General features: G+C 40.2%; 2 protein-coding genes and 1 long non-coding RNA gene across 5 annotated transcripts; 2 read left to right on the top strand and 1 right to left on the bottom strand.

The window, feature by feature from the left end:
* Positions 1-23,502: 23,502 nt before the first annotated feature.
* Positions 23,503-36,796, top strand: PLEKHB1 (pleckstrin homology domain containing B1). 2 transcript variants are annotated; one of them, XM_081153853.1, is made up of 8 exons: positions 23,534-23,652; positions 24,857-24,932; positions 26,300-26,452; positions 27,057-27,159; positions 28,250-28,289; positions 30,977-31,081; positions 34,854-34,953; positions 35,468-36,796. In XM_081153853.1, exons 1-8 carry the CDS (start codon positions 23,545-23,547, stop codon positions 35,602-35,604), a joined length of 822 nt encoding a protein of 273 aa, XP_081009979.1. In that variant the 5' UTR covers positions 23,534-23,544; the 3' UTR covers positions 35,605-36,796. The 2 variants fall into 2 exon arrangements, with proteins under 2 accessions (XP_081009980.1, XP_081009979.1); XM_081153854.1 differs by lacking the exon at positions 30,977-31,081 and having other exon boundaries at positions 23,503-23,652.
* Positions 36,797-41,303: 4,507 nt separating this feature from the next.
* Positions 41,304-94,493, bottom strand: RAB6A (RAB6A, member RAS oncogene family). 2 transcript variants are annotated; one of them, XM_081153390.1, is made up of 8 exons: positions 93,807-94,493; positions 82,899-82,957; positions 68,324-68,377; positions 66,661-66,766; positions 64,501-64,612; positions 59,267-59,360; positions 44,760-44,826; positions 41,304-43,524 (listed from the first exon to the last, which is right to left on the bottom strand). In XM_081153390.1, exons 1-8 carry the CDS (start codon positions 93,874-93,876, stop codon positions 43,460-43,462), a joined length of 627 nt encoding a protein of 208 aa, XP_081009516.1. In that variant the 5' UTR covers positions 93,877-94,493; the 3' UTR covers positions 41,304-43,459. The 2 variants fall into 2 exon arrangements, with proteins under 2 accessions (XP_081009516.1, XP_081009517.1); XM_081153391.1 differs by lacking the exon at positions 66,661-66,766 and adding an exon at positions 66,823-66,928 and having other exon boundaries at positions 93,807-94,490.
* A 13,843-nt stretch (positions 94,494-108,336) lies between these two features.
* On the top strand, positions 108,337-110,049 carry LOC308564552. The gene is made up of 3 exons (XR_013999964.1): positions 108,337-108,524; positions 108,800-108,916; positions 109,806-110,049. It is a non-coding gene; the product is annotated as an uncharacterized lncRNA (long non-coding RNA).
* The last annotated feature ends 5,863 nt before the right edge of the window (positions 110,050-115,912 follow it).

Here is a 115,912-nt window from a genome sequence, read left to right as displayed (position 1 = left end):
AGGAAACTACTACAGCAATTAAGCTGGAAACCCAAGTAATCGAGTCATTAGCAAATATTTTAAGTCTTCAAAAGAGATTCAAAGGAGCCTTTTTGGGGAAATGTTTCTCATTTCCACTTCATTTATCATCTCTAACAACAGCTCTGGAAAATTGGTGTTAACATCCATTGCCTCTTTTCTTTTTTAATATATTTTTATTGATTTTTCAGAGAGAGAGTAAGGGAGAGGGAGAGAGAGAGAAACATCAATGATGAGAGAGAGTCATTGATCGGCTGCTTCCTGCAGGCCCCCCTCTGGGAATTGAGCCCGAAACCTAGGCATGTGCCCTCACCTGGAATCGAACCCTTATCTCCTGGGTCATAGGTCGATGTTCAACCGCTGGGCCACACCAGCTGGGCCATCCATCATCTTTAAATCTGTGCCTTTTCTCTTTTGAACGCTTATTGCACTCTTAGTTCTTGCCCTGTCTCCTGGGATGGCTCATATTTCAAATTAGTGTGAAGAACTCTGGTGTCATACAAAGTGCACCCACATGAGGAAGCCAGACCTGGGTTCATATCCCAGCTCAGTCACTTAGAGGCTACAACAATGGGAAAATCGCTTCTTATTCATTATAGGGTTTGGGGCTTGGACATGTGTGTGGCTCGCTTTCTGGAGATGAAGGAGGAATAAGCCTGTGGTGGAAAGAAGTACATTGGTATCCACTAAGCGTAAAGGGGACTCCCCAAATACTTTTTTCTACACAAGACCCCAGATCCTTCACGAGGGAAGGAGGCCAAATAATGACCAGGATGTAGGTTGGAATTAATTTGATTTAAATTTAATAAAGTAATATGTTGCCTGGCCGGGCGTGGCTCAGCGGTTGAGCGTCAACCTAGGATCTAGGCGATCAGGGTTCAATTCCTTGTCAGGGCACATGCCCGGGTTGCGGGCTCCATCCCCAGTCAGGAGCCTGCAGGAGGCAGCCGATCAATGACTCTCTCATCATTGATGTTTCTGTCTCTCTCTCCCTCTCCTTTCCTCTCTCTGAGATCAATAAAGATATATTTTTTAAAAAAATAATATGTTATTTCTTCCTCCCCTAAGTTTGTGGAATAAAATTCATACCCACTACATAATCAACAGAAAATATAAAACTGACAGCAGCTAAATTGTACACAAGAAAATTACTTATTGACTAAAAATTGATGGAAAAACAAAATGAATCTTCTAGACAAAATGTAGATCTGTAAAATTTGTCCCAGGAAAAGTGGACTTGATAGAACATAGAAATAGCAACCATAAAAGATAACTTACAGTGATAGAGGTTTTAATTATTAAACTGTGATATGGATTTTTAAAAATTGACTGATAACTCAAATCATCATAATAAAATTTATACAGAAGGTTATTTTTCAGATGAAAATAATTGTAGCTCAATTTTAAGTGAAAATGGATAAGTTGGAAATAGATTTAATATGCTATATAGAAAAATCAAAGGTATTGAGCTGACCCAATGGCATTTGTTCTGGGAAATATTTCCTTAGTGAAAAGTAATCAATATGATATAATTCCATCTAAAAATCTGTATTCATAAACACAAGACAAAATCACCCTGAGTGTCAAAACAGGAGACCAAATATCCTGACCTCTCTGCTAAAGTTCCTAGAGAGAAAATAGAAATGGAAACCAAGTCTTTGCTGATCTACATTTTACCAAGAATATTTCTCTGATTCTTCCATCAATTTTTCATCAATAAAAAATTTTGGTGTGCAATTTCACTGCCATAGTTTTATTTTTTTCTGTTGATTCTGTAACGGTTAGTGTCCATGTAATGAAGGCCTTGCCTTGGAGCCTCATTACTTAACATTTTCTTTGTCCGTCCATTGCTCCATCTGTCCACTCACAGTTACCCACCAAACACCTACTCTGCACCAGGCCCTGGCAGAAGACTCAGGCCAAGACCCTGCCCTCATATATTGACACTTTTACTTCTTTTTTCTAATCCCATGCTTTTTCTTGTTGTTTCATTGGGGAGGACCTCTAGCATAATCTCGAATAAAAGTGATGATAATGGGCATCCTATTGTTATTTTTCACCAGGTAAAGTTCCCTTCTATTCTTAGTTTGAAAAGGATTTTATCATAAATGGGTGATGACCTTTATCAAATGATTTTTCTACATTTCTGGAGAGGATCTTATGATCTTTTTAAACTTTATTATGATAGTGTGGTAAATAATATTGATTAATTTTCATAGTGTGGTAAATTATATTGATTCATTTTCAAATGTCAAATCGACCTGTTTTCTGCAATAAACACAACTTGGTTGTATGGTATTATCCTATTTATAGATCTTTGGATTTGGTTTACTGATTTTTTTTTCTTTTTAGAATTTTTGCATCTTTGTTTGACCTATAATTGTCTTTTTTTTTTTTTAATATATCTTTATTGATTTCAGTAAGGGGAAGGGAGAAGGGGAGAGAGAGAGAGAAAGAAACATCAATGATGAAAGTCATTGATTGGCTGCCTGCTGCATGCTCCTGCTGGGGGTCGAGCCGAAACCTGGGTAGATGCCCTGACCAGGAATTGAACCCCGATCTCTTGGATCATAGGTTGATACTCAACCGCTGAGCCACACCAGCCAGACTGTCCTTCTTTATAATGTCTTTGTTAGGTTTTGTATCTAGGTATTGCTGATCACATAAGTTGAGAAGTTCTTCCACTTTTTCTGTTTCTGGAAGAATCTGAACCTGGAGTTTTCTTCGTGGGAAAATTTTTTTAAATAAAAAATTCAATTTCTTTAATAGAAACAGGACTGCTCGGTTTTCCGGTTTCTTCTTGTGTTAATTTTAGTAGGCTGTATTTTTCTAAGAATTTGTTCATTTCATCTTTTCAAATTAATTCTCAACTTTGTTGGGATATAATTATTCATAATATCTTTTCATTATCTTTTTGATGAATATTGGTCTGTAGGATGGCTCTCTTCATTTCTAAAGTGATAATGTGTCTCCCCTTTTTTACCTTCATCAGACTTGCCAGAAGTTTATCAGTGTTAGTTTAATTGGTTCTTTTGCTTCTCTCTTTCATATCTTTGTTTTCTATTTTATTAATGTATTCTATTTTTTTTTCTTTCTTATATTTTATTTGGATTTAATATTTGGATGTTTTTCCTAACTCCTTGAGGTATATATTGAGATAATTGATTTTCAGCCATATTTCTTTTCCAATATATGCATTTAAAGCCATAAATTTCACTCTAAGCATGGCTTAAACTGCATTCCACAAGTTTTGACATATTGTATTTTTATTATCATTTGATTCAGATATTTTCCAGTGTCTACTGTGGGTGTGTGTTTTTAATCAGAAAGAGGAAGGGAGAGAGAAAGAGAGAGAGAAACAAACATCAACGTGAGAGAGAAACATCCATTGGCCTCCCCCCATCCTCCCCACCCCACACACACCCTAATTGGGATCGAACCCACACCTCGGGCACATTTCCTGACTGGGAATCAAACTGCTACCTTCCGGTGTATGGGACAATGCTCCAACTAGCTGAGCCACATCGTCCAGGGCTATTGTGTTTTTGTGTCTGTTTTTCTTTTTAAATCCATGGATTATTTAGTAGTAGACTATTCAATTTCCAAAAAGCTTTGGGATTTTCCTAGTTTTCTTTTTGTTCTTGATTACTAGCATAATCCAACTGTGGTTATTGAGATACTCTATATAACTTCAGTTTTTTGAAATTTGGTTAGACTTACATTATATTCCAAAATATCAATAAATATTCCATATGCACTGTCATACTGAACTCCTAGAAGTTCCTAGATTTTGTTTTTCACTATATGACCTTTTTGTCCAAAGCATGTGTCACAAACTCAAATGCCTACATTTGAAAGGGACAGAGACAATATAAAGTAAAAAGAAGTCTTTAGACTCCTAAACTTGAACAAACAGAAAATAGACTGAAAAAACTACTCAGCTGCAAACACTGGCTACCCTTCATGAAAAAGGAAGGATGACTCAGAGTGCAGAACCAATACCCACAGAGAAGTATTCCCAAGTTGGGGCTGAATCACGGAACTGCTCAATTTCAGAATCAATGTGTGCCCTACCTGATTTCAGAATTGCTGTGGGTCAGTGATCCCTGTGTGCCTCCTCTTTTCTCCCTTTTTGAGTAGGAGGGTTTGTAGTTGTTATCCTAGGCCTGTGCTACCATTGTATGTTGGGTGGGGAGAGAGTAGATAACTCTTCCTTCATTTGCATATTTTCAGATAAAGTACAACTATACTTGAGGTTACTTAAGGAACTGCACCCAACTTGACTGAACTTGACTGAAATAATGAAGTTCTGGATCTCAAGTTGACGCTGTAATGAGATGAGACTTTCGAGGGACTTCGGAGTGGGAGAGGGTATTTTGCAAGGTCAAGAAGGCAGATTACGTATAGCCAGTCTCCACGGTGGCCCCCAATGATTCCTACCTTCTGATATTCACACCCCTGACACGTTGTGACTTCTGTGATTAGGTAATAAAATGCTTTGTGGCTTGTGCCTCGCTTTCATGGGTCACTTGCTCTGGTGGAAGCCAGCTGCCATGTCATGAGAACAGATTCATATTAGGAGGAACTGAGACCTCCTGCCAACAACCAAGCTTCCTGTCAAGTCTCTCCGATGACTGCGGCCCTGGCTGATGTCTTGACTGCAACCTCATGAGAACCTTGAGCCAGAATTCTTAGTTGAGCCACTTCCAAATTCTTGACCACAGAAAATATGTGAGACGATAAATGTCTATCGTCTTAATCCACTAAGTTTTGAGATAACTTTTTATGCAGAAATAGATCATTTATACTCCCACTTGGACTGCGTACACTTGAACTGTTAAAGAAAATCTATCTATTTAGGTCATGTAAGATCACTGTTATAGCAGTTGAACTTATATCATCACTAGTACAAAACTGTTCCTCTGACTGAGACATTTCTTTCTCTTTTTTTAAATCTTTTAAAAATATGTATATATTTTTAATTGATTTCAGAGAGAGGAAGGGGGGGGGAGAGAAACATCAATGATGAGAGTCATTGATTGGCTGCCTCCTGAATGCCCCCTGCTGGGGATCGAGCATGAAACCTGAGCAAGTACCCTGACCGGGAATCCAACCTCCATCTCCTGGATCCTAGGTCGATGCTCAACCTCTGAGCCACGCTGGCCAGCCTGAGACATTTCTTGAGCACCACAACATGACCTGCCCTTCACCTGGCTATCTCCCGCTCATCCTCCGGGACTTCCCTCTGCTATCTCCATCTCTGAGAAGCCTCCTGTTCCTGTGGATAGAGAGCCCTTCCATTTCCTCTGCAGCAGCACTGCTTACTCTGAGCAATAACAGACTATGTCCACGTCTGCCTTCTGTAGCAGGCAATGAACTCCTTGAAGGCAGGACCCCAGGCACAGAGACAGGTGTGGGATGGGTAGAGAGAGTCGGTGAGTGATTACTGACTGATTGAATGAGATAAATAGCTTCTTGTCCCTGAGGGCCTTAGTGACTTTGGAGAGCTTCTGTGAAATGGAACTCCTGTACCCCTGGAGTCTTCAGGGATCTTCCAGGAGCACTCAAAGGACCCTTCGAGAACTCCTTTGTTAGGCCCACAATGAGTTTAGAAAACGGACAACTCTCAGGGAGACTTTCAGGAAAGTTTCAGAGATTCGTAGTTGTAAGCAACAAAAACATAACAGAAACTCCTGGCTGATTTAAGAGAAGGATTTTATTAAAAGAATATGGGAATAAGCACATGAAAAGATGCTCAACATCGTTAGTAATCACAGAAATACAAATAAAAACCACAATGAGATACCACTTCAAACTCACTAGGATGGCTAATAATTAAAAAGACTGGTAATTACAAGTGCTTGCAAGGAGGTGGAGAAATCGGAAACTCCATACACTGTTGGTAGGGATGTAAAATGGTGCAGGTGCTCTGGAAAACAGTCTGGCAGGGCCTCATAAAATTAAACTTAGAGTTACTGTATAACCCAGCGATTCCGCTCCTAGGTATATACCCAAGAGAAATGAAAACATATGTACACACAAAAATGTGTATATGCATGCTCACAATGGCACTATCCATGATAGCCAGAGTGGAAACAACCCAAATGTCCATCAACTAATGAATGAATAACAAAATGTGGTATATCCATATTGTGGAAATTTTAAAAATAAAGATAACTGTTTTTAAAATTTTTATTGATTTTAGAGAGAGGAAAGGAAAGTGAGAGAGAGAAACATCGATTTGCTGTTCCACCCACCTATGCATCTATTGATTGATACTTATATGTGCCCTGACAGGCGATCAAACCCTCAACCTTGGCCTATTGGAGCTATGCTCTCATCAACTGAGCTACCTGACCAGGGCTATACTATGGAATGTTATTTGGAATAAAAAGTAATGAAGTACTGATACAATAAGCTACAACATAGATGAACCTTGAAAGCATTATGCTATATGAGAGAAACTAGTCAGAAAAGACTACCTCTTGTATAATTACGCTTATGAAACATCCAGAGTAGGTACATCCATAAATGGAGCACAGATTAGCGATTGCCTAGAGATGAGAGGGTGTTGTGGGTTGAATTATGACCCCCCCCCAAAAAAGATATGTTAAAGTCCTAACCCCTGGTACCTGTGAATGTGAGCTTATAAGGATTCTTGCAGATATAATCAAGATATAAATAAGATGATGTCATACTAAAGTAAGGTGAGTTCATAATATAACATGACTGATGCTATAAGAAGAGAAGAGAAACACAATGAGATGAGCACAGAGGGAAGAATGCCATGGGGAGCATGTCACGTGACAACGAAGCCAGCAATTGGGAGTGATGCACCTACAAGCCAAGGAACACCAAGAATTGCCAGCGACTTAAGGAGCTCAGAGAAAGGCATAGGACAGATTCTCCTGTAGAGCCTACAGGGAGAGCATGGTCCTGCCAGCACCTTGATTTTGGACTACTTGTAGCCTCCACAACTGTGAGAGAATAAATTGCTGTTGCTTTAAGCCACCCAGTTTGTGGTACTTTGCTATGGCAGCCCTAGCAAACTAATATTGGGGACTAAGGGGGAAAAGCAGTGCCTGCTTAAAGGGTCTGAGCTTTCTTTTCAGTGTGATGAAAATGTTCTTTTTTTTTCTTCTCATTGCTTTTCAGAGAGAGTGAGGGGAAGGGAGAGAGAAAGAAACATCGCACATGCACGTCTACCAGGGCCGGGGATCGAGCCTGCAACCGAGGTACATGCCCTTGGCTGGAATTGATTCCAGGACACTTCAGTCTGCAGGCTGGCGCTCTAACCACTGAACCACACCAGCTAAGGCTGAAAATGTTCTAAAATTGATTGTGATGATGGCTGCACAACTCTGCGAATATACTCAAAACTGCTGAATCTCAATAAACCTGTTATATTAAAAAAACAAAAAATACTATTGGAGAGTTCATAGAATCAACAAGAGGCCTAGAGAACCAGGTATAGAGCCAGTAATATCACTCTAAACCATAAAAAACTGGCCTGGGGAGAACCCACAGTTGCTTTCTCAAACACTAACCACTAAAGACTTTTAAACATTATTATGAAATGAAGCAGGTCCTCTTTTTAAAATATCAACTTGGTATATAATTTACATTCCATAAACTGCACCCATTTAAAGTGTATAGTTTGAATATTATAATAATTATGTATAGTGTCAGATGGGTATGAAATATTTCAGGATGATCACTTAATACGTTTTATAATGTCCAATCACTAGGGTGTACACCTGAAACTAATATAATATTATGTCAACTGTAGTTGAAAAAATAAAAGAATGATTAAGAAAATAAAGTGTATAGTTTGGTGAGTTCTGACAAAGGTATGTATTCCATGTAAACAGCATCACAATCAAGATACAAAATATTTCCATCGCCTGAAAAAATTTCTTCCTGTCCTTTTACAGGGAATCTCCCTCCATCTTCAGCCCAGTTAAGTACTGATCTGCATCCACTCCCTGAGCCTGTGTCCAAGCTTCCCACCAATTCTGTGAAGCACCCAACACCCGTCCGATAAATTCCTTCCCTTTAAGTGAGCCAGGATTGGTGTCTGTGTTCACAACCAAACATCCTGATAAAATAGGGGGAGAGCAAGTAAGGAGGAGGCAGGAGAGAAGTAACTCAGAGAAAACGTATTTACTCTGAATCCATGTATACAAAGTTCAAAAACAGAAGAAAACAACTGATGTATTATTTAGAGATACATCCCTATTTGGTAAAACCATGAGGAAGACCAAAGGCATGTCTGTGATTGTCTGGATCACAGTTTAACAAATACTCACTGTACCTCCCTCCACTGTGAAAGGACTGCATTTTCTGCCCCATTGAGGTTGGGCTTGGCCATATGACTTGGTTTGGCCAGTGAGATGTTAGTAGACATGACATGAGCTGTGCCTTAAATGTGCTTGTGCCGCTTGACGTGGCTCTCACACTTCAGTGAGCTTCTGGAAGAGGGCTACGCCCCAGGTATACTCTGATCCAAGTAGGATGAGAGACCCGTGGAGCAGACCTGGATCCAGTCTGTAGCTTGAAGCCAACCCAGGCAACCCACCCACCAAGCCCAGACCAGCCCAGTCCAGCCAAAGCAGTTAACCTGCGGACCATGAGCGTGAGATAAATTGTCATTGAGTTTTGAGGCGATACGTGGCATTTTTATAGCAACAACTGACTGATACAGAAAGCAATAGCAAACTCAGGAAGAGAGGGGAGGGGATGTGATCAGGGCCTCAAAGTGTCATAATGTTTTAGTTTTCAAGCTGAAAGGGGGGTTCACAAGAATTTGTTTCATAGTTATTCTTCACATGCATCCCTTATACACACTCTGTTATTTCCGATTTTTTTTTCAAAGTAAAAAAAAAAAGAGTGAGGAGGAGTTTGGGGCCATGGCCTACAAAAAACTGTTATGTGCCCGAGAGTGGGGCTGGTGCAATATGAGAGTAGAGGGGGCGGGGAGGGGTGCAGTGCAGAGGTGGATAAAACAAGTGCCAAATGGAGAAGACAGTACTTGGATCTGGGTGGTAGAATATTAGGAGATTTAATTTTCTTCTTTACCCTTCTCTGGAGTTCCCAAACTTTCTGCAATGAACACATATGACTTTTGTAATCAAAGAACAAAAAAATGTAATGGCAGACACAAGTGGTCACTTCCCAGCAGGCCTCTCTTTCTTCTCTGTTGATAGGATACCAAGCCAGCCACGGTAGCAGCCCTCACCCCCTGCCGTGTGGCCCAGTTCTGACAAGTGAGGTGAAAGGGGAAGTCTCCTTGGTGGAGGGTTGGGGCAGAATTTTAAGAAAAAATCCCCTCCCTGATAAAAAAGAAAAGAGAGAGACAAGGAAGGTTTTGTACATTGTCCTGTTATGGCATGATATTTGCATTTGCAGCAGCCATCCTGCAACTTCGAGGGAAGACGTTGCCAAAGAGGGCAGCTGAGGGGAGAGATGGCAAGGTCCTGGGTGACAGGTTGAGCCACTGAGCCAATCTAGGGACAGTTCTGCTGACTTCCTGTTAAGGGAGATTATAAAACTTCTATGGTTTAAGTCACTTTCAGTTAAGAAGACTCAGTTACAGCCAAAAACATCCTAATTGACACGGAATATTTTTTATTTTATATTATTATATATATACATATTTATGTATGTGTGTGTGTGTGTGTGTATATATACGTATTTCTATTGCTTTTCAGAGAGAGTGGGAGAGAGAGAGAAACATCGATGTGAGAGAGACACATCAATTGGTTGCCTCCCACACGAGCCCCAACCAGGGCCAGGGATGGAGCCTGCAACAGAGGTACCGAGGTACGTGCCCTTGGCTGGAATCAAACCCGGGACACTTCAGTCTGAGGGCCAACCTCTAACCACTGAGCCAAACCAGTTAGGGCCACAGAATATTTTTTTAAGTGTGAGAAGAGACATTATCTGAAAGACCTTAGAGACTCATTTCCTCTTCCTACAGGCAGCTCAGCACATCTCAGTTGGCCCAATGGTATCAGCCCCTGGCTCTAGGGGCTTCCCTTTCTAACTAGACCACTTCCTCGACTAAGAGGCTTCCAATGTGACATAGTCACATAGCTGTTCCCTCCCCATATGCACTCTATTTAAAAGCTCCTTTGTAAGTTATATAAACATCTAATCACTATGTTGTACACCTAATATAATATTGTATGTCAACGGTAATTTTTAAAAAATTTTAAAGAAATAAAAAGTTCCTTTTTTTAAATCATTCATGTCAGCAAAATATTTTCCTTCTCCATTTCAGCACTACTGGAACAGGGCCCCTTCTGCTGGGACTCTGGTCATGGGTCAATGTGGTCATGAGAGTTCCAGGGACTGCTTGTGCCCTACTTCTCCGCTTGTATGCTCCCCCCATTATACCCTATTTTATATTTGTACTGCTGAGTGGGCCTAGTGGTGTGTGTCCCATAACCTGTTTGCATGACAAGTGTTAAGCAAAGAGGAAACCTTAAGACAGTGACAGTAGGGTAGATATAAACTAGAATTGACCAATGTCAATATTGCAACTGGCTCTGTCCTCTCAACCAGACTTGCTCCTAAAGCTGAATGCAGGGTAAGGCCCCAGGGGTGAGAGGTGGGAAGCCATGCCCGCAGTCCCACCAGTGCCCACCCCAGCAGATCCACTTTCTATGCCCCTTCACCTACCAGGTCTCATCTCAAGAAATCACTAGTTCTTCTCACCTCTCCAAAGAGTGAGGTTTTAAAAACATAAATTAGCCCTAGCCGGTTTGGTTCAGTGGTTAGAGCATAGGCCCGAGGACTGAAGGTCCTGGGTTCCATTCCAGCCAAGGGCATGTACCTTGGTTGCAGGCTCAATTCCCAACCTGGTCAGGGGGCAACCAATTGATGTGTCTCTCTCACATCAATGTCTCTCTCTCTCTCTCTTCTCTCTCTCTCCCACTCTGAAAAGCAAAGGGAAAAAAATATATATAAAAAAAAACAAAACAAAACATAAATCACATCATCTCATTTCTTTGTTGAAAACTCTCCACTGCTTTCCATCACACTCACTATGTGTTCACTCCTGTCTGCCTGTCACCCTGTGGGAGGGAGATGCTCCAAAGAAGCAGGCTGTAGGATTTCTGCCATATGGGCACACCCAAGGTTCTCCCAAATACCATGTTCTGCGGATGCTAAGGCCACAATCTCCAGCAGCTGGTTCTTCAGGAGGAAACTTCAGCTGTCCCTCCCCACTCCCATCCTAACCCGTCTCTGCCCCACAAAGGACAGGCTGCTGGTGGAAATCATCTGCCAGGCTTGGCGGTAGCTTTATAGGTGCTACCCAAGTCGGGAACTTTCAGGTGACCTCCGCGAAAGCCTGAGAAAGTCCTGTACTACCCGGGTGCCCGGCTTGGGTGCAGCAACCAAATGTGGCCACTAGGGGGCAGTCACACATTTTTCTCAGCAGCAGGGATTTGGCTTTAACCAGGAACAACAGCTCAAGATGTTTTCAGCCTGATCCCAAGCAGAAGGGCCAGATGGAGATCTGTGGGTGCTCTGGTGAGGGCAAATAACTCGATGTGCTTTTAAAATTTACATTTTAAAATACTTGTTCAACTATATTTAGTGGGGATGGAAAGAAACTACTTTTTAAAATGTACTGTTTGAAATATAATTGACATAATATTGTTATTAGTTTTAGATGTACAACATAACGATTTTTTAAAAGAAACTACTTTTCTGTTAATAAATACAATATATGTAGTAGTACTATATCGCAAATGTTTTTAATTTAATTTTATTAATTTTTTAAAATTTATTTTTGGACAGAGAGGAAGGGAGGAGGGAGGAAGAGAAACACCAATTTAAAAAATATATATTTTTTTATTGATTTCAGAGAGAGAGAGGGAGAGGGAGAGGGAGAAAGGGATAGAAACATCAATGATGAGAGTCATTGATCGGCTGCCTCCTTCATGCCCCCCACAAGGGATCAAACCCGCAACAGGGACATGTGTCCTGACTGGGAATCAAACCAGGATCTCCTGGATCATAGATCGATGCTCAACCACTGAGCCACACTGGTCGGGCAGAAACACCAATTTTTGTTGTTCCACTTTAGCATGCACTCATTGGTTGATTCTTGTATGTGCCCTGACCGGGATTGAACCTGCAACCTTGGCATAACAGGATGACACTCCAACCAACTGAGCTACCTGGCTAAGGCATTGCAAATGTTTTTTATATCTTGATAATTAAATTTCAATAATATTGGTTTCCTTTTTAATCTTATGCATTGCCAAAAGGCATGATGTCTCAGGGTTGCCCCATCAGCCCTGGGGATGGGGATGTGCTGTGCTCTTCAATGCCCCCAATCCTTGGAGTGTGGTCTCAGCCCACTGAGTGGCCCCTCAGAGCCTCCTGATGACTGGCACACATATAAAAATGGAAGCTCTTTCAATTCCATAAACTCATTTTCACACATAACCAAAGGGTGATTATTAGTCACCTACTAAATACATTATTAAGTTAATAACAATTGATTTTTCACAAACAGAAGTTATACCTCACTAGGCAGTATTGATTACTCACAATGAGAACTTCACTAAGGAGTTCTGCCACCACACAGAACTGGCATGATCCAGTTGGGGTACAAAAAGGGTGACATCTCTTTTTTAGCAGGATTTTTGGCATATCTCTCTTGGTCCCCAAGTCTAGATTTGTCCAAGAACTCTAGAGGCTTATCCAAAGAGGTTGGTCTTATTTCCAGATTCCACTAAGTCCAAGTGTCCTTGACCACTGCTGGCATGATCTCATGTTGATTCAGATCCCTACTCCAGCCACACGGACCTTCAGGAGCAAGTTATCCAAGTCCACTTCCTGCTGGTGCAGCTTCAAGGGCCCAAGGAGTGTTTTAAGGGTTAAGCAATCACAGGCTTTTGCAGGCTGGGTTTGGGGTTACATTGACAACACAATTTCTTCAAAAGTGTAGTAAACCTTTGGTCTATTTGGTTCTGGTCAGTTCCAATGTGATCAACCACATCTCAAGGTCTTACCTAAACATGGTTTTCAAGCCTAAAGATTCTGATCTTCTACTTGTAGGTCATTCCCCCAACTGAGTAATGGCTCTCTTCAAGCATCTGAAACAAGAGGCTTGGGTGGGAAAACACCATCCTATTTTGCCAACAGGCTCACGGCTTTTCAAAAGAGGGCACTAGCTGTAACTCCTCCCACAGCTGCCACTTGGCAGTTACCACTTACAAGTACTTCAATGTGGAAGCAATTGGCTTTATAACTCTGCAAAACTCAAAATTACAGGACACTCAGTCAACCCAGATTATATGTTGTAACAAAGAGTTCCTCCCTTAGCAAAGCTGTAGAGTAGCTAACTCCAGTTTGAGTTTCTCTCTCTTTTTCTCTAGTAAGACTTTGCTAATAGTAGCAAGAAGAAACCAGAAAACACCATTCTAAATTTCCTTACCTTTCTACATTGCTACATGGCATTGCTACGACCTCAGTTAGTCCATGATATGCCCTCCAGGGTGAGGTAGCTAGTGTCTGAAGATCACCTCCAATGAACCATATCTCCTAGTATTTACACCCATGTGTAGGCCCCCCCCCTTAAATCTGGGTGGTCCTGTGACTCACTTCAAAGCCTTAAGAAGGTCTGGAAATTTTCATTTTTGCATACTTGAGATCCAGCTAGCATGTAAAGAAGCCCATGCTAAGCCACATGGAGAGAAAGGTCACAGCCCTTGCAGCCATCCCACCAAGCTATCACACACGGGTGATATTCCATCCCCCAGCCACCATCTAACTGAAACCTCATCAAAGACCTGTGAGACCAGCAGAAAAACCAGTCAACCCGCAGAACTGTGAGAGGTAATAAAATACTTGTTTTAACTGACTAAGTTTGGAGGTGGTTTGCCACATAGCAATAGGTAACCAACACACAAGGGTTTGGTTTTTTTCGACACACAAGGTTTTGACCAAATGTTTGACTACTGTATGCAGTGCCCAGGGTGCAGGGCCTGAGTCCTTGCCCTCTGCAACCCAGCTGCATTCATTGGTTAGGCATCTAGGTTCCGTCACTTGCAGTGCCCTATTTCCAGGTACCAGGTTCAACATCAGTTAGAATTAGCTTCACCAGTGAATGACAGAAAAATTAAAGTATTAGTGGTTTAAGCTAAATAAAACTTTATTTCTGCCTGGCCGGGCGTGGCTCAGCGGTTGAGCATCGACCTAGGATCCAGGCGATCGGGGTTTGGTTCCCGGTCAGGGCACATGCCCGGGTTGTGGGCTCGATCAATGACTCTCTCATCATTGATGTTTCTATCTCTCTCTCTCCCTCTCCTTTCCTCTCTCTGAAATCAATAAAGATATATTTTTTAAAAACACACAAAAAACCCCCTTTATTTCTATTTCACATAAATGAAGTCCAGAGATAAGTCAGGAGAGCTGGTTTGATCCTACACAGTTTTAGGGACCCAGGCTCCTTCTCTCTTGTTCCACCATCCTCAGCACACAGCTCTCCTCTCATGGCCCGAGAAGACTGCTCAAGCTCCAGCCGTCCTGGCTGTCTTTCAACCAACAGAACGTGAAAGGAACAAAGAAAGGTATGTCCCCTTCCTCTAAGGACATTTTCTGAAGTTGCTCCGGATACTTCTGCCTACGTCCCATTTACTAGAACATATGACCACACTCTGCTGGAAGACAGGCTAGATGTGGTCTTTATTCCAAGTGGCTATGTGCCCAGATGTGGGTCTGGGGTTCCACTAACGATGGAGGGGAATGACTCTTGGAGCTAAACTGGCAGCGGCTGCCACGATTGCTCTCATTACAGTGCTTTCTAGTCAATCCTGATTTCTGGAGAGCAAACCTCCTCCTCTGCTCTTATTGTTCGGACTTTCTTTGTCAATTCCTAAAAAAGAAAAAGAGGAGAAGGCAGGGGGGATTTGCTAGTATTCTAGCTGGAATTAAATTTATATAGTAATAAATGTACATAGTAACTTGGAGAATTGACACTTTCATGAATTTGTATCTTCCTAACCAAGAACATGGCCTATCTTTTCATTCATTCAGATCTTGTACTAGACCTTTTAATAAGTTTTGTGGTTTTCTCTTTATAGGTTTTATGCTTTTCTTGTTAAGAGTATTCTGAAGTATCTCACAGTTTGGTTGCTATAAATGTAATTTTACCCCCAATTTTGTTTGCAGGTATTCAAAGAGTAGAAAGAAAGATGGACACTTTGCTTCAACCTTTATGGCAGTGAGTGCTCCTGCTGAGAACTGGGAAAGGCATTGAAGAGCTACCGAACCAGCCAGGCCTGGGGGTGGCTAGGGTTCCAGAAAGGGAGCTAACGGTCTGCAGCTGCTTTTTATATCCTAATATAAAGTTTTCTTTAAAAGTCAAATAAAAAATCTGTCCTGGCCGGATAGCTCAGTTGGTTACAGTGTTGTTCCAATTCGCCAAGGTTGTGGGGTCAATCCCCAGTCAGGGCACATGCAAGAAGCAACCACTGAATGCATAAATAAGTGGAAAAACAATTCTTTTTCTTTCTTTCTTTCTTTCTTTCCTTCTTTCCTTCTTTCCTTCTTTCTTTCTTTCTTTCTTTCTTTCTTTCTTTCTTTCTTTCTTTCTTTCTTTTTCTTTTTCTTTCCTCTCTGTGTCTCAAAGTCAATAAATAAAAATTAAAAAAATAAGAGAAAAAGAAAAAATTTTAAAAGCTTTTGTTTTTTTAAGTTTATCTTATATAGTCACCTTGCCCGATTCTCTTATAAATTCTTAGTAGTTTGTAATTTGTCTCTTATGTTTACTGAACTTACAATATTTTAAAAATTAAATTTATTCGGGTGACATTGGTTAATAGGATCGTACAGGGTTCAGGTGTAGATTTCTGTGATACAGGATCTGTATGTTGCACTGTGTGCCCACCGCCCAACATCAAGTCTTCTTCCGTCACCATATATTAGGCCCCCTTCACCACCGCACCCTCGGGCATACAATCTTAACAGTAAAAATGTTTTATTTCCTTTTCTTGAATTTATAGCAGCTATTTCATTTTCTTACCTTAATGCTTGTGCTAAACCTGTAAGGAATAACAAAATACTTGATTAAGAAAGGAGGTGTTAATACCTTGGATAATGGAATCAAGAAGTTTACTAAAATGTTTTGAACCCCTCACCTGCCAGGCTCCACATCCATCCTTGGGTTAATCCTCACAACATCACATGAGGGAGGCATCGCTCTCCCCACTTGCAGATGAGGAAAGGACACTCAGAGAGGTTAGGTAACTTGCTCAAAGCCTCCCAGGAGAGGTGGTGGGGTAGGAGCAGCAGAGGGAGGAGGGAGGAATGAGGAGCCCGGGGCAGCACTGCCACCACCTCCCCTTTCCCCACCATCCTGCGCTGCATTCTGAAAGGAGTTTTAAGCCCTCCTAAGGGGGCCAGCTGCCGAGGCACAGAGTCAGTGCTATTATTAATCCGCAGGGATGGCGAATGATGGCTTTGTCCCTCATTCATCTGTTCACGCATTCATTCATTATCTCCATGAACATTCTTGGAGCACTGAGAACATATTCTGTGCCAGGCCTGCCCTGGGCACTGGGAACATAGAGACGACGAGGTCCTGTAAGTATAGGATTAGCCTTGGCTGCAGGTGGGCAGTAAGTGGAAGCACCTTCCAGGCAGAAGGAAGGGCATGCACTGAGGCCTCCAGGGCCACAAACGAGAGGTTTAAGTAGAGAAAAGAAGGAGCCCTGACAAGCTGGAGGGTCTCAGGGTATTTGATACAGGGCTGTTGTATCAGTCCTGTTCCCTCTTGACCCTCTCACTCACCGTCTGCCCAGGTGCCAGATGCAGGCTTGGCTCTGGGAAGAAACTTGCTCATATTGATCCCAGCAGGACTTGGCGACAACAGAGGAGGCTCTGTGCAGCCTGGGCACCACGGAGGGGCTTCCTTCTGCCATAGGTCTGCACTGTTGACAAACTTGGGAGACACTGCAGAGTTCGATGCAGAAGTAGCTGAGTGAGACCAAGTCTCCCTCTCCCAGGCATCAACGGGAAACAGTTGCATTTGCCATGACAGCATGTGTATTAATAGTTCCCTTGGTTTTAGGCAGAATTTTTTAGTTAATGGAAAAAAATTTCTGTTCTAAGAGCCAAGGTATACACCCTTAGCAATTCACTACTAGTTCTAGCAAAATTAAAGCTCCTGTCAGTTTCACCCTGCAATGAAAGAAGTGCTCAAAGTGCCTGACACCCTGGATACATTGAACCCCATTATTTGGTACATTTTATGCTTAATAACAAACTAGCTAGGAAAAGAAAAACCTCAATATTCAGATCAAGATAAGCCAATCTCTTATAACATGAGAAAGGACCCATCAAGGCAGAAACCAAATCCAGGAAAATACAGGTAGAAAAAGCAAAAGCAAACTTAAAACTATACAATCAACAGAAGAAAGACTCAGGCTCGGCCGGCGTGGCTCAGGGGTTGAGCATCAACCTGTGACCCAGGAGATCGCGGTTTGATTCCCGGTCAGCGCACACACCCGGGGTACGGGCTCGATCTCCTATAGGGGGCGCGCAGGAGGCAGGCGATCAATGGCTCTCTCATCATTGATGTTTCTCTCTCTCTCTCTCTCTCTCTCTCTCTTCCTCTCTCTGAAACCAATAAAGACATATTTTTTCAAAAAGAAAGACTCAGAGCTCTCCAGGATACATAAGAAGAGTCTAGACCAAGTCTCTGGAGAAATATTGGATAAAGATGAAAGACATGACAGCTTCCCACGTAGAGGAAAATGTGGGTAAAACTTGGAATCAGCAGGTAGAGACAGTATTTACGACCAAACAAGAGGAGCCAAGTGTAAAATGAAACATCCAAGATGGAGAGAAAAATCAATGCTCCATCAACATTGCTAAAAAGGAAAACAGAAAAGCCCATGTGACAGATCATCTTAAACGTCTTCAGGCTGAGCAAACCTCAGCTGAAAGAGTGCAGATCAAGATCTTCAGGGGAGAGGAAGTGAAGTGACTGTACTTTGTCAAGAGAAAGAAACGGCATCTCTTAAGAAATGATCGATCCATTATTACTTGGAGCAAGAGGAGGAAAGTTCTGAAGCAAATGACAAGATGAACATGTGAATGAAGAACTGAAGACCTTCAGAGAGCAATTACAAGGCCTTGAAGAAAAGCTGGCGAGCATCATTTGTTTTCAAAACCAAATTATTTCTCTTGAACGAAGCAGTCTTAGTGTTCTCGTGGCGGGGGGGGGGGGGGAGCAGATTTCTTTTTCTACATGATTTATCTAAAGGAATTGGCTTATGCAGTTGTGGGGGCTGGCAAGTCTGAAATCTGTAGGGCAGGCCAGCAGGCTGCAAACTCTCAGGCAGGGCCTGAGACTACAGTCCACACACTACACAGTCTTCCTCAGAGAAATCTGTTTTGCTCTTAAGACCCTTCAACTAATTGAATGATTATTAAGGATAATCTCCTTTACTTAGGGTCGGCTGATTGCAGAGGTTAACCGCATCTGCAAAATAGCTTCACAGCAACACCTAGATTCCTGTTTGATTGAATAACTAGGTACCATAGCCCAGCCAGGTTGACACATAAAACTAACTTCTCCTGCTCCAGGAAGCCTGGATGCATCCCTCTGAGGCGGCTTTCCACCAGGAGACTGTTGTCCTCTTTAACGTCCCTCATGGGCAGGTTTTTTTCTGAACACTCCTCCCATTCAGGAAATGTAGCATGTTCCCTTCGGGGTTCACTGAGCCTCCGCATAGCCGTCCCTTCTATTCAAACTCCAAAAACACTGCAAAGACCTCACACCACTTCATTTATTTTTTTCTTCAAAATTATTTTTGAATTATCTACTTTTTTTTGTTTAAAAACCTTTTTACAACTCGACATTAAAAAATAAATAATCCAACTAGAAAATAGACCAAAGATTAGCACAAGCATTTCTCCAAAGAGGAGATACAAATGGCTAATAAGCACACAATAGATGCTCAACATCATTGGTCTTAGGAAAATTAAAATTCAAAACCACAATGAGACAATTATCACCTACTACGAGGGCTATAATAAGAAAGACAATAATGAGGAGTGTAGAAAAATTGGAACTCTCATAGGTTGTGAGTGGGGATGTAAAATGATGTAGCCACTTCGGAAAATAGTGTGATGGCTCCTCAGAATGTTAAACATAGAGACACTGAAACCAGACACAATGGATCCGGGCTGCCTGTCGCTACTTCAGCCAATTAAGCAGAGACGAGGTTGAATCATATATGAATATTTTATTCCAATATTGCCGACAAAATGGGAGAGCAGAGGGATTTGTCCACATAAAATCTGCTCTTTCCTTCCCTTATTAGCTGGCTGGTTATACAGGGGTGCGGAAGAAAAGCTGCATGCAATGGGGAAAGGGGAAGGGGCTGGCTTTAGGATCTGTGTCTCCTTTCAGGATCTTGAAGTCCTATAAAAAGTAGTTAATTTTCAATGGTGTTAACGCCCAGCTCCACCAGTTCCTGGGACCTGAGCATTCTCAGGTCCTGAGGCAAACTCCTGGAGTGGGGGTCACTCTCCAAGCACAGCAACCAAATCAAAGTGCATCTGTTCTTTGTCTGTTCTCAAAATGCATTTTCTTTTCTGAGCAATGGACCCATTCAGGCCCCAAAGTGTCTCTCTTTTTTTTTTTTTTTTTTTACAGCTCTGTTTTTCTTCTTGCAGCACATCCTCCAGTTTCCCGGGGTTTGTAGGAAAACTTCTTATCTATAGTAAGGTGAATAATTATTAAACAACTAAGGTCCTATTCCTATTAAATGCCCTTTTCCCCTTTCACAATCACGGTCAACAGAGCATGATCAGCATCTCTGCCCCCTACAATACCATATGACTCAGAAATATCACAAAAAATGAACACATATGTCCACACAAAAACTTGTACACAAATGTTCATAGCAGCATTATTTATAATAGTTAAAAAGTGGAAACCACTCAAATGTCCACTAATAGATAAATGAATAAATAGAATATGGTATATCCATACAATGGAATAGTATTCATCAATAAAAAGGAATGAAGTGTTGATACATGCTACAGCATGGATGAACCTTGAAAATATTATGTTAAGTGAAAGAAGCCAGTTACGAAAGGCCATGTATTGTATGATTTCACTTACATGAAATGTGCAGAATAGGCAGATCCACACATATGAAATAGATTTTTGGTTGCCAGGGCTGGAAGGGAGGAGGATTGCTATAAGGAGAGAGTCACTGCTAAAAGGTATAGAGTTTCTTTTTGGGTGATGAAAATGTTCTGGCCTTGCCAGGGTGGCTCAGCAGTTGAGCATCGACCCATGATCCAGGAGATGGAGGTTTGATTCCTGGTCAGGGCACACGCCTGGGTTATGGACTCGATCTCCAGTAGGGAGCGTGCAGGAGGCAGCCGATCAATGACTCATCATTGATGTTTCTCTCTCTCTGTCTCTCCCTTCCTCTCTCTGAAATCAATAAAGACATTTAAAAAAAAAAAAAAAAAGTCCTGAAATTAGATGGTAGTGATGGTTGCACAATTCTGTGGATATATCAGAACACTGAACTGTAAGAGTGAATTTTGGGGTATGTAAATTATATCTCACTAAAATTATTATTTAAAAACTTTTACATAGTGGTTTTACTTTTGCTCAGATTACAGGAATTTTTTTTTTAGCAAAAAGAGATAGTATTAATTTTTCTCATTACATATGCTCTCTAGAAAATATTAGTGAATTTTAATTTCATGAATCAGTCCACTATTCTCTAAACAATATATTATCTGTGAGCTGTTTATAGCTCACAGAAAATACTTTTCTTTCTTTCTTTCTTTCTATGTACCACAGTTACAAGAGAAACATGAAAGTTACTGTTGGCTTGTTGGTCTCAATAAGTTTTAGTTGATTTAAATAGACAGTCTCTCAAAGCCAGGACAGTTGGAGCTGGGTGGGATTCCCGCTATGCTCTCAGCGCCTCTCACTTGTCAACCACAGTCTTTCCACCAGTCTACACAGCTTTGGAAAATAAAAACAATCTCAACAGTAATCATCAGGATTCAGAAGGTTATGAACTCCCAGGAATTGTACGCAAAATGTGACTCGTGTGCATTTTTTTTTCTGGGCAAAGTCTACACCCTTTATTAGCATCTCAAAGAGGGTCATTGACCAACATTTTAGAGACACTAGCCAGGTCTGGCTGCCTTTAGATTTTGCAGCAGCATCTATAGTTTAAGTTTGCAAAGCATCTTTTCCCCCCTTGTTCTGTCATAGCTCCCCCTCTTTGGGAGGATGATGGGTGAGTCTTCCCCTTGAAAACTGCTGCTGCTGCTGCTGGAGAATCTTTTCATCTGGTTGCTAAATCCAGAGAATGCAATCTAGAGCTGTCTGCATTGCTCCCCCCACCCCCACCCCTCTATGAAGGAGCCAAACAGCCCTTCACGGAGGGGAGCAAGGAGAGCTGGGGTGAGGGGTCTAGATCCAGATTCCCTGAGGCCACCTCCACCTTTCTCTTCCTTTGTTCCTTTCTTCAGTCCTTCTATCCTTCTGCTGTGGGGGCGGAAATTTTTGCTTGGAGAAGGTAGAATGTTCCAGGGACAGAAAGGCACAGGGTGGAGAACAGTGTGGTTTGGGAAAGCTGGTAACTGGGGCTGCAAGGAGGGGATGAGCTCAGTGGCTAATAGGATCGGCCATGGGGAATCCTCCAGCAAGTCACGCACTGCACGAAGGGCCCAAGGGCCCCGGGTGGCTTGAGGTCAGGATTACAGAAACCCAAGAGTGAGAGAAGGGAGCTTAAAGGGGCAGGCTGTGCAGCCAAGAGTGGGGTAGTGGCACTGTCCTGCCCCACTGGAGAAAGAAAATTTAGCCCCAGCCCTGATCGAGGGAGGAAAATCGGCTGTTCCCTCCCAGGGGAATTACAGGGATGCTAGGTCAAGACCCCTTGGAATCACGGACGAGTTGTTTGTTATCCAGCAAACTGAAGGTCTGAGGCCCAGATCAGTTGGGGAGGTGGGGAAGGGACTGAAGAGAGATGGCTTTCTCTAGGATCTATGTGCCCCCATTCCTTGCCTCCCCCCTCTGGCTCCCACTTGGTAGCGCCGTCCTGATCCCCTTATCTCTAAGGCGCTCAGGGAAATGCCCCCCTGCAGGAGCCTTCTGGGAAATGCTGCCCTGGCCGCCCAGGAACCATGAGCCCCGCAGCCCCGGTAAGGAAGAAGTCTCTGGGATAGGAGGAAGGGCCTATGGCAGGGTGGGTGCCCTTTTCAAATAGGGGATCGGACCAGGAACCTTTCAGGCCCTGACAGGCCCTGTTCTCTGAATGACATCCTTGTTTTGCTTGTAGGTGGGGGTTTGTGGCTGAGCTAGTCAAGGAAATGATCCTGGAAGGGCAGGCTGAGGTGGTAGATGCAGAAACAGTCTTCTCTCTCCAGTTGGGTCCCCCTCTATCCATTTTCTACTGTCCTAGAGGTACCTTTCCAATCCACAAATTAGACCACCTAACTCCTCATCTTGAAACCCCCAGCCCCAAGCTCCAGTCACTATGTCATAACATCCAAGCTCTTGAGCCTATCATCTAATGCCTTCATGCCATATCCTTGCAGCCCCTGCAGCTTCATCACCTGCCACTCCCCATGCCTTCCCCAGCCCTGCGCTTTACTTCCCAAACACACTGAGATACTGGACACTTTTTTTTAAATCCTCACCCGAGGACATGCTTAGAGACAGGAAGAGAGAGACAGAAATCGATTGGTTGCCTTCCCTACCTGCCCCGACTGGGGTTCGAACCCTCAACCCAGGTATGTGCACTAACTGGAACTCGAACCCGAAACCTTGCGGTGCACAGGAAGACGCTCAGCTGAGCCACTCCAGCGGCCGGAGGGACACTCTTTTGAACTTCCTTGATTAGTGTGCATAGGAGTCTCCTAGGTTTCCTACTCGTCCTTCAAGGCCCCTTTTTGCCTCCTCTGGAAAGCCTTCCTGAACCTCTCGGGCAAAGTCAGACTCTTCTTTCCCGTTGTCAAATTACACCCTGTGCTCTAACTGTGTGTTCACGTTGCATGCTACTCCCCAACCAGACTGGAAGCTGGGGAAGGAAAGAGGAAGGGCCTTGTGGGATGCTTGGATGTGCCCTCCACTAGCGCCCAGGGCAGTGCCAGGTGCAAACTGAGTATTGAGAAAACACGGCATAACTAGGGGCCTGGCTTCTCCTTGAACTTTTTTTCTAGAAAGTGAGTTCAAGATGCTTAGGAAAAAGTATTTGATAAATAAGTGAACAAATGTCTTGACAGCAAAATAAAATCGCAGGTGCGGCCTCTCACCCGAGCTCCGGGGCAGAACAGGGCTGCCACCCAGGGGCAGCTGCGTCTGCCGGGTCGCAGAGCTGCCGACTACAAGGCCCAGAAGGCCTGAGGACCGCACATCGCTCCAGGCCACGCCCCCTCCCGGGGGGGGGGGGGAGGCGGCCCGGGGGCGGGGCCGGGGCAGCGAGTCCCCCGCCGGGGTGTAGTCTAGGGAGTGCGATGCCCCAGGAGCTCTGGGGCTCACGCAGCGCAGGCGCAGAGGGTTGGGTGGCAGCAGCATCAAGTAGCGGCGTTTTGGCAGCAGCATCCTGCAACAGGTGTAGACAGGTGGGTGCATCAGGGGGAGGCCGGAGAGGGAGTGTGCACCTGGCCCTCTTGTCTTACCTGTGTCAGGGCTTGGAAATGGGAGGGAGCGGCAGGAGACGCGGGGACAGGGCTGGGCCTTCCAGCCCAGGTGTGCCAGCCCTTGCTACGCAGCAAGTGGGGGAGGGGCAGAGGCACCTGCTGGCTGGTAAGTCGCCCTCAGGAACAGAGTGCGCCTCGATGCCAATCCAAGCTCCATCACATACGTGGACAAGTCGATGTAGCTAGCGCTCAATTTGTGTATCTGCAAAATAGGAGTAAATTTCGTACTCATCTAACAGTGAGAGTGGGGACAAGGTAAGGTAATCTAGTATGTGAAGTGGTTCCCAAACTTTGCTGCACATTGAATCAGCTGGGGATCTTTAAAGACTATCAAGGCTTGCTTCCCACCCCCCGATATTCTGGCTTAGTTTTTAATAGAGTATGACCTGGGTATCTGGAGTTTTAAAAGCTCCTACTGGTATCATGGTTAGAAGCTAGGACTGCTGGTTGTGAATCCTGGCTCTAGTGCTTACAAATCAAGGGGATCTGCACAAGTGACTGGTCCTCTCCAAGCCCCAGTGTCCTGGGAGTGACAAGGATTGTTGTGAGGCTTTGATGAGATAATAGACAAAAGCACTGAGTAGTGTGCCTGGCAAAGTGCTCAGTCATCTGCTATTGAAACATTATTTTATGCACTTTATAAATGGCTCCAGTGGGGTTCAAATATGAGGGAGGCTTTTCTTATCATGAAGGTCCCTCATTTATCGCTGTGATTCTAATATTCTGTGCTGCCAGCATTTCAGAATTCCAAGGATTCTAACATTTTATGAGTTACTCACTCCAGCCTCTACCTGCCTCACAGACACACTTCTACAGATCTAGAAAGAGAGGCCAGGAACAAGGGACCTGGCCAAGGTTATGGAACTGAGATTGGAATCCAGGCTCCTGACCCCACCCCCACCCCAGCACAGTGGCGGCTGCCCTGCTGACCCCACAGGACAGAGCTGCCATTATCTGCCTGGAGCAGAGAATGGGGAGGAGAAAGGCAGGCCTGCTTTGTTTACTTACACTCCCTTAAACATTTCCTCGGTGACTCCCCCAGGGAGGACAGGGCTTGGGGCTTCTCTCCCCAGAGCTGCTCTGGAACTGCTGATGAGGCCTGTGTGTCCTGTGGCCCCTCTGACAGGTCCCGCCTGACTCCATCCTGGGAAGTCCTTTTGAAGAAATGGCCCTGGTGAGGGGCGGCTGGCTGTGGAGACAGAGTAAGTGAACCTGGGCCGAGCCCCTGTCTGTCCTGCACCTTGTCCAGGGGAAGGGGTGAGGAAAGTGGCTTGTTGGGCCTGCCACAGTGAACCCTTCTCTGAAGAAACCAGGCCCTTTCAAAAAAAAAAAAGTTTTTTATTGATTTTAGAGGGAAAAGAAAGGAGAGGGAGAGAGAGGGAGAAACATTGATGTGAGAAACATCAACTGGTTGCCTCCCGTACACACCCCAACCCTGGATGAAACCTGCAACCTGGGTATGTGCCCGGACTGGGAATTGAACTGGTGACCCTTCAGTGCATGGGCTGATGCTCAACCAGCTGAGCCACAGCAGCCAGGTCAAGCCAGGCCTTTTTTATGCTCCCCCCTTTGTCCACACTTTTCCCTGTGCCTGGAATGCCCTTCCTACTCCTGACTGCTTGGTAAACTTCTATTTATTCTTCAAGACCCAGTTCAAACATCCCCTTCTGTGAGGAGCCTTCTCTGACTTTTCCTCTACCCAAGCCCCTGATGTAACACCAAACTGATTTAGAGGCTCACTCCTCTGATCCCTAGTGCCTCTTCCATACTCTTGTTATAGCATCAATCTCCTTATAACTGTGGGTCTCACCACCCCCCAACCCATGCAGGCTTCAGACTGTGAGCTCTTCAAGAGCAGGGACTGGGTTTGATCCTCTGTGTGTCCACACCACTCCAAGTCCAGGGCTGCCCACATAACAGGGCTCAGAACAAAATGAAAAATGCCTCTGTGCTTTGGAATCCATATGGCTCTAAGAAGCTCTCGTATGTCTTTGCCCTTTCTGTTAAGATTTCCAATTGCAAAATGTCTGAAGCTAGAGCTCAGCTTCTGGACCCGTACTCTGACCAGAGTCATGATCTTAACAAGAGCTCCCCTGGGCTAGGAGCCCTCTACTCCCCTCCATGACCTATTCTCAATTCATTCAGTTCAGCAAACACTGAGCCAAGGTCCAGCTGTGGACCCCCTCCCAGGTTTTTGGAAGAGGCAGACACTACGTGAATGACTGTCACACAAGTCAGAGATAAGAGCTAAGATGGAGGCTCATGGCAGGTAGAGGTCTTTGCCCTTGAAGTGACCTGGTGCTAGGCCTTGGAAGCCCTCAAGGGAGGAATCAGGCCATTCATTTGCCATTCAAAACATTTACAGAGCCCCTACTCTGTGTTAGGCCTAAAAGGAGGCAGTGGGTGAGCAAGACAGAAAGAGGACCTGCTGTCATTTCAGGGGACAGACAAGGAAGGGTGGTTACAACTCTGGGGGACTGGGGAAGGGGACTCTGGGAGCCCAGCCAGGGTTCCCGCCCCTAGCAGGCTCTGCGATCAGCCTGCCTGGCGGGTCTGGAATATCGCACAGGCTCTATCCTTCGCCGCTGGAAACGGAACTGGTTCGCTCTGTGGCTGGATGGGACCCTGGGCTACTACCAGGACGAGACCGCGCAGGATGAGGAGGACCGTGTGCTTATCCGCTTCAATGTCCGCAACATAAAGATTGGCCAGGAGTGCCACGGTGAGAAGCCCTTTCCTCTCTGGCACTGTGACTATGGGTATGCCCCTCCCATCATGTCTGTCTGAGAACACCTGCATTGGAAGGCTCTTTGCAACTTTCAGAGGGCTTATAAAGACATTGCTTCTAGGCCTCTATCAGCTCCAATTCATGTGGGTATGAATTAGGAAATCAGGTCCTTACTGAGTTTCTACCTTGTGCTGGACCCTGGGCCCTATGCTGGGGGTCACAGAGGTGAATCCAATACAGTTCCTGCCCTCTAGGTGGTAGGAACTGGATAAAGATGAAAGGAAATAAAAGAGCCTCAGAGAAGTTAAGTGACTGGCCCAGAGTCACACAGCAAATCTCAACAAGACTAAGGCCACAATTATAAACAGTGTTACTGAGAGCTAAATGTACATAACTAGAGAAGCGGGCAATGTGGAAGGGTTGAAAGGCTCTAGGAAGTAGAACAGAATCCCAAAGAAAGTGTGTGGGATCAGAGGAGGTTGGCAACGGCCAATAAACAGAACCCAGAGAAGCTGGTTCCTATTCTTGTTCCTGGTTTACTGGGGGGACCTGGGGCCTGTGCCCCATGGAAACTCCTTATCTGTGTGTCTGCCTTTAGATGTGCAGCCCCCAGAGGGCCGGAGCCGAGATGGCCTGCTGACTGTGAGTCTACGGGAGGGCTCCCGCCTGCACCTGTGTGCGGAGACTAAGGATGATGCCATGTGAGTTGCTCCCAGGAGAGGATGGGATGGGATCTTGGGGAATGTGATCAGATGCCTCCTCCTCATGGGCCTTCTGGTTCCCTGAGGTTAAGAAGAGGGGACAGACAGACCAGTCAGGTTGGTGGAGGCTGGAAGAGTGGATTTGGTGGCTCATGGTGATTAGTAAGATACCCAGTAAACTCATCACATGGTCTATGATGAACTCAGGATTGTTGGGGGAGGAGTGTGCACACCTTCATCAAGTGTGTGGCCTCTGATCATTCGAAGTCAGATCTTTAGCAGCCTCTGAAGTGAGCCCTCACTTAGGGGTGATACGAAGGAACAGAGCCCTGTGGCATCCTCAAAGCACCCTCCTGAGAAGATGTCCTCGTGGGGGACTGATCTGAGGGGTAGGCACTGGCCTGCCTAACAGAGAGAGCCTGCCATCATGGGGCACCCCAATGTCAGACCCAGGTCCATACTGTGAGACTGGGCGTATCTTCTTCAGGCGCTGGCTGCTCACTCACATTCTTTCCCTTCCTACCCTCTGGCAGAGGGTCAGTTGGCCTTTGCACTATAGGAGAGTGAATGAGATGGGGTGTGTGGGAGTGGGGGAAGCTGAGCTCTGGGTAGACAAGGCACAGAGCAGCCTTGTCCACCCCAGACAGGTGCCATGGCAACCAACAAAAGCCCAATTGTCCTGTGTCCACTGGGCCTTTCCAGGGCTCTGGGGTCAGAGTGTTGGGGAACTGTTTGTAGGTTTTGGATGTGGAGGGGAGCCTGTAGCTAGAAAACCGGCCCAGGCATGTCAGAATCTGAAGGTCCCTAAGAGACCCCCAGGCCCAGTTGTCTATTGTCTACATGGGGAAACTGGACCTTCTAAAGGGTAAAACTATGGACTAAGAATAAATTACGAGTTTCCAGCTCAACTGAGGGCTCCGTCCACGTGACTGGGGCAGGGGAGGGGGTCACCTTTGTATACACAAAATATCTCCCCCTTCGAAAGAGACTGGGGCTAGAGGCTGGGTGGGGGAGTTAAATCTAAAATGTAGGGGCCCATCCCCCTTCTCCCAAACTACCCCCTCATGGTCTGGTTGGGTTTGCTTTGCAGAGCGTGGAAGACGGCACTGCTGGAGATGAATTCCACCCCGGTGAGCCCCCACTCCCTCCTTCTCTCCTCCCCACCCCTACCTGCCATGGAATCATGGGTGACTCAGATTCGGTCTCCACCTGCTAGGAGTTCTCAGTTCTCATATATGTGAGTGAAGAGACTTGTGCAGACTCAGGTGCCCTGAGTCCCAAGTAGAAAAGAACAGAAGACAGACCACTGGTGCTCAGAGGAGGGAGAGGCCTCCAAGGACGGGGTGGCATGTGAGTTGGGGAAAAGGAACTGTCTTTTATCGAGCAACTATTATGTGCCAGGTGTGGTACAGGTGCAATTCCAGCTATTCCTTCCTCACAACAGTCCTGTGAAGTTAGGGTTATTGTGCCCTTTCTGCAAATGATAAGACTGAGCTTCATTCATGTACACAACAAACACTTACTGACTTTCTACTATATGCCAGGCACTGTGCCAAGGGGTCAGGGATCTGAGGTAAACTCAGTAGATGTGAGCCCTGCCCTTATGAACTCAACCTAGTGGGAAACCAGATGTGAAGCAACTAATTGTACAGTTGTTTATTCTACTGCAGTGGTGGTAACTGCTCTGACGGAGACATACAGTGTACATTCAGTGTGTGACCATCTTGGTGGCCTGACAAGGCTTAAAATGAAACCTGAAGGATAAACAAATAGACTGGGTGAAAGCGGTGGGGTGGGGTGAATGGAACAGTTTTCCAGGAAGCGGGAACTGCATGTGCAAAGGCCCTGAGAGGGGTTAAGACTTTGGCAAGTTGAAGAACAAAAGGAAGTCTGGGGTGGCTGGAGCTCAGGGAGTGAGAGGGCAGTGGGGGAGGAGGGATGGCAGGGCCAGGCATTAGGGGCTGTGTTAAGGATGTCAGTTTCTCCTAAGAGCATCAGAAAGTCATTGGAAGTTTTTAAGCAGGGGCATGGCATGAACAAGTCAGGCGAGATTTGTATTTTTAAAAAGATAGTCTGGCTGGAAATGGATTGCAGAGGGTAAAAGTGGATGCTGGAGACTGGTTAAAAGGCTGGGACAGTGTCCAGGTGACCAGCTGGAGGCCTGGACTAAGGCCCTGCTGGCGGAGACAAGCTGACAGGATAAGACATGTTTAGGAGGTAGAGCCAATAGAGCTTAATAAGGTGTGGGTTTGAGGAGCTGTCCAAAGCCCCCAGCTCAAGGGTGGCCCAACTTGGCCTTGACCTCCATCTGCCTGTCTCCGGATTCTGTGCTTGCTCCTTCTATCTGTGGCACAGTGGAGTCTACTCATCTTGAGAGAAAGTCCACTGGGAAGTAGCAGGGGAAACTAGGATGCATCTAGAAACGCCCTCAGACATCTACCTTCTGAGGGCCAGGCATGCTGCTGAGCACCTGACATCGGTTATATCATTTAATCTTCCAACAACTCTGGCAGGAGTTGATGTTTTTAGTCCCATTTTACAGATAGGGATGCTGAGGTTCAGAGGGGGAGTGATTTGTCCAAAATCTCATAGTTTTAAGTCAGTGAAAAGGCCTGTACTGGAATCTAGGTCAGTGTGAGGTTTTGAGGGAAACTGCATGAGCAGAGGCAGGGAGGTGACATGTGCATTTGTGTGTGTGTGCGCTTGTGTGTATCGGGGCCCGGAGTCTGGCCTGGTTGGAGGGTAAGGTGTGGAAGGAAAGAAATGGGAAAGATGACTTCTGAGGAGCTATGTCACAAAGGGCCTTGAAGTCTAGTTAAAGGAACTGAACTTTATCCCAGGGTTGTGGGGAACAGTAAAGGTCATTAAGCAGGATGGGCTGTGGTCACACTTTGGGGAGCAGACTCAGGCCTCTGGGTAGAGCTGGATTAGAGAAAGCTAGGAGTGATGAGGCCGGGGCAGTGGTCAGCAGGGTGGAGGGGCCCCCAGTTGGGCTAAACTAGCTCTGAGCTCCAAACCCCCCAATGCAGGGCGAATCAGTCGCACCCAGGAGGGGCGGGTGGAAGGAAGGGAGGTCGGACCATTCTGCACTCTGTGACTCTATGAAGCTGCCCTGTCCCTTCTCTTCCTGTCTGCCTTCCTGCCGCTCTGCTTACCACACCTCTGCTTAGATCCTCTACTCCACCTCTCACTGTTCTACACACACACATCCCCCCGGTCCCAGGGCCTGCTCCGGAGGGGTGTGTTTGAGCCTCTGTATCCCTGTACCAGTGTCTGCCTGTCTCTGTGTGTTCATGCCTGGGGGGGGTGCTTCTCTCTGTCTTGTACCCTATGTGGGAGTGACCTGCGCTTTGTCTCTTCACATCCTGCAGGTTTATAAGGTTTATACCCCACTCTGGGTGGAGGCTTGAGGAGGAGCCCCTGACCCCAGCTGTCCCAGGGAACACAGGGCTGGGGCTCACCCAGGGGCAAAGCTGGGGGGGCCAGTGAAGGAGGCAGGTGGCTGGGAGGGCAGATCAGAGCTGTTTTGTCTTCTCTGGAGATGGGGAGCCTCAGCAGCCTGAAACGGGTGAAGCTGGACTGATTCTGGAGAGATGCTACTGATCCTTCTCTGAGTAACCGGCAAAACCATCACCCCCTCTTAGCCTCTCTCTCCCCCTTTACAACATGGGCTGAGGAGGAAGAAGACACCCCCAGCCCCTGCCCAGCTGGCAGAGGGCTGTGATAGGGCCTATGAAGAACTGTGAGTCTCTCCAGATGTAGAGGGCCTCTGACACCTCCCTTCCTCCTCCCTCTTGGGTTTCTGTGGCCTGAGCAGGCCCCAGCTGGAGCCACCGTCCCTCCCAGAAGCCGCCGGGTTTGCCCCAAGGTCAGGTGTGTGACCAGCTCGTGGAGCCCCTGTAATGTTGAGAGGCGAATCTGGGTAAGTGCTGACTTAGCCCTCCCTGCCTCCATCCTGGCCACCAGGATGTGCCTCCAAAACTGGGCCCGGTCACATCCCTTCCCTGCTCACAAACATTCCATGGCTCCCATCATCCATGGGACATCAACCACAACCCTGCTTTCAAGGCCCTTGGGATCTGGCCTGGGCCAGTCTCGCCTACCACAGGCCCCTCGTCCGCTGTGCTCCGACTGCTTTGCTGTACCCTCTTCCTAGCTGCTCCAGACCTTTTCCCTCTTCCCAGCCTTTGCACATGCCGTTCTCTCTGCTGCAAAAACCCTTAGTTTCCACATTCACCTGACACACTGATGCTTATCCTGTAAGACCCACCTCAAAGACTGCCACCTCCTCAGGGAGGACTTCCCAGACCTCCAGGCATTGGCATTGACACACAAACACACACACAGCTCACTGCACCAATACTTAGTACTGCCTTCATTCTGCGGGTTTCAAATCTGTTATTTCTGTCTTTGCTCTCCCATGAGACCTGGAACTTCCTCCAAGGCAAGGACCAGGTCTGATCAGCTCTGCCCCTGTGGAGCCTGGCACAGTGCTGGGTATACAGCAAGAGGTCAAAGACTACTTAGTGATGGGGACAGTCTGTTGTGTCCTTCCTTATACCTGGTGCATAAGGGACAGGCACAAGTAGGCCTTAGGAATATTCACCGAATGAGCGAACAAGTGGATTAATAAAGGGAGGAAGTGAAAATCCTCTGCTATGACATTTTATCATTTAATCCCTGTCTCCCTGCCCACCCCGCAGTGTTTCTGGAAAGCAGGATTTGGGGATGAATCCTCTCTCTGTCCCCAGTGCTCAGCCTGGGCAAGGCCGGGGCTTCCCCTAGAGTACCTGTGGTCTTATAGTCAACTGTGAGCTCTTTTTCTAGCACAGTGCTGCTCAATGTGGTTGTGCATTAGAATCACTTAAGGACTTAGAAAAAAACAAAACACAAATGTTCAGATCCTATCTCTGGATGCTCTGAATTTTCTTTGGAAATCTGTGGTTTAAAATTTTCTCCTGGTGATCTGATGTGCAAGAACCACTGAGCCCAGAAGTACTAGGACCACCCTAGTGTGGCTCTAGAGCTTCAGCGTGGCTCTGCTGGATTCTCGCCGTGGCTAGGGAGTGGACAGTGAAGGAAAGACTGCCCCTATTTACAGATGAGAAAACTGAAGCTCTGAGAGGTCATAACTTGACCAAGGTCACTTAATTCATCAGTAACTCTCAGCCCTGCATTCTGAGGCATCCCCCAGGCCCAAACTACGATTCAAATTTGTTTACAGTAGGGATTCCTAAAAATAGGATTTAAAAGGCTGCTAACCTTTAAAATCTTATAGTAAGTACACAACAGCTTTTCTCAGGGAAGGGATCTATTTGCATGTGACCTCCTGAGTCACACGACCCTATCCCTACTCACAAAAGGGCCTGGGCCTGTGGAGAGGGATAGGACCCAGAATCAAGTCCTTTGGTTCTGTCCTTGAGGTCTCTGGGGGATCCCCTTCCCCGTTGCCAGGTGACCCACATGACTTTACCTCTGGGCCTCCCGGGCCTGGAGGGTAGAAACATGTGGCCTACAGGGACATGAGGTGGTGTTTTCCATTCTCTCCAGGGCCTGACAGGGCCACTGGCTCCCTGTGCAGCTGCAGAGGTGTACGCTCTAGACCTCAGCTTCCCTACCGGTAAAATTGGAGATGAGTGCTTAGACCTCTCTAGCCCCTTTCTAGGCTCAGAGCTCAGATCCTGGCCACCCCCATCAGAAATCCCTGTTGGATCACCCTTGGGGAAGGAGCACAGTGAGGGAAGTCACTTGAGACTGAGCTTTGTTTGTCTGAGCCTCTTGCATTGCCCTGGGGCTGGTCATTGTCTCTAACTTGAAAGTAGACTTAGAGTTGGGTGACCTTAGTTCCAGTCTGGCCCTGTATTTGACTCACTTGAGATAAATTAAATATATTAGGCATGTACCGTGTTCCAATCAGGCCTGATTAGGCTCAGTCCCTGCCCTTGGTGGTGGTGATGGGGATGTCTACAAGTCTGATGAGAGAGATTCACACTCACAGGGATACAAACAATGACACTACTGAGTGACTGGTGCTTTGCTGAGATGAGGGGAGTCTAAGGGCAATGGGTGTCCAGATGGGAGCTCAACAGAACCTGAGGGTCAGGAAGAGTAATAATTGAGTTGACTCTCAAAGTTAGGTAGTTGAATAAAAAAGGGTGAGAAAGGCATTCCCATCCATGGGAAATGGCCTGGAGATTTGAAATCACAAGGTGTACTTGAGAACTACCCTTTACAGCTAAACTTGAAAAAGGTGTCATGACATGTTGGTTCTCTCCCTCACCTCTCAACCATTCTTCAACCCCCTATAGTTTGGCTTCTTTCCCCAATCACTCCTCTGAAAAGTGTTTTTTTAAGGTCACCCACAGCTGCCAAGTTACCAAAACCAATGGCTTGTTCTCTTGGCATTTGCCAAGAGGAGGGACAGAAGAGCATATTTAGAAGATAAAGTCATGAGACCTAGTGGCTGACAGGATGTGGAAGAGGAGCGTGTGAAGACAAGGGTGCCAACGTGATGTCTTGGTTTGAGTGCGTGGTGGTGACATTTAGAGAAAAGAATTTACAGGGCAGGTTTGGGGGAATGGAAGGATGATGAAATCACTTTGAGATGGGTGGAATTTAAGACACCTGCACTTCAAAGAGGAGTTCGGCCATTCAGGTGTGAAGCCCAGTTGGAAAGAGATAGAAGGTGGAAGGGGGCTAAGAAGGAGGAGCCGGGGAGAAGGGGATCCTCCAGGACTGCTCCCCTGTAGGTAAAATGAGGGGCTTGGATTAGGAGCTTCCGTTTAATTCAGCAAATATTTATTCTTGTCATTCACTAGACCCTACTGGTTACACAAATAAATCTGATTCCTTGCCTATAGGTAGCTCACATCTGGGGTACAAGCAGGAAAGGCCCAGAGGAAGGATAGGAACAAGAGGCAGAAGAACAGCCCACAGAGAACTCGGGAGGAAAGGATTCTTTCTGAGCCCAGAGGGGCTTCCTGGAGTGGGTGACTTCTGAGTTAGGCTTTGAGGGGTTAGTAAAAATCTAATGGGAAGGGGAGAGAGGGGGGCAGGGAGTGCATTCCTCCCTCCCAGAGAGATCACTGACCACTTTCTGAACCTCCATCCCCAGCTCTGTGGTAATGTGATGATAATGCCTGTGGTAAGGAATAGAGGAGGTGACAATGTGAACACCTCCCTCAGGACCTGGTACATGGTGGATGCTCGATAATACTTTAGTTACTTCCTTTCCCTACTGGATCAACCCCCTTCCTTTCTCCCCAACCCCCTTCTATTGCCTGGGCCTGGGGTTTGGCCAGGTCTCCCTCTCCGTGACTAGGAGAATAGAGAAATTCATTGGGTTTTTCTAAATGGAACCATTGGAGAGCTGCTAGCAAATATTGGACTATCTATGAAGGATGTTGGAAGCCATGGAGAATTTTTGATTAGGAGAGTGCTAAGTAGGAGGCCAGGGCAGGAAAATGGCATCACTGGGAGCTGGATAATAGGGGCTGAGCTTTATAAAGAGAAGGACCATGGACCTTATGGAGAGGCAGGGTTTTTCTCCAGGAGTTTGCTTGTCCCTGGAGACCCATTTCTAAACTTGGGGAGGCGGATCCATGGGCCAGAGGGGCTTGAGCTGGATGTAGTGGGTAGGGGACCAAACCCGGGCCAGGGCGCTCCCAGGCAGCTGACCTGGCTGGGCTCCCCAGGTGCGTGTCTACAGCCCGTACCAGGACTACTATGAGGTGGTGTCCCCCAACGCGCACGAGGCCACATATGTTCGAAGCTACTATGGACCGCCCTACGCAGGTAAATTCCGGGCCTGGCCCGCCCCTTGCCTCCCTCCAGCGTCAGACCCGGACCAGGCCCCATCCTTTTAGTGACCACGGATTTTCCCAGGTACCCTCCACAAAGCCCCCCCCCCCCATCCCGAACTCGGGATAGCTCTGGGACTACAACCCCTCCCCATTCCAAAAGTGACCTCACCTTTCCAGGCCGCTCAATACCCGTTCCTGAGCTGGTAGCGACCCCTGGTGGCTAATGTGGGAATGGCCGCCGCCTCCCGCTCCAGGTGTGGTCTGGAGGTTTTTAGAGATCCCGGGGTTCCCTCGCCTTTCCACCGTAGCCCACGGTCCGAGAACATCCGTAGCAGATCCAAGGCCTGGAAGCCGTGGAGACGGGGCGCACTTCCTTACCGCGTTAAGTCCTCAGTTTCTCCGACTTAGGAACAGGACAGTGGGCTCAGCGCCTTACCTTGGGTTGGGCTGGAGTCAAGCGATGATCGCTCTGCTCCCGCCTCTGAAGTGTCCGGCTTTCTCCGCAGGCCCCGGCGTAACTCACGTGGTAGTGCGGGACGATCCCTGCTACAGCTCCGGAGCCCCGCTGGCCATGGGCATGCTTGCGGGGGCCGCCACCGGCGCAGCGCTGGGCTCGCTCATGTGGTCACCCTGTTGGTTCTGAGCCCTGAGACTCAGTGCGTGAACCCTGCGCATAGTTTACTCCTTCACCCCACCCTCCACCCCAAGCCCTGCCCAATTTTTGCCGCCTCTTTTCCATTTAGTCATTCCGAGCTTGGATCATCCCCTTCCATTCCTCACCCTCACCCCCAACGTCGGAAGAAGCTATCATCCCAGGCACAAAACTTTAACTCAAAATCCTTGTATCTACCGCCAGACACTCCAGAAATCCATTACAGACACATGGATATACTTCCCCCAAACACAACAGGACACAGAAAACACAACTCATATGGCTTCGTTTCCCAGATGCTGGAGACGCAGGAGTTGGGGTTCTTCCTCAGATGGCTCCAGGCTTGGTGGGCAAAACAGGAGTTAAACACTTGACAAGGCAGTTATCAGTCCTTGGACAGTATGAGGGCAGAGAGTGAGGAAGGTAGACTAGAAGCTTGTTGGCAAGAAGAGGGCAGAGCCGTGACCATCATGGCATACCACAAAAATTAAAGGGGCATTTAATTGGACTGGGGGTGGGGCAGGGGTCAGATCTTTATGCCCCTGCAGGTTAAGCAGCTTCCTGGGTAAGGGGGAGATGTGAGATTTTCTTGGAGGAAGTTTCATAAAGAATATATTGCCTGTTTTGTTAACATACACATACCCAAACCCAAAACACTGTTTAGTCCCATCCTTCCCACTACCAGCTTACTGGGTCCCCTGTTCCTTCAGTGTTAAGCACCTATTTCCCATGTCAGGGTGCCTGGGGTAGCAACTGAGCTGAACCAGGGGTCCCCTTGCTTTGAGGGGGCAGGTGAGATGTTTGGGACCTCCAGCCCTAGGATGGTACCTCTATCAGGAAATGCATTTCTGCTCCCCAGAAGCTTGGCCCTGTGCCCACAGCTATGGCTGTCACCATCTTAGGCTTTGTTTCCTCCACTCTGGGGGAGATGGTAGTGTTCACTTCTGGAGTCTGATCCACCTTTGTCTTAGACCAGAAGGCCCCCATATGTGCCTGCCTCCCTACGGGTGGTCCAGCAGTCTCCCCATTTGATCCCTTTCTAGCCTCCTCCCCCAGCCTGTCCCAATCACCACAGAAAAGCTAACATCCCTACCCTGTAGCCAGAGTAGCCTGCGAAAGTTCCCCTGTAGATAGGGGCTCCAGTCGCCCTGCTGCAGAGACTAATAAAGGTGTGGTTGGCTCTAGCCCTGGCTCTGGCTTTGTTTGTTCTCCCTGGGCCCTGTCTCCCTAGGCCATCTCCATGACTCAGCTCCTAATAGTGCCTTCTCTGGTATAGTAAGAAGTGTGGAGTCTAAGGTCAGGTAGAACTGGTGACAGCATGTTAGCTGAGCCACTTGGGGCAAATCACTTAACCTTTCTGAATCTTGCTTTCCCCCACCCATAAGGTAGCAAGTTGAAGTTGGCCATCCCTGAGGGCTGAAGAGAGAGGCTGTTATCAGGGTCTTTGTCATCTGAGCTAATGCGTGAGCCTGCTTTCTGAGAGTTCTGAGATCTTTCTCAGTACGTTCCCACCCTTCTACACTTGAGTCAGTGAGTTGATCTCAGGGACCAGGTGGTCAGGGAAGGAAACACAACCATCTTGCATCAGGTCTTTTGAGGCTGTAGGTGATCTGGGAAAGATGGTCTAAAAAAACACGGGCTTGAGAAGGGATGGGGTGGTATCCAAAAGGAAATTTAGGGCAGTTTCCCAGAAGTAGGATAAATAGATGTGAGCTGGGTGGCAAAAACAGGTGTCCACTTCAGCCATATCCCCAGAGACATCAACTTAGAGGGGGACATAAACATCAATGATTCAACGAGGTAAGAGATGAACATGGTGCTTCTGAGGAGGAGGTATCTGACTCTGCTAAGGGAACTGGGGAAAATTTTGGGAGAGGAAGTAGAAATTTAGGGTGAACCTTGTAGGATGAGTAGGAGTTTGCCAAGCAGAGGAGGGAGGGAGAGCTTTCCATACAGAAAGAACAGATTAAAGAAATGGCATGAGCAAAGGCCTTGGAACACTGGCCTTGAGAGCACTATGAAGTTCAGAATACAGTCTGATGTCACAGCATGTTGTACAGTGAGAAGAGGTGGTGAATGTGGCCAGGTTATAAAGAACCTCCCACAGTTGGGTTAAGGGCTCTTTGTGCCTTTGCAGCTTCAGGGGTACCATTTGCCATGGTCTACTCACCCCACTGAACAGGGCAAGAGGGATGCAAATAGATGCTCCAAATGCAGTCTGCTTCAGATTTTCTCCACTAACAACAGTATCACAGCATGAATTTTTAATTTTCCAACTGTCCAGCAGACAATTATAAAATTATTTTTCAATATACACTTGAAGAGAAATGTTAACCCTCACAGGCAACACAGTCTAATCTGGAGGTACCCCACGGGCCACATTCTGGCCTACACATTTGTTTGGTCAGCAAAGTGATTTTACCAAGTTTTGAACTAAAATGTGATACCACTACATACCCACCTAAATGGCTAAAGGTAAAAAAGACAAACAACATTAAGTACTGATGTGGAGCTGGAAATCTCATATAAACTGGTATAACTGCTTTGGAAACATCAGTAGAGCCAAACAGGCACACCTGGTAACTCATCAATTCTTCTCCTAGGGTACACCCAATGGAAATGTGTACTTATGTTCACACAAAAACCCACAATAGGTACAAGTGTCACAGAGGTGCTGGAAAAACTAAAAATCTAGAATAGGTGGTTCCACTAACATATTCCACTCACAAAATGGATACTATTCAAAAAGAATTAATTACCCGTATGTATAAGCTAAATTATGGGTGAACCAAGAAAATAACAGCAAGGTGAGTGGGGGTGAGACTTTGGGGGAATGGCCAGTTGGCAGAGCAGCCAGAACACATACACCATTTATCAGTTAAGTTTGCCATCTTAGAAGAGCATGGTTTGTGGTGCTCCAAAACAGTTACAATAGTAACATTAAAGATCACTGATAACAGATCATCATAACAAGTACAATAATGAAAAAATTTGAAATATTGTAAAGAATTACCAAAATATGACAGACACAAAGTAAGCAAATGCTGTTGGAAAAATGGTGCTGACAGACTTGCTCGATGCCGGGTTGCCAAAGACCTCCAACAATTTGTAAAAAGGCAGTATCTGTGTGAGCAACAAAACAAGGTTTGCCTGTACAAAGCTACAGTAATCAAAACAGAGTGGTATTGGCATAAAGACGGACATACAGACCAATGGAATAGACAACCCAGAAATAAACCCTCACATATATGGCCATCAACTGATTTTCAACACGGGTGCCAAGACAATTAAATGGGGAAAGAAAAGTATTTTCAAAAACAAATGCTGCTGGGAAAACTAAATATCCACATGCAAAAGAATGAAGTTGGAGCCCTTGCGGGTCTGGCTCAGAGCATCATCAGCCCACGCATCAAAGGGTCTCGGGTTCGATTCTCTATCAAGGGTACATACCTGGGTTGCAGGTTTGATCCCTGGTCCCAGATGGGGCGTATGCGGAAGGCAACCAATCAATGTCTCTCTCTCGCTCACATCAATATTTCTCCCGCCCTCCTTCTCTCCCTCTTCCACTTTCTCTAAAAAAAATCAATGGAGCCCGGCTGGGCGTGGCTCAGGGGTTGAGCGTTGACCTGGGATCCAGGCGATCAGGGTTCGATTCCCGGTCGGGGCACATGCCCGGGTTGCGGGCTGCAGCCGATCGGTGACACTCTCATCGTTGATGTTTCTATCTCTCTCTCTCCCTTCCTCTCTCTGGAATCAATAGAGATATATTTAAAAAAAAAAAAAAAAAAAAATCAATGGAAAAAATACCCTCAGGTGAGGATTAACAACAAAAAAGTAGTTGGACTCTTACCTTATACCAGATACAAAATTAACTCAAAATGGATCAAAAACCTAAATTTAAGACCTAAAATTATAAAACTCTTAGAATAAAACGGGGAAGAAAATTTTCATGGCATTGGGTTTGGCAATGATTTCTTGGATATGACACCAAAAGCATAGGCCAAAAAAAAAAAAAAAGAAAAAGAAAAAGATAATTGGACTTGATCAGGATTTAGAACTTTTGTAAATTAAAGGACACTGTTAAGAGAGTGAAAAGACAACTCACAGAATGGGAGGAAATATTTGTAAATCCATGTGTCTATTAAGGGATTAATATCTAGGATATATAAAGAACTATAACTCAACAACAACAAAATAAACCACCCAACTTAAAAATGGGTAAAGGACTTGAAGAGACATTTCTCCAAAGAAGATATACAGATGGTCAGTAAACAAGAGGTTCAACATCAACAGTCATTAGGGAGTCCAGCCAGTGTGGCTCAGTTGGTTGAGGGTAGCCCCATGCATCAGAAGGTCATCTGGGTTAATTCCCAGTTAGGGCACCTACCCAGAGTGTGGCTCAATCCCCAGTAGGGGGCATGCAAGGGACAGCCAATCGATGTTGAGTCTCTCTCATTGATGTTTCTCTCTCCCCCTCTCCCTGCCTCTCTCTAAAATCAATAAAAACATATTTTTTAAAAAAATAGTCATTAGGGAAATGGAAAAATCAAAACCACAATGAGACTGATAACACTACACATGCATTAGGATGGCTATTAAAAATTCAGAACATAAAAAGTGTTGATGAGGATGTGTAGAAATTGGAACTCTCCTATATTGCTGGTGGGAATGTAAAATAGTGCAGCTGCTATGAAAAGCTGTTTGGCGTGTCTTCAAAAGTTAAACATAGTTAAATACAGGAATATCATATAATTCAGCAATTCCACTCTTATAATGAAGAGAACTGAAAACAATAACTCAAGCAGACACTTGTATACCAATGTTCATAGCAGTATTACTTAAAATAGCCAAAAGGTAAAACCAATGTCAGTGTCCATCAACAGATGAATGAGTAAATAAAATGTGGTATATACATACAATGGAATATTCAGCCATAAAAAGGAATAAAATTCTGATACATGGTACAACATGGATGAACACTGAAAACATTATGCTAAGAGAAAGAAGCCTTTAAATAGTTTAGGAAAAAGCAGCTCTTACAGGAGGCACTCTCCCTAGATTACAGTCCACTAACTGATGTTTTAAAAGGGAAAAGGTAGAGTACTAAAAGATCAAAGGCAGGCAGATCACTTCATCAATCCCTCACTATCAGGGATTTCATACTGCCCTAATATTACCCCCGTGGGCACCTGCACCAGTAGTCTGGCCTATGGCTTCAGTTTCTATAGTAAATGGGACAGCTATGGTTTGTACCAAGGTAGGGGTTAGCCCTTTTTTCTGTAAAGAGCCAGATAGTAAATATTTTTAGCGTTTTGCACTATAAGGTCTGTCACAACTACTCAACTCTGCTTTTGTAGTGAGAAAGTATGGCTGAGTTCCAAAAAAACTTAATTTAAAAAACAGATAGCAGGCTGGATTTGGATTTGGTGGGAAGGTAGTAGTTTGCTGTCCTTATCCCAAGGCAAAGGTCGGGTTAGGAGCGAGGAGGAAAAGGCCGACCTTTAAAACTACTTTTCTTACTTGGCCCTGTTTTTCAAGTTGCAGCCACTCTCCCTCACTTTTTATTTTATTTTCCTGGATTCTATACTCCCCTTTTTAGTTCTAGGGAGAAAATAAGAAACACATGCTAATTTACCACCTTGGCAGGAATGGGAAACCAAATCAATATTGGTTTTTTGTGTGTTTTATTTATATATATTTGGCAGCAAAATTGTTATTAAAAATAATTTGGTCTATGAACACACTTCACTGCTTCAGTTGAAGAACCCCAAGCTAAATAAAAGTACAATATTAAAAGCAGCATAACTGGCTACTGTCTTAAAGATACATAAAAAGAATCAAATGCTATAGTGTAGGAAGTCAATCACCCCATGTCAGAAATCACAACTTCTTCCAAATAAAGAATATGACCCATTTGCCATATTGAATTGATATTTATTTCAGGACATGCCATGTCAAAATAAAACAAAAAAGTCAACCCTTGCCTTTAACAATAATATTGTATTATAAAAGCACTTTACAACTCCATCCCATCTTTGAGTATAAGTTACTGGTATGTGGGCTAATGATTATCTTAAAACATTTTTCTATTCAGACCCATTATCCAAGAGCTCTCTGAATATTAGAAGGTGATAATAAATGGGAAGGGGAGGAGGAAGAGGAAAGAGGGAAACGAGGTTCTCCTAGTTAAGGGTTTTGTTGTAATGAGGGGATGAGGAAGTATGAAGATATTTTTGTTCTTTTCATTTTTATACTGTGTTAAGTAATGCTTACAACATAAATTCAGCAGGCTTTTCCCAAGCTGTAACTCAGAAAATTTCTTCCTGCAAATAATGTATTTACAGATGTGTTTATTAACTTACACAGCAATCTCACAATAACTAGTAAAGATTAAAATGGTGCACTCCTAGTATATTTGTTTGCAGTGTTTTAAGGGAAATACACATTGCCATGGTGATGAAGCTCTAAACAGATTAAACATCTGAAAATTAAAAGTAGTTTTAAAAGAGGCAAAGAAATAAATATCACCAAAGAAAAAAGATTAATTGTAGCTTAAATATAAACTAAATTACTAGTTAATTAACCAAACTATACAGATCTAAAAAAAAGCAAAACCAGCCTAAAAGACCTAACATTTAAAAAAAGCTAAAAAATAAGGCATAAATCTGCATAATATTGAGTTTTATTTCCATTCTCTCTTACCCTCTTCTATGTATGCTTTTTCAGATCTGCCTCTAGGGGCTTATAAGAAAACCTACCATTTTCAATCTGACCTAAAGTATCCTGAGCAAAATATTTGCTATTCTGTTGAGGATTCTTTTGTTGGTAAGCTTTAGATATCATCGTTTCTACTGGGTATAGTAGTTTTGATCAAGGCGCCAAATTTAAGTTATTCCACTGGTTCTTCTTAAAGAAATTTTATTTCTACAGTGCCTTGCCTGTACAACATTTTAAAAAAACAAAAACCCAGGAGAAATGTATTGCTTAAAAAAGTTTTTTTAAACAAACAGAATAACTCTATCTTGACAATTTTAGAATCTTGGGAGAGATAGTTCTTTAGAATAATTAAATATCAAAAACCTGTTCTGGAGCACTTTCACTTTTCTCTCCCAGAGTCTAACATGTGAAAGGGTCATTAGTCTTGGTCAGAAATACATTGTGTGTTCATTACTTGTAAGTACTATGTTCATTAGAACTCATTTTAAAGATGCACCAGAACACTTCTTATTCAAGCACTGCCTACCATGATAAAAACCGAGTTTTGACCTCAAATAAGGTCTAAGTAATTTACTTCAGTGCTCAAGAATAATTTTGGACATCTTGACCCAAGGCCTAAAGCAAGTGGTATCACTAAAATAGAAAGATAATTCCAATGGGCTTGGTCTGACTGCTGCTTTGCCACCTCGTTTGTTTTGAGAGGCAGAGAATAATGATAGGGAATGAGGTAAAGGAGAGGTGAAAAAAGCAGGGAGAGGTCAAGTAGGTAGGCAAGTGCTGCTGTGAACAGCTATTCCTTTACCAAGCCGCATACTGTTGAGATTTCCATCATTTTGAAGTGCATTATCATAATGTTAAAAAGGAAAAAAAAGTTAAGAAAATGTATCTAATTTTTAAATTTATCGCTGGAATTGTTTGACTTTTTGTAAAATATAAATAATATAGACACTGACTTTTTTGTGCTTGTGAAGCTAATAGATCATCTCCACGAGACAGGCAGCAATGATGAATTGCAATACGTTATTACTGAAGGGAAAGGTTCAAGCCAATATTCACACTGCAGTCAATGAAAGAGTAAGGGGGCCAAAGCAGTGAGCTTCTGGAGAAAAGTTGAAGATGCCAAGAGGGATTAGCAGGAACAGCCTCCTTCACTGACTGGTTGATCCTGAGGCTTTTCCAGTTTTATGTCAATCACTGAAACAAAAGTTAAGGAGCTATAAATGGGGAAGTACAATTCCAGTTTTGCTAAACACTGACATCTCTGGCAAGTCCCTCCCTCCCATTCCTATTAACAACCACTATTTTCTATAGAGCTAGCTCACAATACAATAAGGTGCTCAAATGGAATAAACTTGCTTATACCTACTATATGCAGCAAGGGTAGAATAAGGTTAATCTCTCTATTCATGGGAATCTTTCCTAAGGAAATTATGCTACAGGAGCAAGAAACCATATAAAAATGATGTTCCTTATGGAATTATCTATAATAAAAATCTGAAAATACACAAGATATCTCCAACAACTGGGAGAGAATTTAATAAATGATGGGACTTTGTAGAACACATTATGCTATTAGAAGTAATAAAGGCTTAGAAAACAAAACATTTAGAAGTAGGATGAGCTGAATACAAAGTGCTGTAAATTGTATGGCTTAATAAAAATGTCTGCATATGGAAAAACACTAGAAGATAAATATACAACAATGTAAATATCAAAATTCAAAATCCTTTGAAATTATTGATATTAGATGTGCTTCACTTCATTATGTTGTTTTTGAAAGCAGAAGCCACAATAAAGCTCCAGACAGAGTTATTTCCTGCCTCCCTTCCTTGCTCTCTAAAAATCAGTAAGAAAACATATCCTTGGGTGAGGATTAAAAAAGACAAAGAAAAGAAAAAGAAAAAAAAAAAGACTGGGACTCTAAGAGTTTCCTGCTTATTAAAAATCAAGCAAGCAGCCCTAGTCTGTTTGGCTCAGTGATTAGAGCATCGGTCCTTGGACTGAAGGGTTCCGGGTTCAATCCCAGCCAAGGGCATGTACCTCGGTTGCAGGCTCGATTCCGGCCCTGGTCGGGGCATGTACGGGAGGCAACCAACGGATGTGTGTCTCTCACAGTGATGTTTCTCTCTCTCCCCCTCCCACTCTCTCTGAAAATCAATGGAAAAAATATCCTCAGGTGACGATTTAAAAAAAAAGGAAGCAAGCAAACAAACAAACAAACACAAATTCTCTCCCTGATTAATTGTAGTGAGCAGCAGGGTACAAAGTGTGTACTTGGATAACCAGATCTCAATTGCTATAGAAAACCTCAGAGCTTCTATGCTCCTAAGCCATCAATCCCTGGCTGTAAAAGGCAATGGCATAATATTCCTTAGCAAACCAAGTGGGACTAGTGATAAAAACATTTTCCAATGAAATAGAAAGGATACTATCTTCTCTGCTTCTGTCCTGCGTGCTTTCCATTCCAGGCAAAGCTGCTGCAACACGTCGGAAGAGCTGTGGAAAAGAGAGAAATGTGATCATTGGCAGGGAAAACTTGGCAAAGGTATCAAGTAAAGGTGGATGACAACTGAATGCTGAGTTCAAGGATATGGCTTCTAGGTTATTCCTCATTTAAACCTTACCATAATGAAAGCATCTTAAAATGTCTATTTATTCTATAAATAGAATACTGTATGAAAAGCAGTATACCAAATACAAAGAGGTATAAAGGTATGATCCTTGCTCTCCAACTGGTGAGATTAGACATGAACAAACAAATAAGAAATAAGCAGCAAAAATGTGATTTGAGTCATAAAAACAAAGTACTGTACTATGGGAACTCAGAGTCAGGACAGACTGTTCATTCAGTAACACTGTATAGTGGCATTCCTATCTTTTATAAAGGGTTAGGTTCTAAAGTCAGTGTACATATAATGAAAGTCAGTCTAGTCAAAATTACCCTTGTCTTTAAGAAAGCACTATGTTAGAGGCCAACATGCCACCTCTTAAGTTAAACACAGCTGGCTTTTCCTCTGTCACTGGAAAGAGCACCGGTGGAAGTGGTTGACTTGTATTTGATATGATGTAATGAAAAATATCTTCAGGATGAGAATGACACTCAGGTCTGGTGAGATGTTCACTTTAGAGGCATGTGGGAGCAGAAAAGACTGACTGAAGAAACAGCAGATTCATGCCTATTCTGTCCCCAAACCTAGGCAAACATTCACTGGGTAGAATGGCACATACAACTGCTGGATTATTTCAGTCATATATTTTTGTTAGGCATACAGTATAAAATTCTATGTTCCTACGTTAAATGTGATGTAACTCCCTCAAACTAAGCATCTGCTTACTTGAAGTATTGTCTCAAGTTCTCGAGGGACACAGAAATGAACAAGATGTAGTTTTTTAATTAAAGGAGCTCACAGTTTGGCAAAGGAGACAGACTCAAACAATTCTTTACATTACGACGTGACGAATGCTATAAACCAAGGAAATACAAAATGATACGAGAATACAGATGAAAGAAAGTCCTCCTCAGGAGGCTGGGAAAAATCTTTAGGGAGTAACATCTGAGTTGGGAATTAATGGCAGTTTTAAAATTTCACTTGGCTGAAAAATATACTGTGCAAAGTGCTCCATAAATGCTGCTCAGTTAAAATGAGAAGGAGCCCGGCTGGGCGTGGCTCAGCGGTTGAGCGTCGACCTGGGATCCAGGCGATCAGGGTTCGATTCCCTGGTCAGGGCACATGCCCAGGTTGTGGGCTCAATCAGTGACTCTTTCATCATTGATGTTCCTATCTCTCTCTCTTCCTCTCCTTCCCTCTCTCTGAAATCAATAAAGATATATTTAAAAAAATAAATAAATAAAATAAAGTGAGAAGGAAACAGAAAGAACAAAGGCAAGAGATGAAAGGCTGAGACTGCAGTCTGTTTGGTGAAAGTATAGGAAAGGTGCAAATTTTTATCTGTAGGCAATCACCCAATGGGATTGGATTAGGAAACACGTGAGAAATAGTATAATTGTCTTGGTTCTATATGGCTTAGTAGCACTTTAGAAGTATCCCAAAGTTAGGCATTAGCCTCAATATTCAACCAAAATTAGCTATTAAGACTTAAAATTGTAGAATGCTTATCTTAACATATTCTAGTAATCTAGAAATTGTGCATGATCAAAGATCATGCGGTTGTGTAAATTAGCATTAATCTAATCAATATGACATTAATTGTAAAAGGGGGGTGCATTTGGATTAATACATGAATACTCAGTTTCAAGTATAAATCAACATTCTAGATACAAGAATACATGCTGCAATAATTAATGACTCAAAGCTGCTAATTTTATGAACAAAATTTACTTAAAATTCACAAAACTGAAATACAAAATTAGACTGACAGAGTAAATTAGACAACTTTAGGAAAAAAGAGTATTATGCCCTTGTAAAGCTAGAAAGTGTTTATTAAAATGTAATTAATTCAGACAATTCTAATCTTTTTGAAGTTTTTGTGTATTAGCATTAGATAATGAACTGAAAGAATGACAACTGGCAGTTCAAAGTTTTATGCATCAAGAAAAAGTCTAACACCCATTAAAAATCACCTTTCACCTAGACACAAAGAATATAGAGGATGAAGTAAAACATATTTTATAGAAATAAAGTCTAAAAATGTTTTCCCCCACAACATCACCTAAAAATAACCATCTACTGAGTATTGCAAACGGGCAATAAATATAGTGACTACAGAAATAATCTAGCAGCTAACAATGTGGCACTAGATCAGAACTTGTATCCCAGAAATTCATTCTGTAATGGTGATATTCAGTCTTGGTCTCAATGATTTTAACACTTGGTCATCTAGCCCAATGTAGACTCAGCACATTTCTGATTTCAATAGAGATGAGGGCAAAGGACAAGAAGTGTGAAAATTATCAGAGGCAAGAACTGCCTGAATAAAATGTTCATAGGTAGATAAGCACAAGGCATATTTAAGAATGGTTAGGCAGTCCTGACAGGCTAGAGCATAGAATATGTAAAAGAATTAGGATGAAGCTGTATATATTGAAGGACAGACTAAGAAAGACCTGGAAAGAATATAAACTTTGTCCTGGGGACAAAGGAAAGGCACTAAAAGAGCAGTTTGCATGAGGACTTAGTGTCTTACTATGGCTACAAAGACATAACATCACATATTGAAAGCGAAAGATATTAGGGTGAGATGGCAGAAAGCTAAAAACTAAAATGTAAAGTGCATTTAACATTCAGGGTAGGCCACTTAGATGACAGGTCATCTGTCTGTCCCTCAGTTTTCTCATCTGTAAATTGGGTTTAAAATAATAGTATACTTAACTGACTAGATTATTATAAAGCTCAAGGGAAATCATGTTATGTTATGCTAACTGCTTAGGACCTATCTGTTATTTAGGAAGTCTTTAATAAACAAGACTAGTCATAGTAACTCATGGTCCTGTGGGCTAGGGGAATGGAAAGTTTTTCCAATGTGATATTCTGCAGTGGATTCTAGTACTCTATAGCAAAACACCTACAGGTACAAAATTCTGCTTTAAGAAATTATGTAAAACTGCTGGAAAAGGTATGGAGGTTAAGAGAGACCTTCTGAAAATATTAGAACAGAAGTGAAATATTCTTCCTTAGAAATATATAGAAATCTTTCCAAGACGCCATAGCTTGCTTCTGACATGAAATATTTATTAAATTACTTATCTGTGCAAAATGCATAATCTTTTCAGCTCCTAAGGATATCAAAGGTTATTTTACAGGCTAACTTAGAAATGGAATTTTTTTTTTCATGGGTGAGGCATATTCTTTCCAGGGAAGGTTTGTTTACTTTCTATGAAAATGAAATAAAATGAGGTTTACAAGTTTTGAGACTCTTAAAAAATTAAAATAGGTTCTAATTAATGAAAAGTACATTAACTAATGAGGTTGTTTAGGGAGGGTATTGTTATAGTCACACCTGTCTACCTATTTTCATAATATAACACAATATTCAATGTTTATAGAAAGAGTACAAAATTTGAGCCAAGAAACTCTAGTACTAACTACCCCCCATTACAGCTTTGTTACCTCAAGGATGTGAATTTCTCTAATTTTTAGATTTCTTCTAATAAAAAAGGGAACGTAATTGTGAGGTTCAAAGGACACAATGCTGCTGCTTCTCCTTGGAATATATATCTTCTGCCCTGCTCCCAGCCCAATCTGTCTATCTGACCCTTACCTTTCAGGATCCAATCCTGACAGTTCCCTAGAAAACTTCCTTAATTCATTCCAGATTCCTCCAATCCCATCCTCCTCCTATATAATAAAATACTTCTATATACTTTAATGGCATCCTGTATTTCTTCTTTCAGAGCTTTTACTACACTAAATGTAATGGTCTATTTACATCCCTGTCTTTCCCTCTGAGAGCAAAGCTCATATTTCATTTTTGTCATCCTACTACCTGACATGCAGTAGGTTTTTTTAAAAAAATGCTAGTTGAACAAACAACTAATGGGTGTGAAAATACATTAGAAAGCATAGAGTGCAGTACATACAGTTGATTAGTGCCTTTAGCTGATGACTTTTTTGGGTTCACTTGCATCTGAATTATCATTTAATTCCTTAGGCAGACTATCCATACTACTACTTAGCATATGATCACAGATCTGAGAAGGCTATTCTTTTATCAAGTGAAAGAAAAACTAGCAATAGTTATGCCCACTGAATCCTCCAGACCCCGCAACAAATGGGCAACAAAAGAAATCAATTTACTCAGTTCCTTGTAGAAAAAGGAAGTATAAAAGAGACTTTAAATGTATATGCAGAGAGTGATAGTGAAGGAAAACTCTAATAATCAAACTTCAATTTGATGAAAAAAACAAATGCTGCTGGATAGTATCTCCAATCAAATAAAAAAAGGATTCAATTAAAACATGCAAATATAATGAGAGGTAATGACCTATTTGCTACACACCAAATAAGTAGCAGAGCTATTCCGAGGTTCACATTCTTTCTATTACCTTACGCTATCTGCGAAAAGTGCTGTGTGAAGAAATAGCTGCAAATCCTGGGTAAGAATTTGCTTTGTGAAATACTTTAACAAAAAATCAGACATAAAAACTTAATCCATTTTCTATGACCAAAAATGTTTATCTATAGTTTTAACCAACGTATTTTTAAAATTTGGTGCTCATTCAAAACATTTCAATTAGATTAAAAGAATCAATGTCACTAACCTGTACTCAACTCAGGACATCCCAAAATGAGCCAAGAAAATGCTTTACAAAAGTCAAGTTCTATCCTCACAGAAATACATATGACAGGAAACAAAAAACTCTAGGTGTTTAAGTTGTTTTAAATAATCATTAAAGGAAAATCAATTTCTTAAATGCCAATGATATACTAACAGAGAATTTGGCTATATTAGGAATCACATATGACAAAGTATGGGGTCAGTACAGTTGGTAATATATTTAAAAATCCTCACACTTGTACTCACTGAGTATCCACTTTCTATAGGCGTTCTCAGGCATCCGTGCTAGCATGCTTACCAGAACACTTTCTTTTCTGGAAAAAGGGTATTAATTCCACTTTGACCTCCAGTTGTATGGTATTTTACTTATAATTTCTAGAGGAAAATAGTCATATTTAAATTGCAGTGAAAGCTATGGGAATTAGATCTGGAGATGATGACAATCTGCATCTAGGCTCTCCATAGAAATTTTCAAGTTGAATATTTTGGGCTACAATTTTAGGTGTTTAATTTAAAGGAGTGAATTGGAAGAGATCTCAAAGTAAAATCATTGCTATTAGTTCTTACCTTATTATAAAATTAACCAAGTACTTAAAAAAATTTTTTTTAATTTTTATTTATTGATTTTAGAGAAAGGAAAGAGAAACATTGACTTGTTGTTCCCCTTATTATGCTTTCATTGGTTGATTCTTGTATGTGCCCTGATTGGGATTGAACCTGCAACCCTGGTAGACTGGGACAATACTCTAACCAACTGAGCTACCCGGCCAGGGCTTAAACAAGTATTTTATAAGCAAGAAGAAATCCCATCCTTCAAAGAACAAGCTAAGCTAATCAGTTCCACCAACTTAAAGAAAAATTATGAAAATAAACTTTGTAAGGGTAAGGAATATTTTATACACCATTGTAATTCTCATATGGTGAGTGCTTAGTATTAGCTGACTTTGAATTTTTGCTAGATCTGGTAGTCCATCATGTCTTAAATGAAGGATTAGTTTAATACTTTTTGTTGTTGCAATTTTAACATGTCTGCTTGCTTCCACCCTTACCCTCTACAGTCCATTTTTTACAGAACAGCCAGTAATTTCTTTTAAATACTAAATCTCATGTCAAGTCCCTAATTAAAAACTTCAGACAGCTTCCTGCCTTACTCCGAATAAAAGTTTAAATCCTTAACTACAGCCTATGCGGAATTAGACCTCTGTCACCTAAAACGATTCTCCTATGAGCTCAATTTCTATCACTTGTCCCTTCCCTCACTACACTCTAACTTTACTGAATTCCTTAATATCCCTTAAACATGACAAGTACCTTTGATCCTGTCACTGCACTTGATGCTTAGAATGTTCTTCCCCAGATATAGAAATGACTCACTTCCTCAATTCCTTTAGGTCTCTGCTCAAATATCACCTTATCAGAGAGGCTTTCACTGATTACCCTTTATAAAACATGAGTATTTAACTCCCTTTACCAGTACACTTTATCTCACTGACCTTGCTTTATTTTTCTCCACAGCACTTCTAACCTCTTGAAGTATTACATTTTCATTTATTGCCTAACTCTACATATTAGAGTGTAAACTCATAATTATATGACTTAAGATGTTTTACTATTCTCTCTCAGCACCTATAATATAACAGAACCAGGCATGTAAGAGATGATCAATAAACATCTGATGAGTTAATTAATGACTGAATAAGAGCATGGTCAAATATTCTTCTTTTCACCAGTTCATAGTCATCATATATTTGGATTCCTGCCCACTCAGTGACATTAAAGTCCTACTGTATTAGGGATGTGAAGTACAAAAGGATAAATTAGGGGTAAGACTAAATATGAGACAGGCAGAATAGTGTACGGGTAGGAGCACAGACTTTGGAACTAAATAGACTGTTCAAATTAGAGCTTGAGCTATAATCTTTTTAAAAAATATTTATTTATTGGTTTTTAGAGAGAGGGTGAGAGGGGAGGGGAGGGGAGGGGGGGGAGGGGAGATGAGACATCAGTTTGTTGTTCCACTTATTTATTCGTTCATTGGTTGATTCTTTTATGTGCCCTGACTGGAGATTGAACCTGCAAACTTGGCATACTGGGACAACACTCTAACCAACTGAACTTCCCAGCCAGAGCCTTGAGCTATAATCTTAAGCAAATTACTTAGCCTCTAAAACTTTGGTTACCTATCAGTGAAATTCATATATCTATCTACTTCATAAGGATACTATGAGAATTAAGAAAGATAAGTACCTGGTACATTAAGTGGCTCTGACACATAGTATTTAGGCAATTCTGGGAAAGTTATATAAGACCTGTGCCTCAGATTTTCTCTCTAAAATCAGAGCAACAATAGTAGCTGACTTAGAGGACTATTACATAGATTCGTTCCTGTATTCAACAACTATCTAAGCACTTCCATATTGTATGTAATGTGCTTGCTTGGTAAGAAGACAATAAAGAAATGTTTTAAAGTTAATATTTATGACATAATATTTATATAAATGTATGCTAGGTGGTCTTGTATTATATGTTCATTTCTCTTCCTCCTTGGAGTATCCCCTGTCTTTTATCTGTCCAAATCAAATATACTCCTCAAGAGGTTTAGCTCAGATTGTGGTGTTTTTAAACAAAGCCCTCCATGATTATCCTAACTGTTGTGATCTTACTCATTTCTTCAACTTATCTCCTTGTTCCAGCATTCATTTTACATCTCAATAATTACTGTGGATCTTACTGTTTGTAGCATTTACTAGGCGTGTCATGTATTATCTACCCTTTACTGCAGAGTTTTTATGAGAATATGACTCTAGTGCTCAACAATATCATAAGTTTTTTGAAATAAAAAAACCCATATTTTATGTAATTTTACCTAAAGTGGTCTTGAATACTGAAGGTACCTGATACCTGTGGATTAAGGTACATAGTAAAAGTACAAGATTAAGACCTACTATGAGTCAAGAACTTTGGTAGACATGGGATGTGATACTGTGGAAAAGACACCATTGCTACCAGTGCTTACAGTACATATGCTATCTCAGCAGAAATAATTTTCTCTCTCTCTCTCTCTCTCTCATACACACACACACTCACTCACTCACTCACTCACTCACATGTAACTCCACTTTATGTACACAAGCTTTCATTGACCTATTAGCACCGATGCCCATCAGCTGTCACTAATTTCTCACAAAGGCCTCCCCTTTCTTACAAACAAATATTTTTCTTCTGACAAGCATTGATGATTTAAGAAGTTCAAGATCAAGGAGTGTTTTGTTCCTTTTCTATTTTCCAGTATTGTAAAATCAGAAAATATAGTAAGAAAGTTGACACTCATACACACTTAATGCTTCATTTAAAAAATATACTGCCTGGCTGGGCGTGGCTCAGCGGTTAAGCGTCGACCTGGGATCCAGGCGATCAGGGTTTGATTCCCGGTCAGGGCACATGCCCGGGTTGTGGGCTCGATCAATGACTCTCTCATCATTAATGTTTCTATCTCTCCCTCTCCTTTCCTCTCTCTGGAATCAATAAAGATATATTTAAAAAATAAATAAATAAATAAATAAATAAATAAATAAATAAATAAATAAATAAATAAATAATATACTAATTCTCAGGCCCTGGCCGGTGTGGCTCAGTTGGTTAGGCATTGTCCAGTGTACCAAAAGGTTGCCGGTTCGAGTCCTGGTAAGGGCACAGGGTGGGCTGTGGGCTGGATCCCTGGTGGGGAGTGTGCAGGAGGCAGCTGATTGATGTCCCACTCTCATATCAATGTTTCTCTCTTCCCCTCTCCTTTCCTCCCCCTCTAAAAATAAATAAAAATATACATACATATATATAAAAAAGAATATACTAATTATCAAATGAAAAGTCAGGTGGAGCCTGGAACAATCACCTTATCATTACCATTTTCTCCAGCAATTTAAACAGCATTCCACTTTTACAAAGAAAACAATATTACTACATTTTAAAAAAACAGAATTAGGAAAATAAGGGGTAAGTATTTTTTCTTAGGCTATCTTTTAAGGAAATATTGAAGGGAATAAAAAACATTACTTAAATATACTATATAATACAAATGACCATGTTAGATATTATTTATTCTAGTTCTAGCGCTGATAGCTTTTATTTAAAAACTACAATATTCTTTAAGACAGAAACAGGGCTTTAGAGATAAGAGCTTAAATCAGACTAAAGAGTAAAAGGGTTCAGCAAAGAATATTTTTAAATATGAAGAAAAAATAGCAGTATTGGGTAGGAATAAATTTGTTTTATTTTAAGCCAAAGTTCTCAGGCACTAAGGCCCAATCAGTTCAACCATGGTCAGATATTAAATGATGCATTAATGAAATCTCTCCTAGAATTGTTTAAAAAGGAAACAAAACAATAGACAAAGCCCACTTTAAGCTTTTATTATATGTATTATTATTCAGTACATGAGGGAGTAGGTAGGAGGAATCCAATTAGCAGATTAGCAAAAAGTTAGAAAACATCTCTGTATATGCAAAGTGCAACTAGATGATACCTTTAGTACTGATAAACTTCTTTTATACTTCTTGTATACCTTCCAGTGAAAAGGTATGATTTTGTCACATAAAATGAGCATAATGCACAATCATCAAAAGTAACTGCATTGCAAACATATATGGCTGAATAAATATACATGCAATGCTTTCCTAAAAAAAATTTACAATGACTGTGATTCCCTGGTAAGTTTCTGAATACCAGAACCATTCCTGAATTGTGATTGACCTACAACACACACTTGGAAGGGGTCTGAGATTATTTCTTCATAATTACTTCTGATATGTGTTACTCACTGATCAAAAATTTAACTCAAAAGTCCACTTATGTTGATATTAGATAAACAATAACATGCAAAATTTAGGAATATACTAGCCTTCCATGTTAAATAAAACTAAGTATGTACATGATAAATAGTCTCTGTTATTTTATTTATCAGATATTAACTTTTACCCCCATAAGTTCAGTATAGTGTTCAGATTTGGATATAGGAGAATAGCTTATATTCTTGTAGATAACACTGGGATAACACTCTTGAAGATAACAATTTTTAACTTTGGACAAAATATAAAAAACAATTATTTGAAGGCTCTCAAGAGCAATAAAAAGCGGTACAAATGAGGGAGATTTCAACCCTGGAAAGAAGAGAACCCACACTCACTGGCTGAGATCCATGTTTATTCAGGTTTTCCCAAGAGCTATGCCAAGCCTGTGAAACATGGAGTAGCTAGAACTCAAGTAGAAAACTAGAGTTTTACAGGTTTGAGGTGTTAGCGGACTGCAAGTGTCGCTTTCACTGAAGAAGGAAATAACAAAAAGGAGACAGACAAGAGGAGGAGTCCTAACATCTACATATAAATTTCCTTCAAACCCTCAGTTGATTCTTTCTTTACTGATTGATTTTCTTTTTCTTTTTTTAGAGCGAGAGGAGATGGAGAGAGAAACATCAATCAGTTGCCTTCTGCACATGCTCCAACTAGGGATCGAACCCACAACCTGGGTATGTGCCATGATCGGGAATTGAACTACCACCTTCTGGTGTATGGGATGACGCTCCAACCAACCGAGTCACAGCGGACAGGGCCTCAGTTGATTTTTTATTTTTTTTTTAAGTGTTTTCTGGCATGTACTTTTTTTTCCTCCTTCTTTTTAAAAATATATCTTTATTGATTTCAAAGAGAGGAAGGAAGAGGGGGAAAGAGAGAAACATCAATGACGAGAGAGTCATTGATGGGCTGCCTCCTGCATGCCCTCCACTGGGTATCAAACCCAAAACCCGGGCATGTGCCCTAACTGGGAATCAAACCTCGATCTCCTGGACTGTAGGTTGATGCTCAACCACTGAGCCACACCAGCCAGGCCTCAGTTGATTCTTTAATGGTACATATGTAAAAGAGACTCCAAGAAGGCCATGTGAAAGCAACAAGCTGAAAAAAATGAGCAGCAGAGATTTCAGCTACTGCTTACTCCAGGGATACGGCTTAGAGTTTCAATCCCACCTGGGATTCTTGTTAAAAATGTCAATTTTAGCCCGGCTGGGCATGGCTCAGTGGTTGAGCACTGACCTAGGAACCAGGAGAGCAAAGTTTGATTCCTGGTCAGGGCATATGGCCAGGTTGCAGGCTTGATCCCCAGTAGGGAGCATGCAGAGGGCAGCAATCAATGATGACTCTCTCATCATTGATGTTTCACCTCTCTCCCCCTTTCCCTTCCTCTCTCTGAAATAAAAAAAGATTAAAAAAAAAAAAAAAAAGAAAGTAAATTTTAGGATACTACCCTAGAGTTATTGAATCAATATCTGGAAGTAGTGCCCAGGAGCTTACAGGTAACTTTCATGTACATTAAAGTTTAGAACCATTAAAGAATTTTCTAATCCAAGGAGAGCTTCCTAGGGACAATTTGCCAAAGATAGCAGGATGGAGGAAAAATACATTCCTGGCCTCAATGGTAAACTTAAGAGATTTCAAAACTCTGTCTTCGAGAAAGCTTTTATCACTCATTTTTTTCTTCTATTGAGCAAGCTTTCCAATGGCATGATAAACATTAGACTTGTAAGAACAGACACTGTCACTGTACTCCAAACACACAAAGTGCATTTGGTCTGAAGTCAGAATCTGGACAATGGTTATTTGGCAGATTTGATTTAGATTTCACTTAGGAAAATATTAATTGTTCTATACAGCTAATATATCAAGTGGTATCAAGGCTATGGTTTTTCTTTTTTCTCCTAACACTGGAATGATTTCTAGTATTTAAGAAAAAAGACAAAGGTTTTTGTTAAATTTTATTTATTTTTTAATCCTCAATATAGGATATGTCTTTTAAAACTGATCTTAGATAGAGAGGAAGAGAAACATCGATGTGAGGAGAGAAACATGGGTTGGTTGCCTCCCATACATGCTCCTACGGGGGATTGAACCTGCAACCTACATATGTGCCCTGACAGGGAATCAAACCTGAAACCTTGGTGCAGGGGACAATGCTCCAACCAAATGAGCCATTCGGCTAGGGTAAAAGACAAAGTTTCTTAATGATATCCTATTTGATTAGCTCTTAAGCGCCTTTATAAAAACTAATTCAAGAAATAAACATAAAAAATCATGTAATATATTTCTTAGCTAATACTTAAAATCAATTAGTAATTGCATCACATGACAGAAATATATTCTATATGATTAATCAATGAAGTTAAATGGGGAAGATTTTACCCTTTCATTTAAATGCGCTTTTAACATAAGATTTTAAAAATATTTTTAATTGATTTTTTAGAGAGAAGAAGGGAGGAGAAAGAGAGAAACATCAATGTGAGAGAGAAACATCAATCAGCTGCCTCCTGCCTGCCCCTAACCAGGGATGGAGCCTGTAACCCAGGTATGTGTCCTGATGGGGATTGAACCAGCAACCTTTCGGTGCACTATACAATGCCTAACCAAACGAGTCACACCGATCAGGGCTTAACATAAGATTTTAATTCTTTTTTGGTTTCATTCTCTCATTTGGGGAGAGTGGGCCCTGAATTTTTTTCTTCCTTAAATAAATTATATGAGCTGACAAAGCATGGGTCTTCAGATATTGAAATAAAATTCTAATATACTGTGGTACTACCTATAAAATAAAAAGTAATGGTATTTGTGAGTTAAGGAAGCTGTAAAAAAATAAAATTTGAAAATAGTAATTTAGGTCATATTAATATTTAAAGATAATAAAATCAAGTCCCAAAAGAATCAGGAACTTCAGGAAAATCACATGTTCAGACATAGCACCAACATAAGCAGAAATAATAAAGTAGCAAATGGGTTTTGAATTCAGGACGAGATTGTTTTATCAAAGAAGTCTCTCTTCACTATCACTGGCTAGCTATATCTGTCTGAATGGGTCAAGCTCTTGAAAAAATTATGTAACTGGTGATAAAAATGGTCTAAAATCAAATTGTGCTGATGGTTGCACAATGCTGTAAATTCACTAAAAACAACTGAATTGTACATTTAAAACACGTGAAATGTCTGGTACATAAATTATAATTAAGTAAAGTGGTTAAAAATTGTGTTTATAAAATAGCAAATGAATGACATATCCTGTCTCTCAACATCCTAGGAGTTATCTAAATTTGGAAGGAATTAAATGTCACGATGATGATATGAGAGCTTCCAAACTATGAGACTACTTAGGGTCAGGACTAGGGAGAAACAGCAATCTCTGCTTTAGACATTAACCCAGACTGAAATATGTCCTATAGAAAGGCCACACTTTGACACACAAGAAATTGGCTCACATCTTTATTAAAATATCTATAACAGAGAAAGCTAGATGAAGCTACCCACTGCTTTGTCCTAGAACAGTGACATGTGATAATATTGTGGTACTTCTATTACTCAAATTCTTTAACTGTCTATGGCTCCTACAGGTTCAATTACTTATTGCATACTAAATTCTATATGCATTGGTAGGTCCTAGGAATATATAATTTTGACGGGAGAGATAATTTCAACATAATGTGGTAAGTTCTATGACAGTGGTTTCACAGGTCAAGTGTCTGTGTAAACACAGAGTGGTCATTTAGCAATACAATAGCCTGGAGGTATGCTAGAGAATTTCATAGAAAATGTTTCTGAAAAATTGACACCTAAACTGAAACTTAAAAGATGAGTAGGTATCAGTAGGAAGGAAGAAGAAACAAAGAGAAAAACAGCATAAACAAAGACAGGGAGCCATGAAAGAGTATGCTATGGAGAAGTAACTAGTGACAATTCAGTATTACAAGTTTTAAGGCAAGGAGAGATGGGAAACAAAGTGCCAAAAATCAAAACAATATAGAGAATTTTTCATAAAGCTCTACCTTCCTCATTTTGAAGGATTTTACTTTAACCCACTATTAATCACTTAGAATTTAAAAAAATAATAATTTAGCTCTGGCTAGTGTGGCTCAGTTGGTTGGAGCGTTGTCCTGTGCACCAAAGGCTCATGGGTTAGAGTCCTAGTCAGAGCACATACCCAGGTTGAGGGTTCAATCCCCGGTCGGGGAGGGAACCGATCAATGTTTCTCTCTCTCTCTCTGAAAAAAAATCCCTCAGTGAGAATAATAATAATAATTTATTGGTCTGTAAATACTATAAATCTGGTACTACTACTCTATATAATATGTAGCCCTGAAGAATTAAGCAGGTGAGTTTTCAGATACTTCATCTTTCAGAAAAGTTTGATAACATGAGGTCTCCATATATTTTCCTGTCCCCCCCCCGCCCCAGCACTCCTTTTATAATCACTGTTTTAACACACCCATAGTTTGTTAAGGATAAAGTAACCAGAATGTACTTTCATCACAAGCAAAAATACCATTCCTAACAGCAATATTTGCTTTCTTTTATCATAATCTTACCATCAAACTCTAAAATAAGAAATGTTACCTTGAAGCAATGCAGTAGGGAAGTAGTGAGAGTATGGTGAGTTTACAACCTTGCAATCACACAATCTTGAAATCATAATGAAATCCTGTGCACAATCTGAAAGTTTGGCAAGTCTCTTTTTCCAAAAACTATGCCACATTTATATTTTTTTCACTGTTTAATAAACTAGTTCATGAGGCCTAATGTGCTAACTGAAAGAGAATCTTACACTGAAGAATAGAATACTCATACAATTATTTCATAATATGGGCAACCTATACTCAAAGAACACTTACCTGCTTTACATTGTATCCTGCTTTTGCACTCGTTTCAATAAACATAACATTCAGCTCTTTGGCTTTCCTCTCACCCTCCTCAATTGACACTTGCCTGTAGAAAAATAAAAAAACAAATTCTTCATTTTGAAAGATATTATAAAGATTAGAAACAAAGTTCTGAAACCAACTTTTGATATGGGTGCTTGTTACACAGACAAGACTAGTTTAAAAATTTAAGCTGCAGTACACTTAAAATTTGTATACTTGTGTGTTATACCTAACTAAACAATTTTTTAAAATACATTTTGCCCAGCCGGGCGTGGCTCAGTGGTTGATCGTTGACCTAGGATCCAGGCGATCAGGGTTCGATTCCCGGTCAGGGCACATGCCCCGGTTGTGGATTTGATCAACGACCCTCTCATCATTGATGTTTCTGTCTCTCTCTCTCTCCCTCTCCTTTCCTCTCTCTGAAATCAATAAAGATATATTAAAAAATATACATATATATATACCTTTTTTTAATGATTTGCTTTTATCTGGCTGAGTTTATCCTGTAACATTTTATTTTTTGAAACTTAATAGCCTGCTATTTTCTCTTAATATTAGATCATAAATATTTAATCTTGTGATTAAAAACTTTATGTAAAATAATTTTTATGGCTAGACAATTTGTCAATTTGCTACTATAATTTATATAACCATTCCAAAACTGTTAGAAATGTAAGCTATTTTGAAATTCTACACTAATGTGAAAATGCTGCTATAAACATCTTTGTGCTTAATACTTTGCACACTATGGATTGTTTCCTGAGGTTGGATTTTGTGAATATCTGTAAGTAAAAAAGTGAGTCAAAAGATATATATGTTGGCCCTGGCTGGTACTGCTCAGTGGTTAGGGCATCGGCCTGTACACTGAAGGGTCAAGGGTTCGATTCCTGTTCAGGACACATACCTGGGTTGCAGGTTTGATCCCCAGCCCCCGTCGGGTCACATGAGGGAGGCAACCAATCGATGTGTCTCTCTCATATTGTTGTTTCTCTTTCTCTCTCCTTCTCTTTCTCCCCGCCACTTCCCTCCCTCCCTTCCACTCTTTCCAAAAATCAATGGGGGAAAAATCCTCAGGTAAGGATTAAAAAAAAAAAAAAAGACATGTATGTTAAGGTCTCTTGATACATAGTATTAATACTTTAATACTTAGTTTAGAGGGTATTTTGTGATGTATTCTTCTTAGCAGTGTGTCTCAAATTGTGAGCTCTTCATGTACAAGATTATCTCATTTACCTTGGTGTTCCAAGAGCCTAGCTGGCAACATAGGTGTTTAAACAACACTTTTTCTTCACATTTTGAAAGGTGACAATCTTGAATGCTTTAGTAGTGTGAATTTCCTAAAAATAATTCTGTCAGATGCCCTAAAACTCACTCTTGGACCTCTTTTCTATCTACAATTACTTCCCCTGGTGATCCCATACAATCTCATGGTTTTAAGTACCATCTATATGCTGATGACTCACAAACTTATATATCTATCTTGGATCCCTGCTCTGAACTTTAGTCTCATATGTCTGTCTACCTGACATCTAATAAGATATTAGGATATCTAATAACCATTCTAAACTTAAAATGACCAAAACTGAAGTTATGATATTCCATTCCAAACCATCTCTCTATGCATTCTCTCCTATCTTGATTAATGACAGTTACTCAGGCCAAGAATCTAGGTATCACCCTTAACTTCTCCTTCTCTCAGACCCCATATTCTGTCTATCAGCACGTAACCCATCCATTGCATCAATATATCCTGAAAGTTCTATCTTCAAAATATATCTGAATTTGACCAGTGATGACCACGCAAGTTTTGCCCTACATGACCAGGCCTTCATTATTGTGTGTGTTTTATTTTATATTTCTATGTTTTTATCGATTTAAGAGAGAGAGGAAAGGAGAGGGATAGAGAGATAGAAACATGGATGAGAGAGAAACATCAACTGGCTGTCTCCTGCACGCACCCTCCTGGGGATCAAGCCCGCAAATTGATCTGGTAACTTCTTGGTTCATGGATCGAAGCTCAGACACTGAGTCACACTGACCAGGCTGGCTGTTTTTCTAACCTCATTGTCTACTACTCTTTGCATCATTTTCCTTACCAGCTATATAGGCCTCCTTGCTGCTCCTCAAAAAACCTAAGTGTATTCCCAATTTAGGGATTCTGCATTTTCTGAGCCATCTGCCTAGGAGCTTTTCCTCCTTAAAATCTCTGCATAGTTAACTCCCTTTCTTCCTCAGTGTCTTTAATTAGTCATTCTCTCAGTGAGGTCTTCCACTGCTATGCCATCTAATATTTCACACTCACCCTTGACATTTCATATTTCCTTTCCCTGCTTTATTCTTTTACTGATGGCAGGTATCAACATCAAACAAGCTATGTATTTTTTGGACTTATTGTCTGGTTCACTCTCTGAAATAAAAACTCTTTGAATACTTGTCTTTTTTGTTCACTACTCTATCCTAAAGTACCATCCTCTGAAACATAAGTGATACTCAATAAATACTTCTTGAATTATTATTGGTCTGTAAACCCTACATGTGAAGGATTCCGGACAGAAACCCTTTCTAGCTGCAAAACTTTAAGTCACCCTAATAAAATGGTTGAAGGTTAGCTATAGCAATGGCCCCAATTATGGTTTGATTTTGTCACAAACACTTAAGGAAGGTTCTCTAATTACAGATTTTTAAGGGCCCTACTCTAGACTAATTGAATCATAGAATCTAGAAGTAGGATTAAAACACCCCCCAATTTAAAAAGTTGATCATGGTCCTTTATAGCCAGAATCTTAAGAGGGTCGAGTAAGCCATATTTACCAGGTTTGAAACATTTGGGGGTCACTGGGCTATAGAGTACAGGGAGAAATGAACACCTAGGTGCTTACATTGAGATATTGAAAGATATATTCTAGTCTTTCCTTCACGTTTTTACCCCCAAAAAAGTAATTCTCAAAGAAGGTGACATTTAACTTTTCAATCATTTTTATTAAAACTTTCTTTCTGATTACAAAAGTAATAATTTTTTAAAAGACCAATCATTACAATGAATTCCTCCATAATCCCGCTCTCTTCCCAGTGATGACTACAGTTAAATTCCATGTATGCTTATGTAGGTTTGTTCTAAGCAAAAAAATATATCTCTCTCTCTACCTAACTTTTTTATTTTAACAGAAAGGATGTCATGCTATGGACAATGACCAAGTGCTCTTTTAAGCTTCATGTGTTAGAAAGCAATAAATTCCTCTCATTCTTTTTAGTGGTTACAAGTAATCATTTATAAAATGCGACTGCTACTGATGGACATTTAGACTGATTTTAGTGTTACAAACAATGTTGTAATAAACATTCTTTTATGTTCATCTTTTTACATTTCTGTGGGTATATCTGTGGAATAAATTACTGGAGATGGATCTGAGTAAATGAGCATTTTAAATTCTGATATTGTTAAATTGTTCCCCCTCAAAATTGTATCTGCTCCATATTTCAGTGTATAAGAGTTCTTTTTTATACAGACTGTTGACGATACTGTGCATTATCAATCTTCTAAATAAGGGCTAGTCTAAGGTGAATATCTTTATATTTATGTATTCAAAATTATCAATCTTTTCCATTATAGCTTCAGAGTTTTATGTTATGCTTATAAAAAGCATTTCTTTAATGCTTTAAAAGAAAGCATTTCAATCTTTTACTCATTTAAAAATTATTTTAGTGAAATGAACAAGGCTCTACTTCTTTTAAATGTGAATAGCTGAAGGGTGATAGTCTGGCAAAAAATCCTGAGAAAGATGGTAATCCAAAGCAATGGATAAATATTACCTTAAAGAAAAATTATTGTAAATAAAATTAGACAAGTTTGTAGCATTTGTGTACTCAACTGAAATACTACCCAATAAAAGAACAAATGCTTATAAGTATCCTTTTAGATAACTCTGGCTTGATAGGGAAATAATTCAGACATACAAGTTTCTATTTAAAAATGAAGGTACTTAGGTACTCTCTACTAGAAAACTATATACCTATATGACCTTCAAATTCTCATACTGGAGATAAATAAAAGTGAAAATTTATGATAGCAACTGTTCAAAAAATTTTCATAAAGAAAAGATGAGCCTGGCCAGTGTGGCTCAGCGGTTGAGCATCAACCTATGATCCAGGAGATCACAGTTAGATTCCAGGTCAGGGCACATGCCCGGGTTGTGGGCTCAATTTCCAGTGGGGGATGTGCAGGAGACAGCCGATCAATGACTCTCTCATCACTGATGTTTCTCTCTCTCTCTCCCCCTCTCCTTTCCTCTTTCTGAAATCAATAAAGATATATTTTTTAAAAAAAAAGAAAGAAAAGATGAAAATATACTTCGAATTTAATTCTAAATTAATAAAGACTTTTTGTCACTGTATTGCCAATTCCAAATGAGGCGCACCTTGGGCAGAAGTGGGCTTAACATTTCCACCAGCTTTTGAACACAGTGGATTTCCTTACAACATTTTAATTAATAGCACAAGTTTATTACCTGAATTTCAACATCCAACTCATGAACAAATAATAAACTGTAAAAGCTTCTATTATTAAGTAAAATGGTAAAGACTATTTAAAGCATGAAGAATATCCAGTAGATCATTTAGGAATGCCAAAGGCAGATATTGAAGCCATGGGTTCTACAGTGAATGTTAATACATTTTGCATCCTGTGACTTGAATGTGGCTTTCCTCATTTGACTAAGGTATCACAATCAAGCTATTCAGTTCAACTACTCAGTCTGGCTCAACAATACAATTTAAAAAAGAAAAAAACCACACTACTGAATTATAATGAATATTTATAAGAAGACTACCAAAAGAGTATATATTTAGTCATTATGAATAATTTTTAAAGATAGGATCTGGTTGTTTTTTGTTTTTCTTAAACATTTTGTTCTTTAACAGAACACTGCTCATATTTATGAGGCCTACCAAAATGCAAAAATTTACCTTCATGTGTAAACAGTCTTGCACAAGAGTTATTTATACACCGACTTACACAAAACAAAAAAACCTCATTTTCCTTTAAAGGGCTGAGTTTAATATTTCAGGTTCCCACACTAAAGAAAAGTGGGGTATAACCTTAAGGATTTAACGTGTCTATTTTCAATAATTCTTCAGTAACATTAAAAATGACAGGCTGCTTAACAAAGAAATCAAACATTTCATATACATACAAAATCACTCCATACCTCTTATCAGCAAGATCTGTTTTATTTCCTACTAGCATGATGATAACATCACTTCCTCTTTCTGTTCTGACATCATCAATCCATTTTGTAGTTTGTTGGAATGAGTTAACATCTGGTATGAAGGGTGGACAGAGAGATCAATGTTATTGCAAATGCCTCCCCACGTGATGGACCAAAAAAAAAAAACGAAGAAAAGGAAAGAAGAGAGAGAGAGAGAGAGAGAGAGAGAAAGAAGAGGAGGGGAGGGGAGGGGAGGGGAGGGGAGGGGAGGGGAGGGGAGGGGAGGGGAGGGGAGGGGAGGGGAGGGGAGGGGAGGGGAGGGGAGGGGAGGGGAGGGGAGGGGAGGGGAGGGGAGGGGAGGGGAGGGGAGGGGAGGGGAGGGGAGGGGAGGGGAGGGGAGGGGAGGGGAGGGGAGGGGAGGGGAGGGGAGGGGAGGGGAGAGAGGCCCTGAAAGTTGGAAGGGGGCTGGCACATTAGGACCCACTTTTAATGTGCCTATAACATAACTCCATTTTATCTGAGTATAACTGTCAGTGGTCTAAACAAATCACATGAATAAAGTCTTCAAGGTTCCTTTTATAGTGGTTAAAAATTTTTGAACGCAACTAAATGAGCGCAATATACTATGTGTAATTGAAAAAAAAATTTAATATAAGGACAGCTATGGCAGATAATATGGTGTTACATTGCCACAATGTTTTTTTGATTACTTACACATACCAAACATGACAAAGAAAGCATCTCCAAAAGAATGTCAGCCAGTAAGACCCAACACATCCAGAAAATTTGGAAAGCCTTTAAATAGCTTTCAACACCACTCTATTTGCACTGCTTATTCAGTTTGTGATCACTTTAACTTGAAGTTTATTAGCGTTTAATGCATTAGAATCACTTGTTTAAAAAAAATCCATCTTTTCTAGCACTAGATTCTAAGTAAAATACTTCAATATTTTTTATAGCAGCTAAAAAAACCAGTTTATTGATATTTTAACCTCATGTACACAATTTTTAAAGAAAAATACACCAGGTTTCACTTGATTTGGTTAAAGTAAGCACAAACATTTTAAAGCTGCAAAACTTGTCAATGCACAATAATGAACATACATTTTTTTAAACAAGTAGCAACCCAAAGTAAAGCTTTAAGAAAAGATGGCATATAGCACCTTACCAAAAAAAAGGTCTCTGAATGCAAACTTGTAATTTATAATTTTGCTATTGCAATTATTAAGTAGATATGACTTCTGGTTGAGCAGATATGCAAAAATGCATAATAATAGTATTACTCTCTCAAATCAATAGTTTGCTGATATGTTTTTAAAGAAGTCTAAGATGTACTATACTGGTTTTTCTATAAATTATGGAACACTAGATGGAATGATGCTTAATATTGCCTACTATATATCATAAACCAATTTTCAAAGACAATTTTAATCAGAGAGCATTTCCTTGTCAGTCACCAATGCTCCAAGGAAAATTTAAAGTCACATAAAATGCCAAAGGCATTATTCAGTCTCTATTGAAAAGAAAAAGGAAGACCATTACTTTAGTCTCCCATTTAAAATTTTTTCTTGGGGAGAAATGAAAGTGCAATTTGTTAGCAACAAAGCAAGTCAGTCAGTCATAGAATCCAGATGTGATTCAAATGAAAATGATTAACAGAAGAATGTACATTATGTTTTCTCTGCCTTCCTCTATAGAGAAAGAATGGCTATAAGGGGAAAGCAGGGAAAAGTTGGCTAGAGGAAGTTTTTAATAGCCTCAACCGAAGCCTTGGAGGATTTGGAAAACTTGGCAAGAGGCTTAAATGCAGATTATTTTATTTTAGAGAAGTATAAGATTAAGTTAATTGAAAAAGACATACTTCCAACCATAATTATGGTGTGGCTTAGGGATAACAGGATACTAAGAAAGCCGTGGAGAGGATTCACAATTGGACCCAAAGGAAAACTTCCAGGGCAAAAAACGTGGCATAGTAGAAATAAAGCATATTGGTACAAACACCAAGCAAATATTTCTGACCTAGCCAGTCTGTGATAAGGTTTACTATGATAAAACTCATTTTTGCATGCCAGTATGAAAAACAAGCACAAGACAAGAACATGCATGCAGCTAAGCTAAAGGTTGAAAGAAGATTAGAAATGCATAATTCCCCCCACTCACTTGTGATATCATAAACAACAACTGCCACAGTGGAGTCACGAATGTAGCTAGGAATCAAGCTCCTGAACCGCTCTTGACCTGCTGTGTCCCATAATTGCAATCGTACCTAACAACAAAATCAGTCAAACAAGCAAAAAGGTCAACCCATTGCAAAATACCTACTTGTGATATCGTAAACTACTACGGCTGCAGCAGAATCACGGATGTAACTGGGAATGAGGCTACGGAAACGTTCCTGACCCGCAGTATCCCACAGCTGCAGCCTGATCTGTGGGATGGGAAAAAATGAATAAAAAAAAAAAAAAAACCAAACTCATACTAAAAAGAAAAAAGAAATATGCTTTTTTTTAAGGAGGAAGATAGAAAGGAAGTAAAACGGAGACTCATGCAAAAGGTTGCGGGGATATGAGGAATGAAAACACAAAACTTTCCTTTTTCAAAAGAGAGTAATATAAAAATGTGCTTGCTCTGAAGGTACATGACTAAAAATGGCAATGGCAAAGATTTCACAGAATCAGAAATACAGCTTCCTTTATTTCCCTCTCTATAACTTCTCTTTGAATCCTATGCGTTCTGATGGCAAAAAGTAGACTTTGTTGATGTTCAAATAGTAAGCACAAAAAGGAAAAGAAAAGGAAAAGTCAGTAAGCAGCCCAGGCTATCACAGTAAAGGAATTAATGCTTCTCTGAAAGCCTCTCTGAAACTGTGTCTCTTTTCGATTGGGTCCAGAACACTCTGAAATTGGGTCTCTGACTACTGTGCTTATGTTTTCCCCACACACTTCTTCCCAGAACACTGTATATAATCTAACAAAAAAGGGAAATATCTTTTTGCAACCCTACATAAAAATTTTACTTTCTTACTTTTTCACATTTGAGGAAGAAGAAAAGCCTGAAGACAAGCATTAAGTTCTTTTATCATTATAAAGCTGTTTCTGAGTTTTCAAATTAAAAAAACGGCATGCTATATATTAAAACATAAAAGAGAATATCCAAAAGAAAACACACAGTTATAAGAAATAGCATTAGATATAAAATGTTTTTGGGTATAGGTCCCAAAATATTACATTTAAGATAGCCACTGTTTAGGTGATAGAAAGAATTTACATTATACTTAAAGGGAACATTCCTAAAGATGGCAGACAGAAATCCAACAAATAAATACACATTCTTTCTATTCACAGTCACTTTGGTATATATCATATGCTGACAAATAAAAACTTTGAAGTTCACAAATTGACAATGACATATTTTTTAAGATAGGTTTCCTTTTTAAACACTGGTAAAATATGTGTCAAATTCAAATGAAATCTTTCTGAGTGCCTTAAGAGAGGCATTCAAAAGGTCTTTATCAGCTTTAATTATCTCAATGCTATATTTGTTATCATTTTTCCAAATCAAGATGACAGATTTTGTTTATTAAGCCTGGGGTCTTCAGGGATTTATAAATAACTTGGCTTTCTCTCCCTTTTGGATTTCAATTGGGGTTAAGAAATCAGAGTGCTGAGTACTACTTGCTCTGTAGTAAGTTCTTCTCAAGGTCTGTAAATTAACTTTGGAAAGTTTGCTAAGTACTTCCTATTGTGACAATCAGATTGTAGCTTTCATCATCGCTTTCTATCCTGGAGTGTTGAAGAAATTGCACATGATAAACATTACTCACTGTTCGATCTTCCAAGTACATTGTTTTTGATAAAAAGTCAATACCAATTGTTGCCTGTAAATCAAACCAAAACAGAGAAGTTAAATAATAATAGTTTAATGGAGGTCAGCAGTTTAGGATTCAAATGGGAATTAGCGTTGTGGGAGAAAGAATGAATAAACATAAACACATCACAGTCAAGTAATAATGAACAAAATTTTCAGTGATAATGGCTTCTTTTACCTATTGAGCACTTGCTGTGTATTAGGGATTCTTTTAGGTCCTTCACATGATCATATCTAATCCTCATACATCTCTGCAAAGCAGCTATTAGCCTTATTTTTCTCATTGAACAGATAACAATATTGGGGTTCAGAGAAGTTAAATAACTTATCTATGGACACAAAGCTTCTGCTGTGGAGTTGGGAGTAAAAGCTCTTTCCAATACATACTTATTAGATATATATCTTAACCATTTTTTTAAAAAAAGACTATTTTTTAGAGTAGTTTTAAGTTCACAAGAAAACTGAGAAGATATAGGTTTCCCATGTACCCCCAACACATGCACAGTATCCCCTATTATCAACATTACCCACCAGTGCTACATTTGTTTTAACTGATGAACCTACACTGACACCAATATATTTTTTAAGATAGGTTTTATTTTTAAACAGTGGTAATATATGTATCATAAAATTTGAAATATTAACCATTTTTAAGTGTACCATTCGATGGCATTAATTACATTCACAATAATGTACAACTATCTATTTCCCAAACCTTTTTATCACCCAAACAGAAACTCTGTACCCATTAAGCAGTAACATACTACAATATATGGATATACTACAATTGGTTTATCCATTCATCTATTGATGGATACAGGGGTTATTTTCACTTTTTGGCTACTGTGAGTTCCTGTTTTCAATTATTTTTGGTCTATATCTAGGAGTGGAATTGCTGGGCCATACGGTAATTGTATTTAACTTTATGAGGAAATGTCAGACTTTTCCACAGTGGCTGCACTATTTTAAATTCTATTCTAGTAGGTGTGAAATGGAATCTTATTGTGGTTTTGATTTGCAGTTCTCTAATGACTACTGATGCTGAGAATTTTTTCATGTGTTATTGCCTATCTGTATATCCTCTCTGGAGAAATGCCTATTCAAGTCCTTTGCCCATTTTAAATTTGAGTTTGTCATTTTTGTTATGATTTGTAGTTGTTCTTTATAAAGTATTCTGGATATTAAATACTTGTTAGACATGTAACTTTCAAATATTTCCTCCCATTCTGTAGGATAGGCCTGGCACACCTTTATTGAAAATCCATTGTCAATAGATACATGGATTTACTTATGGACTCTCAATTATATTCCTTTGGTCTATATGTCTATCCTTGTGCCAGTACCACATTATTTTGATTATTGTGGCTTTGTATTAAGTTTTAAAGTCTGGATGTATGAGTCCTCCAACTTTTTCTTTCTTTTTCAAGGCTGTTTTGGCTACTGAAATTAGGACTGGCTCTTTCATTTCTACAAAAATGGTGGCAAAACTTTTGCTAGGAATTGCACTGAATCTATAGATTGCTTTGGGTATTTTACTACTGACATCTTAACAATATTAAGTCTTCCAATCCATTTACCTGGGACATCTCTCATTTATTTAGGTCTTTAATATTTCAAGCAGTGTTCTACAGATTTCAGTTACACAGAGACTTTTATAAAAAATTTTAAAAACACACAAAGAAGTTCCTCCTTTAACTTAAACTATGTGACTATGTATTTCAATTGTGTTTGTCAATTTAGGGCATAAGTACATATAACCGAAGTACTAATTCCATTTTATGGCATTCCATCTGAGAATGGATATAGGGTAGGGTGGGCTAATAGGTTTATAAACTCAGTTGGGCAAATAGGTGAGCTAACAGGTTTAAATTCTCTGCTACTCTGCCTATGGAGTAACCTTCTCTCTGTTCCACTCCTTCACTAACAAACTCTCTTTCACTTAAAAAAACTTACTGTGCAAGAGCATCTAATTGACAAACCTGAAGAATGTACCAGAATGATATATGGCTACATTTAAGAAATCTCATCAGGAGAACCTCATCTACTCACTTTGGCAGAAGCAGCTAATTGCCTATACAAATAGCCATCTTTCCCTTGTTTCTTACTAACACGTTTATTTAAATCCCTATCTTTTCCATTAAAAAGACTATATTTTCCACCCTTCTTTGAGTTTTAAATAAATGGGGCTGTCTGAGTTGAGAGGTACACCCTTGGTTTTGTACTATTTCTCCTTCTGGACTGTGGATACCAGAACTCTAGGAACCAATCAATAACCATGAGGCAAACTTCAATATGGAAGTCATATATTAGATCTGTTTAAACAGAAAGTTAAAAGGAGCCTTGGTCCCAGATGACCATGGGGCTGCCATATACCTACCCCCTGAACTACCCTACCACTAGAATTCTTTTACATGAAAAAAAATTCTCAGCTGCTCTGCCTATAAAGTAACCTTCTCTCTGTCCCACTCCTTCACTAATAAACTCTCTTTCACTTAAAAAAAAAATTATATCACTTATTAATGTTATTGTTTGTTAAAACAGCCAAAAATAATTTTTAATAGCTATAAACAGAAATTGTCATTTTCAGATCTCACAACCAACACATACTTATTTACTTATTTATTTAATTTAATTTATTTTTAAATGTCTTTATTGATTTCAGAGAGAGGAAGGGAGAGGGGGAGAGAGAGAGAGAGAAACATCAATGATGAGAATAATTGATCTGCTGCCTCCTGCACACCCCCTACGGGGGGCTCAAGCTTGAAACCCGGGCATGTGCCCTGGACGGGAATCAAACCTCGATCTCCTGAATCATAGGGTCAATGCTCAACTGCTGAGCCACACCGCCCGGGCCAACACATATGTTTTTAAAATTAGTACAAAGTCAGACTTTATGATAAAAGGTGCAATAGTCCCCTCCTTCTACCACATCATCCTACTTTGGGGACATCATTCATACCACTGAACTCAAAGATCAAAATTAACCTGAAAAACATAACCTGTTGCTGCTATTCTTTTCAGTTAATATACCAAGCAAAGCTATTATGGCAAAGAAGTCAATCAGTAATAAAAATTAAGCCAATAGCAGGAAGAATATAAAAATTCCAGGGAAAATAAACATTATCAGCTATTCCAGCATCTTGAATGCTTCTGGCATGGAACTAATTCAAATCTTTATAAAAGATAAATGAGACATTAGTGCTGCCTTATGGCTCATCTCCTTTATGGAAATGCAGAAGACAATAATTGTAGAAGAAACCAAAGGTTAAAGAATCTTCCCATGCTCAATCCCCAGCCCTAGTCATGTGTGGGAGGCAAACAATCGATGTGTCCCTCTCACATTGATTTTTCTCTCTTATCTCTCTCTCCCTTCCACTCTCTCTGAAAGGCAATGGAAAAAATATCGTCGAGTGAAGAATAAAATAAAAGAATTCTCCCAAGTATCTTAATTTAGAGCTTCCCATTATTTAAGTGTTAATTAATTCATTGGTTCGGGGGGTGGTCTACTTTGTAAAAAGCAAATTAAAACTGAGTACTTTACTGTTGGAGCTCACAATTCAATATTCAACAATCAGGTCCTGCTCAGGTAGTTCAGTTGGTTATAGCGTCATCCCAATATGCTAAGGTTGTTAGTCCAATCTCCCGTCAAGGCACATACAAGAAGCAACCAATGAATGCATAAATAAGTGGAACAACAGATCAATGTTTTTCTATTTCTCTCTCTCTTTCCTCCCCCTTCCTCTATCTTTCTAAAGTCAAGAAATAATAATAATAATAAAAAGATTAAACACTGACTTACTCAAATATATCACTGTAAAAATAATAACTTTAGATATTTTTATTTGGATGCTCTCCATTCAGAATGGTATTTGCCCTAAAAGGAATTTTATAAAATACTGCATATGTAAACTACTATTCTGCCTGACTTCCTAATTAATGGTTTGTCACCTATCTTGATGCCACAGACAGCCAGACACCCATAAATGTGACGATTTTCCAAAAAAGGACATGATTTTTCCAATATAAAAGTAATTAGATAAGGAAAGCAAGTTTTCCTCTATATCAAGCTTTCTCCTATGACCCAAACATATGTAAAATTCTGTTGCCTGACTGCTGCTTTCTCTAGCAATAGAAAATACAAAAACAATATGAGGCAAAAGAGGCAAGGATGAGAATAAAGGAAGAAATGAGTGGAAAAGTTAAAGAAAAGTCTAAAATTGAATACATAAATACATTAAAAGAATGAAGAAAGACAAAGAACCCCTAGGAAGAGGATGCTGATACAGATTCCATTTTAGAAGGGTAATCATTCCATTAATAAATGTGTTTATGTATAGGTATGTATGTGAAAAATACACACTACACACACACACACACACACACACTTTTCTTCTAGATATCTTTGTGTCACATTACTTAGGATGGACTAGGTTGTCTGGATTTTAAAAATGAGTCATTACACAGGCATAACATTTTAGTTGTGCAAAATGAACAAGTTTTCTGGAGATCTGCACAACGTTATAAATAACAATACTGTATTTACACTTAAAAATCTGATAAGAAGGTAGATCTCATGTTAAGTTCTTACCACAATTAACCATTCCCCCAATAAAATGACAATACACCTGGGAGGAACAAAAAATTTTTTTAAAAAGTCATAAAATAAAAGACTTTGAAATAAAAAAACAACAACCAAGAAATCAAACACTGAATCAGAAAAACAATGCATCCAGTTGGGAATTTTATTTCTATTGGTAGCAAATTAGATGTTTCTGTAGAACAATCTAGAGTTTTAACTTAAAGAGGCTAAGAATGTGTTTGATCACTACCATCGTTCTGGCCAAGTTCATTAAAGCATCTAAAAACTCACTGTCTTATCTATGCCACCTTAAACTTAAATTGTCAATTTGTAACAGCCTTTGGAATAAGAAATCTTCTAAATTCAATGTAATCTCAAAGTTTACTCTAAGCAATATAATCTTCCTCAAGTAAAAGAATGAATCTACCCCCACTGTGGAAATCTTTGAGTTTATTTATATTAAGTTGAACCATATAAAATTACCAATATTTTATCAAACTGGTATACTTAAAACTGTTAGAAAAAATCTGTGGGTTTATAATTGAAAAAATGAAAAAAGAACTGGTGAAAAGAGCAACTTAAGAGAATTATTTCCAGACTCTAGCTAGAAAGAACAATTCCTCGGGTAACTTAGATTTTTTGTTTCACTCTGAAATAATGTCAGATTTTGGTCAATTAAAGACTCTTCTGGCCAACTGATTTCCCTTTTTTTAATCCTCACCCAGGATAAATTTTTCCCCATTGATTTTGAGAGAGAGTGAGGGGGGAGAGAAACATCAATGTGATAGATATATCGATTGGTTGCCACGCACATGCACCAACTGGGGCCTGGGATGGAAACTGCAAGCCAGGTATGTGCCCTTGATCAGAAATCAAACCCGCAACCCTTCAGTGCATGGGTGATGCTCTAACCACTGAACCACACCAGCCAGGGCTGGATATGGTTTTTTAATTTTAATTTTAAAATATTTTTATTGATTTCAGAGATTTAAAGGGAGAGGGAGAGAGATACATCAATGATGAGTCACTGATCGGCTGCCTCCTGCAGCACCCCCCCACTGGGGATCAAGTCTGCAACCCAGTCCTAACAGGAACTGAACCACGATCTCCTGGATCATAGGTCAACGCTCAACCGCTGAGCCATGCTGGTTGGGCTGGATGTGGTTATTTATTTATTTAATTTTTTTTTTTAATGTATCTTTATTGATTTCAGAGAGAGGAAAGGAGAGGGAGAGAGAGAGATAGAAACATCAATGATGAGCGAGTCATTGATCATGGATGGGGTTTTTTAAAACTGATTTTTAGAGAGGAAGGGGAAGGGAGGAGGACAGGAAGAGGGGGTAGGAGGGAGACAAAGAGGAACATCGAAGTGAAAAACATTGATCATTTGCCTCTCCCGTAGCTGCCCTACTAAAGATCAAACCTGCAACCTAGCGGTATGTGCCCTGACAGGGAATCAAACCAGCAACTTTTTTGGTGCACAGATGATGCTCTAACCAACTGAGCCACCCTGCCAGGACTCCTCTTTTTAAATGAAATTAATTCAACGCAAAGAAATCATACATAGAGCATGAATTACAAATTATATAAAATTTATCTTTTTTGTGAAATAAAACTTCACTTATAAAGTTTCAGATATATCTTACATATGGCTCACATAAGGTCAATAATAAATTTCTAGCAATGAGAGCTAGCTCTTTACTCATTTAAGAAGTTTTTCTGTTGTGTGTGGTGGGCATAGGGGTAGGGAGTCTTCAAATGATTTACTGAAGAACTCTTCACCTGATAAGAAAGTTGGCAGCTAACCATAATATGGTAAATTCTTCATATTCTTTTAAGCCTATTTCCCTAAGTAAGGGTGTAGAGTTGCTGTATCATCCAAATTTTCTTGTTAGAGATAAGATGATATCTAGGACTATAATTCCTACAAAAACTTGTAGCTTACATTGTTAGTGACTCCTATTAAGGCCAAAGTACAATATTTGGGCTTCATTAGCAACAACTTTTTAGTAAAGAATCAAAATCTTTCCTTATCTGTCAAATTCTATATAACCTCACTCCATCAACATCACTGTCCTTATATATATCTGACTGAACAGCAGCAATAGTCTCAGTGCATGAAAAAATAGCAACAGCACTTTCAAGTACACCTGAAAGATTTTAATTTCACAGAGGATTTGGATATAACAAAATACTTTCAAAACACCCAGAGAACTCTAAATATAGACTTTGCTCATAATTCTTTAGCCTAAGACTCTGACCATCATTCATATTTTTTAGTCTACGGCATTAGATTCTACTTCCAAAGATTCACACATATATTCTCAGACATTTTCCACATATGGCTCAATGACATTAATACTTTCATCAGTCCCTAAGACTAGTTTTGTAGCTTCTAAGCTGAGGATAGAAGCATTGCTCAGAATCAAAATATCATACACAAGAGGTTAGCTGGTGAAGCCCATAAGCTGTAGTTGCAGGGACCTAGAAAATTGAGGATATCTGATCTGAAGGGGTCCAGAAGAAACTAAAGCACTCTTGCTGATTTTCATTTCTAAACTTGTTTTCATAATGTCTTAAAAGGTGGCTAAGTCATTTCTGAAATATTCAAAATAATAATAAAATATATACAGTACATACTCATTAGCTTTTTAAGAAGTGACTTTCCTTAAATGTCAGATTTATTATTTGTTCTATCATCTTTATGGTTTTTAATAAAAGGCTTAATTAAAAATGAATTCCATGTGGGATAATGGAAATGTTCTTAATCTTGATTGTGGTAGTAGTTTCATAGGTATATACGGTCAAAATTTATCAGAATGTAAAGAATTCTTTAATACTATCTGCTTTTAAGAGCTCTTTGTATATTTTTGGATAACAGTCCTTTGTCATATGTGCCTTTTGCAAATATTTTATCTTAGTCTGTGATTTGTCTTCTCATTTTCTCATAAATGTCCTTTGCAGAGCTGTGGGGTTTGTTTTGTTTTTGTTTTTTTAATCCTCAGCTGAGGGCATGCTTATTAATTTTAGAGAAAGGGAGAGAGAGAGAAACATTAATGTGTGAGAGAAACATCAATTGGCTGCCTCCCCTATGTGCCCTAACTGGGACCAAACCCACAACCTAGGTATGTGCCCTGCCCGGGAATTGAACCTGCAACCCTTTGGTGTATGGAACAACACTCCAACCAACTGAGCCACACCAGCCAGGGCCAGAAGTTTTTAATTTTAATAAAGTCCAGCTTTATCAATTGTTTCTTTTATGGATCATAACTTTAGTTTTGTATCTAAAAAGCCATTGCCATATCCAGAGTTACCTAGGTTTTCTCCCATGTTATATTATAGGAGTTTTATAGTTGAGTGTTTTACATTTAGGATTGTGATTCATTCTGAGTTAATTTTTGTGAAGGGTATAACCTCTGCAGAGATTCATTTCTTTGCATGCAGACATCTAGTTGTTCCAGTACCATTTGTTGAAGAGACTATCTTTGCTCCACTGTATTATTACTGCCTTTGCTCCTTTGTCAAAAGTCAGTTGACTATACTCCTGTGAATCTATTTCTGAGCTGTTTGTCAAATGAGAAATACATATATTGGTCTCCACTACCAGCTCCTGACACAGGGCCCCTAAAATCTTTATAAATTCCTAAGTGATAAGAGCACTAGGAGCACCTCTTATTCTAATATTTGGTCTCTGCCCCCAGTTCCTGACACAGAGCTCCTAAAACCCTTGTAAATTCCTAAGCGATAAGAGCATCTTTTGTTCTAATGAGGTGATTCTGGGTGACTCTGAGTAGCCCCTGGGTTGAGGGTAGGGGGGTAGGAACTAGTCACCAGAAACACCAAACCATGATTAGAAGCTAGTAATTTTCAGCACCATCTCCCATTCTCCAAAGAAGGGGGAGGGACTAGAAATGGAGTTAATGATTGATCATGTCTACATGATGAAGCCACTATAAAAAATCGCAAAAATACAGCATTTGGAGAGCTTCCAGGTTGGGGGGCACATCAATAAACCAACCCCAACTCCACAGGCACTGAAGCTCTTGCACTTGAGGCTTTCCCAGACCTCACCCTATGTATCTCTTCAGGCTGTCCATCTATATCTTTTATATCCTTTAATAAACTGGGTAAACACAAGGTGTTTCCCTGAGTTCTGTGAGCTGTTCTAGCAAATCACAGAACTGAACAGGAAGGTCATGGGAACCTCAGATTTGTAGTGTTAAGACAGAAGTTGTGGGTAACCTGGGGACCTACTATTTGCAACTGACATCTGAAGTGGGTGGCAGTCTCGTGGGACTGAGCCTTAATCTCTGGGATCTGACGCTATCACCATGCAGACCTTAAGAACTGAGTTCAATTGTAGGACACCCAGCTGGTTGTCACAGAATTGTTTGGTGTGGGAAAACCCTCCCACACAGCTGGTATCAGAAGTGTTGTAAGTATGGTGGTAAAACTTCTGGAACTAATAAGCAATTATAGCAAGGTTGTAGGATACAAAATTAATATATAAAGTCAATTGTTTGCCTATATACCAACAATGAGCAAGTGGAATTTTAGATGGAAAACACTGGTAATATGACAGTAAAAGAGAAACATGGGCTTGGAAAATGAGGTTTTTTCAAACCCTATTCCATTGATCTATTTGTTTATTCTTTTGCCAGTAACAACCTTGTCTTGATTGCTATAGCTTTATAGTAGTAAGTCCTGAAATCAAGTAGCATCAGTCACTTGACTTTGTTTTTCTCCTTCAATATTGTCTTGGCTATTCTGGGTTTTCTGTCTCTCCACATAAACTTTAGAATAAGTTTGTCGATATCCACAAAATTACGTGCTGGTTTTAATTGGGGTTCACTGAATCTATAGATCAAGTTGAGAGCAACTGACATCTTGACAATATTGAGTCTTCTGTTCATGTACATGGATTAGCTCTCCACTTAGTTCTTTGATTTCTTCAGAGTTTTCTAATTTTTCTCATATAGATCTTATATATATTTTGTTAGATTTATACCTAAGGATTTCATTTTGGAGTGAGTTAATGTGAAAGTATTGTGTTTTCCATCTAAAATTCCACTTGCTCATTGTTGGTATATAGGCAAACAATTCACTTTATATATTAATTTTGTATCCTACAACCTTGCTATAATTGCTTATTAGTTCCAGAAGTTTTCTGTCAATTCTTTTGGATTTTCTATATCGACAATCATGTCATTTGCAAAAAAAAAAAAGGACAGTTTTATTTCTTCCTTACCAATATGGAGGTCCAGTGGTGTGATACTGTAATATAATAAAAAATATGTATTTTGATTTTGTCCCAGTTTCCTAGTCAAAGGTCCTAAAACCCTAAGCCATAAGAGTGAAAGAAGTATCTTTTGTTATAATATTTGGTTTCTGTCTCCTGCCACTGAAACAACTCCTGGAACAGAACAATAAAGGTGAAAGGAGTCTTTTGTGATTCATCCAACCCTTTCAACTATACCTGACTTTATATTGAGGGGACTCCTGGAAAGCCCTTAAGATGGAGGCACCAACCATGTGATTAGAGGGCTGGAACTTTCAGGCCCATCCCTGACCACCAGAGAGGGGCTGGAGATTGAGTTCAATTACCAATGGCCAATAATTTAATCAACCATATATCAGGAACCCTCCATAAAACAAGTTCCATGGGGACAGAAGCTCCTAAGCTTGGGACTCTCTTCTGGATCTCACTCTATGGTACCTCTTCATCTAGCTGTTCATCTGTATCCTTTATTATATGCTTTATAAGAAACTGGTAAATGTAGGTGTTTTCCTGAGATGTATAACCATTCTAGCAAACTATTGATCCCAAGGAGAGGGTCTGGGGCACCCCTAAATTTATAGCCAGTGGGTCAGAAGTACAGGACCTCTCTTCTGTGTAAACATTATAGTTGCTTAAAATGCTGACAGGGTAGGAGAGAGAAAAATATTATGAAGTACTAAGGTTTTCAAAGAAAGTAGTAAATAAAAATAACATTTTTCTAAATGGTAAATGACACCAATTACAAAAGAATAGAACATTTTCCCAAAGAGAAAACGTTTGTCCAAATTTCTACAATTTGTCCAAAACTACTCAATTGCTAAATGGTAAATCTAAGATATAAATAAAGGTTTTTGTAATGTTAAAGCTCATTATATGGCATTCCTAGAAAGAAAATGCCCAAATTTTTAAAATTTTCAAGTGTTCAAATCAAAAGGCACATTCCTAAAATAAAATAAATTATCAAATGAGGGAAAATACATAGGACAAGATTCAGATTTTAAATTTACCCTAAAAGCTTTCAGAAAAATAAAAATGGTTTGATAAATAATTCAGACAGTGGAAGTTAATAACTATGAAAATTAATCATCCCTTTAATGAGATTAACATTTGATATATTACTAAGATAAAACAACTGAAATCAAGTTTTTATACTAACTACACAGTAACACAGATGTAAAATAGATACTTAAAGAAGCCATTTTATTTCTTTAAGAAGAACATTTCAAAAAGTTAATACAGAAAAAGTTTAGCAAGTGCTTAGGGTCTCAGTGACAGTACTTTAAAATTACTAATTCTTGCCCAGCTAGGAGTGGCTCAGCGGCTGAGCATCGACCTAGGATCTAGGCGATTGGGGTTCGATTCCTGGTCGGTGCACATGCCCGCGTTGTGGGTTTGATCAATGACTCGATCGTCGATGTTTCTTTTTTCTTAAAAAATATATCTTTATTGATTTCAGAGAGAGGAAGGGAGAGGGAGAGAGAGAGAGATAGAAACATCAATGATGAGTCATCACTGATCAGCTGCCTCCTGCACGCCCCCTACTGGGGATCGAGCCCACAACCCGGGCATGTGCCTTGACCAGGAATCGAACCCCGATCGCCTGGATCCTAGGTCGATGCTCAACCACTGAGCCGCACCTGGCCGGGCTCATTGTTGATGTTTCTATCTCTCTCTCTCCCTCTCCTTTCCTCTCTCTGAGATCAATAAAGATATGTTAAAAAAAAAATCCAGGAGATCGTGGTTCGATTCTCAGTCAGGGCACATGCCTGGGTTGCAGGCTCAATCCCCAGTCAGGGGCATGCAGGAGGCAGCCAATGAATGACTCATCACTGATGTTTCTATCTATCTCTCCCTCTCCTTTCCTCTCTCTGAAATCAATAAAAATATATTAAAAAAAAAAAAAAAATTTTAAATCAGGAAAAAGAGAAGGATGTCTGCTCTCAGTTTTACATATGTTTATGTTTTATGTATATTTAAGTTATATATGTATATTTTAGTTTCAACTGTGTAACTGTAAAACAAAGATCAAAGAACAAACTAAAAAGAATTAGTAATTTTACTTTATTTTTTTAAATATATTTTTATTGATTTCAGAGAGAGGAAGGAAGAGGGAGAGAGAGAGATAGAAACACCAACGAAGAGAGAGTCATTGATCAAGCCTGCAACCCAGGCATGTGCCCTGACCGGGAATCGAACCCCAATCGCCTGGATCCTAGGTCGACGCTCAACCGATGAGCCACGCCCTGCCAGGCTTTTTCCTGATTTTAAAGAGAAAGCATTCAGTCTTTTAACATTAAGTATAATATTGGTTGTGGATCTATCATGTTTAGGAAAATCCCTTATAGTTCTAGTTTGTTGAGTGTTTTTTACCATGAAATGTTATTGGATTTTGTCAAATGCTTTTTCTGTCCATTGAAATGATCATGTGATTTTGCCCTTTATTCTATTCATACAGTGTATTACATTACTTTTTGTATGTTGAACCAATTTGTAATCCTGGTACCAATTTACCAATCCCATTTGGTAAATGGTATATAATCCTTTGGCACACTGCCAGACTCACTTTGGTAATAATTCTGCTGAGGATTGTTATGTTTATATTCATAAAGAATATCAATCTGTAGTTTTAATTTTGATGTCTTTGGTTTTAGTATTAGAGTAATATTGACCTCATAGAATGAGTTGGGAAGTATTCTCTCCTCTTCTGTTTCTTGGAAGTTTATGAAGTTTTGGTGGTGTTTATTAAATATTTCATAGAATTGAAGAGTGAAGACATCTAGTCCTGTGATTTTCTTTGTGGGAAGTTTTTGATCACTAATTCTCTCTCTCTAGTTATTACAGGTATATTCGAATTTTCTATTTCTACTTGAGTTCATTTCAGTAGTTCATATCTTTCTTGGAATTTGTCCATTTCATTTAGGCTATCTAGCTCAATGACATAATTGTTCCCAGTGTTCCCTTATAATCCATTCTATTCCTGTATGGTCAGTAGTAATGTCCTTTCTTTCACTCCTGATTTTAGTAATTTTTAGTCTTTTTTTTTTATTGATTAGTCTAGGCTGGTTGATTTTGTTTATTCTAAGAACCACTTTTTTTTTTATCCTCACCCGAGGATATATTTTCCATTGGTTTTCAGAGAGAGTGGAAGGCGGGGGAGGGGGAAGAGAGGGAGACAGAAAGAGAAACACTGATGTGAGAGAGACACATCTATTGGTTGCCTCCTGCACGCACTCTGACCAAGGCTGAGGATCAAGCCTGCAACCGAGGTACGTGCCCTTGGCTGGAGTCGAACTCAGGACCCTTCAGTCTGTGGCCTGACACTCTTAACCACTGAGCAAAACAGGCTAGGGCATAAGAACCACTTTTGGTTTCACTGCATTTCTCTACTGTTTTTCTATTCTTTCATATATTTCTGCTCTAATCTTTATTAACTTCTGAATTAAGCATGTCTTTTATTTTCTGTTTTGTTTTGCTTTGACATCTGGGAAACTGTTGACACTGGAAGATTGGCCCTCCAAGAGTTTGCCAATTCCTAGAAATAGTAAACTTGCCTGTGAGAGCACCTTTAATATGCAGACCAACCAATCCAGAGCCCATAATTCCAACCACCTCATGTATCACACTCTGGGCAACTATTCCCCAGCCCTAATCATCCCAGGGCCAGGTACCAGACAACTAGTAAAGGCTCCAACACACCCCAGAGCCCTTTGAAATTACTCAGACTAGGCAATCCTAAATCTGTTTACCTGGTCTCACCTATCCTTCCCACAGAAACCACAATAAAGGCTCTTGCCCACTTTTCCTATTTTCTGCCCCCCACCTCCTAACCAACTCAAGAGCTTCCCCATGTGCCTCCCCCTCCCATGGCATGAAGTATCGTCCTCCTCTTGGGAATCTGTGAATATAACAGATTTTTTTAATGGCAATAATCTCCTGATCATGAATAATTATAAAGACTACATTTTAAAACAGTTTCTTCTCCTTGCTTTAGATTTAGTTTACATTTCTTTTTCTAGTTTCTTAAGTTAGAAGGTTAAATTATTTAATGTATTTCTTTTCCTTATAGCACTGTTTTAGCTGCATCCCATAAATTTTGGTATCCTGTATTTTTCCTTTATTTGTCTCAAAGTATTTTCTAATTTCCCTGGTGATTTTGTCTTTGATCCATTGGTTATTTAGAAATGTGTTGTCTAATTTCCACATATTTGTGAATTTCCCCAAATCTTCTTATTCCTTGACTTCAGATATAGATCAAAGTGTAAACCTGGGCAAAATCTCTATAAGAGAATATTTACAATCATTCCTACTTCTAGCCCAGATGGTATTAGCAATAATCTTTCATGAGATACAGAAACCAAATGAAGACGTTGAGGACTATTAGCAAAATCAGTTATACTTTATATTTATATAGCATTTTACAGATTATAGAAAGTGTTTTCATATCTATGACTGCATGTAAATAAATGAATTTTTAAAAAATATCTTAAATACAAGGTGTCCCGAAAAAATGTATACACTACTAAAAAATGATAGCTCAACTGAAGTTTCTTTCTTTTCAGATTTAAGCTATTGGAATTAATAATTATTCAAAGTGTGTATACATTTTTTGGGGACATTCCATATTACTTACAACACAAAATAGAGAAAGCTAGTAAGCTGGCAAAAACAAAATACCTGATAGGTGTTGTCAAAACTGTCATACATGAATCTGGTGATCAAGGATGTCTTTCCAACTGAAATGAAAAGGAAAAAATTCACTCAGTTATTACATTGGTTCTTGAAAAATCATTTTACAAAGAACTGCAATTAAATTCAACGGGAAATATCTGCAAAGGTTCTAAAAATAAAAACACACATAGCCCCAAGTTTGTTGAAATGCCTTTTTCTAATTAAACAGATAACAGTCTCTCAAATTAAAAGCACAAGTAAAGAGTATTTACTTAGTTAAGAGTAGAGGAAAATGAAGAGAAAAGATGGAGGAAAACAATCAATTATGTTGATACCTCTGATTTACGAAGAGGCAAAGCAGATATTTACTTGAGTCCTAACAAAAAGAACTAGAATTACCCTGTGAATCCATTCTAGTTAACTTCCTGGACAGTAACCTGAAGAAACTGAGGTTCCAGTCTGCTTAATTAAATGAATCAAAGCAAAATCCCTGGGAATATAAAGACTAAAGGGTCCTACGAACAGTATGAGGGCTGCAAAAACTAGACTGTTTATGAGTGAGAAAGAAGGGACATAGGAAACTGTTTTGAAACTCATCTCAGAATCAGAGCTTCATCAACTGATGAATGGACAAAATGTGATATATTCGTACAATGCAATATTACTCAGCCATAAAAAGGAATGAAGCACTGATATATGCCACAACAGGGATGAATCTCGAAAACACTATACAAAGTGAAAGAGGTCAGTAGCAAAAGACCACATATAATATGATTCCATTTATATGAAGTGCTTAGGCAAATATATAGAGACAGAAAGTAGATTAGTAGTTGCTTAAGGATGGGGTGATGGTAGAGAATTGGGTGGTGATGGTTAAGGGACGCAGAGATTCTTTTGGAGGTGATAAAAATATCCTAAAACTGTGTAGTGATGGTTGCACAACACTATACTAAAAACTATTGGATTATATACTTTAAATGGGTGAATTGTATTATATGTGACTTTTATCTCAATATGTAGCTGTTAATAAAAATTTATGGTGGTGATGGTTGTATGACAATGTGAATGTGATGAATGCTGCTGAACTATACACTCAGAAATCATTAAAATTGTAAATTTTGTTATGTACATTTTACCACATTAAAAAAAAAAAACTACCAAAAAATTTTTGTTTTTTTAAAATCTAATATTGGAACACCAAAGATAACTAAAAGGAATGCTAAAAGCAAGAGCTGATTAGTAAAGGTTAGAGAAAATAATTATTGGGCCTCTAGAAGACCAAATTATACTAATTTAGAAGATAATTATACAAATGGTAAAATAATTCCTCACATAATATTCTTGGAATTCAAAAATATTTAGGATTCCATCCAGCTGCTGTTGCTCAGTGGTTGAGTGTTGACTCATGAACCAGGAGGTCACCGGTTCGATTCCTGGTCAGGGCACATGCCTGGGTTGCAGGCTCAATCCCCAGTAGGGGGACATACCCGAGGCAGCCAACCGATGTTTCTCTCATTGATGTTTCCATCTCTCTAACCCTCTCTCTTCCTTCTCTCTCTAAAATCAATAAAAACATATTTCAAAAAAAAGAATATTTAGGATTCCAAGAATATACGGCTGATATTCGCATAAAAGAAGTCTCAACTGGGCCCGGCCTGTGTAGGTCACTTGGTTGAGCATCGGTCCCATGCATCAAGAGCTCAACAGTTTGATTCCTGGTCAGGACACATGCACAGGTTGCAGGCTCCATCCCCAGTAGGGGGCGTGCAGGAGGCAGCCAATCGATGATTCTCTCTCATCAGTGTTTCTAGCTCTCTCACTTGCCCTTCCTCTTTAAAAAAAAAATCAATAGAAACTTTTTTTTTTTTTAAAGTCTCAACTGCTTCATAATTCTTGGTCAGTTAGACTGGGCAGATAATACTGAAACAGACCAACTAGATATTTATATTTTACCACAAAAATAAACCACTATATAAGATTAATATGCTATGATAATAATAGTAGCTCAAATCAGATGCTACGATTTCAGTGACAGAGCTAAGCAAAATAAAAACAAAAAACCAACTACCTGTAGTCACTATTCCATCATAGTAATGAAAACAGCTGAAAAAGGTACCTAAAGACTACAGCAGAAAAGCACAGCTGCAAGCAAAACTCACTGCAATTCTATACCAAAACAGAGAATCAACTAAACCAAGCTAGTGGTACTTCAATGTAGCTAACCTGGTCAACAACACTAAAGTTCAATAAATCTAGTAGTCCTCTAAAGACCTAAATTGAATAAAGATTTTGTTTCTTCTAAAGTTAAAAATAAAACAAAACTACAACTACACTTGTACAGTCACATTAAAAAATGGGTCTAAAGTTGTTTTTAATAAAGGTGCTTTATTCCTTTACAATAATATTTATGTTGAAAGCATTAGACCTACAGTATAAGTTTCCAGGATAAAATGGAGACACCCAAAGTAAAAACAAAAAATATTTACCTATGTAAGAGATGAAGACAGAAAAGATACATAAAAGACTCACTCTTAACAAAGATAAATAACAATTAAACAAATAATTTAATGCTTAGGTGACTACTATTTCTCATTTCATTACAAAACTAAATGCTAAGGAACATGGAGTTTTGGGGATGAGAATGAAAAACAACTATGAGTAATAAAGACCCTGACCACCAAAGAGTGTACAATACAGTGAAAGAGACACACACACACACATACAACAGTGAACATGGAAAGAACGGTGCAAAGCTTCCAGCTTCTACACTGCCAGAGGTATCCTTCCTTAATTTTATAAAACATCCCAAGGCACTAGGCTGGGCATGGCTCAGCGGCTGAGCATCGACCTAGGATCCAGGAAATAACGGTTCAATTCCCAGGCAGGGCACATGCAGGATTGCGGGCTCGATCCCCAGTCATGGGTGTGCAGGAGGCAGCCAATCAATGAGGACTCTCTCATCACTGATGTTTCTATCTCTCTCTCCCCCTCTCCCTTCCTCTCTCTGAAATCAATAAAGATATATATTTTTTTAATTCCAAGGCTCCCCTATAGCCATAAGATAAAGTTAAAAATCCTTAGCAGGCATTCAAGGACCTTTACAATCAAACTTGAGCCTAGCCTTTTTAGTTTCATCTCCTATCCCTGCCAAACATAAACTTCACCTGACAATGATGGAAGGCTATTGGAAGGCTATTAGTTATTCGAGCATAACATGTACTTTGAAGCCTCTGAAATTTTGCTCATGTAACCTAATTTTGTGGAACTTTTCTTCCCTGGTTACATTACAAATTTGTAAATTCAGTATCAGATATGGTTCTGCCTGAAGGAAGGAAGAACTAAATTACCTTTCAAAATTACTGTCAGCCTAAGATTGTATTTCTATCAGTATTTTAGATGGCAACAGGGCCTTTATTTTATTCCTACAACAAAGTCACCATCCTTCTATGAATGTATCTTAAGGATAAAAAGATGAGTTGGAGCCCTAGCTGGTTTGGCTCAGAGGTTAGAGTGTCGGCCCTTGGACTGATGGGTCCTAAGTTCGATTCCAGCCAAGGGCATGTACCTCAGTTGCAGGCTTGATCCCCAGCCCTGGTTGAGGACCACGTAGGAGGCAACCAATTGATGTGTCTGTCTCACACTGATGTTTCTCTCTCCCCTTTCCATTCTGAAAAGCAATGGAAAAAAGATGAGTTGGAGCCCTGGCCACAAAGCTCAGTTGGTTAGGGCATCTTCCTGATATGCCAAGGTTGTGGGTTTGATTTTGGTCAGGGCACATACCAAAGAATCAACCAATGAATGCATAAATAAGTGGAACAACAAATCAATGTCTTTCTCTCCCTCCCTCCTTCCTTCCCTCTCTCTCTTTCCCCCTTCCTCTCTCTCAAATCAATAAATTTTTAAAAATTATTTTAAAAAGATTAGTTGGAGCCCAGCCGGGCGTGGCTCAGCGGTTGAGCATCGACATAGGATCCAGGTGATCAGGGTTCGATTCCTGGTCAGGGCACATGCCCGGGTTGTGGGCTGCATCCGATCAATGACTCTCTCATCATTGATGTTTCTATCTCTCTCTCCCTCTCCTTTCCTCTCCCTGAAGTCAATAAAGACATATTTTAAAAAAATAAAAATAAAAAGATGAGTTGGAAATAATCTGTACCCTCAAAGAACAGTCCAGTGGCAAGTTCAAAATAAGACTGACTTTACCATCATTACCCAAAAACTTTAAGTGTAGAAATTTAATATAAGGAAAAAAGCATGATCCACTCTCTCTTATGGGGAAAAAATAAGAAAAACTGGCAATATAACACTTATCTCAAATTATCTTGTTTATGCATTTATTTACTAGTTTACCTCCCCAACTTACAAAGATAAGATACAGAACAGGAACCTCGTCTTGTCTTGTTCATGGATATACTAACAGTGTTGGACCCTGCCAGGCACTGAATAAATTAATCAATGAAAAAAAACTTCACCAAGTAGACAGCATTCACTACTAAGGTAATCCAGAGTCTGGAAGACAACAGCCTGCAACAATCCTTGCATTCTTGGAAAAATGAAAGGGGATAGTTCATAGGGACATACTTAAAATAAAACTCAGGAAATTGAAGTTTTAAAACCAGGAGACAAAATTTACTAATTTACAGTAAGAAATAACTTTCATAAGGATGGAAATATGACTAGCAAATTTTCTCATTCAAGTTGTACACTTACGACTTGTATGCTTTTCTATCATGTTGTACTTCAACAAAAAGTTTTCCTTATAAAAAATCTAAATAATCATTATTCAAAATAATCACCTTATAGGGTTTTATACACACACACAATTAAAATACACATAGTACGTAAAGTCAAAAGGAGGAGTGTAAGTAGAGTTAGAGTTCTAAGGTCCTTGCATTGTCCAGAGGGTAAAGGAATCCATTAATGGTAGACTTTTATAAGTCATGGCTGCATGCCACAACTTCTAGGGTAATCACTAAATAAAAGAGAAAAAAACGTATAACTTCCTAATTAATAAAGAAATGAATATGGGATGATTTTTAAAAGACTACAAATTCAAATAACACAAGAACGAAAATATCCAGGGGGGAAAAAAGCATATGAAGAAGACAGTAGATTTATTTTAAATCCAAAAACAGTCATGTGTTGTATAACCATGTTTTGATCAAAGACGGCTGCATGTAGGTTAGTGGTCCCATAAGATTATGATAATGAAGCTGAAAAATTCCTATCACCTAATGACATTATAACTGCCCTAACGTAGTAGCACAACATATTACTCATGTGTCTGTGATGAACAAACCTATGGAAAAGTATAGCACATACAATTATGCACAGTACATATTTGATAATGATAATAAACTAATAGGTTACTGATTTATGTATTTACTATACTATAATCTTTATTGTTATTTTAGAGTGTATTCTTTCTACTTATAAAGTAATACAAAATAAATAAAATCAATCAAGAAGTTCTGATAAAAGAAAGATTATATTGAGACAAGTAAGACCAACTAAAACTAGCAAACAAGAATATTTCATTATCAATAAATATGACTCTATAGAATCCAAAATAGAATCTATTAAGTATTGTAGATATACTCCTGGTTTTGTCTGAGCACACCTAGCTCTTGCAAGAAATTAGTTCTCTATTTAAAAAAGGAAATACTGCCCTGCTCGGTGTGGCTGTTGGTTGGGAGTCGTCCCATGCACCAAAGGGTTGCCAGTTTGATTTCTGGTCAGGGCACATGCCTGGGTTTCAGGCTCAATCCCCAGTAGGGGGTGTGCAGGAGGCAGCTGATCGATGTTCTGCTCTCACATTGATGTTTCTCTCTCTCTCCCTCTCTCTCTAAAAATCAATTAAAAATTTTTTAAAAAACAAAAAAGGAAACATTGTCCAAGCAATCTCATAATCCACTCTAATATTTCTAAAACCTTTCAGTCAGGAAATTCTTCCATATCTGACTTAAATTCACTATGTTTTATGTTTCAGCATAAGCCTTTGTATTCTTGTTCAGATTTCAGAACTGCAAAGTAGCTATTATCTTTTCTGTAAGATACTACAAATCTAAAGACTTTTTTCAGTTGTACTTTTGCCTTTTAGATGAGACTGAACAATTCTCATTTAAATATTACATTTTAATTCCACGATTATATAAACCTGATTTTCCTTGTGTATAAACGGCATTTTGAAATAATTGATAGCTCAGTATCAGAGTCAGTAACACAACCCATTAACAAATGTTATCAAAGCAACTGAAGTTTACTAAAAACTAATTGCTTCTCATCTTACTCTAACTGTAAGTTACATGTATTGAAAATTTTGTCATATAAATTACAAAAGTCCAGTACTGCAAAATACCCGAGAGACACTTAGCCTTATCTAACAGATTTAGCTGATATACTTTCCGGAAGTGATTAGTTTTTTTTCATTCTTATGGTTTGAGGAACACCTTAGTATCCTGTACTTTCTGCACATATTCCACCTACACAAAATTTATCAAGGAAAGGTAGTGTAATTTAGTGTTTTAGCACTGGAGCTCTAGAACAAGATGGTTGCGCTGAAATCCCAGCTTGACCACTTTACTAACTGTATCCAACTGGGACAAGTTACTTAACCTCTCTGTGCCTCAACTTCCTCATGGTAAAATGGGAATAACAGTAGTACTTACCTTGAGGAACTCTTTTAACATTTTACTTGGAAATATTAAGCTCACAGAAAAGTTACAAAAATAGTACGGAGAGCCTTGGTCGGTTTGGCTCAGTGGTTAGGGCATCAGCCTGTGGACTCAAGGGTCCCAGGTTCAATTCCAGCCAAGGGTACATATCTCGGTTGCAGGCTCAATATCCAGCCCTGATCCGGGCGCGTGCAGGAGGCAACCCATCGATTGTCTCTCTTACATAGATGTTTCTCTCCCTCTGTCTCTCTTTCTCTCTCCCTCCCTTCCATTCTCTCTGAAAAGCAATGGAGAAAATACCCTCAGGTGAGGATAAATAATAAATAAAATAAAAAATAAAAGTTTAAGATCACTGATGCAGCCAATCTAAACTGTTCAGCGCTCCTGGTCTCTGACAGTAAAATACTTTTTTACATCAAAAGAACTGATGTAGTCCTTGCCGGTGTGGTTCAGTTGGTTGGAATGTCGTCCCATACACCAAAAGGTTGTGGGTTTGATTCCAAGTCAGGGCACATACCTGGGTTGCAGACTCATTCCCAGTTGGGGTGCTTACGAGAGGCAACCAGTCAATGTTTCTCTCTCTCCCTTCCTCTCTCTCTAAAATTAATAAGTCTATCCTCAGGTGAGGATTTACAAAAATTAAAATAAAATAAAAAAGGATTATTTAAAAAAAGAACTGATGTTTAAAAAAAGGTAAAATACCATGAAAAATAAGTAGTCCCAGGCCAGGCATGTGCTTTTCCTTGAGATCACATTTCCTAATTTGTAACATATAACATCTGTTTGTAGTCATATCTTCTACAGTAATCCAAATTGACATTTCTTTTTTTTATCCTCAGAAAGAGTGGAAGGAGGAGGGGAGGGAGGGAAACATTGATGTGAGAGTGACACATCAATTGGTTGCCTCCTGCACCCACCTCCAACCAGCACCAGGGATCAGCACCAGGGATTGAGCCTGCAACCGAAGTACGTACCCTTGGCCGGAATGGAACCCAGATCCCTTCAGTCCACAGGCTCTAACCACTGAGCAAAACCAGCTAGGGCCAAAATGACACTTCTAAAAGTACCTCTGCATTTCAAGACAATAGCAACAGGTAGTAAAAAAGGAATTCCCAAATTACGTATTTCAACATTCCTTTATTAAGCCATGTACACTACTGAAATATAAAGAAACCGCAAGAGTTTATAGGGAGATTACCAAAGTTGATGTCACTTATTCAATCTGAGGCTTCATGTACTGAAACAACTTACTTCGTTACACAGCACAGAACCTTAAATTTTTGATAAGATAAATAAAAGTCTACCTAACTTCAAATCAGTTCCCAGAACATGTCTTAATATCATTTGACATACTATGAAGTGCTATACTAAGAGCAAATAATTTAGCAATAGCTTTAACAAAATAAAACTAATTTTGCTCAACTCAAAAAAAGTGTGAAATCCTGGCCAGTCTCTCTCTCTCTTTTTTTTTTAGTGAAATGGTGAGGGCTATAAATTGGGTCCCCTGCCCCCTTAAGCATCTGCAGTATCCCTGCATACCATCAAGTAATATAAGTATAAAACGTTACTGTTAAACCATTAATTATATAAGGAAAAAATGTAGACTTCTCCATAGCAAAGATTAATATATGCTATTAGCTTTAGTTAGTTTTAGATTCAATCATCATTCATTCACCAAATATTTCTGAGTACCTACTATGAGCCTAGCACTATAGGAGGCAATGTGGATACAATGAACAACAGCAAAAAAATAGTTTTTAATCTTCATGGGATTTACATTCTGCTATGGGAAATAGACAAAAACAAGCACATAAAAAATAAGAATTATAAATGTGGTAAATGCTATTAAGAAGACAGACAAGGCTTTGCCACCGATTAGTCTCTGAAAGCTGAATTGTGGAATTCTAAAACCTAAAGATAAATAATTCATGAAGAGTTACATCAAGATGACATGAATTCTACAGACCTTTACTAATTTACAAAAAAACTATAAACACTGTCCATAAAAACAGAGATCAATCTTTCACTGTCAAAGGTGTTGGATGGCATTACTTGGAAATATAGTAGCCTCAAAAGATATTAACCTCACAGTTCCACAGAGTTAAAAATAAAAAGCATATAAACAATCCTAAAAAAATTCTAACAGAGGAACCTAAGGAGACAGGACAACTAAATATGTGTTATCCTGAAATGAATGCTGAAACAAAAAAAGATAAAAACTAAGGAAATCTGAATAAACTATGGACTTCGTTAATGTATTAATATTAGTTCATTAATTGTAACAAATGTACCATTACTAATGTAAGATATTAATAATAATGAAAACTGAGTGAGGCTATATGGGAACCCCGTGCATGATCTTTTTGATTTTTCTATAAATCTAAAACTGTTCTGGCCCTGGCTGGGTAGTTCAGGTGGTTAGAGCATCATCCAATACACCAAGGTTGTGGGTTCAATTCCTGGTCAGGGCACATACAAAAATCAACCAATGAATGCATAAATAAGTGGAACAACAAATCCATGTCTCTCTGTCTGTCCCTCCCTCCCTTCTTCTCCCTCTAAAATCAACCAATAAAAAAAGAAAGAAAAGAAACAAGTTTACACTTCAGGAAAAGTCATAAGCAAAGAGACTATATTTTTCCTTGGGAAGGAGGGAAACGGAAAAGATTATATATAAAAGGAGAACAATAATTTCTCAGATCCAACTGAAAGCAATTTTGCAACTGGTATTAGCCTAGTTAGCATTAATATAAAAAATTCAACCTCTGAACTTATTATCAGTTATCTTCTTTCAAATCAAAAGATAAATGTTTTCTATAACCTAACCTAAGAAACCTAGTGGATAACTCAATGTTTGATGAGTTGGGAGAAACTAATCTCTCAATGACTGAATTTTAAATATGGTTATGAAAAGTCTGAGAAAAACAAAGGATGATAATCTCTAAATTGCCAAGTATCAAGTTCGCATAATACAATATAAAATTGGAATTACCAATTCCAATTGGTAATTACAAAAAGTAATTTTAGAGACAGTCATCACAATATTAGAATCCTGTATCTAATACAAACTACAGCGACAGCAGAAGGCTGACCAGGTAAATGAGATAACAATTTCACTTATCAGATACTATGGAATATTAAGCATAAAAGAGCCATTTAGCTAAAGAGATATTACATATTTAAATGTAATTTAGAAAACCAGATGAGGAATCAATTCCTACTCTACTCCAACACTCTCTAACCCCAAAGGAAATCCTCCAAACAAAGATATTCGTTATTCTCAAGCCTTCTCTCACAGGAATTGTAAATATATGATTGGAAAATACTCAAGAAGAAATGGAATGAACATTTTCCCCAGTAATTCCTGTTTGCACCACCATGAGGAGAATCAGACACTGCTTCATGTAGAAACAAGAAAAAGGAGGGGTGAGATATGAAAAATTCCAAGTAAAACGATCATGACATAGCATCTGGCAGAGATCGGGAAAGCATCAACATTGTCAGGGATGAAGAGTCAAGAGAAGAAAATGAGGTTTTCCAACAAGCCACAACTAAACCCGAGGGGCAAAAATCGCCACTGCTGCCTCCACCCCCCCACCACCATTCCATCCTCAAGTCGCCTCCAATTCAGATACATATCCTCTATAACCCAGACTAATTCCCCACCCAGGTGAAAATCATCCAAGAATTTTACACGACCCCCACCTTCCATTACATCCGCACTACTCAGGGCCAAGCCTCTAGGGAAAACAACGCCCAGATCCCACCCTCCTTGCCCAAGGTTGAAGAGGGCTGGTTCCCGGTTCCCTGGGAATGAGACTTGCCAGGATGGGCCTCATGGAGCTGAGGAACTGCGATAAGAGCAAGGGGTAAGGGTGGGGCTCAAGGAAGGGGGCAGGGTGGGTGAGACGACGGAGACTGAAGGAAGAAAGGGATGGACGTGAGGCTGTGTCTGGGCGGAGTGGGGTGGGGACTGGGGAGGGGAGACCGACGGAAGAAGGCCGGGCTGCAAGGAAAGGATACGGCGGAGTCGGGACGAAAGGGTGAAAATCCGACAGACGGATCAAGGAGAAAAGGAACCGATTGCTAAGAGGGGTTGGCGAACCCCGGGAAAGGCTGGAGGTGGAACCAAGCGCGAAGGCGAGGCCAGCAGGGAGCCTCCGCTGACTGAAGGGCCGCACTGGGGGTGGTGCGGGGAAGCCGCGGCCAGCAGCCAGGAGTGGGGGAGCCGCGCACTCACCGCTCTGCTCCCCCAGGAACACCAGCTTGAATTTCCTCAGCGGATTCCCGAAGTCTCCGCCCGCGGACATGATGGAGCTGGAGGAGCGACTGCTGCCTCAGCCCAGAGACCTCCCGGACCGACGCTGCTCCAACTGGTTGACGAGAAGGGCGGGCACCGAGCTCTCTCGGCCCCTGCAGGGCCGGGCGACGGAGCAAGGCTGGGGCGCAGGACTCCCCTCCACAGACAGGCAACCGTCGCCGCCGCCTCCCGCGGAGTCGCCTAGCACCAAGCGAGGCCCGCGGCTGTGTAGGGAAGGAGGGCGGTGTCGGAAGAAGCCAGCGGTGTGCTGCGAATTCCCAAAGCTGGCGCCGTTTCGTTTTCAGCAACTGGCACCGAGACTGGGGTGAGAGGCGGAGGGTGGCGGAGCGAGAGCCGCAGACGTCTGGGACCTCTGACACGCAGCGCCTCAGCTCCCACAGCTGCCTCCGCAGCCCAACCTGCTGAGTGCGCGTGCCTCTGGCGCGGCGCAGGGCGAGCCCGGGCACGAGCCTACCGCCCCGCCGGCCATTGGCGGGCGTGCGTACAGGCGTGCGTGCGCGTGCGCCCCACAGCCAGCGACTTCCTGGTTTAGCCTGCTCTCCCGGCTCCTCCCTCATAGCGGAGACCAGGGCGTGTTTGGTTTCGACTCCTGTCAGTATTAGCAAGGAGGAGATGGGGCGGAGCCCGGGGGAAGTGAGGTAGGGGTCGAATACGTCACTTACGTGATGAACCAATTGGGAGAGGTCAAAGGCGGGCCGAGCCGGGAGTGAGGTGGCAGCGCGGGAGCGCGCGCGCCCCTCGCTTGGTGGAAAGTGTCGCATCCTGGCGGCCATGCGAAGTGTGGCACCTCCCAGCCATGAAGGAGGGGGAAAGAAAGTGGGGCGAGGATGCAGTGAACGTGGAATTGAGCCCATCCATGTACAGGTTTGATCAGGGAGCCAAGATGTGTGCTCGGTTCCTCAATCCAGACCCTCAGGCCTGTCTCACGTTCCTCAGATCCTCCCTTAACCCGTGCGCCTACCCACCTTCCCATGTTCTTATAAATCATCACACGTTATCTTACCAGGTACATTGTCGGCTGATGCTCCCAGAAGTTTCATAACTACCGTAGCAGGGGGCCCCCACAGTTTTGCAAATAAGGAAACTGAAGCTCAGAGGAAGGAAATGACTTAACAAAATCCACAGAGACAAGGTGGATGGAACCCAGGTTTTGTCTTTTCCGCCCATTGAATCTTTGCAACCTTCTTATTGATAAGCCCATCACTTCTCTGACTTGACCTAGCTTGGTTATCTGTGTTATGAGTCTTTGTTCCTCAGATGTTGATAACTCTAGGTGACTCCCACCTTCTACTGTGCCATCATGTAAACCCCTCATTGCACAGATGGTGAAATTGAGGCCCATGTAGGGGGGAGAACAAAACAAAACAAAAACCCACCTTTGCAAAAAGGTCATACAATAAATTAGAGGTAGAGCCTGATTAAGTCCAAATGTCGGGAAGGGGATGTTTTAAAAATCATCCATTCCTCCTAAAGCAGGGCTTCTAAATCTGCTATGGATTGACCCCCCCCCCTTAAATTAGACATCTGAAGCATGTACAGTTTTCTTTGGAGAGGATCCATAGGGTTCAGCAGATTTTCAACCCAGTTCATGACCCAAATGTGAAGGTTAATGTCAGCCAAGAGGAGCCTAAGGAGACATGACAACTAAGTGTAATGTGGATATAACTAATATGACAACTGAACATAAGTTTTAAGCTGAATGGAATTCCCTAATAGAAAAATAACATTATACTAAAACTAAGGAAATCTGAATAAAGGGGGGCTTTAGTTAATAACAATGTATCAATATTGATTCATTAATTGTGACAAATATATTAATGTAAGATAATAATAGAAGAAACTGGGGGAGAGGTATATGGGAACTTTCTGTAGTCTGCTCAGTTTTTCTTTAAATCTAAAACTTTTAAAAAACAAAGCCTATTAATACAAGATGAAAAAACAAAAAGTTAAGAATCATCAAACTAGAGAATTTTGCATCCACCTCTCACCATAGTTCAGCCATGTCTCATCATACTATGGGACAGCATCCAAAAAAGTAATCTCTGCCATTGAAGAGGACAATTAAAATCTGGTATCAAAACTACTTCCTAAGCCCGGCTGGGCGTGGCTCAGCAGTTGAGCATTCACCTAGGATCCAGGTTTGATTCCCAGTGAGGGCACATGCCTGGGTTGCAGGCTCCATCCCCAGGCAGGGGTGTGCAGGAGGCAGCCAATCAGTGATGACTCTCTCATCATTGATGTTTCTCTCTCCCTTCCTCTCTGAAATCAATAAAGATATATTTCAAAAAAAAAAAATAGTTCCCACGTTGACAATAAAAAATAAGTCCTTATATTACCATATCCAAAACACATTTATATACATTTTCTCATTATTTGAGGGTTTTTACTTAGCTATAGAAATGGCAGGATCAAACAAGTGCCTTCTCAAACTAGGGGTAAATTGCTGAACTAGAATAAATTAAGGGGAAGAATAGAAGTTCATAAAATATCATCAATTTGGGCCCATCAAGACAAGTTATATCCCCAAACCATCTTCTCTATCAAAATTTACTACTGTTCCTCTCAGCTAAGTGGCAGAAAAAATTTGGAACATGCATTTAAAATTAAACAGTAAAAATGTGAGTCATGCTATGAACATTTGATTTTTTAAAAATTATTTGATTTTAAAAGTAGCTTGTCAGGTTTGGGAAGGCTTCCCCAACCAGTAACCCAGAACCCTGGCACACACAAAGAACAGCCAATATCAAGAGACTAAAAAGAAAAGCTCTTGTAAACAAGAGTAGCTATTTTTTCTTTCTGATGGATATCGGGTTTACATTTTTTCCTGAAATAGTCTTGAAAGTAACATATGAGGATTGAACTTATTGTTACTTTGTACTTCCTCCAGAACTTTTTTCAGAGAGAGAGGATTTCAGAGAGAGAGGAAGGGAGAGGGAGAGAGACAGAGAGAAACATCAATGATGAGAGAGTCATTGATTGGCTGCCTCCTACACACCCCCTGCTGGGGAATGAGCCTGCAACTGGGGCAAATGCCCTGACTGGGAACTGAACCTCTATCTCCCAGATCACAGGTGGATGCTCAACTGCTGAGCCACACCAGCCAGGCTTCCTCCAGAACTTTATGAATCAATTTTTCATGCTGCTTTGATCTCTGTAGTCACCTAGACAGGTGATGCTATACCTATTATTTTGAAGAGAAGTGTGGTATAATCCACCTTATCTCAGATGTTTCCATGTTTTAAGGTAGCATATACAGCCTCATTCTCTTCTGAAGCTGCATTCATATTTATAGACTGCTGTATGTAAATCATACATTTTGCCTTCAGAGCAAAACATGGTCTAAAAGTTACATATTAAGTGCTGGGGCGGGGGGGGGGGGGGGGTGTAACCAAACGGAGAAATTACTTGGAAGAAGGAGGAATTAAAGAAGCCTTTTCAAGGGCACTTTCACCAACACTTTCAGTTCCATAGTTTTCTACACAATGTTCTCTTTTCTCCTCCCTTACACTCCCCTATTCCTATCTATCCTTCAGGTATCACCTTTAAAAAGTCTTCAAGAAGGCTTCTTTGTCTTTTCCCATCCCCAACAATAGTGTAAGTGCCCCTGCCTGTCCTCCCATTGTACCCTATTCTTCCCCATCACTTAATGATTATCAATTGTCAGTCTTCCCCACCTGACTGTAAGCTCCATGAGGTCAGAGCTCAGGCCCTATCTCCCCAACATTTAGAATGCTTGCTATACAGTAAGCATGCAACAGGTATTTGCTGAATAAGTGAAATAAATGAGATGGGTTATTTTTAGATTTCTGTAAAGGTTTGAATGGAATCCGGGCATGTGGAGATAGAAGGGCAAAGCATTTTGAAGAAAGAGAACATTAATGAGAGAGGACAGCTTTTTTAAAACTTTTTTATTGAATTTAGTGGTGTGACAATGGTTAATAAAATTATATAGGTTTCAGATGTACAATTCTGTAATACATCAACTATATACTGTATTGTGTGTTCACCACCCCAAGTGAGAGAGGACAGCTTTTGGCAGCTCCAAATTGAAAATACCTAGAGCACTTTTATCAATATAAAACGGATTGTTAAGTTGAAGCCCAGGAGTGTGTCCAGGAAGCTATCACACAGAAATTGTAATACTGTATAATTACAGCTTTTCTTTCTGCCTGGAGAGACACAAAGCCTCTTGAAAAGGGACTGAGATTTCATCATATTCCTTGTGGCAGACGCTATTGGCTGTCTGTCCAACAAGGACAACACACACACACACACACACACACTTCCACAATACATATTAAAAATGACAGATACTTTTCCACATTCCCTTTAGCTAAGACACAGACACCTAACTTGATCTGAGCCAGTGGCATACGAAGGAAATATCCCAGAGATTTCTAAGATAAATTATCTTCCCTGATGAAAAAAGATGAATGAGGAAAAACTGCCATTTTTCTGCCATTGGATACGGTTATATAAGGATATTTCTAGAGCTAAGACATCTTGTGAACATTATAATTCTGAAGAAAAATCCCACTTATTGATGGCTAAGCAGAAAGCGAAAAGGCATCAGAGAGCCACTATACTATCCCTAGAATTGGCCTTACTCTGGATTTCTTTTTAGCAAAATTAGAAATGTCTTTATATTTAATAATGCCTTCATAATATGTCTTTGTTGTTACTTGCAGTGGAAAGCATCTGACATTCTCATCTTTCAACCCTTTAAAACACCTTGCACATGCCATGGCCAGTGTGGCTCAGTTGGTTGGGCATCTTCCTATGCACCAGGAGGTTGCCTTGTGCAAGAGGCAGCTGATGTTTCTCTCTCTCTCCCTCTCCCTTCCTCTCTCTCTAAAAATCAATAAACTATTTTAAAAATTAAAATACCTCGCACAGTTCCTTGAACATTAGGCACTCAATACTATGTGTGTGTGTGTATGAATTAACTCTTAATTCAGTAAGAGTTATCAAACTGGACTTGCCTTTCTATTTACTGCTCCCTAAAAAAAAATTATTGCTCTTAGAGAGCCAGGAAATCAATAGGAGAAAAACTGTCCAGGTAAAAGGGCTGAAATGATATTGTCCATATTGGAAATAAATAATAGCTTTGGCAAGAATTCAAATTCCATCAAATGTGAAGCCCTTCTAACCCACTCTGTAGGTTATTATAATCATTGATACTAAAAATAATAGTGGGTCAATATACAAAGCATAAAAATGACAAATGCTCAATAATTCATGGTGACCAATTAAATGAACACAACTAAGGCAAGGTATGTTTAAGCAGCTCTCAAGTTTTAAAGGACTATAAGAAAAAAAAGGGGGGGGGGCCTCATGGCAAAACCCATTTTCCAAATACCTTGACCTATATGGATGTGGCACGGGAGAAGTAAAAAGTTTATTTAGTCAAGGAGGAAGAGAAGCAATGGTCCTTCCTGTGATTATAGCCAATTTATAAGCTAAGTCAGAAGATATTTTTGCTACAGCTTGATCTACAGAATCTATTTTTTGATAATTCCATTTTGTTCCGTTCATGTGAATCATGGTTCTTGTTATGAAAGATGTGATTTCTCAGAGGCTTAGATGTGGGGTGTTACTTCCAGGCTTTGAAATTGCAGCAAGGGAAGAGATTGCTGCTTTTTATACTAGTCCAGAATGTGTAATAGCTGACATATTGCTGGAGCTCTCCTCTCTTCATACTCTATCCCCCACAAATAATAAAGTCTCCTCTAAGAGTACAGAAGAGTGAATCACTCCACCTGCTACTAAGAGATAATCACTCCATGAGTAGACGAGAACAATTATTTCTACTTCTGTTTATGTAAAGAACAGAGCATTTTAGGACAGAAAAGTGAGACCAATGCTATTTGCACCGAAATGCCAACAAACTGTACAGCAAAACTGTAACTTGCCTAAGATGCCAAGAGAAACCATCTTTTTGTGAATGTTTCTTCGCATTTTTAAATAGCACAAAGCAACTAGGACTTTATTTTATATAAAAAACAAAAGATATCAACCCCTGGCCAGATAGCTCAGTTCATTAGAGCGTCGTCCCCATACGCCAAGGTTGGGAGTTGACCTCTGGTCAGGGCACATACAAGAAGCAAGCAATGAATGCATAAATAAGTGGAAAAACAAACTGATGTTTCTCCCTCCTTCTCACTCTCTAAAAATCAACAAATTAAAGACATTTTAATATATATATATATATATAAAATAATTACAGTAGTTTGTAGCTGAAACTATCCAATGAGTTAATAAACCACATTATTCAGAAAAATTCAACAAACTTCCAGTTTGAGGATGGTAGATTAAAGGTGTTTCTGCTTCCTTCCTTTTTTGAAATTGTTCCAAAACAAGAATAAAAAATAAAAATCGAAACTCTGTCTTTGACATCCATAACCCAGAACCATAATATTTTAAGTTGGGAGACAAAGAGAGAGCAGTGGTAACCTACTAAACAAAGCATAGAAAATGCTTACTGAAGGGGAAGGTAACAAGAGTCAAGCTAATCAGCAAACAGAACCCCAGAAAGGCTCAGTAATATGAAGCACCAGGTACTATAAAAGGCAGGGGTAAGGAAAGAGGTAGAAAACAAGGGAATTATATCAAAGACTATAAACAGTAGTTATAAACCTATCCCTTTCTATGGAGGAATTGAACCAAAGAGGCTCTAGACTCAAGATAACCAAGCATAATAGAATACTATGGTAAGGTGCTGCCAGAAGATAGCGGGATTGATCATTTAAAAAAGAAATAGAGGACTTGAACAACATTGTTTGGGAACTAGCCCTAATAGACATCTATAGACCACTCCATCCAATCACAGCAGTGTATAACAACTCAAGTGCACATGGAATATTCTCCAAGATAAGTCATATCTTAGGCCATAAAACAAGGCACAGTGCATTTAAAATGACTGAAACCTTACAAAGTACATTCTCTAGCCACAGTGGAATGAAATCAGAAATCAATAACAGAAGTAAATTTGGGAAATCCACACATACGTGGAAATTTAACAACACACTCCTACATAAACAATAGGTCAAAGAAGAAAGCACAGGGCAAATTAAATAATACTTTAAGACAAATGAAAAATGAAACATAACAAAACTCATGGGATGCAGTTACAGCTGTAGATTCCTACATTTTAAAAAGAGACAGACCTCAAAACAATAGCCTTACCTTCCACCTTAAGAAACTAAAAGAAGGACAAACAAGGAAATATAGAAAACCATAGATAAAAATCAATGAAACTGAAAGTTAATCTTTTAAAAGATTAACAAAATTAACAAACTAATCAAGACTAATCAAGAAAAAAAGAGATAAGCCTCAGATTACTAAAATCAGGAGTAAAAGAGGGAACATTATTACCAAAAATATAGAAATAGAAGTGATTATACAAATTAGATAACTTAGATGAGGCGAGCTCTCCTTTCAGAAGCATGCTCCTGCCTTCCCCTTCCCCTTCCCCTTCCCCTTCCCTTTCCCCTTCCCCTTCTCCCCAGGTGTGTTACCTTTGCCTTTCTCTCTCCTAAGCTCCAAAGGGCCCTTCTTTTGCTTCTGTAACTTGTTTCCTGAGCTAGTTACCGAACACAGCCCAGCTGGCTCACTTCTACTACCTCTGTAACTTTCTAAATAAACTTTCTCTTATAATTTGAAAACAAACAAGTTAGATAACCTAGATCAAATTCCAAGAAAGACACAAACTACCAAAACTGTCACAACAAGAAATCTGAATACAGCCGGGCCGGGCGTGGCTCAGCGGTTGTGCGTTGACCTAGGATCCAGGCGATCAGGGTTCGATTCCCAGTCAGGGCACATGCCCGGGTTGCGGGCTCGATCAATGACTCTCTCATCATTGATGTTTCTATCTCTCTCTCTCCCTCTCCTTTCCTCTCTCTGAAATCAATAAAGATATATTTAAAAAAAAAAAAAAAAGAAATCTGAATACATACACCTATAACAAGAGAGAAAATTAGTAATAAAAAAAACTTTCCAAGGACTCAATGGCTACACTGATGAATTTATCCAAACATTTAAATTTGAATTAATATTAATGCTTCACAGGTTGTTCCAAAAAGTAGAAGATGAGGTAACACTTCCCAACTCATTCTATGAGACCAGTATTAACCTGATACTAAAACTACACAAAGACCTCTGAAGAAAAAAAGAAAACTACAGATCAACACTCTTTATGAATATAGACATATGTTCCTTAAGAAAATACTAGCATACCGCCTGGCCAGGTGTAGCTCAGCGGTTGAGCATCGACCTATGATCCAGGAGATCATGGTATGATTCCCAGTCAGGATACTGCCCAGGTGGCAGGCTCGATCCCCAGTGGGGGCTATGCAGGAGGCAGCTGATCAATGACTCTCTCATCATTGATGTTTCTATCTCTCTCTCTCCCTCTCCCTCTGAAATCAGTAGATATATATATTTTAAAAAATACTAGCATTTCTAATCCAACAGCATGTAAAAAGGATTATACACCATGACCAAGTAAGATTTATCCCTGGAAAGCAAGGTCTGTTGTGTCGGCATATGAAAAATCAATGAATGTAATATACCATATGAACAGAATAAAGCACGAAAACACACGATCATCTCAACAGACACAGAACAAGCATTTGACAAAAGCCAACACTCTTTCATGAGAAAAATACTCAACAAGCAAGTAACAAAAGGAAACTTCCTTAACCTGATAAAATGTGTCTATGAAAAACCCAAGCTAACATCATACTTAGAAAGATGGAATGATTTCCACCTAAGATCAGGAACAAGAATGTCCGCTCTGACCACTTGTATTCAGCCTCATACTCAAAGTTCTAGTCAGCCAATTAGAGAAGAAAAAGAAATAAAAGGCATACGGATTGGAACATAAGAAATATAACTATCTCTATTTGCGGATAGCATGATCTTGAATATATAAAATCCTAAGGCTTACACACGCACACACACACACATGCACGCACACACACACAATCTTTTAGAGCTGATAATAAATTAGTTCATCAAGGTGGCAGAATACAAAATAAATATACCAAAATCAACTGTATTTCTATACACTAGTAATGAGCAATAGAAGCTGAAATTAGGAAAACAACTATATTTAGAATACATCAGAAAAAATAAGGTATTTAAGAATAAATTTAACTAAAAAAAATGCAAGATATTTACACTGAAAACTTCACAATACCATTGAAAGAAATTAAAGAAGACCTAACTAAAGGGAATGAGACCCCATGTTCATGGATTGGAAGACTTAACATCAAGATGGAAATACTCTCCAAAATGATCTACAGATTCAAAACATTCCCTAGCCAAGTATCAGCTGGCTTTTTTGCAGAAATTGACAAGCTAATCCTGCAATTCATATGGAAATTCAAAGGACCCAGAATAGCCAAAACAAACAATACTATAGAACTACCATAAGGATATGAATATAGATCAATGGAATAAAATTGATAGTGCAAAAATAAACCCATAAATTTATGGTCAATTGATTTTCAACATGGTGCCAAGACAATTTACAGGGAAAGAGCATAGTCTTTTCAATAACTGGTGCTTGGGCAACTGATATCCACTTGTTAAAGAATGATTTTGACCCCCTACCTCACATCATATACAAAAATGGATCAAAGACCTAAATATAAGAGCTAAAATTGTTATGTTTTCCTGGCAGGGGAGATACCGTGATCACAAAGGTAGTTTTCTCAGGGTGAGGCTTATCCATTGCACCCTGGATATGCTGACCCCTATGATTTCCCCAAATGTGGGAAACTCAACTGCATAATTTGTGGTAGTGGGGGACTGCGTTAGTGCTTTCCCCTGAAAAAAAGAAGAGCTAAAATTATAAAACTCTTAGAAGAAAACATAAGTGTAAATCGTTGTGACCTTTGATTAGATCTCTTAGATATGGTCCCTTAGATATGACACAAAAGCACAAGTAATAAAAAAAAAAAGATAAATCGGACTGCATTAAAAATTAAACTTTTATCTACCAAAGTATACTATCAAGAAAGTGAAAGGACAACACTCGGAATGGGAGAAAATATTTACAAATCATAGATCTGATAAGGATCTAGTACCCAGAATATATAAAGAACTTTTACAACTCAACAATAAAAACAACCCAATTAAAAACAAACATAGGCCCTGGCTGGTGTTGCTCAGTGGTTAGAGCATAAGCCCATGCACTCAAGGGTCACAGATTCCATTGCAAGTTTGATCGATCCCTGTCCCAGTCTGGATGAGTGTGGAAGGCAACGAATCCACGTCTCTCCCTCTCCTCTCCTCTCTCTCTTTCTCTCTCTCTCCCTTCCCTCTTCCCTTCCTCCTTTTCATGCTCTCTAAAAATCAATGGGAAAAATATCCGAGGGTGAGAATTAACAACAATAAAAAGGGTAAAAACAGACATAGGATTAAATAGACATTTCTTCAAAGAAGACATATAAATGACCAATAACCAAATGAAGAAATGCTCAACATAATTAGTCACTGGGAAAATACAAATCAAAACCGCAATGAAATACTACTTTAAACTCACTAGGATGGCTAATAATTAAAAACAAAGAAAAAAACAAGTATTAAAGATGTGAAGTACTTTGAACCATGATACACTGTTGTTGGGAATACAAAATGGTGCAGCCACTTTGGAAATCAGCTTGGCACTTCCTCGAAATGTTAAACATATGGTTGTCATATGACTTAGCAATTCCACTTCTAGGTATACACCCAAGAGAATTGAAAATGTATGTCCCCATAAAAACTTGTACAGAAATGTCCACAGGAGCATTACTCCTAACAAACAAAAAATGGAAACAACCCAAATGTCCCTCAACTTATGAATGGGTAAACAAACATAGTATATCCATACAATGGAATATTTTTTAGCCATAAAAAGGAATGAAGTGCTGATACAGGAAACAACATGGATGAAACTTGAAAACATTATGCTAAGAAGCCAGACCCAAAAGGCCACACATTAGCCCTTCTATTTTGGGATGATGAAATCTGAAATTAGATAGTGGTTATAGTTTTACAACATTGTGACTATACCAAACCCCACTGAACTGTACACTTTAAATGGGTGAATTTTAAGGCCTGGCTGGGTATTTCAGTTGGTTAGAGCATCGTCTCAATATGCTAAGCTTGTGGGTTCGATCTCTGGTAAGGGCACATATAAGAAGCAACCAATGAATGCATAAATGGGTGGAACAGCAAATCGCTGTTTCTCTCTCTCTCTCTCATCAATAAAAAAATAAATAAAAGGGTGAATTTTATGTGATGTTACTTATATCTCAATAAAAATGTAAAAATGAAAAACTACCAATATATCATATTAAATAGGTAATTTTTAGGACAGTAGAATTACTCTGTATGATACTATAATGGTGGCTACATGTCATTATAGATTTTCTCAAATTCATAAAATGTACAACACCGAGAGTAAACTATGGTCTTTGGGTGACAATAATATGTCAATGTAGGTTCAGCAATAGTAACAAATATGCCACTCTGGTGGAGGATATTGATGATCAGGGAGGCTATATACATGTGTCGGGGCAGGGGATATATGGGAAATCTCTATACCTTCCTCAATTTTTTTAAAAAATATATCTTTATTGATTTCAGAGAGAGGAAAGGAGAGGGAGAGAGAGAGATAGAAACATCAATGATGAGTCATTGATCGGCTGCCTCCTGCACGCCCCCGACTGGGGATCAAGCCTGCAACCCAGGTATGTGCCCTGACCAGGAATTGAACCCCAATCACCTGGATCCTAGGTCGATGCTCAACCACTGAGCGACGCCCAGCCAGGCTGCCTTCCTCAATTTTGCTATGAACTTAAAACTACTCTAAAAAAGAAAGCCTATTAAAAAATAACAGTTCAACAAATACCCATGAACCTATTCCCAAGACTCTATACATTTAATGTGTTTCAACATTTGTTATGGACAAGTGCAACACAAGGCAATGTGCTTTGTTTTAAGGAAAGGGGAGAAAGAATAAAGCGTGGGGGTTCAACTTCATACGAACACTTAAACAAATGCTGTCTTATTTGATTCCCCATGCCTATCACCTCTGAATTCTTGTGCACTTTAGGCAGTAAATTAAGGATATTTTTGCAATCCTCAAAATCTGTTTAGTTCTCAGCAACAAAATACAAAGAAAATTTATAATGATATTTCTAAATCCTTTGCTAAATCTCTTCCCTCTATACACTTTTAACAGTATATATTAAAAATGTATAATAAACAATTATTTGCTTATTTGATAATTTAATAAATTGACAATTTATTATCTAATCAATGAGGTGCTTGTTGGGGATACCTTGACATTTATTCTGCCACTGAGGAGCTTACAATGTAGTTGAAAAGGAAAGACATATGAAAAGTTAAATAATAAATATTTGAGCAACATTTCAAAACAATAAATAGAGATCTCACAAAGCATTGCACAACCAATTGCCCAATAAAGTACAAAGGCAATTAGTGCTGTAAGAGATTAGAGGGGAGAGAGGCTGCCTCATGATGCATTGTGTTTAAGACAAGGGTGAAATCTCAGCTGCATCTTGGCATACTGGCAGAATTTGAGTAGATGGAAGAGGCAGAGAAACTTGTAGTAAAATACTGTAATAACTACAAAGAACCAGTGTCAATATATATCTTCAAGTCTCCTGAAAATTGTTACCATTAAGACTCTCCCCTTAGGATGAAATTGCCAGCATTGGGGTAATAGAGTCACATTGAAAATTCTCATTCTATAACACTGATCTTAAAAAGTCTGTCTTCCTGGCTTTACCTGACATGCTAATTGTTGTTTTTTGTTGCCAAGATGTGAGACTATCAAGGTTAGTGTGTGCAAACACAGTCGTTCCAGAGGAGGCTTGCAAGGGCATCTAATACAGAAACAGATGACAACAAGGTTGACATGTGCCCTTTGTCCAACTCCACTGTAGTCTGATAAGAAATACAAATGAAAACTAGGAGGTACCATTTCTCATCTACTAGAATGGCTATAAAAATAAAAATTGGAAAATAATTGTTGGTGAGGACATGAAGAAATTGGAACCCTCATACATTCCTGCTGGGAATGCAAAATGATGCAGCTGCTGTGCAAAACAGAATGGCAGTCAAAAAGTTAAAATATAGAATTATGACATGACCCAGCAATTCCGCTCCTAAGTATATACTCAAAATAATTGAAAGCAGGAACTAACAAATACAGGGTGGGACAAAAGTAGGTTTACAGTTGTTCATATGGAAAAGAATACAATAATTAATAAATAATAATACAAGAATAAACTCCGTTTCAAGTACTTAACACTGTAAACATACTTTTGCCCCACCCTGTACTTTATGAGAATGTTCATAGTGACAATATTCACAATAGTCCAAATGTAGAAACCCAGTGTCTATTAACAGATAAATAAAAAACAAATTGTGGTATATTCATACAATGTAATATTATTCAGCCATAAATTGGAATGAAGGGTTCAAGAATATATGGATGGACCTCAAAAACATTCTAAGTGAAATAAGCCAGAAACAAAAGGACAAATATTGCATGATTCCACTTATGTGGAATATCTAGAATAGCCAAATTAAAAGGGACAGAAAGTTGATTATAGATTATTAGGGGCTGGTGGGAGGGTGTAATGAGGGAGTTACTATGCTTAATGCATCGTTTCAATTTGGGGTGATGAAAATTTTTGGAAATTATAATGGTAATGGTTGTGCAATATTGTGAAAGTAGTTAATGCCACTGAATTGTACACTTAAAATAGAAGATTTTATGTTATATACATTTTACCATAATTTTTAAAAAGTAAAAGTGAGCTAGGCCTAGGACCTGGTGATTTCTAGGTAGGGTGACTGTAAGTTCCAGAACAGTCCACATTTATGACTGTTGTGCCAGTCGTAATTATTAATAGTATCCCCTTAGGCTCTCAAAGTTGTCCTCATTTGAACAATAAATTATATGATCACCCTGTCTCTAAGGATCTCTGAGACCTTAACCACGGGCATTAGGACCATGTGAACAGGCTTTGTGATGACATCACCTCTGGAAAACTTAAAAACCAGCGGCGTTCAGAGAACTGGAGGCAGCTTAGAAGACCCCTACACTTCACACAAACGCCCAGCTCCCTAGTGGCAAACCACTCTTCCCATTGAGTCGGATAATCCGCGACTTAGGAGAATCACTGCAAGGATGCAGCTGGGGCGGTGAGAGCAAAGGGTCCCACCCTCCTGGGTCCTGCCACACTGGGCAGGGCCAGCGAAAGATGGGGCGGTCCCTGGTAACCAAACTTGGTTCAGCGGACCAATGGGAACAGGCGAAGGGCGGGAACTCTGGGCCGCAGGGCGTTGGGGGCGTGGCCGGGGCCACGCAGGCCTTGGAGGCCAGTAGCGGCCGCCACGTAATTCCCAGGTTTGCGGCTGGATTTTGCCCCCGGCGTGCCACCGTCAGCGCTTCCGGGTTGAACTCCAGAGCAGCCGCTCCGGCCCCGCCCGGTCCAGGGCTAAGGCTCCCTCCAGCTCTCAGCCCCGGTCACGGCCCCGCGGGCCCCTCCCACTCCTCCGAGAGCCCGCTCGCTGCCTCCGCACTCCCGCGCCTGCTGCGTTGATAACGTCTGAAAACATTTCTTTCCGATTATAAAATATACGCATGATTTAGAAGATTGGGAAATTGGGAAAAGCATAAAAAATGAAAATAAAATTAAAAAGCATTAAAATGAAATTTAAAATTCTTTCTTATCTGTCAACCAGAAGCAATCATGATTGTCTTTGCTCGTTGTATGTTTAAGCCTGTTTTAACACGATTGGGACAATGCTGTAAAAAAAAAAAGTTGAGTATTGTTTATTAAGTGCGAAGTATTTTTCCTTGTCATTTTAATTTTATGCAGAAGTATAAAGTATCCCATGGATGCATGGGCCATTATTTTCATATTTTCCCAATGGGCATTGAAGCGCTTGGAACTTGAAGTGAACAGAGGACTGGAAGTGGGGCAGAGGAGACGCAGGTAAGAACTGGCTAGTCCACAACTTCGTCTTCCCTTTGTAAAGTTGTTCCACAAGAATGACAGGATTTTAGAGGTTTTAGAGCCTTCACAGTCTTAGGGTTCTAGAGTATGACAATCCTGAGAAACTCAGAATCACCATAGCTTGAGGGTGGTAAGGACCTCTGAAGAAATAAGTCCAAGTTTTAGCCAGATGTAGGAGTATGCAACAATCAGAGCCTTCTCAGAAGTTGGGTCCTTTCCATTTAGAACGTCACCTCCTTCTAGCTGTACTCAGCCTCAAAATGGCTCTAACAAGTCTTCACAGACTGGTCAAGAAATAAGTTAGGACCACACCCCAACTTCTTCCTCGCTAGGAGCTTTCCTAGGTATCTCAATGCTGTTTGTCCTGCACTACCGTTTCTAATTCAGTAAATAAGCAGGGCAGGGAAAGGAGAATTTTATATGGAGTTGTTCACTTATTTGATAGGAGAGAAATAAATTTTGGTCTCTTTTGGTCCCTTCCATGAAGCCATGGGACTGACCGCTCAGGGGGTTTATAATAATCATGAATTGGCCTGAATGTGGGTCTCCAACTAACAGTGATTAAATAAGGTAATGTTGAGTGGTAGTAGTTGAATAAAAAGAGCACTGGGCTAGAAGACTAAAAACCTGCATCTACTTTTGAACGGTGTGATGTTGATGTTAGATGGGCCAGATACAGAAACCTGGGTACAGAGACTCCTCGGGGCAGGAAACCCTGGATGCCTAGCAAGGGGTGAAACTGGGAAAACAAGAACTTTGTCCCCAGGGCAATCTATCCTCTCCAGCATATCGCTGGTCCAGTGGTTTGGAGCCCCTGAGGTTTAGACCCCCTGAGAGGTCCTCCCTAAAGTTAATATTTACGCTTTAGTTGTATTTTAGCTCCAGGTCCAGATAAGCAGTGAAACGGGACAAGAGGTTCCCTGGCTGACTCAGGACCAGATACATGACCCCCTGCCCTGGCAGCGACCTATCAGTGGAGACCATGACCCTGAAAGAGCACACCTGGAAAGCTGATGAATATTCTATTGAGACACTCCTCTGAGATCTCCCCTCAGATTCCCACCTGCAAGAAAGAGATAAATACTCTCAGGAAAGGACCCAGTGTGTGCTTGCCTCCCCCCACACCCCCCAAGGGGAGCATGACAGCACCACCTCCATCCCTCTGAGGGGACCCCCACAAAACTTGCAAAAAGGGGAGCAGTGGGTAGCAGCAGCTCGTCCTGGGCTTACCCCCTGAACTTGTCTCCAAGGCCCCCTTCTCTCTCTGACTTCTCAGTGAGCCAAAGCAGCCCAGCCTCGGCTCCCGTGTTGCCTCTTCTGTGCTCTTCCTTGTTTCACTGTCCCAAGTACATTTTTGCTACCATCACAAACCCAATAAAATACTCTTTGGCTTAGTGCTGTGTAGCCCTTCCCTTTGGATATCCCCATCCCCTTTTAATAAATATAATTTTCGTTCATTCACCAGCCTGAGATGGCTATTTAGCCTACCCGCGCACCACTGACCATTAACTTTTCAGTTGAGCAAGTCCTTCCAATTCTGAGTCTTTATTTCTTCACCTTGTGATGAGGATATTAAGTCCTTCTTGCCTGCTTCATAAGATTGTGGTGAAGAACAATTGAGAAAATGTTTATGAAGGTGTTTTAGAAAAAAGAAGTCACTGTGTGTGGTTTTTGTTATTATTACTGGATGGCATAAAATTTTTCAAAATAATGTGTTGAAACTTTAAAAAAATATTTATTGATTTTAGAGGCTGCAAATATTTTTGATACACAATTTTTTACTTATCAAATGTGGAAAGTTTTCAAATATATTGATATTTAATGATTATGAAGGTATGATAAAACAAGAAACAGAAATAAATATAGCTATTTGGTAAAATGTACCAACAGCCTCAAAATTAATCTGTATAGAACTAATTCTACTTCTCATGATAGCTATCATAGGAAAGTAATATTAACATGAAAATTTAGTGTAATCCATAATATCTAAAGTAAAATATTTAGGATCCAATGATACATCTTTATAATAGGATATCGTGCAGCTACAAAATGATATTTGCAATGAGTTTTAGTAAACTAGGGAATAGTTTATATCATAATATACTGGAAACAAAAATGCCTCTAAAATTGGATGCAGTCTATATTGAAAGTTTTTAAAAGATTATTTTTAAAAGGTGAAATATAATGAAATGTTAATATCCGATTGTCTTGGGGTGGTGTGGGTTTTTGTTTTGTTTTATTTTACTTTTCTGTCTTTTTCACATGTTTTACAGTATGCCCTTCTTTTTTAAAAATTTTTTAAGGGAAGACTTTCAGAGATGCAAATAGGAACTTATCATGAGAACCATTTGTATTTTGATTAGCAAACCTTAGAGGCAAAGTGTTCGTGTTCTTCAGCAAGTCCAATGTTCATCCACAAATATTTTCTGGTGCCTCCTATATGTACACGCTATAAAGATGCTGAGAGAAACACAATGCTGAATCAGACAGGGATTCTAAAATCAAGGAGCATGGTATGGTGATCAGACAAAACACATCTGCAAATAACTATAATACAAACGATAAAGTCCAGAAGGCAGGTATAGGAAAATATGAACAGAGTTATCAGTATAGTAGAAGCAAAGGGTATATGAATAGGAGTGGCTGGAATGGTAAATTGGAGATCACAAGAGCTATGAATGTCAAGGTGAGGAGTATGCTGTTAAACTGGAGGGCTGTGTGTAGCTATTGAAGGTTTTGCTTTGCTTTAATCCATTTTATTTTTAAAGTTATGATCTTCATGATATGTGCTTCAGAAAGACTGCCGTTAGAAAGAAATTGGAATGTGGATGAGATTGACGGCTAGTAGATCCATCAGAAGCCAGCACAATAGTTCAGATGAGAGACAGTGAAAGACCTTGGGAAGTAGATGTGAAGGTAAAGAGAAAGGCATTCAAATAAAGACAGAGAGGATAGCTGAAGGAGGAATTACTACCTTCTGAGGAACTCATTTTAAAATTGGCCTCCCCATCATGATTTTGTGAAACCTGCGCCTGTGTCTCCTAATTTCTGACTGCCAGGCAGGAGAATACACTAGTTTGTTAGAGTCAAATTATGGCTTTTCTGTTTCTATTTTTCAGTACACATGTGGCATCTGGGGCTTGGGCAGCAGCAACTACAAAGGATCCTCCTAGTTCATTAGAAAAGTTTTTCTTATATTGAGTCATGGTGTAAGCTATAAAAGGTGTGTAAGCTATTTAAGAGATGGGAAGAAAGGGGAGAGGGTAGCCTCTCAGGTGTCCAAGTATTCCAGTATCCCTAGACTGGAGAAGCTTTGTGCAGCAGGCACTCTTCCAGTAACCTGAACACCGGCTCCGGGCTTCTAGAAAGATTCTTGACTGAGTTGCATACCTTGCTGCTTGGTGAGTGGTTCTTTGTACAGTTCCTCCCTTCTTACAGGCCTCTATGATCTCACTAACCACTTGAGTTTCCCTCTTTCAGCCTCTTTCATCATTCTTTCTCCCTCTCTCCAGGGCTGAGTAATCCCCAATCACCCAGCCCATCCCTGAATAAGCAGAAAACTCCTGGTGAAGTACAGTCTGGGGAGTCAGCACCATTCCTTTCTGACTTTTCCTAGGTAGCCAGCTCCCTTCTACCTATGGCTTTGTATCATTTTTTTTCTTTTAAATATGATTTTCTTTGTACTAAAACCATACTAAAAAATAGAAGCAGAAAAGTCCTACTGAAGCTAAAATAGTTTTCATTGGAGTTAGCTTAATGCATATATTTTCACATAAGCCATAAATTAGAGCTATTGTGTCACCCTTGGGAAACTTTTTATAATAGGTACCATATAAGTATAACTTTAAAAGAAGTTTAACTTGAGATCAAACATATTTTTTTAAAGGGCCTCCCTTTACTCTCTCTCGTTCCCTAAGGCTTTCTCTGATGTGGTTGGGCTGAGAACTGCAGCAGGTGTTTTTTTAAAGAGCTTTTAAAGAAGGTTGGCTTGTAAAAATAAAGCCAGAGCCCTAGCTGGTTTTGCTCAGTGGTCAGAGCATCAGCCTGCGGACTGAAGGGTCCCAGGTTCAATTCTGGCCAAGGGCACGTACCTTGGTCACAGGTTCAGCCCAGTCAGGGTGCGGGCGGGAGGTAGCCAATTGATGTGTCCCCCTCACATCGATGTTCCTCTCTGTCTCCCTTCCACTCTCGCTAAAAAGCAATGGAAAAAAATACCCTTGGGTGAGGATTAAAACAAATAAAGCCAGAAAGACAGAGTTCCTCTATGCTTTTATTTGTGGTGCAGGATCTTGGAAAATCTAAAATCTATAATGACATCTAGGAATTTTTCTTTTTTTTAAATATATATATGTATATTTTTATTGATTTCAGAGAGAGGAAAGGAGAGGGAGAGAGAGAGATAGAAACATCAATGATGAGAGAGTTGTTGATCGGCTGCAGCCCACAACCCAGGCATGTGCCCTGACCGGGAATCGAACCCTGATCGCCTGGATCCTAGGTCGACGCTTAACCGCTGAGCCACGCCCAGCCGGGCGTGGAATTTTAAAATATTCATTCATTATTTCATTCAACATTTATTGGAACCTATATTATGTTCTATGACCTGTGCCAAAAGCTGGGGATACAAAGAAAAAAAAAGAATACCCTTTTAAGAGTACAGGACTATGTACAAGATGAAATAAACAAAGATTGGGAGACATTTGTCTGGAGGTGGAGGAGAAATTTACATGACTGAAGAAGTTGGTGCTTTGGTGCATTTAGCATCCATTCTTATCTAGGAAAGACTGACTTCATTGTCAGTTCCTCAGTAAAGTTGCTTGTGGCCCAAATTCCTGTGTGCTGTGTAAGTGCCAATTCACCAAATCTTGGTTTGAGATTTAGAGTTGGAAATGGAAGGATCTCAGAGCTTCTTGTTTGTTTTTGGTGTTGTTGACCATAGAAGGGACTTTCAGAGCTAAAAATCTATCGTGTTACCCTGTTTTTGTCATGTACAAGTTGTTTAAGCTTAGGCAAGCATTCTGTCTTCTTCCCTTCATCTACAAAGTGAGAAGGCATACCTATCATCAGACTTTTGATAAAGTTTCATAAAGTTTATGTAAACAGTTACTGCTTTGAGGGCATGAATAATGGGCTGTGCAAGTTACAGTGGAGGGACCACACCATTACTGTGAAGTGGATGTAGGAGGCTAAATAGGAAAGGTAACCTTTAATAAGTGTTGACAAGGATGTGGAGAAAAGGGAACCCTTGCACACTGTTGGTGGGAATATAAACTAGTACAGCTATTACAGAAAACAGTATGAACAGTAGGAAGATTACACCAGTCTTTAAAAAGAAGGAAAACCAGCCCAGGCTGGTGTGACTCGGTTGGGCTTTGTCCCATGCACTAAGAGATTGCTGGTTTGATTCCTGGTTAGGGCACATGCCCAGGCTGTGGTGTGCAGCAGGCAGCCAATGTTCCTCTCTTTTCACTTCCTCTGTCTCTAAAAGTCAAGAAACTATTCTAAAAAAAAAAAAAAAAAAAGGAAAACCTGTCATTTGCGACAGCATGGATGAACCTGGAGGACATTATGCTGAAAGAAATAAGCCATGCACAGAAAGACAAATACTCCATGATTTCACTTATATGTGGAGTCTAAAATAGACTCACAGAAGCAGAGTATAAGAGTGGTGGTTACCAGGGGTTGGGGAGGGGTGGGGAGTGAATGAGAGAATGGGAGATGCTGTTCAAAGAGTACAAAGTTCCAGTTATGTAAAATGAGTAAGTCTAGAGATCTAATGTGCAGCATGATGACTCTAGTTAAAAATATGGTATTAAATACTAGAAATATGCTAAGACTGTAGATTTTAGGTGCTCTCATCACACACACAAAAAGGTAACTATGTAAGGAGATGATGTTAACTAGCTGACTGTAGTAATCATTCCACTATGTGTAAGTATATCAGAACATCATATTATACGCCTTAAATATACACTTTTTTTAAAAACCATATCTTTATTGATTTCAGAGAGAGGAAGGGAGAGGGAGAGAGGTAGAAACATCAATGATGAGAGAGTCATTGATCGGCTCCCTCTGCATGCCCCCGACTGGGGATCGAGCCTACAACCTGGGCATGTGCCCTGACCAGGAATCAAACCGTGATCTCCTGGATCCTAGGTCAGTGCTCAACTGCTGAGCCATGCCTGGCTGGGCAAATATATACATTTTTTAAAAAGTGGCTCATAGAGATTAGTAGGGAGATCAAGTCATAAACAGACAATTATAAAGCAACGAGGAATTCCAATCACAGAGATACAAAAACTCTGTGTATGAAGGGAGTACCTGGTCACGTAAAGTTAACATCAAGTGGGGGGAAAAAGTGAACATCAAATGAAATAAATATGAAGTTATTTTTATTGTTGCTTTTATTATATTGCTACTGCTACTACTGTTTTTGTTACTATTATTGTTGTTCTTAACAAGGAAAAGGTATAAAAAGTGGTAAATATGAATGGGGCTTCAGTGATAGGGAGTTTACTTTGTTGTCAGAAACCCTGCCAAGATTAAAAAAAAAAAAATTTTTTTAATTTATTTCATGGAGAGGAAGGGAGAGGGACAGAGAGATAGAAACATCAATGATGAGAGTTACTGATCAACTGCCTCTTGCATGCCCCCCTCCCTGGGGATCAAGCCTTCCGAAACACGGGAATGTGCCCTGGCTGGGAATTGAACAGTGACCTCCTACCTCCTAGGTCATAGGTCCATGCTCAACCCCTGAGCCATGCTGGCTGGGCACCTGCCAAGATTTTTTATCCTGTTGTTTTATCAGTCCTTCCTATGGTGAAATTCCAAGGAGCTACAAAGGGCTATATAGGTAAATTGGGGCAGAATTGCTAAGAGACCATCTAAAAGAGACAAATTCACAGTTAAGTGATGCACTTAGCATAATGCATTGCACATAGTGGTCACTCAATAAAGAATAGTTATTATCAGTTA

Source organism: Miniopterus schreibersii (genome assembly GCF_964146895.1).
Source record: "Miniopterus schreibersii genome assembly, chromosome: 12".
Lineage (NCBI taxonomy): Eukaryota > Metazoa > Chordata > Mammalia > Chiroptera > Miniopteridae > Miniopterus > Miniopterus schreibersii.
This window is presented reverse-complemented; position numbering and strand designations above follow the sequence as displayed.

Excerpts from the sequence above, each read along its gene's own strand:
- RAB6A (XM_081153390.1), bottom strand. The coding sequence starts at position 93,876 with ATGTCCGCGGGCGGAGACTTCGGGAATCCGCTGAGGAAATTCAAGCTG. Across the intron at positions 64,613-66,660 it reads TGTTGTTTATGATATCACAA|ATGTTAACTCATTCCAACAA; the intron begins GTGAGTGGGGGG and ends CCTTCATACCAG. Across the intron at positions 43,525-44,759 it reads GGACAGAAGCAGAGAAGATA|TGATTGACATAAAACTGGAA; the intron begins GTATCCTTTCTA and ends CTTTTGTTTCAG.
- PLEKHB1 (XM_081153853.1), top strand. The coding sequence starts at position 23,545 with ATGCCCCAGGAGCTCTGGGGCTCACGCAGCGCAGGCGCAGAGGGTTGG. Across the intron at positions 24,933-26,299 it reads CGGCTGGCTGTGGAGACAGA|GCTCTATCCTTCGCCGCTGG; the intron begins GTAAGTGAACCT and ends AATATCGCACAG. Across the intron at positions 27,160-28,249 it reads GAGACTAAGGATGATGCCAT|AGCGTGGAAGACGGCACTGC; the intron begins GTGAGTTGCTCC and ends TTTGCTTTGCAG.